Genomic DNA, 144,179 nt, shown 5'->3' with positions numbered 1-144,179 from the left:
TAGGCCTGCCCTCGTCACCTCTTCCGAAGTGCCTAATCCTTGGCCATTAAGTGTGTTTGCTCTAGAAGCACGATGTGGAACCCCGCACACTGAGATATGAAAACAAATGTAAAGTTTGGTCATGTTAGTCCTCCCCCTAATGCTCCAGGAGATGAGTTTATAATTCATGGGAGTCGCCATCTCGTTTGACTACAAACAGTCAGCAACAATCCCCAACTGGGTCCAAGATCCCAATCTATCATATTCATTCCATGTTGAGACATAATCGGAAGTAGTAAGGAGTTGCGACATTCAAAACCCTTCCCAACAATCAAACAACATCAAACTCAAGTACCCCAGGACAAGTACCTCACAGCCACACCACAAACACTCGCTGGTGCACCCACAGGTAGTTCAAGCACAGGGATTGTGGCTATCCAGGAGCACCTCATCCGACTCCTCACCACCCAGCAGCAGGTCAGAAAGAGGCGCTTCAGACCGAGGGGGCCAGAGCAAATTTGCACATGTCCCCCCCAAGCATTCTCAGTGGACCACACAGCAGTCACCAAATTCAGTGCTCCCAGCATAGCATCCGCACTATATGAGTTCATCAGCAGTTCCAGGTGTCACCTTAGGCAGTTCTGTTTCCGAATCCCTGGCATTAATGGATCTGTGGTCAGATCTGAATCTCTGAGGCCAACTACTTCTGCCATGGATGTAGAACTTGCTCCGCTGCCGCTCATTGTTGTTTCCACTTCTGACACTCTCTGCTGCTCCTGCAGGATTTCCTCTCTGGAGGGGGCCATTCTATCATGGTCCTTTGCCCTACGCTTCGGTCTGGTCCTCATAAATTTGCACATTTGGGACCCCTGGCTAGAACAGGGTAGTGGGTGTAGATCCAGCCACTTCCACACCACCACCTATAGAACAACTGCACCCTGTCTAGTGTGGTGACTCATATTTGAGCAGGGAACATAATGGTGTAGGACAGACCCAGTTGTCGAAGGTGGTGTTTCACATACAGAAATGTGGAGCACAACTTTTGTAACTCTCTCGTGAAATTCAGAAATATTGTGACTTTGCTATTGTCCATACTAAGGTCTCTTTTCCTCCTGGCTTCACTCAAGAAGTGGTCCTATAAGGTAATAGTTGGGCCACAACCAGCCGTGGCAGTCTTCCCAGCAGCTGCGGTTTCGCCAGTACTCTGTGTGCTCTCTCTAGGGCATAAAATGGGGAGAGACCCTCTGTTGCCACTTTCTCATGGAGCCAGTGCTTCAGATAGTCGAGCCTGCTGTTACCCTCCACTCGTTCTCGCAGCAATATTACTCTGACGATCTGTTCTCAGTGACTCCCACTCTGATGTTCTAGCTTTTGCCTCCACATCAGTAAATTGCTTCTTCACTGTTGCTAAGTCCTAGGGGACATCTGCCAATTCTCTCCACGCCATGAATACGCATTCTTCCAAATGGCGATAGTCGTCCTTCATGATTCCCATGTCCGCCACTACTGTGTTGACCTTCGATTTTAGCACTTCGCTGGGTGCAGTTATTGCCTGAAAGATGTCTTGGAGCGTGGGGCCTCCAGAAGGTCCCAGTCCTATGGTGGGGGACCTATCACCATATGGGGGCTCTGCAGACTCTCCTATAGTCACACCCCGGTGTCTATATTCTTCTTCCTGGTGACTTTCTCCATGGCGGCGGATGAGCAGTGAGGCGCCGAACAGGATAGCTGCACGTCTCTACCTCTATGGCAGAGGGCCGCAAGATTGTCAATCTTATGAGGGGGAGGTGACAGCGCCAACCAGGAGATGGTCCTTGGTCGCCAGGGTGGGAGAATTTAGGATGCTGCATAGGGTGCCACTTTGCGGCGTGCTGAGGGTAACTTTGTCAGAGTGCAATCAGAGCATCGAGCAATTCTGTGATGTATCAAAATGGCTCTTATTGTAAGAGTACAGTCCTGCAACAAGTCAGATAGACTATAGTGAGCCACTAGTGTGCCACAGGCAGAGTTTTCCAGTCCAAGCAGTGCTGAAGGACAACTGAGTGCAGGAGCCAGCACACAACCTGAGCACTGCACCTCAGATAAGGGTCCCAGCCCCATCCAGTTCCTGTGGGAGAATGACAAGGTGAACATCAGCCCGAAGGTTCCTGGCCATGAAAGTGCAGCAATCACAGTATGATGCGCGCTTCAGTACATTAGACTGTATGGCAGCAGAGCAGTATCGCCAATTCCCAGAGGGGCCACAGGGATAGTAGGTGCATCCGTTCACTACACAGTTCTTGCCCACCCCTACCTCCCAAGCTAGATTGTGCCAGCATCCTGAGGATCAGGGGAGGGAGGAATACCACATCCTCAGCAGCGACTAGTGAGAACTGATGGAGCCGAGCACCCCTCAATTGACAATTAGCGCTCCATCCTTCGTAGTTGTTGCTGCAGCAGGCTACCAGTTTAAACATGTGGGACAGGAGAGTACAGGGGTCCCAACTCCTCTCGCCTCATGTCTGACATTTCAAATGGTGTTGGAGTGCCAGTGCCCCGCAGTGCCCAGTCCATGAATCTTGTCACTATAGCCTAGGGAATGAGCCACACTCATGGCAAGCCACGTCTCTCCTCAGGGCCGGACAGCTATGCCGGAGTTCTTCTCCCATCAGCAGTCCTCTAACCTCTCCCCCACCTCTCCAGGAGCAGTCACCGCAGAAGGAGCACTCCCTGTCAGCACTCCACAAAGGTTGTGAGTAGGGCTCCTGAGTCTTCACCTGAGCGTGATCAGGGCGAGCCTGGGCCAAGCTCTGCTACCACCATCCACGTTCTCATATTAGAGGCCTGATCTGCCATTTTGTGAAGCCTCAACTTGCAGCCCCCTCGGGAAGCGGCCAGGACCCTCACTCCACCTCAGGCTCCAGCATCAGCCCAGTCATGTATGTGAGAGGACTGGGGGGGGGGAATAGTCAGGTATGTGAGAGGGCTAGGGAGAACGTCTTGTGTAGTTTGGGTGCCCCAGATCAAAGATGTTCACAGGATCGCCAAGCAGGAGCTCTGATGCAAGCATCCTGCACCTGGCCATACCCCTCCAACTATAAGAACTGATATTAGATTTCCTCCTGCCTAAGACAAACATTGTGTTGCCAACTGCCCAATACCTGTCTATATATTTTGCTTGTTCCAACATGTTTGCTAAAATAAGCATTTGTTGTAGAGATGTCCATCCATATGAGAACATCTTTGCAGTGTCTTAGCTTGGAAGTGTAAAGATGACACTTGCCTGTGATGCTGTGGGATTTGGAGTGTGCCAGAGAGAAGTACGAGGATGCATGGAAGGTTGGTGTGTTTGGGTGAAGACTGGCAGTTACTTACTGTCTGGAGGAGGATGACGCCCTAACAATATATATAACACCAGTGCTGCACCTAAAGTCCTAGCTTGAAATAAGGAACTTGCAGCCTTTTCCTCGAAGACCTGCCCAACATTTTTCGAAACAGGATTTTAGAAGTTCTTGGCAGACAATGCAGGGAACCTTTAGAGGAGCAGTTGTATTGCTTTTACTTAAACCAAGAGGACACAATGACAAAAGAATTCAGCACTCCTAGTCTAAACAATTAATTTATTAAGGCACTTCCCAAATATAAAAAAGTCATACACATATATGAGAATAAGCATATAACTCAAGTGCAGCAGAACATGTGTATATCCAAAGATTAATGCATATATCGGGTTGTCAACACTTAAAATGAAATGTGCAATGCATGTATACATGACCTAAATAATCAAGATTTAAAATACTTCAATAATTGAGTTGAATTCATCATCCTTGCCAACGCAACTGAAGGAGACCTGAGATTAGAAAGGAGTAATCTGGTGTCCTCCTGTTAAGTCTACCACCTGGACATTAGGCTTCAATAGGGAGGGTAGACAAACAGAAGTAGTATTCTGGACATGAACAGGAGCAGAATCTTGGTTTGTTGGACACTACTCATGTTAAGACCTGTATTATCCACATTGCATGGGAGCAGTAGCTTATGGTGAAGACAATACAGCTTGCTAGGGTGAACCTCACTAAATGAACTTTCGGTTAACCCTCTAGTAGCTTGGCACAAAATCAGTAAATCTTAACTGAGAGGCACTATTTTAAGGATTTATGCAGCACACAAACAGCAAAGAAGTGAAAGCATGATACAAGAAAAATCTCACACCAATTTAGAACAATAGAGAAAAAAATAATAAACAATTTGGAGCAAAATGACAACAATTCAATTAGAAGAAATAGAGGTAAGCCATTTTAAAGGTTTGAGTTAAAACAGCCTAAAGAAGAGAAAGTGCTAACTGTGGGTACCTGGTCACGCTACACCGGGACAAAGTCACAAGTTCAGACCAACCACAATGGAATATGGGCCAGATTCCAGATTAGTCCAACTGAAACAGTTACTTTCTCAAAGTCAGACATAGGTGGTCATTACGACCCAGGCGGTCTGAGACCGCCAGGGCTAAAGTGGCATCCGTACCGCCAACAGGCTGGCGGTACGGAGACCCATATTTCGACCACGGCGGTAGCGCTGCAGTCGCACTGCCGGGGCCGGCGGTTTCCCACCGTTTTAGCCCCGGCGGTGATAATCCACCAGGGCAGCGCTGCTTGCAACGCTGCCCTGGGGATTATGACTTCCCTACCGCCAGCCTGTTTCTGGCGGTTTGCACTGCTAGGAAGAGGCTGGCGGTAAGGGGAGTCCTGGGGCCCCTGGGGGCCCCTGCACTGCCCATGCCAGTGTCACTGGCATGGGCAGTGCAGGGGCCCCCTAACAGGGCCCCGTGCAGCTTTTCACTGTCTGCATAGCAGACAGAGAAAAGCGCAACGGGTGCAACTGCACCCGTCGCAGGGCCGCAACACGGCCGGCTCCTATGTTGCGGCCGCATCCCCGCTGGGCCGGCGGGCGTAAACTAGGTTCGCGCCTGCCGGCCCAGCGGGGATATTCTAATGGGCACCGCGGGAGTGCGGCCACATTGGCGGCCGCATGGTGGTTACCGCCACCCGCCAATGTTGTAATGACCCCCATAGTGTCTTCGAAACTTGAGGAGTAACATAAGTAGTTCATCTGATTCCACAGAAGGGTCTAGGACTTCAGGAGTCACCTCCTGGGGATCAGGAACTCACTTCAGCAGAGGCCAGCAGGGATCAGACAGGACCCAGTTGCAGGTCCAGGAAGGTCCGGTTGAAGCTCGACAGCTGAGCAGTTACAGGGAGGCCTCTGAAGCTTGTTATGTTCCTATAGCGCAGAAAAGGAGGTCAGCAAAATGACCACTCTGATAGTCCTGGGTTCAAGGATATGGTCCTGTCTCTTTTAAGCAGAAAGGCAGGGATCAAGCAGCAAGGCAGTCCTCTGAAGAACAAGGCACGTCTCAAGCAGCAGGGCAGTCCTCTGGTTGCAGTCGAGCAGTCCTCTGATAAACAAGGCAGGCCTCAAGCAGCAAGGTAGTCCTCTGAGAAATAAAGCTGGCATCAAGCTGCAAGGAAGTCCTCTGGAGTACATGGCTGTCTCCTAGTAGTCTTCCTCAGGCCTGGAGTGTACTGAAAAGTGGGTCTGAGAGTCCACTATGCATACCTAGTACCAGATTTTAAGTGGAAGGAAGTTCTGGAGTCCTCCCCCTAACAGATGGTTCTGCAATATCGTTCCTCTCTGCCCAGGTCTCAAGTGGTCTGAGTTGACAACAGCCTGCTGTTAAGATCTTTGTGAGTGCACTGGGGCAGCTCCTTTTAAATGCAAGTTGGACAAGGAACCGCTACGCCCCACCTATTCCGGCAGTATGGCCCTCTCCCATCTACACCTAGGTCCTATTGTTTACTGTTTGGGCACAATATACTTTCCTGATGGGGGGACAATTAACATGCCCAGGCAGCTGGAAACTCCTAGCAGGCCTCAAAAAGATTAAGGCAGAAAAATGCCAACTTAGTAAAAGTGGCATTTTCAAAATTGTAATCTAAAATTTGACATTACCATCAAAGATGTTTTTACATTACAATTAATTTATTAATTTGAGTCCTTACATGACATTTCTATCTGCTCCAATCAAAAAATATCACTTTGTTAAATGTAACATGGTAACCCAATTTTATCCTACGGGAGAGGTAGGCCTTGCAGTAGTGAAAAACAAATCTGGAAGTTTTCACAATCAGTACATATCAAATCTTTTTACCAAGTGCTACTTTTAAAACATAATGCATACATCTTTATGGGCTGTTTATGGCCTACTTTAGGGGTGGCGTGTATGTATTAACAAGGAAGATTTTAGACTGGCAAATTATTTATTTGGCAATTTAAAACTGGACAGAGGCTGGAATGGCAGGCCTGAGAGATTTTTAAAGGGCTACTTAAATGGGTGCACAATACCTTGTACAGGCCCACTAGTTGCATTTTTGTGCAGACCCTGGGTACATGTAGTATCAGTGTACTAGGGACTTAATAGTGAATTAAGGCCCTCATTACAACATTGGTGGTAAATGCCGTTTACCGCCGTGCAGAAGACCGCCAACACACCGCTGCGGCGGTGGAATTCCCCCTCAGCTATTACAACCGACAGGCCGCAATCCACCAAAATCCAGACACCCACACAAGTCCGCCACACCAAAGGTCAGTGATAAACTGGCGATAACAAAACCAACACCGTCACGCCAACAGGAATACACCCACACTATCACGACCCACAAATCCACGCGGCGGTCTTTCAACCGCGGTATTCAATTGGCGGTACACACCGCCACGCTCACAATACACACACATTTACAAAACACAACCACATTGGACTATTCAAAATACACACACCTGATACACATACACACACCACTCCCACACATCCAATACAATATAAAACACACACCCACATCACCCACAAACCCCTAAGACAAGAATTGAGAAAGAAGCACACAGAGAGACACCACTTTAACCAAAACTAGCATCCACAGGAACACACCATCATCACTCACACAACATCCTCGCACCTCAGACAACACAAACAAACACATCCCCTCACACATCACAACACACACCACCCTACACATCACCCACACCACATCATGGCATGACATCTTCTTACCTGTGTCTCACTGGAAGTATTGCTGGATAACGCTGTTTCTGTTGTCAATATCCTCTTCTTCTGCCTCCTCTTCTTCACTGTCCACAGGCTCCACAGCTGCCACAAGACCTCCTTCTGGACCATCCTCCTGCAGAAAAGGCACCTGTCATCGAAAAGCCAGGTTGTGCAGCATACAGAAGGCCACGATGATCTGGCACACCTTCTTTGGTGAGTAGTAGAGAGAACCACCTGTCATATGGAGGCACTGGAACCTGGCCTTCAGGAGGCCGAAAGTCCTTTCTATCACTCTCCTAGTTCGCCCATGTGCCTCATTGTAGCAGTCCTCTGCCCTTGTCCTGGGATTTCTCACTGGGGTCAGTAGCCATGACAGGTTGGGGTAACCAGAGTCACCTGAAAATATCGAGGGACAACTGTTAGACACACACTAACCCTTAGGGACAACCCCAGACAACTATTCACAGGGTATAGGGTCCTTGTCCTCATCTATTAGCCACACATGGTGCCTCTGGAGTTGCCCCATCACATAAGGGATGCTGCTATTCCTCAAAATGTAAGCTTCATGCACTGAGCCTGGAAACTTGGCATTCACATGGGAGATGTACTGGTCGGCCAAACACACCATCTGCACATTCATTGAATGGTAGCTCTTCCGGTTTATGTACACCTGTTCACTCCTGCGGGGGTACCAAGGCCACATGTGTCCCTTCAATGGCACCTATGATGTTGGGGATATGTCCCAGGGCATAGAAGTCACCTTTCACTGTGGGCAAATCCTCCACCTGAGGGAAAACAATGTAGCTGCGCATGTGTTTCAGCAGGGCAGACAATACTCTGGAAAACATGTTTGAGAACATAGGCTGGGCCATCCCTGATGCAATGGCCACTGTAGTTTGAAAATACCCACTTGCCAGGAAATGGAGTACTGACAGGACCTGCACTAGAGGGGGGATTCCTGTTGGATAGCGGATAGCTGACATCAGGTCTGCCTCCAACTGGGCACACAGTTCATGGATTGTTGCATGATCAAGTCTGTAGGTGACTATTACGTGTCTCTCTTCCATTGTTGACAGGTCCACCAGCGGTCTGTACACCGGAGGATGCCGCCATCTCCTCACCTGCCCCAGCGGACGTGCCCTATAGACGAGAACAGCGAGCAGAGAGTCAGCCAACACTGAGGAATTAAAAAAATGTTTATTGCACACATTTGTCAATCTGCAATGTGCGCATCACTGTGTGTATGCAAGGCCTAGATAGTTGTGACGCATTTAAAATGAATGCCATGTGGCCCCCTGAAATGGCGGCTGCCTGACCTGTAAGGTGGGTCAAGGGGATATGAGGTAACTGGGCTGGCGTTGTACACTGTCGCGGTAGGTGGTCGTAGTCCGCGGCTCAATCTTGCATTGGTTAACATTGGACCCTATGGGTCCCAGGAGCCATGACGATGTACGCCAGTGGTGACGGTACGCACCGCCGCTGACGTGACCACCATTTTCTGTCTGTTCACTCACTTGATACCTGACCTTCGACAGGAGAGGACCTACACTGCAAGTGCTGCTGTGACCTCAGTCTGGAAGCGACAATGGCTCATGTGTCTGGGGAAAGGGCCCCTGACTTCACTTCGGAGGAGTTGGAGAAGTAAGTGGATGGGGTCCTCCCCAGTACACGCTACTCTACGGTCCTCCAGAAAAACAGGTGAGTACATTGTGAGCATGCTGTATCGGCAATGCCTGTTTGGAGTGGTGTGGATGGAAGATACGGGGGAGACTGAGGCCTGCATGAGCGGACGGTGAGTGTATGTGCATATGAACAGGAGCAGAATCTTGGTTTGTTGGACACTACTAATGTTAAGACCTGTATTATCCACATTGCATAGGAGCAGTAGCTTATGGTGAAGACAATACAGCTTGCTAGGGTGAACCTCACTAAATGAACTTTCGGTTAACCCTCCAGTAGCTTGGCACAAAATCAGTCAATCTTATCTGAGAGCCACTATTTTAAGGATTTATGCAGCACACAAACAGCAAAGAAGTGAAAGCATGACAGAAGAAAAATCTCACACCAATTTAGAACAATAGAGAAAAAAATAATAAACAACTTGGAGCCAAAATGACAACAATTCAATTAGAAGAAATAGAGGTAAGCCATTTTAAAGGTTTGTGTTAAAACAGCCTAAAGAAGAGAAAGTGCTAACTGTGGGTACCTGGTCACGCTACACCGGGAAAAAGTCACAAGTTCAGACCAACCACAATGGAATATGGGCCAGATTCCAGATTAGTCCAACTGAAACAGTTACTTTCTCAAAGTCAGACGTACTGTCTAGGAAACTTGAGTAGTAACAGAAGTAGTTCATCTGATTCCACAGAAGGGTCTAGGACTTCAGGAGTCACCTCCTGGGGATCAGAAACTCACTTCAGCAGAGGCCAGCAGGGCTCAGACAGGGCCCAGTTGCAGGTCCAGGAAGGTCTGGTTGAAGCACGACAGCTGAGCAGTTACAGGGAGGCCTCTGAAGCTTGTTATGTTCCTATAGAGCAGAAAAGGAGGTCAGCAAAATGACCACTCTGAAAGTCCCGGGTTCAAGGATATGGTCCTGTCTCCTTTAAGCAGAAAGGCAGGGATCAAGCAGCAAGGCAGTCTTCTGAAGAACAAGGCAAGTCTCAAGCAGCTGGGCAGTCCTCTGGTAGCAGTAGAGCAGTCCGCTGATAAACAAGGCAGGCCTCAAGCAGCAAGGTAGTCCTCTGAGAAATAAAGCTGGCCTCAAGCTGCAAGAAAGTCCTCTGGAGTACATGGCTGTCTCCTGGTAGTCTTCCTCAGGCCTGGAGTGTACTGAAAAGTGGGTCTGAGAGTCCACTATGTATACCTAGTACCAGGTTTTAAGTGGAAGGAAGTTCTGGAGTCCTCCCCCTAACAGATGGTTCTGCAATATCCTTCCTCTCTGCCCAGGTCTCAAGTGGTCTGAGTTGACAAAAGCCTGCTGTTAAGATCTTTGTGAGTGCACTGGGGCAGCTCCTTTTAAATGTAAGTTGGACAAGGAACAGCTACGCCCCACCCATTTCGGCAGTATGGCCCTCTCCCATCTACACCTAGGTCCTATTGTTTACTGTTTGGGCCCAATATACTTTCCTGATGGGGGGACAATTAACATGCCCAGGCAGCTGGAAACTCCTAGCAGGCCTCACAAAGATTAAGGCAGAAAAATGCCAACTTACTGTAGTAAAAGTGGCATTTTCAAAATTGTAATCTAAAATTTGACATTACCATTAAAGATGTTTTTACATTACAATTAATTTATTAATTTGAGTCCATACATGGCATTTCTATCTGCTCCAATCAAAAAATATCAATTTGTTAAATGTAACATGGTAACCCAATTTTATCCTACGGGAGAGGTAGGCCTTGCAGTAGTGAAAAACAAATCTTGAAGTTTTCACTATCAGTACATATAAAATGTTTTTACCAAGTCCTACTTTTAAAACATAATGCATCCATCCTTATGGGCTGTTTATGGCCTACTTTAGGGGTGGCGTGTATGTATTAACAAGGAAGATTTTAGACTGGCAAATTATTTATTTGGCAATTTAAAACTGGACAGAGGCTGGAATGGCAGGCCTGAGAGATTTTTAAAGGGCTACTTAAATGGGTGCACAATACCTTGTACAGGCCCACTAGTTGCATTTTTGTGCAGACCCTGGGTACATGTAGTATCAGTGTACTAGGGACTTAATAGTGAATTAAGGCCCTCATTACAACATTGGCGGTAAATGCCGCTTACGGCCGTGCAAAAGACCGCCAACACACCGCTGCGGAATTCCGCCTCAGGTATTACAACCGTCAGGCCGCAATCCACCAAAATCCAGACACCCACACAAGTCCGCCACAACAAAGGTCAGTGATAAACTGGCGATAACAAAACCAACACCGTCACGCCAACAGGAATACACCCACACTATCACGACCCACGAATCCACGCGGCGGTCTTTCAACCGCGGTATTCCATTGGCGGTACACACCGCCACGCTCAAAATACACACACATTTACAAAACACAACCACATTGGACTATTCAAAATACACACACCTGATACACGTACACACACCACTCCCACACATCCAATACAATATAAAACACACACCCACATCAACCACAAACCCCTAAGACAAAAATTGAGAAAGAAGCACACAGAGAGACACCACTATCACCTAAACTAGCATCCACAGGCACACACCATCATCACTCACACAACATCCACGCACCTCAGACAACACAAACAAACACATCCCCTCACACATCACAACACACATCACCCTACACATCACCCACACCACATCATGGCACCACAAAGACACCCTAGGTTCGCTGAGGAGGAGCTCAGGGTCATGGTGGAGGAAATCGTCCGGGTAGAGGCACAGCTATTCGGATCACAGGTGCAGCACACCTCCATAGCTAGGAAGATGGAGCTATGACGCAGAATCATAGACAGGGTCAACGCAGTGGGACAGCACCCAAGAATACGGGATGACATCAGGAAGAGGTGGAACGACCTAAGGGGGAAGGTGCGTTCCCTGGTCTCAAGACACCAGATTGCAGTTCAGAGGACTGGCGGCGGACCCCCACCTCCTCCCCAGAACTAACAACATTGGAGGAGCAGGTCTTGGCTATACTGCATCCTGAGGGCCTCGCAGAAGTAGCAGGAGGAATGGACTCCTGTAAGTCAAATCTTAACTATTACATCCGCCACCCTACCTGCATGCTATCACATACCCCACCCTCACCCTCACCCCATCACTCCAACACCTCACATATGCCCCACTATCACAACCCACACATCCCAATACCAAGACCTGCATGCAACAACAAAGCATGGACACCCATCACCAAAGCATGTCCACTACAAATACCCACACAGACCCCAAACCAAGTATTACACAAGGTCCTAGACAAGAATGCAAGCACTGTGGTACAGGTTCACCCACCCATTGCACACAATGGCACACACAGATGCAATAATCATGCCTTTACACCCCTGCAGGACCCCTACCCAATATCACTGGACAGGAGGTTCCAGACATGTTCACTCCCCCCACAGAAGAGGCCCACAGTGATGACAGCAGCTCTGTCCAACTGGATCAAGATGACCAGCCCGGCCCATCTGGGACCTCGGGACAGTCAGTTCCCCTCACACTGGCACATGCCACCACAGAGCTTCCCCCCTCAGGTAACACCAGCACAGCACCCTCCCAGCGGGCCCATCCCTCTGTCCCCAGGACACGTCAAGCAGCAGTGTGTCCACCACTACAGGGAACCCAGGCAAACCCACCAACCCAAGAAAATCACGGACCTGGGGGCAGTGGCAGTGGGCACACGGTTCAGGGGACAGAGGCACAGGATAACAGGGGAACTGGGAGGACAGCTGTGCGACAGGGGGAGGACAGGCCCAGGGAACCCACTCTCCACAAGGCCCTCTCCAACATCATGGGAGCGTACCATAATTCCCAGGAGACGATGGCAACGGTACTGGCCAAGTGTCAGGAGACTCATCGGCTGCAGGAGGAACAGTATCTGGGGATCAGGGAGGAACTTAAGTCCATCAACACCACCCTGGTCACCATTGTAGGGGTGCTGAAGGAGCTTGTGGACACCATGAGGGACACTGTGGCACAACAAGGGGCCCCTGACACTAGTGTGGATGATAAACAGCCCAACACCTCCGCCAGCACTAGTGGACAAGAGGCACCACCACAGGACCACAACACCAGCACCCCACCCCTGCAGATGGAGAACCACCCTGCAAACGGTCCCTGAGATCCAGGACAAAGACAGAGTACAATGCCAAGACCCCCGCCAGGAAATGAGACCACCCTGAATGTCATCCTTCTGTCCCACTTCGTCACCCTGTCCATCCATTAACTGCCCTAGCTCCACTTCCTATGCCACTTTGGACAATGCACCTGTGAAACAAATAGACGGGACTCTGTCATGGACAATCCTCCACCATCACCCCTGCCCATTTTACAACCCCCTCCACTATTTAGCCCTTAAATAAACACCCTTATCACAAAACAATCTGGAGTCAGTCTGTGCTTTCACAAATGTGTATTTGCAATAACGAAGGAAAATAGAAATGTTGATTGTATTGTCAACATACCTATGTCACACAGCTCTAGTGCATGAGGTAATATAGCAGAGGTCACACAGTGGGACCCACATCTGTGAAATGGAAAGGCAAAGTGACAAGTCAGGGTCCATACACTGGGTGAAAGTGACAGACTTATGATAGGTCTAACAACTGTATGAGATGTGTGAGCCAATGACATCTTCTTACCTGTGTCTCACTGGAAGTATTGCTGGATAACATTGTTTGTGTTGTCAATATCCTCTTCTTCTTCCTCCTCTTCTTCACTGTCCACAGGCTCCACAGCTGCCACAAGACCTCCTTCTGGACCATCCTCCTGCCGAAAAGGCACCTGTTGTGCCAGGTTGTGCAGCATGCAGAAGGCCACGATGATCTGGCACACCTTCTTTGGTGAGTAGTAGAGAGAACCACCTGTCATATGGAGGCACCGGAATCTGGCCTTCAGGAGGCCGAAGGTCCTTTCTATCACTCTCCTAGTTCTCCCATGTGCCTCATTGTAGCGGTCCTCTGCCCTTGTCCTGGGATTTCTCACTGGGGTCAGTAGCCATGACAGGTTGGGGTAACCTGAGTCACCTGAAAATATCGAGGGACAACAGTTAGACACACACTAACCCTTAGGGACAACCCCAGACCCAGACAACTATTCACAGGGTATAGGGTCCTTGTCCTCATCTATTAGCCACACACGGTGCCTCTGGAGTTGCCCCTTCACATAAGGGATACTGCTATTCCTCAAAATGTAAGCGTCATGTCCTGAGCCTGGAAATTTGCCATTCACATAGGAGATGTACTGGTCGGCCAAACACACCATCTGTACATTTATTGAATGGTAGCTCTTCCGGTTTCTCTACACCTGTTCACTCCTGCGGGTGGTACCAAGGCCACATGTTTCCCTTCAATGGCACCTATGATGTTGGGGATATGTCCCAGGGCATAGAAGTCACATTTCACTGTGGGCAAATCCTCCACCTGAGGGAAAACAATGTAGCTGCGCATGTGTTTCAGCAGGGCAGACAATACTCTGGAAAACACGTTTGAGAACATAGGCTGGGACATCCCTGATGCAATGGCCACTGTAGTTTGAAAATACCCACTTGCCAGGAAATGGAGTACTGACAGGACCTGCACTAGAGGGGGGATTCCTGTGGGATAGCGGATAGCTGACATCAGGTCTGCCTCCAACTGGGCACACAGTTCATGGATTGTTGCATGATCAAGTCTGTAGGTGACTATTACGTGTCTCTCTTCCATTGTTGACAGGTCCACCAGCGGTCTGTACACTGGAGGATGCCGCCATCTCCTCACCTGCCCCAGCAGACGTGCCCTATAGACGAGAACAGCGAGCAGAGAGTCAGCCAACACTGAGGTATTAAAAAAATAAATTATTGCACACATTTGTCAATCTGCAATGTGCACGTCACTGTGTGTATGCAAGGCCTAGATAGTTGTGATGCATTTAAAATGAATGCCATGTGGCCCCCTGAAATGGCGGCTGCCTGACCTGTAAGGTGGGTCAAGGGGATATGAAGTAACTGGGCTGGCGTTGTACACTGTCGCAGTAGGTGGTCGGAGACCGCGGCGCAATCCTGCATTGGTTAACATTGGACCCTATGGGTCCCACGAGCCATGACGATGTACGCCAGTGGTGACAGTACGCACCGCCGCGGACGTGACCACCATTTTCTGTCTGTTCACTCACTTGATACCTGACCTTCCAAAGGAGAGGACCTACACTGCAAGTGCTGCTGTGACCTCAGTCTGGAAGCGACGATGGCTCATGTGTCTTGGGAAAGGGCCCCTGCCTTCACTTCGGAGGAGTTGGAGAAGTAAGTGGATGGGGTCCTCCCCCAGTACACGCTACTCTACGGTTCTCCAGAAAAACAGGTGAGTACACTGTGAGCATGCTGTATCGGCAATGCATGTTTGGAGTGGTGTGGATGGAAGATACGGGGGAGACTGAGGCCTGCATGAGCGGACGGTGAGTGTATGTGTGTATGAACAGGAGCAGAATCTTGGTTTGTTGGACACTACTAATCTTAAGACCTGTATTATCCACATTGCATAGGAGCAGTAGCTTATGGTGAAGACAATACAGCTTGCTAGGGTGAACCTCACTAAATGAACTTTCGGTTAACCCTCTAGTAGCTTGGCACAAAATCAGTCAATCTTAACTGAGAGGCACTATTTTAAGGATTTATGCAGCACACAAACAGCAAAGAAGTGAAAGCATGACACAAGAAAAATCTCACACCAATTTAGAACAATAGAGAAAAAAATAATAAACAACTTGGAGCCAAAATGACAACAATTCAATTAGAAGCAATAGAGGTTAGCCATTTTAAAGGTTTGAGTTAAAACAGCCTAAAGAAGAGAAAGTGCTAACTGTGGGTACCTGGTCACGCTACTCCGGGACAAAGTCACAAGTTCAGACCAACCACAATGGAATATGGGCCAGATTCCAGATTAGTCCAACTGAAACAGTCACTTTCTCAAAGTCAGACGTACTGTCTAGGAAACTTGAGGAGTAACAGAAGTAGTTCATCTGATTCCACAGGAGGGTCTAGGACTTCAGGAGTCACCTCCTGGGGATCAGGAACTCACTTCAGCAGAGGCCAGCAGGGCTCAGACAGGGCCCAGTTGCAGGTCCAGGAAGGTCTGGTTGAAGCACGACAGCTGAGCAGTTACAGGGAGGCCTCTGAAGCTTGTTATGTTCCTATAGCGCAGAAAAGGAGGTCAGCAAAATGACCACTCTGATAGTCCTGAGCTCAAGGATATGGTCCTGTCTCTTTTAAGGAGAAAGGCAGGGATCAAGCAGCAAGGCAGTCCTCTGAATAACAAGGCAAGTCTCAAGCAGCAGGGCAGTCCTCTGAGAAATAAAGCTGGCCTCAAGCTGCAAGAAAGTCCTCTGGAGTACATGGCTGTCTCCTAGTAGTCTTCCTCAGGCCTGGAGTGTACTGAAAAGTGGGTCTGAGAGTCCACTATGTATACCTAATACCAGATTTAAGGGGAAGGAAGTTCTGGAGTCCTTCCCGTAACAGATGGTTCTGCAATATCCTTCCTCTCTGCCCAGGTCTCAAGTGGTCTGGGTTGGCAAAAGCCTGCTGTTAAGATCTTTGTGAGTGCACTGGGGCAGCTCCTTTTAAATGTAAGTTGGACAAGGAACAGCTACGCCCCACCCATTCTGGCAGTATGGCCCTCTCCCATCTACATTTAGGTCCTATTGTTTACTGTTTGGGCCCAATGTACTTTCCTGATGGGGGGACAACTAACATGCCCATGCAGCTGGAAACTCCTAGCAGGCCTCACAAAGATTAAGGCAGAAAAATGCCAACTTAGTAAAAGTGTCATTTTCAAAATTGTAATCTAAAAATTGACATTAATATTAAAGATGTTTTTACATTACAATTAATTTGAGTCCATACAGGACATTTCTATCTGCTCCAATCAAAAAATGTCACTTTGTTAAATGTAACATGGTAACCCAATTTTATCCTATGGGAGAGGTAGGCCTTGCAGTAGTGAAATACAAATCTTGAAGTTTTCACTATCAGTACATATAAAATGTTTTTACCAAGTCCTACTTTTTAAACATAATGCATCCATCCTTATGGGCTGTTTATAGCCTACTTTAGGGGTGGCTTGTATGTATTAACAAGGAAGATTTTAGACTGGCAAATTATTTATTTGGCAATTTAAAACTGGACAGAGGCTGGAATGGCAGGCCTGAGAGATTTTTAAAGGGCTACTTGAATGGGTGCACAATACCTTGTACAGGCCCACTAGTTGCATTTTTGTGCAGACCCTGGGTACATGTAGTATCAGTGTACTAGGGACTTAATAGTGAATTAAGTCCCTCATTACAACATTGGCGGTAAATGGCACTTACCGTCGTGCAGAAGACCGCCAACACACCGCTGCGGCGGTGAAATTCCGCTACAGCTATTATGACCGACATCCCGGAATCCGCCAAAATCCATACACCCACACAAGTCCGCCACACCAAAGGTCAGTGATAAACTGGGCGATAACAAAACCGACACCGTCACGCCAACAGGAATACGCCCACACTATCACGACCCATGAATCCACGCGGCGGTTCAACCGCGGTATTCCATTGGCAGTACACACCGCTGCGCTCAAAATACACACACATTTACAAAACACAACCACATTGGACTATTCAAAATACACACACCTGATACACATACACACACCACTCCCACACATCCAACACAATATAAAACACACACCCACATTACCCACAAACCCGTACAACAAAAATTGAGAAAGAAGCACAGAGAGAGACACCACTATCAACAATACTAGCATCCACAGGCACACACCATCATCACTCACAGAACATCCACGCACCTCAGACAACACACACAAACACATCCCCTCACACATCACAATACACACCACCCTACACATCACCCACACCACATCATGGCACCGCAAAAACACCCCAGGTTCGCTGAGGAGGAGCTCAGGGTCATGGTAGAGGAAATCGTCCAGGTCGAGCCACAGCTATTCGGATCACAGGTGCAGCACACCTCCATAGCTAGGAAAATGGAGCTATGGTGCAGAATCTTAGACAGGGTCAACGCAGTGGGACAGTACCCAAGAATACGGGATGACATCAGGAAGAGGTGGAACGACCTAAGGGGGAAGGTGCGTTCCGTGGTCTCAAGACACCAGATTGCAGTTCAGAGGACTGGTGGCGGACCCCCACCTCCTCCCCCACAACTACCAGCATGGGAGGAGCAGGTCTTGGCTATACTGCATCCTGAGGGCCTCGCAGGAGTAGCAGGAGGAATGGACTCTGGTAAGTCAAATCTTAACTATCAAATCCCCCACCCTACCTGCATGCTATCACATACCCCACCCTCACCCTCACCCCCATCACTCCAACACCTTACATATGCCCCACTATCACAACCCACACATCCCAATACCAAGCCCTGCATGTAACAACAAAGCATGGACACCCATCACCAAAGCATATCCACTCCAGATACCCACACAGACCCCAAACCAAGTATCACACAAGGTCCTAGACAAGAATGCAAGCACTGGAGTACAGGGTCACCCACCCATTGCACACGATGGCACACACAGATGCAATAATCATGCCTTTACACCCCTGCAGGACCCCTTACCAACATCACTGGACAGGAGGTTCCAGACATGTCCACACCCCCCACAGAAGAGGCCCACAGTGATGACAGCAGCTCTGTCTAACTGGATCAAGATGACCAGTCCGTCCCATCTGGGACCTCGGGACAGTCGGTTCCCCTCACACTGGCACATGCCACCACAGAGCCTCCCCCCTCAGGTAACACCAGCACAGCACCCTCCCAACGGGCCCATCCCTCTGTCCCCAGGACACGTCAAGCAGCAGTGTGTCCATCACTACAGGGAACCCAGGCAAACCCACCAACCCAAGAAAATCAGGGACCTGGGGGCAGTGGCAGTGGGCACACTGTTCAGGGGACAGAGGCACAGGATAACAAGGGAACTGGGAGGACAGCTGTGCGACAGGGGTAGGACAGGCACAGGGAACCCACTCTCCATGAGGCCCTCTCCAACATCATGGGAGCGTACCATCATTCCCAGGAGACGATGGCAACGGTACTGGCCAAGTTTCAAGAGACCCAGCGGCTGCAGGAGGAACAGTATCTGGAGATCAGGGAGGAACTTAAGTCCATTAACACCACCCTGGTCACCATTGTAGTGCTGAAGGACCTTGTGGACACCAGGAGGGACACTGTGGCACAACAAGGGGCCCCTGACACTAGCGTGGATGATGAACAGCCCAACACCTCCGCCGGCACTAGTGGACAGGAGGCACCGCCACAGGACCACGACACCAGCACCCCACCCCCTGCAGATGGAGAACCACCCCGCAAACGGTCCCTGAGATCCAGGACAAAGACAGAGAACAATGCCAAGACCCCTGCCAGGAAAAGAGACCACCCTAAATATCATCCTTCTGTCCCACTTCGTCACCCTGTCCATCCATCAACTGCCCTAGCTCCACTTCCTATGCCACTTTGGACAATGCACCTGTGAAACAAATAGACTGGACTCTGTCATGGACAATCCTCCACCATCACCCCTGCCCATTTTACAACCCCCTCCACTATTTAGCACTTAAATAAACACCATTATCACAAAACAATCTGGAGTCAGTCTGTGCTTTCACAAATGTGTATTTGCAATAACTAAGGAAAATAGCAATGTTGATTGTATTGTCAACATACCTATGTCACACAGCTCTAGTCCATGAGGTAATATAGAAGAGGTCACACAGTGGGACCCACATCTGTAAAATGGAAAGGCAAAGTGACAAGTCAGGGTCCATACACTGGGTGAAAGTGACAGACTTATGATAGGTCTAACAATTGTATGAGATGTGTGAGCCAGTGACATCTTCTTACCTGTGTCTCACTGGAAGTATTGCTGGATAACATTGTTTCTGTTGTCAATATCCTCTTCTTCTGCCTCCTCTTCTTCACTGTCCACAGGCTCCACAGCTGCCACAAGACCTCCTTCGGGGCCATCCTCCTGCAGAAAAGGCACCTGTCGTCGAAAAGCCAGGTTGTGCAGCATACAGCAGGCCACGATGATCTGGCACACCTTCTTTGGTGAGTAGTAGAGAGAACCACCTGTCATATGGAGGCACCGGAATCTGGCCTTCAGGAGGCCAAAGGTCCCTTCTATCACTCTCCTAGTTCACCCATGTGCCTCATTGTAGCGGTCCTCTGCCCTTGTCCTGGGATTTCTCACTGGGGTCAGTAGCCATGACAGGTTGGGGTAACCAGAGTCACCTGAAAAGATCGAGGGACAACTGTTAGACACACATTAACTCTTAGGGACAACCCCAGACAACTATTCACAGGGTATAGGGTCCTTGTCCTCATCTATTAGCCACACGCGGTGCCTCTGGAGTTGCCCCTTCACATAAGGGATACTGCTATTCCTCAAAATGTAAGCGTCATGCCCTGAGCCTGGAAACTTGGCATTCACATAGGAGATGTACTGGTCGGCCAAACACACCATCTGCACATTCATTGAATGGTAGCTCTTCTGGTTTCTGTACAACTGTTCACTCCTGTGGGGGGTACCAAGGCCACATGTGTCCCATCAATGGCACCTATGATGTTGGGGATATGTCCCAGGGCACTGTGGGCAAATCCTCCACCTGAGGGAAAACAATGTAGCTGCGTATGTGTTTCAGCAGGGCAGACAATACTCTGGAAAACACGTTTGAGAACATAGGGTGGGACATCCCTGATGCAATGGCCACTGTAGTTTGAAAAGATTCACTTGCCAGGAAATGGAGTACTGACAGGACCTGCACTAGAGCAGGGATTCCTGTGGGATAGCGGATAGCTGACATCAGGTCTGCCTCCAATTGGGCACACAGTTCATGGATTGTTGCACGATCAAGTCTGTTGGTGACCATTGCGTGTCTCTCTTCCATTGTTGACAGGTCCACCAGCTGTCTGTACACCGGAGGATGCCGCCATCTCCTCACCTGCCCCAGCGGACGTGCCCTATAGACGAGAACAGCGAGCAGAGAGTCAGCCAACACTGAGGTATTAAAAAAATGTTTATTGCACACATTTGTCAGTCCGCAATGTGCGCGTCACTGTGTGTATGCAAGGCCTAGATAGTTGTGACGCATTTAAAATGAATGCTATGTGGCCCCCTGAAATTGTGGCTGCCTGACCTGTAAGGTGGGTCAAGGGGATATGAGGTAACTGGGCTGGCATTGTACACCGTCACGGTAGGCGGTCAAAGACCGCGGCGCAATCCTGTATTGGTTAACATTGGACTCTATGGGTCCCAGGAGCCAATGACGATGTACGCCAGCGGTGACGGTATGCACCGCCGAGGACGTGACCGCCATTTTCTATCTGTTCACTCACTTGATACCTGACCTTCGACAGGAGAGGACCTACACTGCAAGTGCTGCTGTGACCTCAGTCTGGAAGCGACGATGGCTCATGTGTCTGGGGAAAGGGCCCCTGCCTTCACTTCGGAGGAGTTGGAGAAGTTAGTGGATGGGGTCCTCCCCAGTACACGCTACTCTACAGTCCTCCAGAAAAACAGGTGAGTACATTGTGAGCATGCTGTATCGGCAATGCCTGATTGGAGTGGTGTGGATGGAAGATACGTGGGAGACTGAGGCCTGCATGAGCGGACGGTGAGTGTATGTGCGTATGAACAGGAGAAGAATCTTGGTTTGTTGGACACTACTAATCTTAAGACCTGTATTATTCACATTGTATAGGAGCAGTAGCTTATGGTGAAGACAATACAGCTTGCTAGGGTGAACCTCACTAAATAAACTTTCGGTTAACCCTCTAGTAGCTTGGCACAAAATCAGTCAATCTTAACTGAGAGGCAATATTTTAAGGATTTATGCAGCACACAAACAGCAAAGAAGTGAAAGCATGACACAAGAAAAATCTCACACCAATTTAGAATCGGCAATGCCTGTTTGGAGTGGTGTGGATGGAAGATACGGGGGAGGCTGAGGCCTGCATGAGCGGACGGTGAGTGTATGTGCGTCAGGGAAAGGGTGGGAACGTGGGTCAATGACTGTGACGGTCTGGACGGTTAAAGTTTTACATTTTCCCCTGTACTATTTTTCTAGGTCAGCGCCCACCAGAAGAAGAATATTTGGCATGCCATCGCCAAGGACGTCCGGACCCTGGGGGTCCACCACGGACAGAGCACCCATTGCGGTAACAGATGGGAGGACATTCGCCGCTGGAGCAAGAAGACAGCGGAGGCCCAGCTGGGGATGGCCTCCCAATGTGGGAGGGGTGCCCATCGCACCATGACCCCCCTGATGTACCGGATCCTTGCGGTGGCCTATCTGGAGTTGGATGGGCACTTGAGGGCATCACAGAAGCCACAAGAGGGTGAGTACAGTCACATCCATCTGACTCTGCGCGCTTTAAAAGGTGTCTGGGTGGGGGAGGTGGGCTGTGGGTTCCCCTAGGCCAGGGCGAGTTTTGTAGGCAAGGTCCCTTCATGAGGCAGGCTATGTGGCACCCAAACCCCACCAGTGGTAAGAGCCAACTACACCTAGTCAGGCTCCTGTGACTTCCATGTGTGCAGCAATCGGGCATAGGCCTTGTACCCCATGTCCCTGTGTTCAATTAGGGAACTCTAAGTGCATGGCATAGTGCAGAGGGCTGCTGTGTCTGTAGTGTCCGCCAACGGTAGTGGCATTGCATGCACTGAACATGTCTTTCTTCTGTCTTTCCCCCACCCTTTTTGTGGTCTCCCTGTTCTTGTGCGCATTAGCACCATCAGGAGGAGGAGCAGTGGCACCGGAGCAGGAGGGAGCTGCATCCCACATGGCCCTGGAGGGGGAGACAACAGAGTCTGAATCCACCAGTGGGACGGAGGGCAAGGGGCGCTCCATGGCGGGGACCAGAGGTGACATCAGCGACAGCGACAGCGACTCTTCCTCTGATGGGAGCTCCCTTGCGGTGGCGGGCCCCTCTGTGCCCCCCGCATCAACAGGTACAGCCACCACCACCCCTACCAGCACCGCCCTCCCAGCAGCCCCTCAGCGTGTGTCCCGTGGCCGCTCACCCAGGAGGGTGGGCATCTCCTTCGCCCCAGGCACCTCAGGCTCTGCCCCAGTCAGCCCTGCTGCCCTCAGTGAGGAGGCTATTGACCTCCTGAGATCCCTCACTGTTGGGCAGTCTACCATTCTGAATGCCATCCAGGGTGTACAGAGGCATTTGCAACACAAAATGCATACCTGGAGGGCATTCATTCTGGCCAGGCAGCCCAACAGAGAGCATTTCAGGCTCTGGCCTCAGCACTGATGGCAGCCATTGTGCCTGTGTCCAGTCTCCCCCCTCCAACCTCCTCCACCCAGACCCAATCCCCTGTACCTCAGCCTATCCCAAGCACACCATCAGACCAGCATGCACACACCTCAAAACACAAGAGTGGCTCAGGCAAACATAAGCACCACACATCCCACAGGCACTCACACAAGCATCATACCCATGCACACATACCAACATCCACTGCCTCCACTGTGTCCCCCTCCTCCACATCTCCCTCCTCCCTCCCTGTCTCATCTCCACTCACACCTGCATGCACTACATCTTCAGCCACTACCTCCATCACCAGCACGCCCATCACCGCACACCACTCACGTGCACTCACCACCCCCACTACCATTCACACATCCCCTGTGTCCTCTCCCAGTGTGTCTGTGAGCCCTCCTCCCAAAGTACACAAATGCAGCCACACACCCACCCAACAGCCATCCACCTCACAACAGCCTCCAGCCCATGCACCTTCACCCAAAGTCAGCAAATGTACACCTCCTACAACCACTACCTCTTCCTCCACTCCCAAACCCACTCCATCTACCCATCCCAGTGTGTCTACAAAGCTTTTCTTGTCTACTAGTGACCGCTTCCCTACACCTCCCCCCGTCCGTACCCTAGGGCCCACCTTTCCAGGTCCCAACCCAGCACCTCAGCCAACACATCACCGGACACAGTGGTGGCAGCAACTGTGGGCTTTTGGAGTCCGCCAAGCATCAGGGCTGCCAGTGTTCCACGGAGCGAGGGCAAGGACATTCCGCCACCTCCAAAATTCAAAAGGTTGCCCACATCCAGGAGGGAGAAGGCAAAAACACCTGCCACCAAGGGCTCAGGCAAAACAAAAGTGGATAGTGGAAACACAGCTGCGCCACCATCCAAGGTGGGAAAGGGCCAGAAAAGCAAGGGCAGGTCCATGTCGACGCCAACCTGCACGGCGGACAAGACCGCCACCAGCACTGCAACCTGCACCGCCACCTGCACCGCCACCAGCACCGCAGTCACTGAGCCCGGCACCAGCACCGCAGTCACTGAGCCCGCCACCAGCACCGCCGCCACAAAGACCGCCGCCAGCACTGATGCCACAGAGCCGGCTGCCAGCACCAATGCCACAGAGCCTGCCGCCAGCACCGATGCCACTGACACCGCCGCCAGCACCGATGCCACTGACACCGCCGCCAGCACCGCCAGTGGGCCCTGCGACATCCTGAGCCAGTGGCACCAACGCAGACATGGCTGCCATCCCCAGTGGTCAGTCGTACGAGGCTGGTGGTCAGTTCCAGGAGTCTGGGCAGCTTGCATGTTGCACCACCGTCAGTGGAGTATCACATCCACTACCTCAGTCCTTGGCAGGATGAAGCACTCTGGGCACAAAGCCCCCTCCAGAACCAGTGTAGAGATATATCCACTACCTCAGTCCTTGGCAGGATGAAGCACTCTGGGCACAAAGCCCCCTCCAGAACCAGTGGAGTATCACATCCACTACCTCAGTCCTTGGCAGGATGAAGCACTGTGGGCACAAAGCCCCCTCTGGAACCAGTGGAGAAAGGCATCCACTACCTCTGTCCTTGGCAGGATGAAGCGCTCTGGGCACAAAACCCCCTCCAGAACCAGTGGAGTATCACATCCACTACCTCAGTCCTTGGCAGGATGAAGCACTCTGGGCACAAAGCCCCCTCCAGAACCAGTGGAGTATCACATCCACTACCTCAGTCCTTGGCAGGATGAAGCACTCTGGGCACAAAGCCCCCTCCAGAACCAGTGGAGAAAGGCATCCACTACCTCAGTCCTTGGCAGGATGAAGCACTCTGGGCACAAAGCCCCCTCCAGAACCAGTGGAGAAAGGCATCCACTTGAGAGACTGTGGCTTGGCACTCCCCAGGATAAAGCAGTGGGCAAACCACACACTGTAAAGACTTGTGAGACTGTGGCTTTGCACTCCCCAGGATAAAGGAGTGGGCAAACCACCCACTGTAAAGAATTGTGAGACTGTGGCTTTGCTCTCCCCAGGATACAGCAGTGGGCATGGAGCCCCCTCGTGGAGCTGTCATCGTGCACTCATCCGGCTGAGGTGCCCCCCCTTCCCTTCTTCCTGAGGTGCCTGTTTCATTTCGATCTGATGCCCCTGCAGTGTTCTCTCCGTTTGAAGTCTGGTATCGAGTGTGGGCCTCCCACATGCTTTTTAGGCGCAGTGGTCCACGGACTATGAATGGTGCACTATTTGGACTTGTGTAGTTGGTGTACATAATTGTATATACTGTATTTAAAGTTTTGACTAATGGTTTTTTATTAGTTACACTTGTTCAAGTAATTTCCTTTTGTCCTTGCGTTCCTCCAGAGGGGGTGTGGGGGTGTAAATGTAATGTTGCAGCATGTATTTGTGTGTATGTTGTTGTGGGTGGGGGTGGGGTTTTTGCGTGTTGCGTGTGTGTCACTCTCTTTTCCCTCCCCCCTCCCCTGTGTTGTAGGTGCAGTACTCACCGTGGTCGTCGCCGACGTCTTTCGTGCTCCTGGTAGAGGAGCAGCAATACCATTGCAGAGAGTATTTGGAGTTCTGGCTCCATGGCGTCCTGATTCCTCTAGGGGTATGGAGAGGTGAGTGTTTTCCCTTCCAAGTCCTGTTTCCGCCGTGTTTTTGATCGCATTGGTTCCGCCCCGGAAAAGGTGGCAGATTGGCCTCTCGTAATAGTGTGGGTGGTACATTGTCTTCCACCTGTCTGTTGGCGGTGACCGCCGCAGTGTTTGTTTCTACCGCCGTAGCGGTCGGAGTGTTAAAGTGGCTGTCTATGTTGGAGGGTTCCGCCATGGTCGTGATTCCTATTTTTGACCGCCAGGGTTGTAATAAGGGCCTAAATGTGCTAATTGGCAGTAAGCCAATCTTATCATGTTTTAAGGAGGGAGCACACACACCTTGGCACTGGTTAGCAGGGGTAAAGTGCAGAGTCTTAAAAGCCAACAAAAACGGGGGGCGGGGTGATGGCAACAAGTTTGGGGTGACCCTGCAGAGAGGGCCAAGTTCAACAAGTTAAGCATTCAATTTGGTGCTGCATACTTTTTTTTAAAGCGAAATGGTAATATGAGGATCGTCGTTCAAGACTAATTGGATAACAACTATTGACACTTGGATTACATTTTACTAAAACCTGTGTCCGATTTAATCCATTTAAGAGTAATTATACATTGAATGGGACATGCAGTAGCCCAAGGCCCCAGGTGTGTAGGCAGTGCATGACCTGTTACTATAGATCTGTGTAAACCTATCAGTGAAACAGTCTCTTTAGGATATGTCATTCTTTACTACACTGCCAGGCCACACCTGTGCACAATTCATGCACGCACCTTCAAGTCCCAACAGAGAATACAAGTGCTCTTTGTGGGTGTGAAAGAGTCTTGCATTACACGTGCCTATCTGTATTTGCAAAGCTACTGATTGCCAAACTCGTGAGCGTGGGCCTTTTCCTAAACAACATACGCTGTACTCTGACGCTGAAACCTGCAGCTCCCGGCATGCCAATTTGTCTGCTTCTGTTTCTCTCTTCCTTATATTTCTTTATTTTTCCTTACCGGAGGGGATCTTTTTCCTCAACAGTGCTTTTGTGTGTGAGTGCGTGTTTACACAGCTGAGGGCACCAGCCTAGAAGGAGACCTCTCCACTCCTTGAGGCAGCTGCCTGGCTGCCTGCTCCCTGTCACGCCATGGCATGAAGCACACGTCTCCAGCAGTCCGATTTGGAGCCACAACTTTGCCGCTGCACCTGTTTTCAAGTTTACTTAAGGTGTTGCCTCCAACCCAAAGGTCCCTTGTGCTGTATTTTCTATCACTAATCGCACGGATTGAAGACATTTTGCTTATCCCGCCAAACTAGAGCGTTTGATTACTGCTCCCTCTGAACTCCGCCCCGCCCTAGTGAAATTGTGTATTTTGCATGACTCAGTAAGGCTGAAAGGGCATTTTCGACACAGAATGTGTTTCTCAAAACGTACTGTATTTGTAATAAAAAATTGGAAACTTTAAACAGCTGGATGTAGCGGGCACCACCAGGTTTATAGAATGTGGGAGCTGGTTCGACAGGTACCAAAATACAATTACCGCCTATATTTTTAGAGCAAGCCTGCTTCCACCTCCCTTTCGCACCTCTTTCGCGAGACAGCGGTTTTATTGGCGCCGATCAAACAGGTGCTTAAGTGAAATCTAATTTCATTAACAGTCCTTCGGAGATCTAAATTTCAATGGAGCACATGGGAAGTGTTTCGCATGCATATAACGATGACCATATGGGCTCTGATGGGCACAATAAATAACACAGATCATTCACGAACGTTCTGTTCTTCGTTTATAGAATTTCCAATTGAAAAATGAAACAATTGTAAATATTACCAAATAAAGGAGAAAAAAGATGTAAAATCACATTTTACAGAAATTCAATCTGTTGAAGTCACGGTAGGAATAATTTAGTGGCTAAATTGCAGCTGTTGTTCCTTTTTCATTTCCGTAGTTGGACACAGGTTTCTGACCTGCGGGCACGAAATTTGCTGAAGCCCTTTTGCCAAAACGTTAGTCAAGACCACAAGCAGACAAGGAAAAGTAAAATGAATAAATCTCAGAGAGCAATAGGTTAGTTATAGGTATTGACCACATTACCACTGAAAAAAATAGTCAGAAGACCATGAACTAGAACTTGCCCTTCTATGGCCTGCTTTCTTTGACCAATTAAAGACAGCCTTTGCAACACTATAAGTCCTAAGAGAAGCACCCCCAAAATAACTACGCTGAAGTTTAGAAGTTGAGTGAAGAAGAAAGATGCCTCTAAATTAGTTTTTATCTTGTGACATTTACTGTCCATTCAGATACAGAGGTCACATTTCATACTGTCTTCTGTCAAACTGCCCCTTATTTTAAGGAGATTGGTGTTTAGTTTTCTTTCTTTGACTGCAAAGATAGAGGATTTTGGAAAGTGAAATATCTGATAATCTTGCTGGAGTATAGAGCAAAGGAAGGCTTTATGATGTCAGTTTTTTCTAACACAACAACATTTAAATCCCTGGAAAATAATTGTACAGATATTTCGAAATGTATCAGCAGTTAGGTAAGGCCAAATGAAGCACATTATTCTGTAATTCTTAAGTGTAATGGAAACAAAGGTTTGCATGCTAGCTTTATAAGTAAAACTGCATGTCGTGGATTTTATGGCTATTTCAATGCAAAATGGTGTTAACGCGGATTTTACTAATGAATATTCATGTATTTTGAGTGTCGAGTTTGCGTAGAAATTGTAATAACGTGGAGAAAAATAATGCACACATTCGAAAGTGAGCTCACGTGAGTGGCCGTCAATGTGCACGAAGTATACTCATTAATGGCTTATTAATATGAAATGTTGAGCTTATGTTTGATTAATGTAGGGATATGTCATATTAAGGGTTATGAATTGTGTATTAGCTTTATTAATTTTAGGCCTTAACTTAGCGAGGTCTTGGCCTAGTTGCAAGGCCTCATGTCAAGCTGCATTTCTTAGGTTTAATACAATGTCTGCTTAGATAACTAAATTGTGATTTTCCACTGTACTGCCATGTGCTCCTAGCTGAACCTTTCTCATGAGAACTGCTTGCCAGAAGATGATATATTTGCTTAAGCAACCTTGTTAATGTAATGTGTGTAAGACCGACTTCCCCAGGACAGAACAATGACCATACCTACTGGAGTGTAAGCTGCAACATTATTGATACCTGACAAACCAAATGAAGAGAGCGGGACAAGAGCAGACAATCATCGACATGTGAACCATGTACTAGTAGAATTTTAGATTTGAAGTTTTAGTTTTTATTGAACAAAGTATGAACATGCGATCCCTTGACCAATAGGGACATGGGAAGCAGTTATAGGAAATCTAACTTAGCCAGACTGCACTAAGAAGAAGACAGCATTTCACCATTTGCCACCGCATTTGCCCACTTTCTATCTTGCCGTAAGGCCATTATTTTCTTGATCGTCTTGAGAAGAGACATTCTTAAATTTACTGCTTAAAGACTTTGCCTTATCTGAACTTTGATGCTGAATCCTTATGCTTTGCTGACCCAACTGACGTCCTGAGGACGAAGACTGTCACTGCTTGCTGATCCAAACTGAGGATAGGTATATTGACTATGATGTTGTTTGCCATGTCTATTTGCTTTTGTTTCTAGGTACCAACCGTGCTATTTTGATAGAGCCACAGATAGATGTTTTTCCAAATTTCTGTAACTAAATTGTTTTGCATGAAGCCCAAACATGCTATTCTGATCTGATGTAATTAGGGTTCTCACTGATGAAATTCGCTACATGAAATAACAGCTGATGTCTTTTCTTTGTTGAATCTAAATGTATGTATTATCATTAGGACAGTTATTCTTGTTATTAATGTGTACTGTAACTTTGGAATGTGTAGTAGCTCAAGCTTTGATTAGATTGCGATTCTTTTGCCGCTTTGGACAGCCAGTATTGTTTGTGTATGTTTATCAATTGATTTTGAGGATGAGTTACGTGAATTTAGCATTGTTAATATAGGGAAATAAATATTCTAACTTTTATATAAAGGTGTGGTTATTCATGACTCCAAGGTCCTGGTGTGTGACAATTACTGACTCTTACTGATTACTAATGTTATTGATTGTTATTGATTATTGATCTGCATGTACGGGATACATGGTGGGAAAACCTTGAAGCGAGTCAAAAGGTCCATCGACCTATTCGTGTCTCCCTTGTAAGTTTACTTATTAAGGTCTGATGCACTAACAGAGATGGTAGCAGAGACTGATGGTTTGTTTCCATAAGAGCCCATCATAGATGCCTGGTACAGGTTTGTCCCCTTAAGACTCCATCATAGATGCCCGGAACAGAGTTTGTCAGCCCATCATGCAGTCCAGAAAGAGAGGTGGCAGAGTATTTGGTCCCAGAGATTGTAAGTGAGAAATAACAGGTGTCACCATAGATGATAGTAGGGTAAGGATTAATATCCCACAAAGAGCAAAATAATCTGCAAATTTGGTGCAATTGGTGAAGATTTTGAATTATTTTTTCAATGATACAAATTGGAGAGACAATGGTGGTCATTCTGACCCTGGCGGTCTTTGACCGCCAGGGCGGAGGACCGCGGGAGCACCGCCGACTGGCTGGCGGTGCTCCAATGGGGATTCCGACCGCGGCGGTAAAGCCGCGGTCGGACCGGCACCACTGGCGGGGTCCCGCCAGTGTACCGCGGCCCCATTGAATCCTCCGCGGCGGCGCAGCTTGCTGCACCGCCGCGGGGATTCCGACCCCCCCTACCGCCATCCAGATCCCGGCGGTCGGACCGCCGAGATCCGGATGGCGGTAGGGGGGGTCGCGGGGCCCCTGGGGGCCCCTGCAGTGCCCATGCCACTGGCATGGGCATTGCAGGGGCCCCCGTAAGAGGGCCCCTACATGTATTTCACTGTCTGCTGCGCAGACAGTGAAATACGTGACGGGTGCAACTGCACCCGTCGCACAGCTTCCACTCCGCCGGCTCGATTCCGAGCCGGCTTCATCGTGGAAGCCTCTTTCCCGCTGGGCTGGCTGGCGGTCTGAAGGCGACCGCCCGCCAGCCCAGCGGGAAAGTCAGAATTACCGCCGCGGTCTTTCGACCGCGGAACGGTAACCTGACGGCGGCACTTTGGCGGGCGGCCTCCGCCGCCCGCCAAGGTCAGAATGAGGGCCAATGTGTCCCTAAGTACCTCAAATGACTTTCCCAGAATCTTGGAGCTTGCAATGATTGAGGATTTTCTCGGCGTTCTAGTGGCAAATCGCAGGTGAATTGTGATGTTTGTAAGGGTTTAGGGAGTTTGCGTACTCCAAATGAAGTTGTAGAAGGAGTGTGCGTACTCCGCAGTGTGAGAGTAGGGAAGTCGTCGAACTTTACATGTGTGTGGCGCTTTGTGCTAAAAAAAATTGTCCATGTGGTTGTTGGTATACAGACCCTGTGCAGTCTAAGACTCCGGAGTATATTGAAAAGTGTATGAGATACTTGGATTTTTGTTGTAATTTGTCTAGTTTACTAGGTCATCGGGCGCGGTCGACAAGTCAAAGAGTGAGTCAAAGTGAGTGAAAGAATTTTCGACTGAGATCTGGTGAGTCCTATGTGCACCAGAAGAGACCCACTGATCAGCTGAGAGTGCAATTTGCAGGTCAAATTTTGCTTGCGAATCAGGGAAACTGAGAAAGAAGGAGTAGCTGTTAGAGCGAAACTCCGTCAGTGAAACACCCTTGAAGTTTCTGAAGCAATTGTGTTACCTTACCTGTAGTAAACAGATAAATTGGGTTTTGATTTAGTTTAGTGCTTGCAATAATTTTGCATTAATTTCATGTGAATCTGAGTTTAGGAGAACAAGCCGCAAGACTTAGTCAGCTGTAGTACGTGTGACTTCATTGGAGCCACAGTGGGATAGGTTGGTTAGTGACAAGGGTTCAGTACGGATTGGCAGCTGTCGATGAAGTGCAATTGGTTGAGAAGCTGGGTGAAGAGAATACTGGGATTAAAAGTCACTTCCTGATTTGATTTTGAAAAACATAAAGGTCGCAAAGATGACAATTTTCAAAGCTTTAAAGAGTGCTTTAAGGGGAGATACACACATTACAACGAGTATAGGGGATATTGCACCACCAGAAGGTACACCAGCTTACATTGTAATCGAAGAAAAGGGTGTTGCGCTGTGTCTTTGGCTAAAGCAATGATGAAAAGTGACAGAGAAGGATGGGAGTTTAGCATTTCCTGCCAACAGAACCTTTAACTTAAGGAGTTTAGAGAATCTGAGGAGGGTGCTGTATGATCTGGAATTCCGTCCAAGACCAGCACAGTTCGAGGCATTAGCTACCTGGGATTTAATAGCTAGATGGCACCAGAAATGTGAAAAGAGGATGAGAAAGGCGGAAAAGACACTAGCGGAGGCTAGATGGGACCATGCTTAAAGGTTTTGGAGAACCAAGAGTTTACAGGGAATTAAAATGTTCCCAGCAATTACTCAAGACAGCACGGAAGAAGGAAGAAAGCCGCTAGAAAGACGAACCGAAGCCCCTCCGAGAGTAGAGAGCGGAAATCAGGAGAGACTAGGAGATCTTTGACATATGAGGAAGAGTCAGACAGTGATGAGTTTATTTTGCAGTTATTGGGAAACCGTCCACCACCATATGCAGCACAGGAGAACGACCCGAGTACCAGTGTAAATGCTTCAGCTCCGACCCAGGTTAACGCAACAATGAGCCCAGTGCAGGTTAATAAGAGTATGACACAGAGCCCAATACAGAGCAGTCTTAATTAACCTTTACTCCGGTAGCCCAGAATCAGGTGCCACAGCCAAATGTACAGAGAATTTACCCTGATGTACCCATAGTGGAAACAGCAACTAATCTAATAGTGTCAACAGGACAGGTTTTCCCGAAACCGATGTTGGTTCAGACAGAGCCAACTCCACTTTTACTGCTGTAAGGGCAGCCACAAGCAGTGGTGAAATACACTCTGATAAGAGGGACCCAGGCAGATAACTCTGTACTGATAAGCCAGAATATGGGAACTACACAACCACACAACTTAAGTGTCAGACCAAGCCCAGATGCTGTTATTATTGGTACAATCGTGCCTTTGTTCGTACAAGGTTAAAACAGTGTAGATGGACAGGGAGTCCTGAGTCAGAGTTCAATGAGGGAAGGACTTAATGAGAATATCGAGCAGTCTCTCTTGTGGGACAGACATTTGACGGATTGAGATCATTACTAGACCTTGGTCTATTCTGAGTTCCTCCAGATACTGTGATAGGGTTGAACGTTAGTCAGAGCCTGAAATTACTGACACCGCTGTCCCCTAATACCGTGGTGCTACAAGTGCCACAGTTCCAGGCCAATAATATTTAGTTGCAAGGTTTGACTGACCAGCAATTGACTGAATGGTTAGATAAGCTGAATACCCCACAGAGTGCTCCCAGGGGAGAAGAGTACTTGAACTACACAAGACTAGGAATGAAAGCCGCTGAGCTCATTGAAGGAGCTATGGGTGTGAACGGATTAGAGTCCTACACAGAAGCAGAACTGAGATATCTGTGTACGAAAATTACGAGGGAAGTGAGCAACGTGCATCAAAAGCTAGCAGACCTGGCAGAGAAATGTGGCATAGAAACAGAGAAAACAAAACATTTGAAAAGGAGTTGCAGGTTAGATTTCGACGCAATAGACTTTGAAAACATGAGATCTACAGGAATGAAGGCACACCTTAGGGAGTTACTCCAAAGTGACCCGACATTGGGTGCATTTGACAAATGGGAAGACAGATGGTCAAAGAAAAGAGATAAAAGGAAAAGGGATTCTGCGGAGCTGACTGCGAATATGCAGCAGGGCAAGGATCCAGTGAAAATGTTACCAATGAGAGAGATTCCCAGAGGGAATTGTGTTCATGTCCCTTGGAGCAGAAGTGATATTCTGTATTTTACAAATGATTATCCCAGGTTGAGAGAGAAGCCAGTAGAATGGTACCAACAGACAGACAGGTTTGTGAAACTCGCAAACTGCCTTTGGGAAGACTCGAACACTCTGTTGAAGATAGTAGTCCTAGATGATTTGTGGATGGAGTGCAAGAGGAGTATAGATTGGCAGACAAAAGAACCAGAGAGAGATCAGGTCACAGGTGTACCATCTCCTGAGGTAATGAAATATTATTACTAGGAGATTGAATTCCTGAAGATGAGAATTTCACCCAAGAACATCCACTGGCAGAGAATAGACAGGACTGACCATGAAGCCAAAGAGTTGATACATGCATATTATAAGAGATTGTTGCAGGCGTTTAAGCATTACAGTAGCACAGAGACAACTGAGCCAAAAGACATGATTGATTTTGTGTTCAGATTTGTGGAAGGATTGAGACCTGAAATTAGCCATATGATTAAGAGTCACTTGATTTTCTGACAAGCAAAGCCGATTGACGAGGTGTTGCAGTATGCAAAGTACTGCAGTGACGAGATTGAGTCAAGCAGAGAAAGCTGAAAGAGAAGGCGATGGTGATGCAGATTAAAGCGGCACAAACAGGGGTGCAGGGATATTTTCCACATTAACAGCAGCAGCATGGAAAAATGGTATTCCAAAATCAGATGAGAGGTAGACATCAATGAAGTAATGGAAATCGAAGTCCTGATTTGAATACTGTAGTGGTTTAGAATGATGTGCAGGGAATGAAGAGAGTGGTGCCTTGTCTTGCTTGCGGAGTGGTCAGACATTGGAAGCGGGAGTGTCCGATGATGGAGCAGGAAGGTGTCGTTCAGCAAACTAATGACATCAACTTGTTTAAAAACATGAGAGGACCGAGAATAAGAGGTCATAATTGAATTTTCAAAATAAGCTGAATCAAATGCAAAATTTTCAACCCATGCAGCAGGGGCAAATGCCACATGTACAAATGACACAGTTGCAGCTAATGCAGCAGCAGGTTCAAATGGTACCTAGACAGCAAATTCAAATACCTCAAGCCCCAGTGGAACAGTAGCAGGTGATGCTTCTTCAATAGGTCACAGGTCCAACCGAAGTTATAAGACAGTTCACCAATTCCCGTTACACAGTGAGATTGGAATAAACAATGATTGAGTGAGTGAGAGTTCGGATGAGGAGGAATGCGTGTCTACAGCTTCCTTAGAAGTAGATCAGAAAGGTCCCTATGTGAAGGGAAAAGTCATAGGTCACAGAGTTTCTTTCTTGGTTGACACATGAGCTACACGCTCTACAGTGAGAACTGCAGAAGTTCCAAATTTGCCCCTTTCAGGAAAGACAGTCCAGATTGTCGGAGTAGAGAATCACTATTTGACAATTACAGAACCAGTTCAGGTTAAAATAGGCAACTTTAAATGATTTCACAAATTCGTACTCTGTGATTCAAGTCCGGTATCCCTACTGGGGAGAGACTTGCTGTGTAAAACCAGATGCTCAATTATTTTTTCAAATGACGGGATCGAAATACAGATGAATAGTGATGATGAGGATGACCCAGCTCCAGAGACAATAAATGCGGAGTACCCCCTGATTAATTTCTTTCCAATGTTCACAGTCAAAGAGCTTCCTCCTGATTTACAGGGAACAGTTAAGGAGAAAGTGTGGGATTTGACAGGAAAAGAGATGTGTCTGATAAAAGGAGTTGAGCCAATTAAAGTTCCTGTAAAGCCGAATGCAATTTGTCCATAGATTCCACAGTACCACATGCCACAGGATGTCCTTATAAAGGTTGCCCAAATAATTGCAGAATTTGTGAAACAAGGGGTTTGGAAAGAACTGTTGAGGAGCCCATGTAATTCACAGATAATGGGATTGAAAAAGTCCTGTGGGAAAGTTCGAATTGTCCAGGATATGAGAAAAATAAATGACATTGTGATAAAATGTTGCCCTGTGGTGCCGAATCCAGCTGGATAATGTTTCAGATTCCATGTGATGATGAGTGGTTCACTATCATAGACTTGTCACAAGCCTTCTTTTCTGTGCCTCTTCACGAGGACAGTCATTTTCTCTTTTCTTTCACATGTTTAGATCAAGTTTACTGTTGGTGTCAAATTCCTCAAGGGTTTTCAGAGTCTCCTTCCATATTCAATCAGATCTTGAAAAATAATTTGCAGTCGTTGGGAGAGACGAGCGCAAGTATGACACGATTGCCTTGCTGAACCATTTGGGAAAGAATGGTCATAAAGTGTCTCCACTGAAATTGCAGTACTGTCGAAAGAAGTGAAATATTTAGGTCACCAGATTGAGAACGGTTCAAGGAAAATATCCAGAGAAAGGATATATTGCCATACTGCAGATGAATTCCCCCACCACAAAGAGAGATGTCAGGATGTTCTTAGGGATGGTAGGCTACTGTCACCAATGGATTCTCAATTTGTCAGTCATTCCCAAGTCCTTGCAAAAGCTGACCCATAAAGAGGTCACCGATCCCCTAGTGTTAGACCAGGTTTGCATGAAAGCGTTTTCTGCGTTGTGAGAGAGTTTGTACAAAGCTTCGGATTTGGGTATGCTTGATTACACAAAATCTTTTACATTGTTTTGTCATGAGCGTGCTCCGTGTTCCTTGCCTGTCTTGACGCAGGTCCATGGAGCTGTAAACCGCCCAGTAGCATATTTTTCAGCTACTTTGGACCCAGTTGTAGCAGCTTTACCAGGCTGGTTGCGTGCAGTTACAGCGGTTGGACAGAGCCTCACACAGTGTGAAGGCATTGTGATGGGACACCCCCTAACTCACTCAGTCGAAGTTTTACTTACCCGCACCAAGACCCAATACCTGACAGGTGCAAGATTGACCAGATATGAGACGAGTATTCTAGGGTCACCAAATGTGTCATTGAAAAGATGTATAGTGCTGAACCCGGCAACCTTGCTTCCAAATGAAAATGTTGAAATTGAAAAGTTGGAAGACATTGAGCATGATTGTCTTGAAGTAACTGATTTATGCACGAAACCAAGACCCGATATTAGAGATACCCGACTGGAACAGAATGACCAAATCATCTTTGTTGTTGGTTCTTGTCTAAGAGACAATATAGGAGCACTGAGAGCAGGATATGCAGTGTGCACAATTTCTGGTATACTAGAAGCGTTTTTGGCTTCAAGGAGTATATTCTGCACAAGAAGCAGAATTGGAAGCTCTTACTAGAGCATGCCATTTTTCTGCCCAGCTAAAAGTTACCATTTATATGGATAGCCTGTATGGATTTTGAATAGTCCATGATTTTGGCCAATTGTGGTCACAGATAGGTTTAATGACCTCTTCTGGTTCACGTGTGAGAAATGGTGAGAGAATTACATAACTGTTGCAAGCTATCCAAATGCCTGAAAAGATTTCCGTGTTGAAATGCAGTGCACATCTGAAATCGCAAGATTTTATGTCAATGGGAAATTAATATGTGGATCAAGTCGCAAGGTTTTGCGCATTGAATTGTATATCTTTCAAAGATAAGTGGGAATTGCTACCTGAAGAAGATGAAACATGTCCAAGTTTTGCATTGCATGTAATAGATACAGCGGAAGAATTCAAAACATTGCAGTATAATGTTGACAGAGAGGAAAAATGCTCATGGAGCAAAATAAAATGTGTACAGCAAAAGGATGAATTGCGGGTTTCAGAAGATGGAAAATTGTTTTTGCCAAATAGTCTGTTGTCACAAATGGCTAGGTATTATCATGGTCAAGCACATGTTAGGAAGGATACCATGATTCATCAGCTTAAGCATGATTGGTTCAATCCTATTTCTGAAGCCGTTTACCATTGTTTGCTCATTTTTCAGCAAATGAACACAGGAAAAGGGACAGTGGTTAATTTGAGCCACATTGGAAGAGCATGAGGTCTATTCAGCACAATGCAAATGGAGTTTATTGAAATGCCTGTATGTGGAGGTTTGAGATATGTGTTGGTGATTGTCTGCATCTTCAGTCACTGGATTGAAGCGTACCCTACACGAAGAAATGACAGCCTCACAGTAGCGAAACTACTGCTTTGGGAACTGATACCACTTTTCGGGTTTCCGATCTCTTTAGAATCAGATAGGGGAAGTCACTTCAACAATGAAGTAATCAAATGACTGTGTGCAGCATTGAACATTGAGCAGAAGTTGCATTGTAGTTACCGCCCTGAAGCGTCAGGACTAGTGAAACAGATCAATGGTACTTTAAAATCAAGAGTGGCGAAGATGTGTGCATCCATGAATCTTAAATGGCTTGACGCACTGCAGTTAGTACTGATGACAATTAGAAACACACCCGACAGGAAGACAAGATTGTCACTGCACGAAATCCTCATTGGCCGAGCAATGAGGTTGCCAGCGGTGCCTGCAAATGGCTTGTGAATATTACAGATAATATGGTGTTGTACTACTGAAAAGGTCTGGCTGATGTGGTTTGCTCTTCCTCTCAGCAGGTGGAAGTCACCACACTGCCACCAATCAATGACCCAGGACACAACCGGAGAGCCGGTGACTGGGTTGTGGTCTGGAAACACGTGAAGAGGACGTGTTTGGAGCTTCGCTGGAAAGGCCCGTTCCAGGTAGTTCTGACCACTACCACAGCTGTGAAGTGCGCTAGAGTTCCGAACTGGATCCACGCCAGCCACACGCAGAAAGTGGCATGTCCTTTGGACAATGAAGAAGAGTTGTTGAGAGTGCCAACAATACCAAACAAGCCTCAGAGCTTGAAAGAGAAGAAAGAGGAACTAAAACCCATTGAGGACGGTTCAGTCACTCCTGTGAGAGACAAAGGAGAAGACCTCCAGGCGGGTGACAGTGAGCCAATCTCAATTAAGGAAGCAGGAGAGCCTAGTCAGAGGAGGGCTTTCCCAGAAGTAGATGCTTTTGAGAGACAACAGAGCAAACACCAGACCCTGAGGGGGAAGGAGTTGAGGCAGATCAAAGCCAATGTAATCTGACTCCTCCTGAACCAGTTGCAGGTCCATCGAGAAAATCCTGCAGAGTAAGAAGAAGTTTGTAGTTCAACACTGCAAAGAGCATTGACCAAGGGTCCACTGAAAGGAGATAAGTCACAAGCTAAGAGAAAAGAAGCAGTTGTTGAGACACCAATCGAGGAAGAAGTAGATACAACAAGGAGAGAAGATCTAAGTGAAGGAGAATCGAATGGAGATCAAAAGTTGAAAAGAAAGAGAATAGTAAGTCAAAGGTATGCAGGTCCTGAATGGGCGACTGCAACTACAAGTGAGTGGCAGAGAAAGCATTTGTCTTTTTGTTGTGATCGAGACATTCCAGCTCTATATGTTGGCGCTTGAAGGACTGTTGAAATAAAATTGAGAAAGGTACAAAGAGAAAGTGACTGTTGAAAGTACTTTTGCTAACCTGATTTGACAAGCTGCTAAACTGATCTTTGACAAGCATACCGATTTTTGAGAAAAGGATCATGAACGTGAGACTAAAAGCTGTACATAACTGCTGAAAGAAGTTTGTTTTTTTGATTTTTGCTGAATAGTTTCTAAATTTTTCTCTTCTACTTTTTGATCACGAGTGACATTAGCCAGCAGGGTAGGAAGAACAGGTGCTGTAAATACATGAGTATTGGTTTTCCAATTGTGTGTGATATTGATTGTAGGTATGACTGTTCTTAACAAGAGTAGAACTAACCATCCTTCAGCTTTAGAGACAACTACTGCATTAACAGCGATAGAGAAGTTTAGGTTAGATGAGAAGAATCTGCACAAAGATAACACCTAAGGGGAACTTAATGTTTTCTATCGCTTGTTGAGTGAGTATGTTGAGACGATGGATGCGCAGAATTGGTATGTGTGTACACAGATTCCTTCATCAGTCGAAGAAGGAGTTACCTATCATAGTTTGCCTGTTACTTATGGGATAGGTTGTAGCCTGTTACTAACAAGATTCAATAGCCAGGAGTACATTTAGTACTTTTACTCCAATCATGACGTTGGGGTTTCGTTTGTCCCCATAATTAGGTATCTGAGTAGAGTAGCTAAGGATAATGACATTGTATTAGTGAGAGGTTTATTCAAGCCTACATTAACTTTTGAAAAAGCTTATGCGCACAGAAGCAATCTGACATGCTTGCTTACTCTTTTAGAAAAGAGCTTCTTAGATCACACAGATGACAGGAGAAAGGCATTGAAGGAGAAGTTAGAAAAGGGTTTAGAGAAAAGGACTTTTAGAAATGATTATGCTTATAGTGCAATAAAAACACAAGGGAAATTAGTTTTAGATGAGCAACACACAGGGAAGCTTTGTATACATAGGCCTAAATCTAGTACTGACACTTTGTGGGAACGAGTGAATGTAGACATGTGATTTTGTTTCAGAGTAAATGGACATTTATGTTAAATGGACAGGATCCAGCGATTCCTGGTATATATTACATTTGTGGACTTAATGCTTATTACCGTCTTCCAAGAGGATGGTATGGGACATACTATTTGGGGATAGTTTTCCCAAAGATTTTTCAACTGTATGACTTAAAGGAATTTCTGAAATTGACTGAATTATATCATATTAGACAGAGGAGAGAGTCTCCTTCTGGTATAGTGGGAGAGATATTTGGAGCAATGATACCTTCAGTAGGAGTTGTTCTGAATTCGATAAAGATTCTGAAGTTGTCTACTACTGTGGATAACATGCTGACAAATTTTTCAGGAGCCATGATCCTGATGGATACTGAATTAGCTGCATAAAGAACTATGGGGGTCATTCCAACCCTGGCGGTCGGTGATAAAGCGGCGGCCAACCCGCCAACAGGCAGGCGGTCAAAAAAATGGAATTCTGACCCTGGCGGGAACCGCCAACACAGCCTGCCACTTTAACACTCCGACCGCCACGGCGGGACAGACAAACAGCGCGGCGGTCACCGCCAACAGGCAGGCGGCAGACAATGTACCGTCCACCCTATCACAACTCACCAATCCGCCACCTTTTCCGGGGCGGGAGCCCCGCCGATAAAAACATGGCGGAAACAGACTACGAACGGGAAAACGCTCACCTCTACACACTCCACGAGGAAGGAGGACAGTATGGAACCCGAATTAAACATCCTACCAGCTATTGTCTACCTGCTCATCTACCAGGAGTACGAACGCTGGCGCAGACGACAACAGTGAGTACTGCACCTACGACACAGGGGAGGGGGGAGGAGGAAAGCCTACGGGCACACACATACGCCATACACCCACCCCCCCACCCCAAATACCTACACCCCAATGCAGAGCAACAAGTCAGAGTTTCGCCCCCCAAACCCACCGGAATAATGCAAAGACACAATTAAAATGATCTATAAAATATATGTATAAATAGCTCCATTGAAGTTATGGGAAATATGCAATATGAAAGATACAAAATAAGGAATGAACATAGTTAAAAATATATACATAGGCAATAAGTCCTGCCCATTCTGTCAAAGTTCCATAGTCCGTGGGCCAATGTGCAAAGCCCACACAGGAGACCAGATACCATTGGAGAGAACACTGCTGGGGCATCAGATGATAAAACTACAGGCACCTCAGGGGGAAGCGAAGGGAGGGCACCTCAGCCACATGAGTCCACAACGCCAGATCCACGAGGGGCCTCCATACCCACTGTCCCATCCTGGGGAGTGCAAAGCCACAGTCTCACAAGTCTCCACAGTGGGTGGCTTGCCCACTGTGCCATCCTGGGGAGTGCAAAGCGACAGTCTCTCAAGTCTCTACAGTGTGTGGCTTGCCCACTGTTCCATCCTGGGAAGTGCCAAGCCACAGTTCATCAGATGGATTACCGACTCCACTGTTAATGGAGGAGGCATGGTGCTCAGAGTGCTTCGTGAAGCCCTGCTCGACACAGAACCGGCACTGACAATGGGCCAGCGGTGCTTGAGACGGCGTTGCCCAGCGGAGCGGTGCTTGACAGGAAGGGCCCAGCGGAGCGGTGCTTGAGACGGCGGTGGCCAGCGGAGCGGTGCTTGACAGGAAGGGCCCAGCGGAGCGGTGCTTGAGATGAAGGGCCCAGCGGAGCGGGGCTTGACAGGAAGGGCCCAGCGGAGCGGTGCTTGAGATGAAGGGCCCAGCGGAGCGGGGCTTGACAGGAAGGGCCCAGCGGAGCGGTGCTTGACAGGAAGGGCCCAGCAGAGCGGTGCTTGACAGGAAGGGCCCAGCGGAGCGGTGCTTGAGATGAAGGGCCCAGCGGAGCGGGGCTTGAGATGAAGGGCCCAGCGGAGCGGTGCTTGAGATGAAGGGCCCAGCGGAGCGGGCCTTGACAGGAAGGGCCCAGCGGAGCGGTGCTTGACAGGAAGGGCCCAGCGGAACGGTGCTTGAGATGAAGGGCCCAGCGGAGCGGTGCTTGACAGGAAGGGCCCAGCGGAGCGGTGCTTGAGATGAAGGGCCCAGCGGAGCGGGGCTTGACAGGAAGGGCCCAGTGGAGTGGTGCTTGAGATGAAGGGCCCAGCGGAGCGGGGCTTGAGATGAAGGGCCCAGTGGAGCGGTGCTTGACAGGAAGGGCCCAGCGGGGCTTGACAGGAAGGGCCCAGTGGAGCGGTGCTTGACAGGAAGGGCCCAGCGGAGCGGTGCTTGAGATGAAGGGCTCAGCGGAGCGGTGCTTGACAGGAAGGGCCCAGCTGAGCGGTGCTTGACAGGAAGGGCCCAGCAGAGCGGTGCTTGAGATGAAGGGCCCAGCGGAGCGGTGCTTGACAGGAAGGGCCCAGCGGAGCGGTGCTTGACAGGAAGGGCCCAGCGGAGCGGTGCTTGAGATGAAGGGCCCAGCGGAGCGGGGCTTGAGATGAAGGGCCCAGCGCAGCGGTGCTTGAGATGAAGGGCCCAGCGGAGCGGGGCTTGACAGGAAGGGCCCAGCGGAGCAGTGCTTGACAGGAAGGGCCCAGCGGAGCGGTGCTTGAGATGAAGGGCCCAGCGGAGCGGTGCTTGACAGGAAGGGCCCAGCGGAGCGGTGCTTGAGATGAAGGGCCCAGCGGAGCGGTGCTTGAGATGAAGGGCCCAGCGGAGCGGTGCTTGACAGGAAGGGCCCAGCGGAGCGGTGCTTGACAGGAAGGGCCCAGCGGAGCGGTGCTTGAGATGAAGGGCCCAGCGGAGCGGGGCTTGACAGGAAGGGCCCAGCGGAGCGATGCTTGAGATGAAGGGCCCAGCGGAGCGGGGCTTGACAGGATGGGCCCAGCTGAGCGGTGCTTGACAGGAAGGGCCCAGCGGAGCGGTGCTTGAGATGAAGGGCCCAGCGGAGCAGTGCTTGACAGGAAGGGCCCTGCGGAGCGGTTCTTGTCACGGCGGGCCCCTGTTCAGCGGTGCTTCTCACGGCGGGGCCCTGTTCAGCGGTTCTGTCACGGCGGGGCCCTGTTCAGCGGTGCTTCTCACGGCGGGGCCCTGTTCAGCGGTTCTTGTCACGGTGGGCCCCTGTTCAGCGGTGCTTCTCCCGGCGGGGCCCTGTTCAGCGGTGCTTCTCACGGCGGGGCCCTGTTCAGCGGTTCTTCTCACGGCGGGCCCCTGTTCAGCGGTTCTTGTCACGGCGGGCCCCTGTTCAGCGGTGCTTCTCACGGCGGGGCCCTGTTCAGCGGTTCTTGTCACGGCGGGCCCCTGTTCAGCGGTTCTTGTCACGGCGGGCCCCTGTTCAGCGGTGCTTCTCACGGCGGGGCCCTGTTCAGCGGTTCTTGTCACGGCGGGCCCCTGTTCAGCTGTGCTTCTCACGGCGGGGCCCTGTTCAGCAGTGCTTGTCCTGTGTTTCTAGGGAGCCAGACCTGGCCAAGACTTCCCGCTCAGTCGCCATCCGACCTTGCGGTCGCGGGGCCCTCCTGTGATGGAGTCCTGGGCCCTTGGGTGTCGTCCGTCACAACCGGAATGGGGCTGGTGGGGCCCTCCTGGGCAGCTCGCCTGCTGCCTGACTTCTCCGCCCTGCTGCCCTTGCCCTCCTTCGCTGAAGCTCTGTGGCCCTTGCCTCCCTTTGATGATGTGGCAGGTGACGGGGCAAGGCTACTGTCCTTGGTGGCAGCCGTCTCAGGCTTGTCGCGCCAGCCCTTAGTTTTTTTTGTCCTCTTCCCAGGGGGTGGGCTGGCTGTCCCCTTGCTGCTGGCCGATGTTCCTGCCCTAGGAGCTGGTGGACTCCAATAGCCCTGCACTATGGTCATAGTAGATGCAGGGCTGGTGGTGGCTGAGGTTCTTTTTTGACTCTTACCAGATGGAGGGGGTGGGTCAGTGATTGGAACGAGCTCAAGGTTGGAAAGGAAAAGCACTTTGGAAGAACAGGGACGGCTAGGTGTAGTGGGTATGGGAGTGGAGGAAGAGGATGTGGTTGTAGGAGAGTCAAGTGTGCTGTCTTTGGGTGCAGGTGCTTGTGACGGAGGCTGTCGTGAGGTGGATGGCTGTTGGGTGGGTGGCTGCCTGCGTTTGTGTGGTTTGGAAGAGGGGGTGACAGACACACTGGGAGAGGACACAGGGGACGTGTAAATGGCAGTGGGGGTGGTGACTGCACGTGTGCGGACTGTAATGGAGGGTGTGCTGGTAATGGAAGTACTGGCTGATGGTGGTGTGCATGCAGGTGTGAGTGGAGACGTCACAGGGAGGGAGGAGGGAGATGAGGAGGTGGGGGACACAGAGGTGGTAGTGACTGTTGGAATGTCTGCATCTGGATGTTGCTTGGGTGAATGCTTGGTGGATCTGTGGTGCTTATGTCTGGATGAGTTGCCCTTGGGTGTAGAGGTGTGTGCAGGCTGGTCTGATGGTGTGGATGGGATAGGCAGAGGAACAGGAGACTGGGACTGGGTGGAGGGAGTCAGAAGAGGGAGGCTGGAGACAGGCACAATGGCTGCCGGCAGTGCTGAGGCCAGAGCGTTGAACGATCGCTGATGGGCAGCCTGACCCGAATGAATGCCCTCCAGGTATGCATTGCTCCGATGCACCTCCCTTTCTACACCCTGGATGGCATTCAAAAGGGTAGACTGCCCAACAATGATGGTCCTGAGGAGGTCAATGACCTCCTCACTGAGGGCAGCAGGGGTAACTGGGGCAGGGCCTGAGGTGCCTGGGGCGAAGGAGATGCCCGCCTTCCTGGCCGAGTGGGCACGGGGCGAATGCTGAGGGGCTGCTGGGAGGGCGGGGCTGGTGCGCTGGGGGCGGCTGTACCTGTTGTGGCGGTGGGCACGGATGTTGCCGCCACCGCAAGGGAGCTCCCTTCCAAGGACGTGTCGGTGTCGCTGACGTCTCCACGGGTCCCCGTTGTGGAGCTCCACTCGCCCTCCGTCTCACTGGTGTACTCGGAGTCTGTTGCATGGCCCTCCGGGGCCATGTGAGATGCAGCTCCCTCGTGCGCCGATGCCACTTCTCCTCCACCTGATGATGCTAATGCACACATGAACAGGAAGACAAAGAAAATGGGGGGGGGAGAAATGAAGACAGGTTGAGTGCATGCATTGGCAACACCGTTGTCGGAGAGGACAGACACAGAAGCCCCCTGCACTAGGCCGCGCAATCGGGGTACACTACTCAGTTATTGTGACTAGGCCTACAGGTCTATGGACGACAAATGCACACATGGGTGAGGCCGGACCATGGATAGCTGTACTTGGCACCCTACAGAGGTGGGGGGCGGGGGCACAGGGCCATGCCTAACGGAGGGGCCTAGCCTACAGAATGCGCCCTGGCCTAGAGATAGCCACAGCCCTCCTCCCCCACCCAGACACCTTCACTGCACGCAAAGATAGCAGAATGTGCTGATACTCACCCCCTTGTGTCTGCTGTGATGTCCTCACGCGCCCATCCAAATCGGGGTAGGCCACCTCCAGGATCCGGGACATCAGGGGGGTCAATTGGCAGCTGGCACCCCTCCTACGTTGGGAGGCCATCCCCAGCAGAGACTCGGCGGTCTTTCTGGTCCCGCGGCGGATGTCCTCCCACCTCTTTCGGCAGTGGGTGCCCCGTCTGTTGTGGACCCCCAGGGCCCGGACGTCCTTGGCGATGGCATGCCAAATGTCGATCTTCTGATGGACGCTGACCTATGTGACATGTACAGGGTGGTAAAGACAATCTCATCACTTTTCTGCCTGGTCAATGTGAGTGGCCGCCCCTCCCCAACCTTGCCATGTGGCACATGCTCTCATCTTTTGTGCGTTGCACTCCTCATTCGCTCCCCTCCCCACCATCTTACATACACCCCACTCAACACAGGCATAGCCCATTCAACGTGCACCCTGTGTACTAACCTGTTGGTCTGGAGGACCGTAGAGTAGCGCATACTGGGGGAGGACCCCATCAAAAAGTTTCTCCAATTCTTCAGAAGTGAAGGCAGGGGCCCTTTCCCCAGTCGCAGCAGCCATTGTATCTCCCAGACCGAGGTCACAGCAGCACTTGCAGTATCGGTCCTCTCCTGTGGATGATCAGGTCTCGAGTGATTAATCAGATAGAAAATGGCGGTCACGTACCGCGACCGCAGGTGCCCATCCTCATTGGCTACTGAAACCCATAGGGTGCAATGTTAACCAATGCGGCTTAGCACCGTGGTCTTCGACCGCCTACCGCCACGGTGTGCCACGCCAGCGCATTGACCTCACATCCCACTGTCACACTTCACAGGTCAGGCAGCCGCCATTTCAAGGGCCCACATGGCTGAATTTCTACTGCGTCACACAGGCCTAGGCTTTGCATTGCCACTCATACAAGCCTTTCAATGCATAGCGATTCATGTACTGTGCAAGCTGTGTGAACGAACCTGTGGGTTGCTTGACTCTGTGCTCCATGTTGTCCTTCCTAGGCACCGTCCGCTGGGACATGCGAGGAGAAGGATGAATCCTCCTGTGTACCGACCGCTGGTGGACCTGTCGACAATGGAAGAACGACATATCATACTTACATACAGGCTTGACAGAGCAACTATACATGAACTATGTGCCCAGCTGGAGCCAGACCTGATGTCCCCCATCCGCCAACCCACAGGGATTCCCCCTCTGGTGCAGGTTCTGTCAGTACTCCATTTTTTGGCAAGTGGGTCTTTTCAGACAACAGTGGCCATATCATCTGGGATGTCTCAGCCTGTTTTCTAAGGTTTTGTCCAGAGTGTTGTCTGCCCTGATGAAATACATGCGGAGCTACATTATTTTCCCTGAGGTGGGCGATTTGGCTACAGTGAAGGGTGATTTCTATGCCCTTGGACATATCCCCAACATCATTGGTGCCATTGATGGTACCCATGTGGCTTTGGTTCCCCCCAAAGAAAGTGAGCAGGTGTACAGAAACAGAAAAAGTTATCATTCGATGAATGTCCAGGTGGTCTGTTTGGCTGACCAGTACATCTCCCATGTAAATGCCAAGTTCCCTGGGTCAGTGCATGACGCGTATGTCATGCGAAATAGCAGCATCCCTTATGTGATGGAACAGCTACAGAGACATCGTGTGTGGCTAATTGGTGACTCTGGTTACCCCAACCTGTCGTGGCTACTCACCCCAGTGAGGAATCCCCGGACCAGGGCAGAGGAACGGTACAATGAGGCCCATGGGCGAACTAGGAGGATCATAGAAAGGACCTTCGGGGTCCTGAAGGCCAGGTTTAGGTGCCTGCATATGACAGGGGGATCCCTGATGTACTCACCAAAGAAGGTGTGCCATATCATCGTGGCCTGCTGTATGCATCACAATCTTGCTTTGCGACGCCAGGTGCCTTTTCTGCAGGAGGATGGTCCAGATGGTGATGTTGTAGCAGCTGTGGAGCCTGTGGAGAGTGAAGAGGAGGAAGACGACGGGGACGACACGGACAACAGGGATACAGTCATACAACAATATTTTCAGTAGCACACAGGTAAGAATCACCCACGCCATTTTACATTTACTTAAGGCCTCATGCGTCTCCACTGTCTGTGTTTCCCCCCAGTTCCTGTTAACTGATTTGTGACTTTCCCTTCCCTTTTCAGAGCTGTATGACCCACTGCGTGACTTATGCTTTGTTTGCCCATGGACTAAAGCTTATTGAAATTGGTATGTTGTCATCACAAAGTAACTGGACATTATTGCACCGTTATGTGTAATACATTTGTTAAGAATACAAGCAGACTCCTGTTATTTTAAGTGCAATAAGTGATTTATTTTAAGTGCTACATATAGGTACATGATTGTAAAACGGTGATGGGTGGGGGTGGAGTAATGTCCATGGCAGAGTCCAGTTCTCAGTCGCACAGGTGCATTGTCCATATGCCTGTGGAAGGATGGAGCAGGGGCAGTTAAAGTTTGGACAGGGTGACAATGTGGGACAGTGGGATGACATCAGGGGGTATCTTAGGCTGGCGGGGGTCTTGCAATCCTACTCTGTCTTCTTGTGAGATCTCAGGTTCCGCTTGCGGGGTGGTTCTTCTTCTGCAGGAGGTGGGGTTCTGGTGGCCTGTTGTTGTGTGGGGGCCTCCTGTCCACTAGCGCCGGCGGAGGTGGTAGGCTGTTCCTGGCCTGGGCTAGTGACAGGGGCCCTTTGGAGTGCCACATGGTCCCGCAATGTGGTGACTATCTGGTTAAGGGCCACGACGATGGTCCCCATTGCGGAACCGATGTTCCTCAGTTCCTCTCTGAACCCCATGTACCGTTCCTCCTGCAATGCCTGGATCTCCTGGAACCTGGCCAGTACCGTCGCCATCGTCTCCTGGGAGTGGTGGTAAGCTCCCATGATGGAGGAGAGGGCCTCTTGGAGAGTCGGTTCCCTGGGCCTGTCCCCCCCTGTCGCACAGCAGCCCTCCCAGTTCCCCTGTGTTCCTGGGCCTCTGTCCCCTGGAAGGTGTGCCCACTACCACTGCCCCCAGGTCCCTGTTGTTGTTGGGGTGGTGGGTCAACCTGGGTGCCCTATAGTGGTGGACACACCGCTGATTGACGTGTCCTGGAGACAGAGGCATGGGCCCGCTGGGTGGGAGCTGTGCTGGTGTTCCCAGAGGGGGTTGGGTCTGGTGTAGCCTGTGGCTGTCTGTGGGGAACCGACTGTCCAGAGGTCCCCGATGGGCCGGGCTGGTCATCTGGGTCCAGGGAGACAGAGCTGCTGTCATCGCTGGGGGCCTCTTCTGGGGGTGGGATGGACATCTCTGTACCCTCTGTGGCGGTGTGGTGGCGTTCGGGTCCTGCAGGGGTATAAAGGTATGGTTATTGCTTCTGTGTGTGGCGTTTCGTGTGATGGGTGGGTGTACCCAAGTTCAGGCATTCCCTTGTGGGGGCTTTTGTGAGGGTGGCTTGTGGGGGTGATGTGTGTGTGCAGTGGGCATGCTTTGGTGATGGGTGTCCATGCTTTGTGGTCACATGCAGGGCTTGGTGTTGGGATGGGTGGGTTGTGATGGTGAGCCATTTGCAAGGAGTTGGTGTGATGGGGTGGGGGTGAGGGTGAGGGTATGATTTGGCATGCAGGTGGGGTGGGGGTGGGAAGCAGTAGTGAAGATTTGACTTACCAGAGTCCATTCCTCCGCCTACTCCTGCGAGGCCCTCAGGATGCAGGATGTGCAAGACTTCCTCCTCCCATGCTGTAAATTCTGGGGGAGTAGGAGGGGGTCCGCCGCCAGTCTTCTGCACCGCAATGTTGTGCCTTAATACCATGGAACGCACCTCCCCCCGTAGGTCATTCCAGCGCTTCCTTATGTCATCCCGATTGCGTGGATGCTGTCCCACCGCGTTGACCCTGTCCACTATCCTTTGCCATAGCTCCATCTTCCTGGCAATTGTGGTGTGCTGCACCTGTGCCCCGAAGAGCTGGGGCTCTACACGGACTATTTTCTCCACCATGACCCTGAGTTCTGCATCAGTGAACCTGGGGTGTCTTTGGGGTGCCATGGGGTGGTGTGGATGAGGTGTGGGGTGGCGTTTGTGTTGATGAGTGTGGTGCGTGTGGTGGTGTGTGGTGTTTGGTGCGTGGATTCTGTGTGGGTGATGGTGTTGTGTGCCTCTGTGTTGTGGGATTGTCTATTCTGTGCTCTCCCTCTAGCCTTTGTCAATAATTTCGGGTCGTAGGGGTTTGTGGGTGATGTGGGTGTGTGTTTTATATTGTGTTGGGTGTGTGGGAGTGGTGTTAGTATGTGTATCAGGTGTGTGTGTTTCAAACTGACCAATGTGGCTGAGTTTTCTATGTGTGTGTGTATTTTGACTGCGGCGGTGTGTACCGCCAATGGAATACCGCGTTTGAAAGACCGCCGCGTGGATTTGTGGGTCGGAATGGTATGGGCGTATTTCTGTTGGCGTGACGGTGGAGGTTTGGTCATCGCCATTTTTTCGCTGACCTTTGGTGTGGCGGACTTTTGTGGATGTCGGGTTTTTGGCGGTTTGCAAGTTGCGGGTCAGAATGACCGTGGCGGTTTACCGCGGCCGCGGCGGTGTTATGGCGGTTTTCTGACCGGCGGTAAGCGCCTTTTACCGCCGAGGTCAGAATGACTCTTCAGAACTGCCTTTTTTTAGACATTCTTTTAGCAAAGGATGGCAGAGTTTGTAAAATGCTTAATTTGAAGCATTACTGTTCGTTCATTCCTGATAATAGTAAAGAAATTAGAAGCTTACTTACTAATCTGACTAATGAGAGTGCTGATTTGAAAGAGTTGAAAGAACCAGGTGTTTGGGAGAAAGTTGACAAAAGATTTGTTTCAGTGGGAAATTGGCTTAGCAACATTGGGAAAGGGATCTTATTGAAAATAATACAAGGAATATTGATTATTGTAATTGCTTCATTGGAATATGGGGAATATGCCAATTGTGTAAAAGGATTAAATTGAAGAAATTGAAAAATTATCAGAGGAGGGAAGAAATGAAAAGGGAAAATTTGTTTAGGAGAAACTTGAAAAAGGGGACACGCATTTGAAGGGGTAGAGATGACAGAATTTTAGCTGATGAAAAAATTTGTGAGTGAAGGTTTGGTGTGATGACACATTTAGGCCCTCATTCTGAACGTGGCGGCAATAACCGCCGACCGCCATACTGACGGTGAACAAAAGACCGCCAGTGTCGGTGAACTGCATACCACCGTATAATGATGCCAAAAAGGCAAACCTACACAAATTTGGCAACCTCCACCCACTGCCAGGGCCAATGACGGCAGAAAGGCAATATACCCCACCCTGCCACTACCATGCAGACAAATCCCCCACCCTCCAAATAATGATGCACAAATCATCACGGCGGACAGTGAATGCCGAACGACTACTGGCTGTACGGACCGCCACAGCCAGCAATGGGACCCGCCAACAACAAATGCACACATTGGCAAGTTTGAAAAACACACACCTGACACACATCCACAACACTTTAAAACACACACACACATACACACCCCTCATTCCTTTGCGATGCCAACAGCACGACAGATATTGACAACCCAACTCGCTTACACTGAACTAACCATCATACAAGTCACACACACAAAAACACCACCAAAACACATACATAGCACAACCACCATCACAAGCCACACACCAAACCACACAATAGCACCCTCACCAACACACCTACAACACACACCATGGCACCCCCTAAGCACCCACGCTTCACAGACAGGGAGCTAAGGACCATGGTGGATGAAATATTCAGGGTCGAGCCACACCTATTTGGGGCACAGGTACAGCAGAAACCCGTGGCCAGGAAGACAGAGCTATGGCAGATGATTTTCAACAAAGTCGACGCAGTGGGAAACCATCCACGCAAAAGGGAGGGCACCAGGAAGAGATGGAACGACCTGCGTTGCAAAGGTTCGTTCCATGGCATCCAGGCACAACATCACCGTACAGAAGACTGGTGGTGGCCCTCCACCTCCTCCACCCAAATAAACCGACTGACGCTAGAAGGTCCTAGCTATCCTGCACCCGGAGGGCCTCACTGGACTCACTGGAGGACTGGACTCGGGTAAGTCAACTGCAATGCCTTAACAGTCACCACACCCATAATGCATTTATCACCCGATTCCTCTCACTCCCACCAGGACCCCATCCCCTACCCACTCCACAACACCCACACACTCACATCCAAGTCACCTGCATGCCCACAATCCCCCAAACAAATCACCATCCAGCCCCTTGTGCACGGTCACCAACCCCTGCATGGAATCCCAGTGGCACTACAACACCCACATTGCACAACCACCCCCTCAATAAATGCAACAAAATGTACACGAAGGGACCTTGCATGCCACTACATGGTAATCCAACCATCAATTAGTGCTGACCGGTGCTGCAATTGACAAAAAAGTACAGGACAACCACATCTCTATTCACTCACACACAGGCACCACCACCCATGCCACCTGTAAGGAGACGTCAAGGAGTGCCAGTCCTCCACCTGAAGACGGGGGCCCCACTCAGGAAAGTGTAGAGAGATGTCTGGACACAGAGGAAATCCCTGGCCCATCCCACATCACTTGACAGTCACCCTCCAGAAACCCCACCCAGTACACCACTGACACCCCTACCACTCAGCCACCACCATCAGCCCTTGCCAAACGACCCCACACCAGTGTCACTAGGCCACGGACTGGCTGCCGACATGTACAGAGGCCAGAGTCTCCACCCACCACTGGGCAGAATGATGATGGGCCAATTGCAAGTAGGGCTGCCAGACCTATGCAGGGGACACAGGCACAGGGGACTAGGGCCAGTGGGAGGGCATCAGTGGCCCAGGGTGGTGGCCAGAGGATAGATGCAGCAGCCCAGGAGGGGATTTCTGAGGTCCTGGGAGCAAACCACCATTCCCAGGACAGGATAGGCCAGATCCTGGCTATCTTTGGAGCAGAATCAGAGGCTGCAGGTAGCACACCACCAGGAGGCCATGGAACAATGGAAACAGCTCAACGCCTCCATGGCTGTAGCACCAAACAAACATCCAGCCTGAGTCCTCCACCCACCTGCCGGCCCCTACCACTAGCCAGGACACTGCCTTGCCATCTACATCTGCAGCATCCACTGGACTGATGGCACTGCCAGAGGACTCACTGGACGCCAGCACCCCTACTCATGCATCCCAGCTGCACCTTCGCAAACGTGCACTCAGACCCAGATATCCCACTGAAACACCAGCTAAGACCAAGACCAGTGCCAGACAGTGACTCTGCCCTGAACTTTCTCCCTTGTGAGCCACTGAGCTACCTCGTTGACATGCCGCTACCATCTCACCATCTTCCAATGGCCCCATGGACGATACCCCTGTGCAACCAACAGCTGGGCATATGCACCTGAGTATGTTGTTCACCATGTGCCCACTTCCTTTCACTGTCCCAACACTTATGTATGTTTTGACTTTGAATAAATACACATGTGCACTCACAATATCTGCCCTTAATCAATATGAGAGATCAATTGTGAATGTGAATGCATTAGCCATTTAGCATCATAATGCCATTTTTATTGCAGGAGGGGATCCAACACACTGTAGTGTCTGATGTATGTCACAGTGTACATCCCATTGCGTGCACTGGCATCTGCCACTTCAGTCATGATTTTGCTGGTAAAGGACACCACAGTACTATTACATGAGTCAGACTGAAATAATGCAGTAAAGCCATCAGCATCGTACCTGAGAGTCACTGGAAGTATAGGCGGAATAGCTGGGTCCTGGAGTTGATATCTTCCTCCTCTTCTTCTTCACCATCACTCTCATCCCTCCTCTAAGGTTGCAGGGCTGGTTGGACAGCACCCTCCTCTTGCAGAAGTGGGATAGCTTTTCTCACAGCCAAGTTGTGCAGCATACAGCAGGCCACCACTATTTTATACACCTTGTCAGGGACATAGCACAGGGATCCTCCAGAGAGATGGAGTCAATTAAATCTTGCTTTCAGGAGTCCTATGGTGTGCTCTATCACCCTCCTAGTACGACCATGGGCCTCATTATAATTCCACTCTGCATCTGTCCTGGGATTCCTCACAGGTGTCAGGAGCCATTGCATTTTGGGGTACCCAGAATCCCCTGCAAAAGTGGGTGAAAGAGGGTTGAAACACACATTTTACTTGCAAACAGCCTGGCTGTCAGCTATGTAACTGATCCAGTGTCATACACACTCACCCCTGAGCCAAGCCCAGCCCCCCTGTAGTTGTCCCGTCATGTGTGGCACACTGCTGTTTCTCAGGACAAATTAATCATGGACTGATCCTGGAAACCTTGCATTTACATGTGAAATGTACTGATCAGCAGTACACACCAATTGTATATTAATGGAGTGATAGTTCTTACAATTCCGATACACCTGTTCATTCACTATTGGGGGTATGAGGGCTATGTGGGTTCCATCAATGGCACCTATCACATGGGGGATATTAGCAAAGGCATAGATTCCTGATTTGATGGCAATGAGATCAGCCCTTTGGGGAAACTGCACATAACTTTGCAAATGTTGAACAAATGCATCCAGGAAATTGGACAGTATGAGGCTGAACATTGGCTGAGATACCCCTGCAGCCATGCCCACTGTCACTTGAAATGAGCCTGTGGACAGAAAATTGAGCACAGATAGCACCTTCACAGTTGTAGGTATGGCATGCTGATTCCGATTGCCTGGCTTCAGAACAGGATCTATTACTGTACTGAGGTCAAGGATTATAGCTCGATTAAGTCTGTAAGTTATGATGATGTGACATTCCTCAATGGTGGCCAGATCTACTAGGGGTCTGTAAACAGATGGGGCTCTCCCTCGCCACATGGATCTGTACCAATAGGTGATGAAGGAACACATTTTGAATTTAGGCATACACTTGCAACACAAGGTGTCACAATACATTTCTACAATGCGACACATAGGTAACGCACACATAAACAAAGAACGAGGTAGTCCATCAGGCTAATGTGTGGTGAGGTTTGTCTGTCATAATCGCATCACAGTGTAGACACACATCCAACCATGAGTACATGTGGGGGACCAGTACTCATGTCAGTAATCGACGAAGGGGAGAGAAAATGGGGCCATGGATGAGGCCCCCGGCCAGGCTATGGAGAAGTGGTGGAAGAAAGATGGCGGCCGCATGCCATCCAGGTATTGTAGTGTGGAAGTGACTTAATTCTGCTGGCATTAGTCATCATGGCGGTAGGCAGTATTCACCGCCGTGCACCTGATCATTGGATTATATGGTTTTCAATGGGGAACCTGGGCCAATCATGATCTCCTCTAACAGTGACAGTGCACACTGCCGCAGTATCTACTGCCATTTTGACAGACCCTTGACACCTGAATCCTGCGCTACGGGGAGGGAAGAACTCCTCTGCGTGTGCTGCTGTGTCCTGACTCTGGTCCCTGAGATGGCACATGTGACAGGGGAACGGGCCCCGGCCTTTACCGTGGACGAGCTTGAGAAGCTGGTGGATGGGGTCCTACCCCTGTATGCCAAGTTGTATGGACGACCAGAGGAGCAGGTGAGTTGCTATCTGTCCTCCTTAGATGTGTGTGATTGTCACGGATGCCTGTATGCGTTTTTGTTTGCTGTGTGAATGCTCACCTGTAGTGTATCTGGCAGTTTCTCTTTGTTATTTGTTCATTTGCATGTCTCCGTGGGCCATGTCAGTATGAACGGGCATGGCATTTGTGTATGGGGCACCCACACTGTTTCTTTACTCTGTGTGTCCCATGCAGGTCAGTGCCCATCAGAAGAGGGGACTGTGGCAAGCCGTCGCCAAGGAAATGCAGATGCTGGGGGTCTACAACTGGCGGAGCACCCACTGCAGGAAGCGGTGGGAGGACCTGAGGCGCCTGGCCAGGAAGACCGGAGAGGCCCAGTTAGGGAAGGCCTCCCAACGGGGAAAGGGTGCCCGTCGGACCCTGACCCCACCTAATGGCCCACATTCTGGCAGTGGCCTATCTGGATTTGGATGGGTGCTTGAAGGCAGCACAGCAGCCACAAGGGTGTGACTGCCAACACTGTTGTGATACCACTGTAATGAGTGTAGTTAGATGCTAGGGGTTGCATGCTTAGTAGTGCCTGGCACATAGACAGTTGTGTCCCTGCAGTCCTACCCCCCTATACTTCCGTGGGTTGGTGTCATTGCTAGTTTTGGCAGGGTCTGTAGGCCTTTGAGGGATCCTTTTTTGTAATATTGTAATCAATGTATCCCCAGGAAATTGTAGATGTGTTGGCTTAGCATAGTCTCTCATGGGTTCACTTCACAGAGTATATCAGAGTAGTGATTCAGGATGGGAATGTTGTGTATTCTGGGGTCATGCCTACTAGTCAGGGGCACATTCATGACATGTGTTGTGTCTGCTGAGGGTTTGTGCCTGAGCTGAGTGTATGTGTCCAAACAGGTACATATTTCCTGGAATTGACATACTTCTGTTTTGTTTTGTTTCCCCTCCCCTGTGCTCTTGTGTCCCTGTGTACATTAGCATCATCTGACGAGGGAGCTGAGGCACCGGCCAGTGCGGATGCAGCAGACCACAGTTCCAAGGAGGCAGAGTCCACCAACGCCAAGGGGACCAGTGGGTTGGAGGGTGAGGGGAGTACCACGGGAGAGGCAACTACCACTGGAGGTAGTGACTCTGATACCTCCTCCGATGGCAGCTCCCAGGTGGTGGCAGACCCTACTGGGCCCACCCATTCTTTGTCATCTTCCACCACCCCCCATACCATCAGTGCCCTCTCAGTTGCTCCCCACCGAGTTGCCTGTGCCCGCTCACCCAGGAGCATGGGCGTCTCCTTCGCCCCAGGCACCTCCTCCCCTGCTCCAGTCAGCATTACTGCCCTCTCAGAGGAGGCTATTGATCCCCTGAGAACCATCTCTGTAAGGCAGATAACCATCGTGAATGCCATCCAGGGGCCAGCATCCCAGATGCCGCAATGGAATGCATACCTGGAAGGCATTCACGGTGCCCTGTCTGGCCTACAGAGATCTTTTCAGGCTCTGGCCTCCTCTTTGACAGCAGCCAATATCCTTGATCATTCCGTCCCCGCTCCCACCACCTCTACCCCTTCCAGCGCACCACTCCCTTCACCCATCCCAAGCACACACACAGACAGCCATGCACACAGATCAACACACAAAAAGCACACAGAGAAACACAAGCACCACACTTCCCACCACAGGCAAGCACACACCCAACATACCAAAGCACACACAACAATATCCACCTCCCCCCACTGTATCAGCCTCCCCCTCCTCCCTGTCTGTCAACTCACCATGCACACCCACATGCAGTGCACCCTCAGTCAATGCTGCTGCCCCCATTCTTGCAGTCACCACACAAGCTGACATCCAGTTATGCACCCTAGACACCACACCTGCACTAACCACAACTTCACATACACTTGCAGCACACTCACCAGACCTGCAGACACCCACACTACATCCAACTACACGGGCAGCCTGTCTTCTCCCACTGTGTCCACCCCCCTTCTCCCAAAACACTCAAACATGCACACTCATCCACATATCCACCATACATAAGCATACTAAACAGGCACATGCATCCACGTCCAGCACACCTACACCTCGTACGACCGTTCCCTCAACCTCCGTTCCCAGACCTGGCTCCAAATCCCTTCCAACTGCACCTAAGAAGCTTTTCCTCTCCTGTGTTGATCTGTTTGGACCCACTGGCCCACCCCATCTTGTCCCGAAATGTTCCCAAGTCCTAGCCCAGTCCACTCCTTCCTCGTCTAAGTCCACCCCAGGCCGCCCTTCCATTTCCCGTGCCCCTTTGCCAGGGATGAAGAAGCACCATGTTGCCCCAGGTCCCTCTGCAACCACCCAGTCCAGGGCCACTCCCCCTCCTTCCAAGGGCAAGCTCAAACCCTCTCCACCTCCACCTCCTAAACCTAAACCCAAACCCCCCCCTTGAAGACCTGAGGCCCCACCCCGCCAACCCCTGCCCCCATTCCCTGAGGTGCCTGGCTGCCCCATCGATGCCCCTCCCAGTGGAGTTTCCTTTACCATCGTACAGGTCAAGTGTGGGCTATATGTGCCCTTCCGGGACTTTGCAGTACATTTTCTTTGTTGCAATTAAATGTGACTGCCCAGCAGAACTGTTGGCACAATATAGAGATGTTGTGCAGAGTTTCACTGTCGGGGTGTGGTGTGCACAGGTGTGTGCATTGGTGCAGTTATTTGTTGGCTTGTGACTGGTAAGCACATCTTGTTATGGTATGTATGGCTCAGGATGAATGGAGGGGTTGGGAGTGCGTTGCGGTGTGGGTGGGGCTGTAATTGTGCCCTTTCTTCCCATGTGCACTAGGCTGCAGTACTTACCGTCGTCGTCTTCGTCGTCGTTCACGGTCCTGGAGGAATATGGCAAGGAGAAACACTGGGATTATTTCCAACTCTCGCACCATGTCTGCGTCGGCGTGTTCTGTGTGCCTCCGGTGAGTGTTTCCCTTTATTTGGTCATTTCTGCCACGCTTTGTCTGGCACTGGTTCCCACCCCGGAACTGATGTTTCATTATTTGGTGGGCGGGTGGAGCCTTTCCTCCATCCTGAAGGCGGCCTTCCCTGTCGTCAGCAGGACTACAAAAATGGCGGTGTGTGGATGGCCCCTTACTTGTTTCTCTTTGGCTTTATTATTTGATGGACTAGACCACCAGCCTGTTGGCGATAGTTACTGCCACCGTCGGCGGTGCGGTGTTTCACACCATGTTCATAATGACCACCTTAGTCATCAGAGGAGGGATTGTTGACACTGATTTTACTAATGAACATTCATGTATTTTGAGTGTCGAATTTGTGTAGAAATTGTAATAACTTAGAGAAAAATAATGCACACATTTGAAAGTGTGCCCACGTAATATGAAATGTTAAGCTTATGTTTGATTAATGTAGCAACATGTCATAATAAGGGTTATGTATTGTGTATTAGCTTTGTTAATTTTAGGCCTTAATGTAGCGAGGTCTTGGCCTAGTTGCACGGCCTCATCTCAAGCTGCTTAGGTTTCTTAGGTTTAATAAAATGGCTGCTTGGAGAATTAAGTTGTGATTTTCCACTCTACTGTCCATGTGCTTGTAACTAAAAGTCTTTCTCATGAGAACTACTTGCTAGGAGATGATGTACTTGCTAATGCAACATTGTTAATGTAATGTGTTCAAGATTGACTTTCCCAGGAGAGAACAATGACCATACTGATTAGAGTACAAGCTGCAACAATATTGATACCTGGCGAGCCGAATGACTAGAGCGGGACAAGAGGAGTCAATCATCGACATATGAACCACGTACTAGTAGAATTATAGATCTGAAGTTTTAGTTTTATTGGACAACGTGTGAACATGCGATCCCTTGACCAATAGGGACATGGGAAGTAGTTATAGGAAATTTTACTTAGCCAGACTGCACTTAGAAGAAGACAGCATTTCGCCATTTGACATCGCATTTGCCCACTTTCTATCTTGCTGTAAGGCCATTATTTTCTTGATCATCTTGAGAAGAGACTTGCTTTGATATACTGCTTAAAGACTTTGCCTTTTCTGAACTTTGATGCTGAATCCTTATGCTTTGCTGACTGAACTGATGTCCTGAAGACGAAGACTGTCACCGCTTGCTGATCCAAACTGAGGATAGGTATATTGACTATGATGTTGTTTGCCATGTCTATTTGCTTTTGTTTCTAGGTACCAACCGTGCTATTTTGATAGAGCCACAGATAGATGTTTTTCCAAATTTCTGTAACTAAATTGTTTTGCATGAAGCCCAAACATGCTATTCTGATCTGATGTTAGTTAGGGTTCTCACTGATGAAGTTCACTACATGAAATGACAGCTGATGTCTTTTCTTTGCTGAATCTACATGTAGGTAATATCATTTGCGCAGTTATTCTTGTTATTAATTTTTACTGTAACTTTGATATCTGTAGTAGCTCAAGTTTTGACTAGATTGTGATACTTTTACCACTTAAGACAGCCACTACTGTTTACGTATGTTTAGCAATTGATTTTGAGGATGAGTTATGTGACTTTGGCATTGATAATGTAGGAAAATAAGTATTCTAACTTTTATACAAAGGTGTAGTTATTCATGACTGCAAGGTCATGGTGTGTGACAATTACTGTCTTTTATTGATTACTAATGTCATTGATTGTTATTGATTATTGATCTGCATGTACAGGATATATGGTAGGAAAACGTCAAAGTGAGTCAAAAGGTTCATCGACCTATTTGCAGCTCCCTTGTAAGTTTACTTATTAAGGTCTGACGCGCTAACAATGGCCTATCTGTAAATGATGGTGTGCTATCACACCTTACTTTAGTAATATACATGCAACAATGTGCTCCAAAATACACCATCAGCTACATACGATGCCCTTACCACTGTCCTGCTGTACTTGTTCTTTGGGGGATTCTTGGATTTTTCACAGTCTTCATTTCAGTGATGTACCATTGATGGCAGCACTCTGAAAATTGACCCAGCACCACTGTATCGAATTATAATTACTGCTCAGATCAATATTTGGCCATCATTTTCTTTGCTTTAAATTACTTAGAAAGAAGCATTGGACCAAACATTGCTTTGCAGGAAGAATAGGTTATCATAAAATTGTGTATGGTATCTTGTCAGTAAATTAAGGTTTCCTATGATGTTAGACCAGACAGCCCTAGGGTGGTCTTCCCCCAAACGTTTTGCCTGTTTGCCTTACATTTTTGCTGATTTCTTTTTGTTGGCCTTAGGACTCTGAGCATGTGCTCTCTCTCTAAAACGTAGTTTAATTGGCATATACCTAATTTGCATATTTATCGATAACCCCATAGTAAAGGACACTACATGTGTCCAAGGCCTTACATTAAATGATACTAGTGGACCTGCAGCAGTGCTTGTGTCACCCACTTAAGCAGCCTTTTTAAACATGTTCCAGACCTGCAATTGCAGCCTGAATGCAGTATTACACTGTCATGTTGAGTTGGCATTTAATACTCCATGCAAGCCTTATACTCCCCTTTTATTACACATAGGTCACCCCTAAGGTATGCTCTAGGCACCCCATAAGGTAGAGTGCTCTGTAATTAAAAAGCAGAACATATACTTTTAAGTTTTACATATCCTGGTAGTGAAAAAATCTCAAATCGTTTTTCACTACTGTGAGGCCTTCCCCTCTCATAGGATAGCATTGGGGATTCCTTATTACATTTAATAAGTGATAATTCCTGGATGAGATGGAATAGACCTGTCATGTTTAGTACCAATGCAATTGTAATGACAAACCCTCTTTAATGGTAAGGTCAGATTTATTATTACAATTTTGAAAATGCTACTTTTAGAAAGTTGGCATTTTCCTGTTCTCAGTCCTATGTGCCTGTGGCCTGCCTCCAATACACCTCTGGGGTGGGGTGGCAGCTGGCCTTGTGCATCCTGTTGGGCCATCTTGGGTAGGATGGGCGGGAGTGGCTGACACACCTGAATAGGCAGTATCCTGTCCCCACACATAGGGCCTGATTACAACTTTTGAAGAAGGTGTTAATCCGTCCCAAATGTGACGGAAATACCACCAGACGTATTACGAGTCCATTATATCCTATGGAACTCGTAATACGGCTGGTGGTATATCCGTCACATTTGGGACGGATTAACACCTCCTCCAAAGTTGTAATCAGGCCCAAAGTGTTGCTAGCCCCCTGTAGTGAGTCTGGCGCAGGGCAGGGCAGGAAGGTAGGACCTCTGGGCACTTCAAAGTCCGTCTTTGAAGTCCCTTACCTCAAAGGTGCCACTTGTTATAAGAACTAGACTTCTGACCCTAGCAACTCAGTACACTTCTCAACCTGTGGATACTTTGCTAGGAAGAAGGGCTGATGTAATGCTACAAGGACTGCTTCTTTAGTGCTCTGTAAGAACTACATTTTTGCTATGCTGACCTTCTCCCTGCTGCCCTCTTGCCTGGGGATGGAGAACTGGACCTACAACCTTCCGTCTTGATCCCAGGACCCCAGAGTGACTTCAAGGGATAGTATGCTGGCCTCCCGACCTGAGCTTCAGGAACATAATAGGGTCCACACAGCCCCTGGACCTGTTTTCAACAACCCTCTGACCCCCAAGAGGCACCTCTCAGATCCTGGGCCCTTCGCAACTGTGAATTGGCCAGTTTGCTCCAGAACCGCATCAGTTGCCTGAGGAATCGATGTGAGCAGCCGCAAGTTTGTCTCTTTACACAGCACGCATTGCTGCTCTCAACCGCGAGGCTCCAGCCCACCTGTCCTCGGCGGCAGGCCAACTCTTTTCACCCACGGACCACCACCAGCAATGCTCTCCTTGCTCCTGGGGAACTTCGTCTCCGTGAACAGGACTCTAGGCCTAATTCTTTGGAAAGTGAATCTTCAGCTGGACTTGTCTGGGACTTTATCTCGCCCGCCCATCATCTCAGTTTGCCTGAGCTTTTGGGTGTGCCCTGGTCTAGCTTGACCATATATCCCTGGTTTGCACTTTATGTTTCCAAAGCGGTACAACTACGTTTATTCCTTAAAAGCTCTTATCTTGACTTCTGCTTATTGGATTTTTGTTTCTTTGGTCTTGTAACGTTATTAAATTAAGCCCTATTTTTCTAACCAGGTGTGGTATCTTTTGTGTGGTGTTTCCACTATTTTACTGTTTGAAGTGTTGCAAAACACATTGGCCCTCATTACAACCCTGGCGGTCGGTGTTAAAGCGGTGGTAATACCGTCAACAGGCCGGCGGTAAAAAAAAGGGAATCACGACCATGATGGAAACTGCCAACACAGACAGCCACTTTAACACTCCGAACGCCATGGCGGTAAAAACAAACACCGCGGCGGTAACCGCCAATAGACAGGCGGAAGACAATGTACCACCCACTGTATTACAATGCACCAATCTGCCACCTTTTCCGGGGCGGTACCAACGCCATCAAAAGCACGGCAGAAACAGCATTTGGAACGGAAACCACTCATCTCTCGACATCCAACGAGGAACCAGGACGCCATGGAGCCCGAGTTACAGGTGCTACCAATGTTGGTTTACCTCCTCTTCTTCCAGGAGCAGCAAAGACGGCGGTGACGACCACAGTGAGTACTGCACCTAGTACACAAGGGAGGGGGGGAGGCAAAAGAGAGTGACACAAACACGCAACACGCAACACCCCCAGCCCCACCCTCACCCACAACACCATACACACAAATACATGCCGCAATATTACATATACACCCTGTAACCCTCTGGAAGAATGCAAGGACAAAAGATGTAATCATCTAAAATTCATATATGGAAACAGGTCTGTAACAGATCAGTATATACAAATATGTACAGCAACTGCACAAGTCCAGATAGTGTTCCATTCATGGTCCAAAAATGCATGGGCGAAGCCCACACATGATACCTGCCTCTATATGGAGAGAACACTGCTGGGGCATCAGGTAAAAAAAAAAAAAACAGGCACCTCAGGAGGAAGGGGAGGGGGGGCACATCAACCGGATGAAGGGACGACGCCACTGCTCCACGAGGGGGTTCCATGCCCACTGATTGGTCCTGGGGAGTGCAAAGCCGCAGTCTCACAAGTCTCTCAAGTGGGTGGTTTGCCCACTGATTGGTCCTGGGGAGTGCAAAGCCACAGTCTCACAAGTCTCTCAAGTGGGTGGTTTGCCCACTGTTTGGTCCTGGGGAGTGCAAAGCCACAGTCTCACAAGTCTCTCAAGTGGGTGGTTTGCCCACTGTTTGGTCCTGGGGAGTGCAAAGCCACAGTCTCTCTAGTGGATCCTTTTCTCCACTGGTTCTGGAGGGGGCTTTGTGCCCAGAGTGCTTCATCCTGCCAAGGACTGGGGTAGTGGATGCTGTTCTCCACTGTTTCTGGAGGGGGCTTTGTGCCCAGAGTGCTTCATCCTGCCAAGGACCTGGGTAGTGGATGTTGTTCTCCACTGGTTCTGGAGGGGGCTTTGTGCCCAGAGTGCTTCACATGGTGTGTGGCAGTTCCCATTCCCGCCCCTGGGTGTCAGAGCCATGAGAATTCCTGGGAACAGGTAGCATGACACTCCATGGAGCAGAGACACACTCCACCTTGCGGCGACTCAGCCTGCCAACTGCTGGTACTGCCAGTGCTGGTTGTGGTGCCTCATGTATGCTGTGCAGGGTCCCAGACGTCTCTTGCAGCCTAAGACGACTGCCCACTGGGGATGATGTCCATGTCCTCTGTGGTGGCACAGTCTGAGTACGTGGCGGCACAGGTGGCGGTGGTTGCAGCGGTGTCAGCGGCGGGCACGCTGGCGGTGGTGCATGTGTCAGCACCTGTGGAGGGAGACACCAGGACATCTCCTGCAGCATCGGATGGCTGCCCACTGGGGATGATGCTGAGGACTGGAGCAGAGGCAGCATACGTGCAGGTGGGCGTGGTGGCGGTGCAGGTGGCAGTGGTTGCGCCGGTGTCCACCGTAGAACAAGTTGCTGTTCTGACCTCAGAAGGGGTGTCACCAGTCCCTCACCCTGAGGCTCCGTGCCCTGAGCTGACTTCCCTTTAGCCTTGTGTCTCTTCACCATTTTGGAAGTCGCTGCTGGGACCTTGGCACTGTCCTCTTTTGTCTTGGAGGAGGCCTTGCTGCTTGGTTGGTGCGGCTTGTCCTTACGGCACGTTGTCCCCTTCTTCAACTTGGCAGGTGCGGAATAGGGTGATCCTTGGCCTCATTAGGTAACGCACTGGCAGCCCAGATGGGTGCGGCCCGCGATGTTACAGGACTTGCAGGGACCACAGTACTGGAGGATTTCGTGGCTTAGGTGCTGGGCTGGGATCTGGACATCCTGGCCCTAGGGGAAGGACGGGGGGAGGTGTAGGGAAGAGGTCAAAGTTGGCGAGGAAATGTTTTTTAGACACACTGGGTGGGAAGATGGAGCAGGTTTGGGAGTGGAGGAAGAGGTAGTGGTGTGGTGTACGTCTGCTGAATTTGGGTGAGGGTGCATGGGCTGGAGGCTGTTGTGAGGTGTCTGGCTGTTGAGTTGGTGTGTGCCAGCGTTTGTGTAGTTTGGGAGGGGGGCTCACAGACACACTGGGAGAGGACACATGGGACGTGTGAATGGTAGTGGGGGTGGTGATTGCACGTGAGCGGTGTGTGGTGATGGGCGTGCTGGTAATGGAGGTAGTGGCTGAGGATGTGGTGCATGCAGGTGTGAGTGGAGATGAGACTGGGAGGGAGGAGGAGGGCGTGGAGGAGGGGGACACAGTGGAGGCAGTGGATGTTGGTGTGTCTGCATGGGTATGGTGCTTGTGTGAGTGCATGTGGGATGTGTGGTGCTTATGTTTGCCATGTCCACTCTTGTGTGTTGATGAGTGTGCATGCTGGTCTGATGGTGTGCTTGGGATAGGCTGAGGTACAGGGGATTGGGTCTGGGTAGTGGATGTTGGAGGGGGAGGATGGACACAGGGTCAATGGCTGCCATCAGTGCTGAGGCCAGAGCCTGAAATGCTCTCTGTTGGGCTGCCACACCAGAATGAATGCCCTCCAGGTATGCATTTGTTTGCTGCAAATGCCTCTCGACACCCTGGATGGCATTCAAAATGGTTGATTGCCCAACAGTGAGGGATCTCAGGAAGTCAATAGCCTCCTCACTGAGGGTAGCAGGGCTGACTGGGGCAGGGCCTGAGATGCCTGCGGCGAAGGAGATGCCCACCCTCCTGGGTGAGCGGGCACGGGAAACTCAATGAGGGGCTCCTGGGAGGGCAGTGTTGGTAGGGGGGGGTGGCTGGGAGGGCAGTGCTGGTAGGGGGGGTGGCGGCTGTACCTGTTGTTGTGGTGGGCACAGAGGTGCCCGCCACCGCAAGTGACCTCCCATCAGAGGAGGAGTCGCTGGTGTCTCCTCCTGTCCCCGTCGTGGAGCTCCCCTCGCCCTCTGTCCCACTGGTGCCTTCAGACTCCGTACATTCACCCTCCAGGGCATTGTGGGTTGCAGCTCCCATCTGCTCCGATGCCACTGCTCCTCCGCCAGATGATGCTAATGCACACAAGGACATGGTGACAAAACAAAAAGGGGGGAAAGACGGAGGAGAGACATGGTCAATGCCTGCAACAACACCACAGTTGGCGGACACAACACACAGGGAGCAGCCCTATGCACTAGGCCATGCACTAACATTTCAGGGGAAAATCACATGCCCATGGTGGACTGTTCCTATACCCATTTGATGCACACATGGAACCCACAGGAGCCTGACTAGGTGTAGAGGGCCACTACCACTTTTGGGGTTGGACTGGCACTGAGCTTGCCTAAAAATTGATCTACCCTGGCACACTTGCCCTGCCCTAGGGGAACCCACAGCCCTCTTCCCACACCCAGAAACCTCATAAAGCACGCAGAGTCAGCTGCATGAGACAGTACTCACCCCCTTGTGGCTGCTGTGATGCCCTCAAGTGCCCATCCAACTCCGGAAATGCCACCGCCAGGATCCGGTACATCAGGGGGGTCATGGTGCGACGGGCACCCCTTCCACGTTGGGAGGCCATCCCCAGCTGGGCCTCCGCCGTCTTCTTGGTCCAGCGGCGCAGGTCCTCCCATCTTTTGTGGCAGTGGGTGCTCCATCTATGGTAGACCCCCAGGGTGCACACTTCCTTGGCGATGGCACGCCAAATACCCTTCTTCTGGTGGGCGCTGACCTAGAGGAAATGTAAAGTAGGAATGGATTTTACTCCCCGTTCGGTTATTCTTACTCATTGGCCACAACCACCCACCCTGGCCCACAAACACATACACTGACCATCCTCACATGCTGCCCTCCACCTGTATCTTCCATCGACGCCACTCCATACATTCAGGTCCCATCCATTATGCTCACAATGTACTCACCTGTTTGTCTGGTGGACCGTAGAGTTGCGTATACTGGGGGAGGACCTCATCCACCAGTTTGTCCAACTCCTCCGCAGTGAAGGTAGGGGCCTTTTCCCCAGACACTGTAGCTATTGTCGCTTCCAGACTCAGGTCACAGCAGCACTTGCAGCGTAGGCCCTCTCCTGTTGAAGGTCAGGTATCAAGTGAGTGAAAAGATAGAAAATGGCGGTCATGTCCGCGGCGGTGCATACCGTCACCGCCAGCGTACATCATCATTGGCTCCTGGAACCCATACGGCCCAATGATAACCAATGCTGAATTGCGCTGCGGTCTTCGTCCGCCTACCGCGACGGTGTACAACACCAGCGCAGTTACCTCATTTCCCCTTGACCCTCCTTACAGGTGAGGCAGCTGCCATTTCGGGTGGCCACATGGCAGGCCAAATAACTGCGTCACAGCAGTTTTGTGCAGGAATACGGACATACAGCGCTAAACACAGATTACATCACATTGTGAAACCTATGTGGTGTATGACCCTCTGCTCACCCTTCTCCTCCAAAGGACACGTCCGCTGGGGCAGATGATGAGATGGCGTCATCATCCGGTATACAGACCCCTGGTGGACCTGTCCACAATGGAAGACAGACACATCATCATCACCTACAGACTTGATCGTGCCACAATCCATGAACTATGTGCCCAGTTGGAGCCAGACCTGATGTCAGCTATCCACCAACCCACAGGAATCCCCCCTCTAGTGCAGGTCCTGTCAGTACTCCATTTCCTGGCCAGTGGGTCCTTTCAAACAACAGTGGCCATGGCATCAGGGATGTCACAGCCAATGTTCTCTAACGTGTTGTCCAGAGTGTTGTCTGCCCTGCTGAAACACATGCGCAGCTACATCGTATTCCCCCAGGTGGAGGATTTGCCCACAGTGAAAGCTGACTTTTATGCCCTGGGACGTATCCCCAACATCATTGGTGCCATTGATGGTACACATGTGGCATTTGTGCCCCCCGCAGAAATGAACAGGTGTACAGAAACCGCAAAAGCTACCATTCTATGAATGTGCAGATGGTGTGTTTGGCAGACCAGTACATCTCCCATGTGAACGCCAAGTATCCTGGCTCAGTGCATGACGCTTACATTTTGAGGAATAGCAGCATCCCTTATGTGATGGGGCAACTCCAGAGGCACAGTGTGTGGCTAATAGGTGAGCCCAAGGTCCCAACACAGATTACATAGGTGTCTGGCTATGGTAGAGTCCCTAATGGTTGGTGTATGTTTCACAGTTGTCCCTCTTTATTTGCAGGTGACTCTGGTTACCCCAACCTGTCATGGCTACTGACCCCAGTGAGGAATCCCAGGACAAGGGCAGAGGAACTTTACAATGAGGCACATGGGTGGACTAGGAGGATCATTGAGCGTACTTTCTGCCTCCTGAAGGCCAGGTTCCGTGCCTCCATCTGACAGGTGGCTCCCTATACAACTCACCGAAGAAGGTGTGCCAAATCATCGTGGCATGCTGTATGTTGCACAACCTGGCTTTGCGATGCCAGGTGCCTTTTCTGCAGGAGGATTGGCCTGATGTTGGTCTTGTGGCAGCTGTGGAGCCTGTGGACAGTGAAGAAGAGGAGGCAGAAGAAGAAGATATCGACAACCGAAACAACATCATCATGCAATACTTCTAGTGAGACACAGGCAAGAGACTGACAATGCTCCTCTCATATCACACTACTGTAGGACATTGCATGATTCTGCCTTTTTGCCTCTGTGTATGGACCCTGACAGTTCACTTTGGCTTTCCAGTTTACAGATCTGTGTACCACTTTCTGCCTTCTGCTATGTTTACTGCTGCCCAACAACTGTCTAACATTGGTATGTGAAAAATGAACATTGACATTGCTATTTTTCTGAAAGTTTTCAATAACACATTTGTGAAAGTACAGACTGACTGCAGACTGATTTGTGATTCAAGGGTGATTATTTCTGTGCTAATAAGTGGAGGGGGCTGTGCAATGGGCTGGGGTGATGGTGAAGGAATGTCCATGGTGGAGTCCAGTCTATTGGCATCACAGGTGCATTGTCCAAGGGGGCATAGGAAGTGGAGTAATGGCAGTTGAAGGTGGACAAGGTAACAGAGTGGGACAGAAGGGTGACTATCAGGAGAGTCCTATTTCCTGGCGGGGGTCTTGGCAATGTTCTCTGTCTTGTGCCTGGATCGCAGGGACCGTGTGCAGGGTGGTTCTCGTTCTGAAGGGGGTGGGGTGCTGGTGGCCTGTTGGTCCTGTGGCGGGACCTCCTGTCCACTAGCGCCGGCTGAGTTGGAGGGCTGTTCATCGTTCAGGCTAGTGTCAGGGGCCCGTTGGTGTGACACTGTGTCCCTCTTGGTGTTGGCCATGTCTGCCAGCACCCCTGCAATGGTGACCAGGGTGTTGTTAATGGACTTCAAGTCCTCCCTGATCCCCAGGTTGTGTTCCTCCTGTAACCGTTGGGTCTCCTGAAACTTGGCCAGTACCATGGCCATGGTCTCCTTGGAATGATGGTATGCTCCCATGATGTTTGAGAGTGCCTCGTGGAGAGTGGATTCACTGGGCCTGTCCTCCCCCTGTCGCACAGCAGTCCTCCCTGCTTCCCTGTTATCCTGTGCCTCTGTCCCCTGAACTGTGTGCCCACTGCCAATGACCCCATGTCCCTGATTGTCTTGGGTTAGTGGGTTTGCATGGGGTCCCTGTAGTGGTGGACACACTGCTGATTGACGTGTCTTGGGGACAGTAGCATGGGCCTGCTGGGTGGGTGCTGTGGGGGTGTTTCCTGAGGGAGGAGGTTCTGTGGTTGTTTGTGACAGTGGCAGGGGAGCCAACAGTCCCGAGGTCTCTAATGGGCCAGGCTGGTCATCTTGATCCAGGCGTGCAGAGCTGCTGCGTCACTGTGGGCCTCTTCTGTCGGGGGACTGGATATGGCTGGCACCTCCTGTCCGGTGACGTCGGGTAGGGGTCCTGTTGGGGGGTAAATGCAAAGTTATTGTATCTGTGTGTGCCCTCTTGTCCACTGTGTGAGTTACCCTCTACTCCTGTGGTTGGCTTATTGTCTTTGGCCTTGTGTGATTGTTAATTGTGGGGCCTGGGTGAGTATCTGTACTGGACATGCTTTGGTGATGTGTGTCCATGCATTGGTTTGACATGCAGGCCTTGGGATTGGGATGTGTGGGTTGTGATAGTGGGGTATCTGTGGGGTGTGGGGGGATGGGTGTGAGGGTAGGGATAAGAGTTTGTGATGGCATGCAGGTAGGGTGGGGGGATGAGGTAGTAAAGATTTGACTTACCAGTGTCCAGTCCTCCTGCTACTCCTGCGAGGCCCTCAGGATGCATGATTGCCAAGACTTGCTCCTCCCATGTTGTTAGTTGTGGGGGAGGAGGTGGGGGTCCACCGCCAGTCCTCTGTACTGCTACCTGGTGTCTGGATACCACTGAACGCACCTTCCCCCGTAGGTCGTTCCACCTCTTCCTGATGTCATCCCGTGTTCTTGGATGCTGTCCCACTGCGTTGACCCTGTCGACAATTCTCCGCCATAGCTCAGTCTTCCTTGCAATGGATGTCTGCTGCACCTGTGATCCAAATAGCTGTGACTCTACCCGGATGATTTCCTCCACCATGACCCTGAGCTCCTCCTCAGAAAACCTGGGGTGTCTTTGAGGTGCCATGATGTGGTGTGGGTGATGTGTGAGGGGATGTGTTGGGGTGTGTTGTTTGAGGTGCGTGAATGTTGTATGAGTGATGGTGTTGTGTGCCTGTGGATGCTGGTGTTGTGTTTGTTAATCTCTCTCTCTGGGCCTCTTCCAAACAGGTAGTTGTAAGGGGTTGTGGGTACTGTGGGTATGTGTTTTATATTGGATTGGGTGTGGTGTGTGTATGTGTGTCAGGTGTGTGTATTTTGAATTGTCCAATGTGGTTGTGTTTTGTAAATGTGTGTGTATTTTGAGCGCAGCAGTGTGTACCGCCAATGGATTACCACGGTTGAATGACCGCCGCGTTGATTTGTGGGTCGTGATAGTGTGGGCGTAGTTCTGTTGGCATGGCGGTGTAGGTTTTGCTATCGCCAGTTTATCACTGACCTTTGGTGTGGCGGACTTGTGTGGGTGTCTGTACTGTGGGGGATGACGAGATGTGGGTCATAATACCTGTAGTGGATTTCAGCTACGGCGACGGTATCTTGACGGCCGTCAGCGCGGCGGTAAGCGGGATTTACCGCCAGGGTAGTAATGAGGGCCATTGTCTCCTAAATTAAGCCTGACTTCTCTGTGCCAAGCTAATAGGGGGTGAGCACAGATTAATTAAGGGTGTATTGGTGACTCACTCTGACTAGGATTGTGGTTCCTGTTTGAACAGCGTGCATACTTCTGCCAACCAGAAACCCAATTTCTAACATATGACTTTCATTTTATTACTGTCAGTAACCTAGCTACCAAGAGGGCAGTCAGAAAATTAAAATACTCTCCCATACTGAGCCATACCTCGAACATCATTTGATGAACCTAGAAGAGGTCCATTCATACCACTTTCTGTCCATCTTTCTCTTTAACCTTTATGTCTTTCATCTATTATTCATTCATCTATCTATCTTTCACACTTTCATGCATCTTCGCCACTACATCCAGGTATCCCCTACCATTCAACTCGTCTACTCTTTCAACATTAGTCTTTCATACATCGACCTTTCTTCCCACACTTCCAACCATTTATCCATCCTTTTACCCATTCATCCATCTTTTTTCACCCATTTATCATTTCCCCTTAGTTTCTCAATTCACACATCCATCCTTTCACCCTTCGACCTAGGTTTCAATCTATCCATCCACCCATTCATCAAGACTTTCATCATTACATTCATTCTTTCTTTCACCAACACATGCAAATGTTGTTTACCTTACATCCAGTGGAAGCTGGTGACATTTGAAAGTGGTGGGCTGTAAACGTTGAGTATGACTAAGCAGTGAGTAAAGTGAGCAATCTTAATGGACAAACATGGTGTACAACGTGGGTCCTGCTTTCGAGAAAAATTGAAAAAAGATTGACAAATGGTGCATTTGATACCAAATGAATTTAGTGAGAAAGCAAGGTTTATAAAGCAGCGGGGACATATAGGGCAAGATTGCGACCTTGGCAGAGAGGATTACTCTGTCCCAAATGGGACGGATATCCCGTCCGCCATGTTACAAGTTCCCATCTGCCAAGGTCGTAATCAGGCCCAATAAACGGCCTTTATATATAAAAATATATATATATATATATATATATATATATATATATATATATATATATATCTTACTGCACTGATATGTTTAAAAGTTACTTTAATGTGCAAATTATACACCGCAACAACGTCAGGACCTTTAAAGTGTATGCTTGCCCAGTGTCTTGCACTGCATGTGGCATCATCTTTGGAAGAAAATGCTCTAACCAGGCTTCAGAAAGCACCCAAAGCTGCTGGCTGCAATCATTCATTTAAAATGTGTGCAAACAGGTCTTTAATTGGTATGAAAAAAGCAGGGGCTCTCTAAAAGGGAACTGTAAAATAAAGAGAAACTGCCCCTTCCAGTGTAAACAAGTAGGGTAGTGGCTCAGTTACCCCTGCGCAGTGCACATTTTAGTGGTACAACCAGTGTGAGGCTTTCCATGACAATATGAGATTAACATTGCGACTGTCCAAACAGATTTGGTTATGCAACACCTCTATGTGCTTTCTATCACAACATGCCTCTCCACAGCGCGCACAGAAAAAGGGATTGCTGGATTCTATTTCCTCTGATCGGTATTAATTATTTTTGAAGCTGGGCTTGTTTTTAGACATACACCTCAAACATGTTCGCACATTCCTCGTTTACAAATCCTATCAAAATAGCAAGTTGTGCACGAAAAATAGGAGGTTTAGCTCAGTGATAGTGCTTGATTCGCTGGCACAAGTTATTCAGCGAAAAACTAGAAATTGTACCTGGGTATTTTGTAACACAAAGAACCTTTTTATATGGAATGCATGGGTGTAGGTGCTGTGGACAAAACAGAAGATTGCGTGCTTAACATAGGCCAAGAAAGTCATGAAGATGTGGGAAACGCGGTGAAGCTGATGAGATCTGCTCTTTAAGTCTAGTTGTCAGCGTCTAGTTGTCAGCCCTGGCACAACTTATTCCTAAATTCATATATTTTGTTGAGCCTTTCACTGACAAGAGTTGCTCGATCACTTTAGGGCCAAAGGGTTTTTTCCTCATTATTGCTCTGATTGTTTAGTATTGGTGCAAGCCGTTTGTCAACAGCTTTTTATTTGCTGATGTATCCATTTTGGGGGGAAATTGTGCAATACTTTATTTGCGTCTCAGGAAGACAAATCTAATTAACAGAACACAAACAAGGAATATGTAATACTTATTACGCTGAGACTGGCAATAGCAAATATCTGTAGGCATTCATGGGGGTTTAGACTAGAGTGATATTGTATTAAATTGTTATTATTAGCTAGGGCGGTTGTGAGACTTCACCAAGTAACAATCTCACTAATCCGTATCAGGGCCAGTTAGGTTTCTTTAAATCAAATGTTGCCTCAGTCCTGGGTAGCTGTGACAGAGCAGTCAGAGTTAACTCAAACAAAAACAAATGTAAATAATTTTTCAGTGCAACAGTCAATAGGTAGGAAACATGACACAATAAGAATTCCACTTCAATTTATAAAAATAACATTTTTTTTTCTTTTAACAAGACATCCAAACTACAAAATTCAGATGAAGGGAGTTATGATTTTGCAAGATTTTCACAAATCACTGCTTTTCACTTTAAAAAGTTTTAAAAGTTGCAAACAGTCTTGTAAATCACAGCTTTTCACTCTTAGAAGTAGTCTATGAGCCTTGAACATCATGGTCTAGGGCAAAGTCAGAGTTTTAGTTTGACCGCGATGACCAGTATCCAGTACAAGATATTTCTCCTTGTTGTGTCTCCCCTGGGAGGCATAAGAATTTGATGCATTCCCAGGTTTATAGATTGTTGTAAAACTGGGGTTGCGTAAAACCCACGAATATTGCGTGGGAAAACCCACTGCAACGCCCAAGGAAAGTCTCCCTGATGCAGAGTAAGGCAACACAGCAACTTGTGCTGCGCTGCCTTACTACATATGTACTAGGCCGTGAAAAGCCACACAAAGTGGCTTTGCATGGCCGTGTAGATATTGGTCTGCACTATTTCCCGCTGGTGCATCAGAAAAAGTGTAAATAAGCCCCCAATTTCAGGAGGAACTAGGAAGCGTGCTGGTTTGGAATTGATGCAGAAGAAACTTTAGCAAGTATACTGATTTGGGGCTCAGCTTGTGACCTGACACTTATTAGCATTGGTGGCTTACAGTTGTCAACATACATTGTAAATGCTACACCTGGCTCATATTTTGATACTGTTTATAGCAACATCCGATTCTGAGATCTAAGAGGTACGGCTAACACCAGAAATTAAAGGCTACTTTCATAGAGCTATGTTAACATTCTGTAGTTGCCACCCACTGTCATTTTCATTACCTTTAGGTAGTAAATAGGATGATGTCGCTGAGATGTGAGTATGACTCCCAGATCCTAAACTATCACTTATTGTCTTCATACTGCCATGTAAACCAGACAAGGCAGAGGAAAGAAAAGCCCAGCCACACAAAGCCTGTTGCTACTATTATTGCTGGTCCACGTAGTGTGCAGAGAATACTTGCCCACCACTCCTTTCTTGTTATGATGTAACCATATCAGGGAGAGAAAAAGTCTTATATGGAGGGCTTTTCTCCACTGGAGGCATCATATGTTTTACAGACTCTCTCAAGTGGCACAGGTGCAGATCTCTTTGAAGTCTAAAGTGTAATTCCTATTTAAAAAATGATGCCTTAAGATTAGATCTTAATATAATGTTTTTATTTTTCAAAATGTCCTCCTGAGAGGTAATGGGCACAAGCATAGTGTCATCAGCTATTCATCATTGTAAACTCACTGAAGATGCCTTCTGCTAGCCAATGTTTTTGAATGACAGCCATGTATGTTCTGGTTGATCAGGAGTACCATCAGCCGCTACCTGAGAATGACTTTGATGTGGAATTGTTTGAGTGCTTGGTATCTCCAGAGGCTCAGGTGTAGGAGCGCCTGTGTTTTCAGAAAGGTACTAGGCTGATGTTAGTGAGGTGCACTGACACATCCTGATATCAGGAAGGAAGTTTAACTGTTTTACTTAGTGTTAAGCTGCAGTATTGAGCAGTATATAAAAAAGTTATTTGCAAAGCGTTCTGTTTTGCAAGGTGTGCTCACATGTGTTTCCAGTCTCTGTAAAGAAATTCAAGTTTTCCTATGTTGAAGGAGTTGGGTAGGTCATCACACAGTTCTTCAATCAATCAATCAATGTATTTATAGAGCGCGCTTCTCACCCGTGAGGGTCTCGAGGTGGTTTTAGGGGGGGGGGGGGGGAGGAGCTGCTACTGCTCGAACAGCCAGGTCTTGAGGAGTCTCCTGAAGTTCAGTAGGTCCTTGGTCTGCCATAGGTGGATGGGGAGGGTGTTTCAAGTCTTGGCCGCTAGGTAGGAGAAGGATATGCCGCTGGTTGTTGTTTTGCAGATGTGTGGGGCGAGGGCGAGGTTGGTGGAGCGGAGCTGACGATTTGGGGTGTAGAAAGTGAGACGATCGTTGAGGTATGCTGGTCCGGTGTTGTGGAGTGCTTTGTGGGCATGGGTTAGGAGTTTGAAGTGATCCTTTTGTTGACGGGAAGCCAGTGGAGGTTTCTTAGGTGAGCTGTGATGTGGCTGTGGCGGGGTATGTTGTGGATGAGGCGTGCGGAGGTGTTCTGTATCTGTTGCAGTCTTTTCTGGAGAGCTGCTGTGGTTCCCGCGTAGAGAGCATTGCCGTAGTCTAGTCTGCTGCTGACGAGGGCCTGGGTAACCGTCTTTCTGGTTTCAGTGGGAATCTACCTGGAGATTTTGCAGAGCATGCGGAGGGTGTTGAAGCAGGAGGACGAGACAGCGTTGACTTGTTGGGTCATGGAGAGTGATAAGTCAAGGAGGAAACCCAGGTTGCAGGCGTGGTTAGTGGGCGTTGGTGCGGTTCCCAGCAAGGGCGGCCACCAGGAGGCATCCTAAGCGGAGGGGGTGGGGCTGAGGATGAGCACCTCTGTCTTGTCTGAGTTTAGTTTTAGTTGACTGTTCTTCATCCAGTTGGCGACGGCCTGCATACCCTCATGGAGGTTGGATTTGGCTGTGGCGGGGTCCTGGTGAGGGAGAGGATCACCTGGGTGTCGTCGGCGTAAGAGATGATGTTGAGGTTGTGAGATCGAACAATTTTGGCAAGCGGTGCCATGTAGACATTGAAGAGTGTTGGGCTGAGGGAGAAGCCCTGTGGTACGCCGCAGATGGCCTTGGTGGCTTCAGATAGGAATGGAGGGAGGCGTACTCTCTGTGTTCTGTCTGTGAGGAAGGAGGTGATCCAGTCCAGGGCCTTGTCGCGGATCCCTGCGTCGTGGAGGCGTGTGCGCAGGGTGTGGTGGCAAATGGTGTTGAAGGTGGCCGAGAGGTCCAGGAGGATGAGGGCTGCTGTTTCACCTTTGTCCAGGAGGGTCCGGATGTCGTCGGTTGCCGCGATGAGGGCGGTCTCGGTGCTGTGATTGCTGCGAAAGCCAGATTGGGAAGGGTCCAGAGTGTTGTTTTTCCTCCAGGTGGTGGGATAGTTGCCTGTTGACGATCTTCTCGAGTACTTTTGATGGGAACGGAAGCAGGGAGATGGGCTGGTAGTTTTTGAGGTCCTTAGGCTCCGCCTGGGGTTTCTTGAGTAAGGCATTGATCTCGGCGTGCTTCCAGCTTTCCGGGAAGGTGGCAGTCTTGAAGGAGCTATTGATGATCATACGGAGTTGGGGGGCGATGATGGAGCTCGCTCTGTTGTAGATGTAGTGTGGGCAGGGGTCGGATGGAGAGCCACAATGAATGGTGTTCATTACTTTGATGGTGTCGGCGTCGTTGACGTGTGTCCAGGAGAGCAGGAGGTTGGTGTGGTTGGGGGATGAGGAGTCGGAGGTGTTGGTTGCTGCTGGTGGGGTCTTATTGTTGAAGCTGTCGTGGATGTCTGTGATCTTGCGGTGAAAGAAGGTGGCGAGGGAGTCGCTGAGTTCTTGTGGAGGTGGGATGTCATTAGTGCTGGAGCTGGGGGTTGAGAGTTCCTTTACGATGTTGAAGAGCTCTTTGCTGTTGTGCACGTAGTTGTTGATGCGTTCCTTGAAGGAGGATCCATTGGTAGCCTGGATGAGCTGGTGGTGCTTGCGGATGGCGTTCTTGAGGGCTGTGTGGGTGGGTGGTGTCTGTTCCTGGCGCCACTTCCTCTCGAGTTTGCGGCACGCTTGTTTGGATGTCGTGAGGTCGGTGGTAAACAAGGTGGCCTTTCTTATGGCACAGTTGTGGGAGGGTTTTTTGATCGGGCGAAAGTGTTGGCACAGTTGTCAATCCATTGCCTGAGGTTGTGGGTGGCTGAGTCGGTGTCGGTGGAGTCATCTGGTGGGGCTCGGGAGAGGGCGGAGATCAGCTGGTCATTGGTGATCTTGTTCCAGCTGTGGCAGGGGATCGGTTGTGGTTGGTAGTGGGTGGTGGGTTTATTGAATGTGAAGTGGACGCAGCGGTGGTTGGTCCAGTGGAGCTCGGCGGTGTGGCTGAAGGTGATGTGTCTGCTGGCCGAGAAGATGAGGTCGAGCAAGTGTTCGGCGGAATGGGTGGGAGATGTGACGAGTTGATTGAGTCTGAGGTTGTCGAGCAGGGCGATCGAGTTGCTGTCATTGGTGTTTTTGAGGTGGAAGTTCAGGTCCCCAAGGAGGATGTAATCAGTAGAAGCAAGGGCTTGAGATGGGGTGATACTGTTGATGGAAGCCATGGTGTAGTAAAATCCTTGATGATCAAAAATATTTATTTGCTGTTGTTGGAGCTTTCTTCAATGCATTTAGTTAGTGTTTTTTTCTTAGTGTCTCCTAATTGCCGGCGGTACTGTCTGAGGGCTATTTTGAAGGTGGTCCTGTAGGTAGCTTTGTAGCTGGCTCTCCACTTTCTCTTTAGTTGTTTGCAGTGTCTCTTGGTGTCACAAGGGTCATCTGTGCACCACCTGGATTGTTACTTGGGGATTCTCTGTTTGCTGAGTTTGATGGTTGCCAGGGAGTCTGCGCAGTTCTTAATCCAGTTGTTGAAGTTGTCAATGCCCTCAATTTTGTTTTTAGGGTTGGGTTGGCCCATGCAGAGGGCATTGAACCACTCTGATTCTGAGATTTTGCTTCAGCTGTGGCGCATAGGCTGACATTGGTGGGTGCACCCACTTTCCGTGTGCTGATTTGGAAGTGGACTATGGAGTGGTTTGTCAAAAAGAGGGATGAACTTGAGTTGAACTCAAAGGTATTGAACATGCTGTTGACCGTGAGCCCGGTGGCATGCTTGGATTCTGTGAGGACTTGGGTTAGTCCAACGTTGTCTAGGTGTTCTAGAAGTGCTACAGAGTGTGTTAGGTTCAGTCTTCCAGGAGGTGGAAGTTGAGGCTTTGGAATCAATGGCGAGTGAGGAGATGAAGTACGTGATGAGGTTGATTAAGCTGGCTTGTAGTCCCTGTGAACGACAGACAAGGACTCCTCTTAGGGAGAAATTGCTGGAGAGTTGCTGTTTGAAGTGTAGATGCTCCATGAAAGGAGTTGCAATGTCTCTGGTCGTGGGACATTTGATGGAGTATCTGTAGATGATTGCAAGTCCCCATCCTTGCTTCTGAAGGCGGTCCTGTTGTGTTATTGTGTATCCTGCTGGGGTCACTGAGGCGATGTTAGGTGCCAATGTTGGGTTTAGACAGGTTTCCATGATGAAGAGGAGGTACAGTGAGTCACTCTTCAGCAGGCCATAGATTTCGGCTGCATGTTTGCTGAGTGAGCATGTGTTGAGTAGCATGCATGTTAGTGAACCTTGGACTGTTAGTTTGTTTTGGGGTGTCATGCTGCCTGTCTGCTTGTTGGCATGGGTGGTGCTTGTGTGGGGGTGAGTGCTGCATGTGAAGCCGCAGTAGGTCCATGTGAAGGTTACTGTGTTGTGTGGCAAGGTGATAGAGAGTGGAGATGATGAGCGAACAAAGGAGTCTCATGGGGTATCACAGGGGGGCGGTTGGACCAGGGATTGTGTGCTGGGTGGAATCCATACACAGATGGGCACAGGCATGCTTGCCTTTTGCGTGCCTTCGGTACACCAGTGGCTTACCCGCTGCAGGCAGACATACAGGGGCGACCATTAAGTATGGCCTGGGAGGGGGCAAGGAGCCTAGGGAAGGTGGGTGGAGCTGAGTGAAAGAGCTGGAAGAAGAGATGACGATGCAGAAGAAGAAAAAGCAGATGAGGGTGTGAGAAAAAGGCACAGGAGGGTGTGGGGGAGCAAGGACAATGAAGAGCACACAAGGAAAAGCATCTGATAAAGCACAAGAGCTAAAGCAAAAAGGGCTAAAACGGGCTTAAAAAACAAAAAAGAGTTTAAAAGGTCTGGAGAGGCAAAGAGGGCTTTAAGGGCTGAAAAGAGCAAAAAGAGGAAGAAGGCTAATGAAGAAAATGAGAGGAAGTTAAGAGGAAAGAAAATGAGTGAAGTAACAAAAGCAGCAAGACTGCACAACAGAGCGCTATGGCAGAGGAAGCAGAAAGTGGGGCCAGAGGAGACTTAGAGAGTGTGAGGTACAGGCAAAAATTGTGAGCAGAGGACACAGGAGATCCAAAAGAAAAACGGAGCAGAAGGGACAAAGGAGGTGTGTCAGAGAAAGAGAGAGAGCAAAAGGTGTGAAAGCGCCAGAGAGAGTCGACGTATAGAGGCTGATGTCTTCAGGCAACAAGCCAGGTGTGAAAGGGCCTTCCTGGGAGGGGGAAGGAGCATGGAGGGAGGTGAGAGTGGCTGAGCGGAAGAGAGGGAAGAAGCAAAGAGCAGGCAAGAGAAGAAGAACCAAGTGAGGAGAGGGGGGTGGGAAACAGATGTAGGGACCATGGGCAGCAAAGAGAGCACGAGGAACAGTGGCTTGAAAAACAAAAAGGGCCAAAACGGGTAGAGAACAAAAGAAAATAGTTTTAATGGGCTGAACAGCCAAACAGAGCTTAAAGAACTGAAAACAGTCAAAGAGAAAACTAGAGGAAAATGGCTAATCAAGGAAATGAGAGGAAGGAAAAGAGTTGAAGAAGCAAAAGCAGTGAGCCTGCACAGCAGAGGGAGCTGCGGCAGAGGGAGCAATAAGTGGTTCCAGAGAAGCCCAAGTTTGAGAGAGTACAAGGTGCACACAAAAAGCGTGAGCAGAGGCTACAGGAGATGCATACAAAAAAGTGAGCAGAAGGTACAAAGAAAGTGTGACAGAGAGAGAACAGAAGGCACAAAGAAGGTGTGACAGAGAGAGACAAAGATATGAAAGAGTGACAGAGCCAAAGGGCAGAGGATGGTTCCTCCAGGCAGGGAGCCGGTTCAAAGGAGCCATGGACTGATTGGAAGACAGGTCACAGGTATGTCTGGGGACTGGGCCTAGGCATCTCTTCCAGTGGAGAATTCACTAGCGGTATCATCACTACAATCGACATGGCAAGGCTGTGGTAATTCTGTAAGCAGACTATAGCATGGAAGAGAATCCACCAATAGCAGACATGCTACCTCTAAATTAGCCTCTAAGTTCTGAGATGCCTAACATGTTAAAGTTAGCTCAAAACAGGCACAGGAAGGATGAGAGACTGAAATATAAATCAAAAAATGCATCCGTAAAATGGTGATCTTTGAGTTTACTAGACATGGCAGTGTTCGTGGTTTATAAAAAATGTTTGTTTACACTGCAGAGCCATGTCAAAGTGTGCTTCTCTCACTCTTATCATTTGCCCAGAGCTGCAACGTTAAAGTGCTGTGCACAGGACATTTTATTGAGAACATTTGACAAAGTGAGATAATGTCATTTACAACCATGTTTTATTTACTGTAATATTCCCATAGAAATAATCTCAGATATGAATAGGCTACTACGATATCAGGTTAAAGCAATATTACAGTAGCAGTTTCTATTTTCAGGAGCACGTGTGCTTATCTGATACATAAACTTTGCCTCAAGCATAGAGTTCAGGTATGAGCAACCATGAGTAAGCATATTTGCTCTCTGATAGATTTAGGTGTCAGGCTGAAAAAATGGCAAAAGTATGTATATCAATCAATGCTATGAAAATGAAGAGCGTAGGGCATAAAGGAATATGCCATTCAAGGGCGTATTCCTTTATGCCCACAATACAAAATATAAGTTTCTCACTTAAAGTATAACCATATCTACATTAGCATTAGCTCACTCAATAACACTATGCTTTATAGGTCCTCTGGTACACTTCCCAAAGTTTTTAGGGCCACCGCCCACTTTTCAGAACAACAGACAGTTGTGACCTACCCAGCTTTAATGGATATGAGATGCATGTTATCATGTTATGTTATCATTACTTATATAGCGCTTAAAAACTGCCCGGAGGCCTCGTAGCGCTTTCGCTGCAAAACGGTCAGTGTCACCATCTAAAATCATATAGAGATTAAGCTTTAAATAGCCAGGTTTTCAAGGCCTTTCTAAACAGAATCTCTTGTGATGTCGATCTGATATTAAAAGGAAGGCCATTCCATAGAATGGCCCCTTGATAGGATAGGGATCTTCCTCCACATCTCGCTTTTTTCACTGTCGGAACTGTGGCCAGCATAGCTGAGGAGGATCTCAGTGATCTGGCCGGGCTGTAGGCAGATGCCAGGGTTTTGAGCATTTCAGGGCCCTGATTAAATATGGCTCTATGAAAGTGACATAAAGCCTTAAACTGGATTCTTTTATCTACTGGAAGCCAGTGTAGGGATGATATTGCGGCCCTTATGGAGTGATGTTTAGGGGTATATAAAAGTAGACGTGCTGCCACATTTTGCACCCTCTGCAGCCTCTGGATCACATATCTTGGTGCTCCCACAAACAATGTGTTGCCATAATCAAGACGAGAACCTATCAGTGCCTGGATAACCAGTCTTCTGGCAAGTGGCGGAAGTATTATTAGAACCTTCCTCAAAGTTCTAAGCAGAGCGAAGGAGGTTCCAGCTATTCTGTTGGCATGTTGTGACATTGAAAGTTGAGGATCTAACCACATTCCAAGGCTTTTAATGAGACCTTTAGGGGGCGGAAGAGTGAAGAGAGCTCCACTTGATGTACTTGGATTGGTGGTGGAAGCTTTTGGTAGCCCAAATAACATGACTTCTGTCTTATCATCATTAAGTTTCAGTTTACTTCCTGACATCCAGGTCGCAACTGCATTCAGACAGGGACCCAATGCTGTCCCCATGTCTGGGTGAGCATTAGAAAAAGAGACAATCAGTTGAGTGTCATCTGCGTAGGACACCAACTTTAGTCCAAATGATTCAATGATTTCTGCTAGGGGTCGCATATAGACATTGAAAAGTAGTGGACTCAAGGTAGAACCCTGTGGAACTCCACAGTTGCTTAGGATACGTCTGGAAGTACATGATCTATCTAAGACCTGGAAGGATCTTCCATGAATAAATGATCGAATCCACTCCAGTGCGAGTCCCGAGATGCCACATTCTTGTAGTCTATTTTTGAGAATAACCAGATCAACAGTGTCGAATGCCGCACTCAGGTCTAATAAAATGATGTCGGTTTCCATACCTTTGTCCATCCTCTTTGTTGCTTCTTCTGTGATTGCAACCAGGGCAGTTTCCGTCCCATGCCGTGGTCTAAAACCCATCTGGGTGGGATGTAGAAGCTTATTTCCTTCCAGAAAAGTGGATAGTTGGGTGTGTATGTGCTTTTCTGTTATTTTGGCCATTATAGGTAACAGGGAGATTGGTCTGTAGTTGGACAGAGTTTTAGAATTCAAATTAGTTTTTTTCAGGAGAGGCTTGACAATAGCCAATTTCCAAGAGTCGGGTACAATGCCAGAGGCTAACGAGGTATTAATAAGATTTGTGATTACCGGACTTAACACTGGGGTTCACAAACAGAGAATCTGTGGGGGGGCAGGATCAAGTGGGGAGCCAGATTTAGTTCGGCCCAGTAATCTAGTCACTATATCTTGGCCAATCGGGATGAAACTTGTTAACGCAATTTCCTTCCTGACCTCCAGGTTGGCCAACACCTGATCTCCACTCTGGGTGTCAGGAAAAGAAACATATATGTCCTGAATTTTATTTAGAAAAAAGCTTGCGAGATCCTCCACATGTTGTTGCGGGGATTCTATAATTTCTGGCTCCTCCTTGGGATGAATAAGGTCTTTTAAGGCATTAAAAATTTCCTTGGGAGAGTTAGCTGCAGCTTCAATTTTACTAGAGTAGTAGGTTGCCTGAACATTTTTAATTTCTAGATGATATGCTCTAATCATATTCTTATATTCTTTTTTTTTAGAGTCATCTAGAGTATGCCTCCATTTTCTTTCTTGCTTCCTACATTCTCTTTTCATCTCAAGTAAGCTTGTGTTAAACCAGGGAGCTGATTTCTTTTGATGCAATTTTTTCATGGTAGAAAGAGGTATAATTTCCTCCATATTTAAAGAGTGAGTGAGAGCCGTTATATTCTTTGAGTCTAAATTCCTTGGTCTCTTCTTCTCTAATGAGTTAATGAATTCTGTGGCCTTCAGTTATGCCATTTCCTCCTATACGGAGGGTGATTGATAGTCAAGGATTTGTGTCGAGAGATGGTTAATTCTAATTCTACCAGAAAATGATCAGTCCATGCTAGCGGACGTGATGATATGGATTCTAGATCTAGCATATTAGAAAATACCAGATCAAGTGTGTGGCCTCTGTTATGCGTAGGACCCTGTACTAATTGCACCAGATCACAGGCCTTCATGTCTGCTATTATCATCTTGGTTGAGGCTTTATCTTCCATTTCCGCATGTAAATTAAAATCTCCCAACAATAAAAAGTTAGATTTAGTGCAAAACAGTTGCGAGATGATCTCTGCCAGTGAGGTCATAAAATCTCCAATAGGTCCCGGTGGTCGGTAGACCAAGACACCAGCGATTGTATAATGAGGATTGACACTAATAGAAAAGGACATGCTCTCCCCTCCTCTAATTAGTGTGGGGGTTGTTGTCATCCTACATGTATCTCTATATACAACTGCAATGCCACCGCCTCGATTCGGTCTATCAATTCTGCTAAGTTTGTATCCAGTAGGAAGAGTCATAGCAATATCTGGGCCAGAACTTTCATCTAACCAGGTTTTGGTAAGAAACAGAGCCAGGGGTTTTATTTGTTCCACTAAAAGGTGGATGTCCATTCTATGGGCTGCTAGCGAACGACAATTAACTAACAAAATCGAAGATTTATCAAATTCCGAATCTTTTTGGAGATCCGATCCTGATTGAGGGGACCAGGCACACACGGGGCATCTGTAGCTTTTAGTGCAAGGATCTAACTTTTGCGAGCAGCTGTTATAAGATTTATTATTCAAAGAAAGAAGTGTGTCCTTAGCGTAAGTAATCATTACCTTCTCAGTAGAATTTGATTCATAATCTCTTGGCTCTTGGCACGGTCTGGCGCAGACGGGCGCAGACGAGCTTGCCTTTGGCGCGCCCGCTGCGCGCGTCCGCTGCGTGCGTCCGCTACGCGCCGCGGTCATGTGGACTAAAAATAGCTCACCAGCAGTCAAACGCTAGAGCGCTCACTCTCAAAATGGTGCTCACCGAGGGGAACCGAATAGCGGCGGTGATTCTGTAATTCTACGTCTATATAGATTCAGGGATTGACAGATTCTGAAAAGGGACCTTGCTAATCAGTGCTAAAGTGCATATGCTCTCTCCCTAAAACATGGTGAAATTAGCTCATATCCAATTGGCATATTTAATTTACTTGTAAGTCCCTAGCAAAGTGCACTACATGTGCCCAGGGCCTGTAAATTAAATAGTACTAGTGGGCCTGCAGCACTGGTTGTGTGTTATATTCACGCACCCGAATGGAATTGTCATCGCACGCTCTGTGATGACAATTACATTCCGGAGGGGAGAGGGATTCGAGAGGAGGCGGTTGAGAGAGATGGCTGAGGACGGAGACGCTGGTGTAACCTTTGCAGCGTGTTTGTATTGTACTTCTGATCTGGAATAAATCAAGATAAAGACTCTTCATGTTATTGTTCTTCCTATACACTACAACATATTTATGGCGACGAGTGACAAACACCAGCGATCTGGAAAAGAACTTTAAACAAACACGGGTGAGAGGTGATTACCGGATCCACGGCATACAACTTACTGATTAGGTGTTGGAAGCATACTCGAAGGTACTGTTCAGCAATTATTTTGTAATCCTTGGCGTTGTGAATTAGTTGTGGCACGAGCACCTCACCCTGCGCTAACAACACCGGCACCAGGCTTAACGTGCACGCGCACGTTCATTGAGGCATTGATTGCTGGGATACGACGCAACGCTAATCAACGCTAGAACCGCGCTTCTTGCACGGGAAACCGTTGCTAGGAGACGAAGCGCTATGCTAAGCAACACTAGAGACGCGCTTCCTGCATGGGGAACTGTTGCTAGGAAACAAGACGCCTAGCAAACAACGAGGAAGCTTTCAGCACGCGTGTGCCGCATGACGAATATATTACGGGGGAACGCTTCTCCATTGATCATTTGAATAAAATAAATTGGTAGAGAATTACTCCACTTCTCTCATAATGGCCAATAAATAGCCAAGGCATAATACCGCCACCACAATTTTTATCACAACCAGGATCTCCATGCATCCCATGCAATTTCCCAAGAGGAATGGTGTAAGTGTATGGAGAGTGACATCGTCATGAAGGGGGTGGTTAAGTTGATCAAAGAGGGTGGTAGGAGAGAAAGTGCTCTTAATGTTCGTATTCGCCCCTTCGTGAAGGTGTTGGAAGAATTATCATTGACTAAGGATGGGTTTGTTTTGAGAGGGGACAAGTTTGTGCCTCCTGAAGATTTAAGGGTTAAACTGTTTAGGTTAGCCCACGAAGGCCATTTGGGTCAGACATTAACTAAGAAAAGGTTGAGGGAGCAATTCTGGTGGCCTGGGCTAGATGCTGATGTAGACATATGGGTTGAGAACTGTAGTGATTGCAAAGAGGGTGAAAAGAGACTGAAAGTAGGGAAACAAAGTGTGGCTGGGTCGATACCTGACCCTGGGAAAGGGTGGCACACAGTGTGCATGGATTTCATTGGCCCACTTGGGGGAGTCAGTCAGGATGTTAGGTGTGCCTTTGTCATGGTAGATGTACATTCACGTTGGTTGGTTGTGAAGTTTTTAAGGGATATTACCACCACAAACACAATTAAGGCAATGAAAGAAGTGTTTTTGAAGAGGGGTGTCCTGCAAAAGTCATCACTGACAACGGTACGCAATTGACGTCGTTTGAAATGGAACATTTCTTAAGGTCATGTGGTATTGACCATTCTTGCACCTCCTTGTACAACCCCCAAGCAAATGGAATGGTGGAAAGGTGTAACCGTATGGTGAAAGGCATTATTCAGATGGCATTGAATAGCAGGAAAGATGTACAAGAAATGGTCAATGATCTAGTTTGGGCCTATAGAACAACTGTGAATGGGTGAATGGGAAAAACACCTTTTCTGGTAATGAGAGGCAGAGAAGCTGGGACAAAATTGAACCCTGTATGGATGAATAAATTACTTAGGAAAGGTGAAACACGTGGACGTTTCACTTCCTGTACCAAAAAATGGGAAGGTGATTGAAGTTGGGGATTTGGTGAAAATACGATCAGGACGCGTGTGTGGTGGTCTTACGAAATTTCGAGGACCTTGGAAGGTGATGGAAGTTCATGATTTCCATGTAGTATTGGAGAATGGTCAACGTTGGAACAAAACGAGAATAGCTTTATATTGCAAGACTGGTGGAAGCCATGGTCCTGAATGTGGAAATGAAAATGTGGGTGGCTGTAATAGTTTCTTGTTTATGTCAGATGAGGAATTGACGAGGAGTGATTGTATACATGATGAGGAACAAATATCGAATGGTTTGCATAGGCCCACTACTGTTGATTTGCATAGGCCCACTTCTGCCATTAACACTGCCATTAGTGATGGCTCCCACACACGGGGGCTGGGTCCCAGATGCCGGAGGATTCCGGCTTATTTAAATGAATATGTCATGTATTGTGATGATATCTAGTGTGGAATCAAATGCAATATAATAGGGCGTGTCATTTTTATTCGTTTTCATTTTTATTGTTGTTTGCTTTAACATTTTTACTGTAGTTGTATTGTGTTTTCTCTTATGTTTTGTGTAAAGGGAGTGGATATGTTATATTCACGCACGCGAATGGAATTGTCATCGCACACTCTGTGATGACAATTACATTCCGGAGGGGAGAGGGATTCGAGAGGAGGCGGTTGAGAGAGATGGCTGAGGACGGAGACGCTGGTGTAAACTTCGCAGCGTGTTTGTATGGTACTTCTGATCTGGAATAAATCAAGATAAAGACTCTTCATGTTATCGTTCTTCCTATACACTACAACATTGTGCCACCCAAATAAGCAGCCCTTAACCATGTCTCAGGCCTGCCACTGCAAGGCCTGTGTGTGCAGTTTCACTGTCACTTCGACTTGGCATTTAAAAGTACTTGCCAAGCCTTAAACTCCCATTTTTCTACATATAAGTCACCCTCTAAGGTAGGCCCTAGGTAACCCATAGGGCAGGGTGCTATGTAGGTAAAAGGCAGGACATGTACCTGTGTAGTTTATATGTCCTCCTAAAATGGTTTTCCACTAGTGCAAGGACTGCTCCTTTCATAGGATAGCATTAGGGCTACCCTCATATACTGTTTGAGTGGTAGATTCAGATCTGAAAGGAGTAACAAGGTCATATTTAGTATGGCCTGAATGGTAATACAAAATCCTGCTGACTGATGAAGTTGGATTTAATATTACTATTTGAGAAATGCCACTTTTAGAAAGTGAGCATTTCTCTCCACTTAAATCCTTCTGTGCCCTACAATCCACGTCTAGCTGGGTTAGTTGACAGCTCCCTTGTGCATTTCACTCAGACAACCCCAAACACAGAATGCTCAGTCACACCTGCACACATCTGCATACTGAATGGGTTTTCCTGGGCTGGGAGGGTGGAGGGCCTGACACACACATGTCAAAGGACAGTGTCCTTCCCTTACACAAAGGACCGCCAAACCCCCTACTGGGACCCTGGCAGACAGGATGGAACTGAAAAGGGACCTTGTGCATTTCTAGACCACTCTTTGAAGTCTCCCCCACTTCAAAGGTACATTTGAGTATATAAACTGGGTCCCTGACCCTACCAAATCAGACACTTCTTGACAAAATACCTCCTGGGAAAGAAACTCTGAACCAGAACCTGCAACCTGCCAGGAGAAGCTACCTGGCTGCCCAAAGGACTCACCTGGACTGCTTTGCTGTAAAGGACTGCTGCCTTGCTGTTGCCCTGCTTCCTTGCTGGTTCCTGGCTCTGCTGAGAAGTGCTCTCCAAGGGCTTGGATAGAGCTTGCCTCCTGTTGCTGAAATCTCAGGGCCAAAAAGACTTCACTTTCTGCAAAGAAATCCTTGTGTGCTGAAAATTCGCTGCACAGCCTGCTGGAAATGACGCACAGCCTGCACCGCGATGAGAAAATTGCCACACAGGCGAACCGGAAAAACGCGGCCTGACTTCCCAAGTGAAGATCGACGCAGTACCTGCGTTGTGACCAGAAATTCACCGCACAGTCTATTGGATCGACACACAGCTGAGCCAGAACAACGTAGCACGACTTCTCAGACGGAGAATCGATGCAGCGCCTACCATGCGACATAGAATCCGCTGCATCGCGCTACTGGAATGATGCAAGCCTATGACTTCGTCTCGCATGCCCAGGATTTCCACGCATCGTCCTAGGGTGCAAGGTAGATCCCCCCTCCACAGTGAGGAGCCCGGACCACACGCCAAAGAAACTACGCAAGTCCCGTGTTGCAGGGAAAGATACAACGCATCGTCTGTGGGTGCCTGAAAATCCGACGCACACCCTCTCTTTTTCCATGCAACCTCCTCCTCTGAGATCTCCATGATTGTAAATTTTGACGTACACCAGGTACTTTGACAAACCAAGCAGTAATCATGTATTTCTTATCTAAAGACTATTTTACAACTTCTGAAATTCACATTTCAGCTTGTACTTATTGCATCTTGATCGTTTTGACCTTATTTTAATCAGATAAATATTCTATATTTTTCTAAACCTGTGTGTTGTATTTTTGTGGTGTTTATACTTTGTTATTGCATGATTATTAAACAAAATCTTTATACATTGCCTTCTAAGTTAAGCCTGACTGCTCAGTGCCAATCTACCAGAGGGTGGGCACAGGATAATTTCGATTGTGTGTGACTTACCCTGACTAGAGTGAGGTTCCTTGCTTGGACGGGGGTAACCTGACTGCCAACCAAAGACTCCATTTCTAACAGGGACTGATTCTCAAAAGCATGTACAGGAAGTAGTTCTACAAGAGTACTCTTTATGTCTTTGTGAATTGGCCTGAAACATTAAACTCCATATTTATATAAGTCCAAGAACAACACAGCCCTTTCTGTTGCGCCGCGAGCACAGGCCGATGCGGCGCAATATGAGGAGACCGCAGCGGCCCACGAGCGGGGCGCAGGAGACGCCGCGGCTCGGGTCAAGGGTCGCGGCACTCGCCGCGGCCCTTTTCTCCGGCCACGAGCTGCCTTTCAAGCGCGGCAGGGCCGGAGACCCAGAATCGGGTCACGGTCCTCGCCGCGCTCAGCGCACAGACTAATTGACACGCTAGGATGCCCGGGACCTCCCTCCATAAACCCACTTACCTGTCACACGCACAAAATCTGTCTGCCTACACATGACTAGCTTATAAAGCATGCCTTTCTCCTTCCCAGCATGCTGTTCACTTCCTCTCTTCCCTGCATGCATTGTTTCTCTTTTCTCAAGAGCATGTTTTCTATTTTTAGTTATGACCTTTTCCCAATCCAAGATGGTGGTATTACTACTTCCTGTTTCTTACTTCCTGTCTAGGGATATATAAGGGGAATCTATCTTTCTTCTCATTGCGTTGCAACACTCCTACGGTGGTAGTCACGTTCCGGCTGGTTTCCTCTTGTGGCTCCAGTTGTTCTTGATCTGTCTTCAGTCTCCAGAATTCCAGGATCTTCAGTTCTAATTCCTTGTGTCCTCCATCTGTTTCAGGGAGTTCCTGTTGGAGGTTTTTTACCCTTTTGGGGTTTTTCCTCTGGGACTCCTTCTGGAGGGCACGGACTGTAGTGGCTTACTATTGTCAAACAGCACCGTGGCTACCGGAAGGGGTCGCCCCTACCTCGGCCAGAGCAGGACTTGCAGGAACCGGGGCCGCTCACCACCTCTCTCCAACAACGACGGTAAGCTCAGGGTGAACCGTGACAGATTGCAGTGCCAAAAACTCCAGTCGCCATCCGGAACCATGGAGAATCCCGTGATGAGTACAGAACCAACAAGCCAAACCCTGCTCCTGACTATACAACAACAGGCCCAAGAACTCCAACAGCTACGTACCGAAAACACAGTCTTCCGACAAGCCTTCGCAGTAGAACCACCGATGTTCCTACGGTCTCCGCAACTACACCTCGCTTCTCCGGGGATCCTAACAAATTCCGAGAGTTCCTGGATGCCTTGACGGTCTATTTTGCATTCCGTCCTTCACAGTTCATGCAAGATAAGACCAAGGTTGAGTATTTGATCAGCGCCCTATCTGGACCAGCCTTGGCATGGGCAACCCTTTTGGTGACAAGCAACGACCCTAGCCTGTCTAATTATTCCAGCTTTGTCACTGCCTTTAAGCAGATGTTTGAGCGTCCTGGACTGGAGTCTTCAGCAGAGGAAGCTCTCTGCAATATTCAACAAGGAAATCAGGACGTCTTACAATACATCACTCGTTTCAGACAGTTGGCAGCTGAGACTTCCTGGGTGGAGCGTACTTTGGTGACCCTGTTTCGCAGGGGTCTCAGAGAGGACATTAAGGACGAACTAGTGCACTCTGCCAGAGTAGAGAATCTTAAGGGTTTAATGGATCAGACCCTGACAATAGAATATCGGTTAAATGAGAGAAGGATGGAGAAAAAGAAGAGTCGTCTACCATCACACTCAGTGACGTCCCGCACCCTTCCTCATCGTTCGGAGGAGACTCGTTCTGAAACGAAGGGTGCTACCGATGAAGAGCCTATGCAAATCGACATGGCACGAGGGCCATCATCATCTAGTGAGCGGGAAAACAGACGAAGGAAAGGACTTTGCCTGTATTGTGATGCTGCTGGTCATCTAATTCGCACATGTCCCATCCGTCCAGCCAAGCCTTTGGGAAACGCCAATTCCCATCCTCAGTGAGAAGGGTGAGGACGGGATATTTCGAAATACTTTCCATTTGTTCCTCAAGGTAGGAAGGAACTGCTCTTTTCCTCTTACCTGTTATCCTCCACTTAACAGATGGCCGTGAAGAAAGGGCACTGGCCTTGCTGGACTGTGGAGCCAGTGGTATCTACCTGGACGAAACCTGGGCCAGGGAAAGACAGATTTTGCAAATACCTAAGGAAGTACCAGAACAAGTCCACACGGTGGATGGGTCACTCTTGGCCTCTGGACCTGTACAGTATACCATTCCTACCCTATGTCTACAATTCGGGAAACATCAAGAAAACATTTCTTTTCATTTGATTTCCTCTCCACATCACGTTATGACCCTGGGAATTCCATGGCTAACTCGGCATAACCCCTACATTAACTGGGAAACAAGAACCATTTCTTTATCCTCTCACTTCTGCCAACACCACTGTTACTTAGCAGGAGACTATTGGTCCCCAAAGAGTCTCTTACTGGCACCCCCTAAGGTGGGATGTTCTATTAACGTTCTACAAGGAGTACCCAGACATTATCTAGAATATGCCGATGTATTCCAGAAACCAGAAAGACCTGAACTGCCACTCCATAGAGAATACGATTGCACCATTCCTCTGGAACCAGATGCCGTGGTTCCTTTTGGGCGAATGTACTCTCTAACAGAACCTGAGAAGGAGATCCTCATGGAATACCTAGAGGAGAACATACAGAGTGGTTTGATTGCCCCTTCCTCCTCACCTGCAGGGGCTCCTCTCTTCTTTGTACCCAAGAAGACGAAAGACTTGCGTCACTGTATAGACTTTAGAGGATTGAATAAGATTACTACTAAGGATCGATACCTGCTACCTCTTATTAAGGACACCTTAGAAGCTGTCAGAGGGGCAAAGAGATTCACCAAGTTGGATCTTAGAGGAGCATACCATATCTTAAGGATAAAGGAAGGTGATGAATGGAAGACCGCCTTCAGAACACCTTTCGGTCATTATGAATACCGAGTAATGCCTTTTGGACTAACCAATGCCCCCTCCATCTTTCAAAGATTCATGGACGCTATTTTTTCTGATCTTCTATATCAAACGGTGGTTGTTTATCTGGACGACATTTTAATATTCTCTGTCCACCCAGAACAACACACTAAACATGTACTCCAAGTCTTAGATAGACTCAGACAACATCATCTATTCTGCAAGCCAGAAAAATGTGAATTTGACCGAACAGAGGTAAAATACCTGGGATATTGCATTAACCAAGTAGGTGTTGCCATGGATTCTGATAAGATTCAAGCTATTCTGGATTGGCCGTCCCCCTCTTCCATCAAAGAAACTCAGTGTTTTTTAGGATTGGCCAATTTCTATTGACAATTTATAGCGGACTTTGCCCACAGAACCAGTTCTATTACACAAACCCTTAAGAAAGACAATCTAAGGAAAGGTTTTTGTTGGACACAAGACGCTGAGTTGGCTTTTCAAGAATTAAAGAAGGCCTTCATTCAAGCTCCCATTCTACGGCACCCAGACACCACCAAACAGTTCATCGTTGTCGCAGACGCCTCAGAAAGAGCCATAGGGGCTGCTTTACTACAGAAACAAGATGATGATGGGTTAGAGCATCCTGTATTCTACCTTTCACACATATTATCTGATTAAGAACGGAACTGTTCGGTGTTAGAGCGAGAATTACTCGCCTTGAAGACAGCGTGCACGGAATGGAGACACTTCCTGATGGGCTCGAAAGAACCCTTTGAGGCACGGACAGATCACCGAAACTTACAATGCTTGAGAAACTTTCAGTGTCAAAATAGCCGGCAGGCTCGATGGGCTTTCTTTTTTAGTCAATATGATTTTTACATCACATACATCCCTGGTTCTCAGAATATCTTGGCCGATGCCTTGTCCCGGCGTTACCCTGAGTGTAGCGATTCTCCTGTACAGAACCTATTTGAAAGCAATAAGATCATTGGTTTAGTACAGACATTCCTAGACCAGGTCAAATCCGAATATTCCCACCTGGAAACTACAGAGATGAACAATTTACGCCTGCAGCTTCATATAGATCAAGGATACTATTACCACAACAAAGCCCTGTTCTTACCTACTAAAATAGTCCAGACAGAAGCCCTACGTATGTGTCACGACTCCCCCATCGCAGGTCATCGCGGAATGAAAGCTACCCAAGAGCTCCTGCTTCGCTCTTTCTGGTGGCCCACTATCAAGGCTGATACAGAGGACTATGTGTCGTCCTGTCCCATATGTGCACAAGCCAAAACACCCGTACTAAACCAGTAGGATTACTTCGCCCATTATCTGTTCCCCCAGGTCCATGGCACACTATCTCCACTGATTTTATGTGCTCTTTGCCCTCTTCAGTTGGAAATCGAGTGATAATGGTAACCATTGATTCCTTCACAAAGATGGCACATTTCACGGCATTAAGAAAACTACCTACGGCTAAGGAACTAAGCCAAATCTTTACTCAGGAGATCTTTCGGCTTCATGGACTTCCACAGGTCATTATCTCAGATCGGGGTCCTCAATATATTTCCCGATTTTGGAAACAATTCTGTAAGACCCTAGGAATAGAGGTGGCCTTATCATCAGGGTTCCATCCTCAAACTAATGGACAGACAGAACGGCTGAATCAAGGCCTCGAACAATATTTACGCAGCTTCTGGAATGCTACGCAGAGTAATTGGTCTACATATTTACCACTTGCAGAATTCTCCTACAACAACTCAGTACACAGTGCCTCGAAAGTCTCCCCTTTCTATGTTTCTTATGGTTTCCATCCAAGGGCCTTTCCTACTCCTCTGAAAGATACTTCCAATCTTCCTGCCATTTCCTCATAAGTCCGGCAACTAAGGGGTATCCAACGTGTCATCCATTCAAATCTTGTAGCCACAAAGACACGCATGAAAAGGATGGCTGATAAGAAGCTTTGTGAGGCCCCGCGTTATCAGGTCCACGATAAGGTCTGGTTTTCCTCTCAATTCCTGCCTCTCCGACTTACCCGGAATAAATTTAAACCTCGTTATTATGGTCTATTCCTGATTCTCCAGAAGATCAACCCTGTGTCTGTGCGCCTTCGTCTGCCCCAGACTTGGAAAATACATCCTTTGTTCCATGTCTCACAACTCAAACCTTACATTCCTGACCCTTTTCACAGACAATTCACCTGTCCTCCTCCACTGTTGATTGATAATGTGCCCGAATACGAGGTCCAGGAGATCTGTGACTCTCGGGTTTTCCATGGTCGCCTCCAATATCTTATTCATTGGAAAGGCTACCCTATGAGTGAGTGTTCCTGGGAAGATGCACTTTCGGTTCATGCCCCTCTTTTGGTCCGTCGTTTCTTCCGTCTTTTTCCTCACAAGCCTGGGGCCTCGGGGGTGCCTACTGTTGCGCCGCGGCCGCGAGCACGGGACGCTGTGGCGCAATCTGAGGAGACCGCAGCAGCCCACGAGCGGGCCGCAGGAGACACCGCGGCTCGGGTCAAGGGTCGCGGCACTCGCCGCAGCCCCAGAATCGGGTCATGGTCCTCGCCGCGCTCAGCACACAGACTAATTGACATGCTAGGATGCCCGGAACCTCCCTCCATAAACCCACTTACCTGTCACACGCACAAAATCTGTCTGTCTACACATGACTAGCTTATAAAGCATGCCTTTCTCCTTCCCAGCATGCTGTTCACTTCCTCTCTTCCCTGCATGCATTGTTTCTCTTTTCTCAGGAGCATGTTTTCTATTTTTAGTTGTGACCTTTTCCCAAACCAAGATGGTGGTATTACCACTTCCTGTCTAGGGGTATATAAGGGGAATCTATCTTTCTTCTCATTGCGTTGCAACACTCCTACGGTGGGAGTCAGGCTCCGGCTGGTTTCCTCTTGTGGCGCCAGTTGTTCTTGATCTGTCTTCAATCTCCAGAATTCCAGGATCTTCAGTTCTAATTCCTTGTGTCCTCCATCTGTTTCAGGGAGTTCCTGTTGGAGGTTTTTTACCCTTTTGGGGTTTTTCCTCTGGGACTCCTTCTGGAGGGCACGGACTGTAGTGGCTTACTATTGTCAAACAGCACCATGGCTACCGGAAGGGGTCACCCCTACCTCGGCCAGAGCAGGACTTGCAGGAACCGGGGCCGCTCACCACCTCTCTCCAACATCGACAGTAAGCTCAGGGTGAATCGTGACTTTTCCAGGTTTATTAATTGTGTCTTAATATTAACTTAATCTTTCCATCTTTTTCCCAAATTTTGATATTTGGTACCAAGTCACAAAGGCATGTAAGGGTATGTTAAAGAAAACTACAACAGCTCTACTTTATGAACTCCAAAATGCCTTTGCGACTAAACCCCTAAGTGGAGATCTATTCAAGATCTCTTAGATCAAAATGTATGCAAATGTTGCAGGACATGCATGAGAAATCTTATTTATGTATGGGAAATGTTGTGGGCAATACTTTAAAACTATACTGCATCAAATAGTGTATGCTCAAAGTTTTTGACAACTGTTTTTATTTCTTTATCCCTAGGAGAAAAATAAATAGAGATTATCATTATATATAAAATACAGTCATGGTTTTGCATGAGTTGTGTACAGTATGTTTTTAAATCAAACCACAAACTTGATTATGCAGCAATATGCTACACATTCAACCCAAACAAACACCAGACTAAGGGCCTGATTTAGATAGTGGCTGACGACTTACTCCATCACTAATATCTAAATCCCATTATATCCTATGGGATTTAGATACTGGCGGACAGTATACCCATCACCGTTGTGATGGAGTAACTCGTCTGCAAGTATCTAGATCAGGCCCTTAATGTCCCCAATGCAATATGCCATTAATCTATTAACTAACATCCTTGGTACAGAAAACATCTATCCCAGAAAAGCCCAGAAAATATAAAAGCATAGCTAACAGAGCACATAGAATTTTCCAGACGTGGGTCATGTTGTTACCTAGCCACCTAGCATCTGTGAAAGATGTCAGACTAAAGGGGTAATAGGCAGCTAGGGCCACAGTCTGCCCTTTGTACATCACTTGAGTTTTTTACTTACACGCTCCACTACTCAGAAAAGGTTGGCACACTTCATGAAATGCAGCTTGCACCATAATCAAGTCTCAAAGAACAAAAGACAGTCCAGGCATCTCTATGAAGCTCTGGAAACATGAAATGTCCTTATAGAAACCACGGTTTATTCCACGTCCTCGAACATCACTTGTATAATCATCCTATGGACCACCATTGTAGTGCAAAACCTATTTCTCTTAGACTAATCTTAAGGTAGAAGGTCACATCATGTAAGGATACTAATCTGTTACTTGTGTTTTGAAGGGCAGCCCATTGTCAACCATAGGACAAGCAAATTTAACTCTACAAAAATGGAAGTGAAAATCGAAAATGTACACTACATTTGTTTGGCACCTACAAATATGCTCTAATAAAATGCTAAAAAACAAACCAGTTCTCAAAAATAAATCTATTAGTTTAATTGTGTCTTAAAGGGAATTACACATTGTTTAAATTTAAAATGCTGGAAATAAGAATCAAATTACTAAAAAAATTAACTAGTTATTAAAAACTTTAAATCAGGGAGAAAATATCGCTACTGCGAGCACATTTTTTGACTTTTAACTTGATTTACAATTTGCTGTTTGCATGTAAAAATAAAATATTTGCCCAACAGTACAGTCAATATAGAAATTTATTGATTTTAATCCGTTACGATATGGCCCACATTGCTCACTGTAATATGTTATGAAATAAATGTATTTTTCACGTTACAAATGCCTGCATCAGGTTCTAGAATTGGTACAAGTGCAAGTGCTAAGGACATTATCCAACTAGAACAGTCTGCGTGAGCTATTAGACAGAAATGCAACTCATTGTCCCATTATTAGATTTAAACAGCGGGAACTTGTTAAGAAAAGCATATACTGGATAACGTTTTTCTCTTTTTCTCTCATTCCCTCAATGATCTAATGCTCATGAGTTACATTTGGATCTTATAAGAAGCGTAAGGACAGACATAAAAAAGGGTTCAAGAGCATCTGGCCAAATCAAGTTTGGCTGGTCTAGTCAATCTTTAACTGCTGTCTCTCACTATCTGCCTGCATCCTATAGAGAAGCCGGCCATACACGGTGTTTACACTCTATCCAGTCACTGTAACAGGAGGCACAGTGAGTTACTGGAGAGAGTCTTCGATGGTTTTACACTTGACCTCTGTTTGGCAACAGGAAACTTTAGTCACACTAGGAGAATCTGAATTCTGTAGCAGACCCCTGTAAAACACACATTAAAACATTACAAGATAATCATAGTATCCAAGAGAGAACCACATAAAACAACATAACTTTTACAATACTATGCAGATGTCCTATGAGGAATAAGCATTATAGGCATACTCTGCAGTACAATATCATGCACCATTTCAGAAAACGCACTCACTAAAAACATTATGGGCCAGACGTACTAATGAGAGGGCTTATAACAGCTAAAAAGTTAGGCACTAGTTACGTTGCACTTGCACCACGCAATGTGGTGCATGTGAGATGCAAAACTTAAAGCAGATTTATGAAGCCATGCTAGGCCACCTTAAGGTGCCCTTGCGTGGCTTCATGAATCTTGACTAACGGAGCGCAGCGCAAATCACTGCGTTGCATTACTCTGTCCTGGGAAAGCGTTCCATGGGCGTTAAATGGGTGTTCCCACGCAACTCACATGGATTTTGACGCATTCCCAGACTTACCAAAACTGATAAATCTGTGAATGCACCAAAATACTGCACCTTCCCAGGGGAAGCGTAACGAGGAGAAATATTTTTATTTCTCCTCGTTACTTCATCTTTCTATGTGTGCTGCATTTTGCAACACACATAGAAAGTGGAATATGCCTCAGAAGATTCTTTTTGTGCATGAAGGTGCCCCTTTCTGCATAAAATCAATCCTCCTTACAACAGAGCCACTCTTGCACCATGTTGCAAGGGTGCCTCCGTTGGCATTAGGCTGCCAAAATGGCACCAGCACAGGGAGAAAGACAGGAATGCATTGTATTCTTTTAAATACAGTGTATTGCTGCCCTTTCTCTGTACTCACCCAAGCACAGCAAGGTGACTTGCTGCACTGCACTGCGTGACTTGGCCATAAATATGGCCCTTATTTTCTATGAACTAAACCCAGCTGAGGATTTGTGAACTTTTACCAGCTCCTAGAACAGGTTTAAGAATGGTGTCCAAATCGCAATGTGGAAGTGGATTTTTTTTGGCGCCCTTTCAAATTGGTATTCAGTTTCGTAATTCTTGTGGCAAGCCATTGATAAGTTACAGACTCCCAATTTTGGGGTGAACATTGAGTTTCAAAGGAGAAGTGTCGGCCCTGGACCCTCCCACCTTTGGGACTCAGGGAGGTAGCATCAAGGAGAGGCTGAGAACTATTAGTAAATGGCATATTTTAAGGCAACTGTAGAAGTGAAATCTGCTCTGTACAGCTACTAATATGATCGGATATTGTGTTGTCACAAATAATTTTTTGTATTTAAAATCTACAAATAAGTCTCTCACATAAAGTCACAATGCAGCTCTGTAAGGCTGCATAACTTTTCTCCCATATGCCAAATGCTGAATTAATTTCTAAGCACATAGGCCCTCATTACGACTCTGGCGATTGGCGGTAATTTGGGGGAAAGGTACTGGCAACAGGCTGGCGGTACCTTTTCCCAAATTATGACACTGGTGGTTTGGCTCAAGCCAAACCGCCAATGTACCATGCCGTCTGCTAGGGTGGTAACGGCCGCTCGGCTGGAGACTTCGGTCTCCAGCCAGGCGGCCATCACAATCCCCCCTCGGGATTATGACCCTGCCTATCGCCATGGTTTTTGTGACAAGCGTACCGCCACGAAAACCATGACGGTAGGCACTATCAGTGCCAGGGAATTCCGCGCACACATACACACTCATACACACAAGCATACCCACATCCACCCACGCATGCACACATACATGCCCACATACTGCAACGCACACCAACATACATTGTGGCACACACTCATTCACAACACACATCATACAGGTACACTCACATTCAGTCATCCAGGCACTCATTCAATGCGACTCACACCCACATGCATGCATACAAAAACAGACACCCTCCCCACACATACACACAGCACCCACTCACACGCACACACCACCCCCCACTCCCCTCTCCTGTCGGAGAACCCGACTTACCTGCTTGCAGGGGGTCCTCCAGCAGGAGACGGGACGCGGCGCTGCCAGCAAAGCACCGCCAGGCCGTATCTTTGCTCATGATACGGTCAGCTGTGTTTTGCTGACAGCAGCACCACCTTACCGTCGTCCGCCGCCATGACCATCAACGGTATTCCACCAGCCTTCTGGTGGAATTCCATCTATGGTCATAGTGCGGGTGGGTGGCTGGTAGCCATGGCGATGGTATGTTGGCTGCTGTCGCCGTGGCGGTAGGCGGTCAATTCCGCCAATGTTGTAATGAGGGCCGTAGTATTTGAAAGATGTCAGAAATGTATGTGTTTTTTTCAGCACCTATGCAGCAGGCCTAACTCCACAAATCAGAAGAACCGTTTCAAATACTTGTTGTATTTTTACAAATATGGCCATTTGAACATTCTGGGATCACATCACAAATATACTTTGAATACATGAAATAGTAGTACATGAGTGCAACTTCACATACTCATAAATGCCTTTGTCAATTGACCCTGAAATGCCTATCTTCTTTTAAGAATAGGTGCAAAGAGGGCATAATTTTTTCTAAATGGTCTAAAAGTATATAAATATATATATATAGGTCAGCCCATTTCATTTCAAGATGAAGAGCAGAGACAATTGCATCTCTTGGAGGAAGCGGAGGGGGAACTGTGAGGATAGACTTCTCATACCACTATTCCAGGTGGGGGCCCCATGCTGGGACATAAATTTCAGCCCTATGCACCTTGAGTCAACAGTATGTTACACACCAATTTCCTGATACCAAATTGGGCAGGCCTAGTCCAGCACACTAGCTTTTCTACTAACAGTGGCACTAGTGGAAATTTTCCAACAGCAATGTATTGGGTGTCCTATGTCACATCACAAGCACAAACCTTAATGATGGCCTTACATAGCTGGTGACTTAGGGCCTCATTTACAAGCCCCTTGCACCATCACTGCATCACTTTTTTTTTACGCAGCAACGGCACTAGCAGTGTACTACACTGCTCCATATTTACAAACTGTGCCAAGTATAATGTTTGCAGGGTAGAAGTTCCCACAGAAAAGGCACATAGAAATGACACAGTGAAATTTACAACTTTTCACTGTGTCACTCTACGGCTGCTCAGATCAGGCATAAAATTGATGCGTGGCTTTTTCCAATGTGACTCTCCTCGCATTGCTGGAGTTGCATTAATTTAATGAAGCAGCTCCAGCAATGCGTCACTTTAATGCCAACAAATGCCAACAAATGCATTAATTTATGATACATCTGTGAAAATGTCTGCCATCGAGCTCTGTATTGTAAATACAGCACATCCATGGCGTCGTTAGGTGATGTGCGGCAGGAGCAAGAAATCTGATGCATCATGCACACATTACAGTCTGACTTAAAGTGTGTGTTAAACATATCCTATGTATTGCAATTTGTCACTGTGCTGTAACACAAGTGTTCTTACCTCAAATGCAATAAGGTTTGTGTTAAAAAGAGACAATTTCATCTCCTGTCCATAGGAAACTCTACTAAACTTTAACAAATAGCCATGTTGGGAGACCTGCCAGTTCCAGAGTTTACAGACGTAGCTAGACAAATGGAAGAAAGAAGGATGAATTTGTTAAGTGAATACATAATTGCTTCGAAAGATTAAACTTTGAACAGGCCCTTGTTTCATGATTCTTTTCACTGGGAAAGGTTTCCCACTTTAAATATCCACAAGCCTCTGTAGCAGCCTTGCCTCTTGCTGTCACAGGTAGATGAGTAGTACCTATGATATTTCGGTGGTCTGGTTTAGCTTCCCTGTGTAGACTAAATAGAGAGTTCAGGATATGGATAGATCTCTTTTCAAATGAGGAAGATCTCTCTATTTTTTATTTTTCACGAAGACCGTCCTTAAGATTTGCTTGGCCTGAAAGCATTTCACCAGAGTCGGACTGGGATATAAAATAGGACAGGGAACCGAAATAAAAGTGTCCCACTATTGGAAGTGGCCCTTTCTTCAGAGTCATCCTCAAAACCTTTGCCTTTCTCCTCCCCTTTTTCCTGAATTCATTTTTGTTAGCCTTAGGATTCTATTCACTTTACCACTGCTAACCAGTACTAAAGTGCTTGTGCTCTCTGCTCAAAACATGGTAATATTGGCTCATATCAAACTGGGCATTTTATTTACTCATAAGTCCATAGTAAAGTATACTATGTGTGCCCAGGACCTGTAAATTAAAGGCTACTAGTGGGCCTGCAGCACGGATTGTGCCACCCACTTAAGTAGTACTTTAAACATGTATCAGGCCTGCCACTGCCATTTCAACCTACAAAATAAACCTTTTTGACCGGCCCAAACCTTTCCTTTTTATCCATATAGGTTACACTTAGGGTAGGCCCTGAACAGCCCTGAACAGCCCAGTGGGCAGGGTGCAGTGTACTTAAATGTTTGGACATGTACTTTTAAGTTATACATGTCCTGGTAGTGAAAACCTCAGAAATGTGTTTTTCTCTGCTGCAAAGCCTATCTCTACCATAGGTTAACATTGGAGTCACCTTGTAATATTTTATAAGTGTAACTTCCAAATGGAAGAGAGATAACTGGGCCATGTTTGGTGTCTCCAATCCGAATTTAAAATCCTAATTTATTGGGGAGTAGGGTTTTAAATTACAATTCTGAAAATGTCTCTTTGAGAAAGTTGGCATTTTCTTGCCTTATCCATTTGGTTCCTGCAGCCTGTCTCTGGCCACATGACAGGGTGTAACTGACAGTTAGATTTTCTGAATTTCTCACAGACAGTCAGACAATAAAGAGATTAGTGTGTCTGGATGGGCCACTTGCTTGCACTTGCTTGCAAAATGAGCGCAGCCCCACCAGCACCTCCATAGCTTTTGCTATACCTCCACACAGAGGGTCTAATGACCCTGCATTGTCACTTCATCCAGCTTGGAGACAGGGAAGGGGAGGCAGGGAATTCCATGCACTTCAAAGACACTGTCTATAAGCTTCTCCCACCTCCCAGAACCAGGGTGCCATTGTTTACATGAAGGGCCTCAGATACCATCACTTCAGTACACTTCTGGACCTGTGGATACTCTGTCAGGAAGAATGACTGTTGTGATGTTATTGGGACTGCCACTCTGCTGGACTGCTACTCTGAAGGAGCTGCTGCGTAGCTGTGCTGATCTTCTGCCTGCTGCCCTCTTGCCTGGGGAGGGAGGGAGATCTGGACCTGGGACCCATCTTGAACCTATGGCCCCAAAGTGATTAGGAGGGCTAGTCTGTTGGCCTGCTGATTTGAGCCTGAGGAACATAACAGGCTCCCCAACTGCTCCTGTAACCATTTTCAGTGAGTTATTTATCCCGAAGGGGTGCCTCTCAAGTCTTAGACCCTTGGTGTGGCTCTTGAGCTGTGAAAGTCAAACTTTTGGGCCCTTTCGCACAGGAACCCCGTTGCTCGTATCGAAAATAAGACAAAGCCACTGCAAGCCCACCTCTTCACACAGAAGCATCGTCAGCCTGCGGGGGACCACCAACCTAAAGCTCCAGCCTGCCCGTCCGCGACACCCAGCCTGCTCTTCACACCATGCAACCTCAGCCAGCCAACCTCTACTTGCTCCCGGTGACTTTCTCAAATGCGAAAGGAACTATTGGCACAAAACTTGAGCAGGTAAATATTGAGTTGGACTGATCTGAGACTGTATCCGATCGACGCTCCATTGCAGTTGGTGTTAACTTTTGAAATTTACCAGGTTCAGCGCAACCAGATAGCTGCCATTGGCGCTTTATACTTTTAGGTGCTATGTTGCAGTTTGTTCTTTAAATATTCATAACTCTAGTTCTACTGATTGGCTTTTTGTTATTTTGTTCTTGTTTTATTTAATAAATACTGCCCTATTTTTCGAACCTGGTGTGGGATCTTTTTGTGTGGTCTTTTTTACTTTTTGAAATGTTGCACAAATACTTTACACATTGCCTCTAAGTTAAGTCTGAGTGCTCCATGTCAAGCTACCAGGGGTTTGAGCACAGGCTAATTTGGGGTTTGTGCTTCACTCTGACTACAATTGACATTACTGTTTGACGAGGCCTCACAAACACTAACCCAATTTCTAACATTTGTGTTAAGAGTTGGGATAGGACTTGTGTTTATGCAATACCATACAGTGTTTTGATGTACACTACCACCCCATATCTGAGACCATTATGAGTTTTTAAAATTCTCCTTTTTCTCACATCTGGTCATTTTTCCAAATTTGATTCCTGCCTCACCTTCATAGACTTGGGACTCTTTTGTTGTTTACACCTGTTATGCCTTAACAAACTGGAAATGGATTCCAATTCCCTAGCAGACTGCAATGAGATGCACCTGGTCCCCACTGAGGACCTCAGCAAGGCTGAGCTGAGGACGTTCTGCAAGGAGAGAGGGCTGGCTGTGAAAAAGGGGTTCCCTAAGAAGCAGGACCTACGGGACACCTTCTATGCTTCTGAGGAAGCACATTGGGGGAATGTTTTAACAGAGGACAAAGAGGGTGATGTCCTTGAGAAGGAGGATGATGAGGAGGAGAAAATGACTTGGCAAAGGCTACGGAGAAGAAGGGGGGAGCCCACTGAAATGGATATTCACTTGCTGGATCCAATACAGGAAGCAGTGTCTCCTCACAAACCTTGTCTCTTGAGGAGCTGAAGGACAGTCAGGCTGAGAGGGACCTGAGGGAGCAGTTGGCCCAACTGGCTGCAGAGGAGAGAAGAGCTGAGGCTGGCAAAACCCTGGTGCAGGAGAGGAGGGCGAGGCTAAGAAGGCATTAGCCAAGGAAAAACATGCCAGGGAGGCTGCAGAGGGCAGAGCCAGAAGGAACAATGTTTCGGATAGTGGGAGTACCCACGTTCCAGATCTCCTAGGGCCCATAGGGGCTGGAGGAGGATGCAGCGATCAGTCCCTCATGGAAGTCCAACTCTGTTACCTACACCACTACAGGCTAGAGAAGGACAGCAGGCTTCACTCACAGCGGCTATTTCTCTCAGACGCTGCAATGCCTGTGCTGGCTCCAGTTCATCGCAGAGAAGTGCCTCTGATTCAGAATCTGCTGGCAGCTCAGTGCTTTTCCCATCAATTACACCACAGTTGACTCATGATTTGATGTGATGTTTCTGATATAGGGGCCGGAAAATACAATGACTAACTACTACCAGCTGCAGGGCCGCCCTGGCAGAACTGAATAATCCTTGTAACAGACCTGTGGGTATACCCCTGGGGCATATTGACGCCTACCATGGAAGGAACTACTATAGTCTAGTGTTCCTACTAACTGACGAGGGCCCGGGTCCGGTGGATTCCCCATTACTTATCACAAACTGTAGTGATGTATGCATGTTTGCCTTTAACTTACACGCACAGCCACGCACACTCCTAATGCATAGGCACCTGTTCTCAGGTTTTGTACCTGTTGTTATCATTTATACTGTTTGGTCTAGTAGTTCTGCAATACTGGACCTTATATTCAACGTTGGGGATAGGTAGTTGTTCTTTGTCATCTAGCATCACACAATGGGTGATAGAATGGAATCCCTCAAATATGACTGGTGCTCCTGGGAGGAAGGTCATGATTAGCAGTTCCATCACATATATCACATATGTCCACGGCTCCAGGTACATATAACATACTCACCTGCAACATGAGGAACCTGAGCTCCATACATAAAAGGCACAGGGCATTTGCCCAGCTAACAGACGCTGTGCGCAGATAGCATTTCTCCAAGAAACACATCTAACCAGTCACAGGGCCCAGAAGATGCGTAAGAAATGTAGAGGTCAACTCGTCAATACTTCATATTCGCTTTTTGCCAGGGGGATAGCCATATGGATAAGAGCTGAGGTCCCATTCGCGCTCCATAACGCCAGGGTAGACTCACAGGGCTGTTATGTCTTTTTGAAGGGCACACTAGATGGCAATTCAGTGGTTCTGAGGTGCATGTATGCTCCCAACACAGAACAAGATAATTTTTAAACACACATATCAAAGGTATTGGCAGACTAGGCAACACCCTGGATACTGGGTGGGGATTTCAAAGCAGTGCTAGGCACTACACTGGACAGATCACACCCTCCCCTACCTGGCACGATTGCGGTATGCCAATCTGGAGCCCTGAAGCAATGGTTAGAGGGGTAGGCGCTGAAGGTTTTATGACGAGCCACAATGTCGCCTAATAGGAATACACCTTTTAATCATATCCTCATGGGCTGCACACTCGCCTGGATCAGTTCCTCTGCCACGCTACACTAGTCCCAATGGTAACATATGCCACTCCCTTAGGCAAGACGATCTCAGACCATAACCCTGTGGAGATGTCAGTGTCATGGGGCAGGGTTTCAACTAAAATACCTACATAGCGTCTGCAGCCATCTTTGCTAGAAGACACGTGTAAAGGGAGACAATTGCAATGACTATTGACACTTATTTTGCTGAAAACACTGGAAAGTCATCCTCCCCACTGATAGAGTGGGAGATCTTCAATCTGGTGGTGAGAGGGGCCTCAATCGGTATGGCAGAGGAGCCAAAAAAGAGATGGTAAGGAGCATTGTAGTGTTGAAGGACAGACTGGGAGACTTGGAACAGCATGCTCCCAATTAACCTGAAAGTGCTAGAGAATTGCATGAGGCCTGCATTAGTTGTGCTGAACTGCTGGAGCGGCTTCGAGTCTTTGACCATAAAGAGTACACACGGCTGATACAAACAGAGACAGAGAGGTCAGGGGCCTTATTGGCATGCCTGATCCGCACAGATGTCATACTTACACCCGTATTGTCAGTATGTGACCCGACGGATGGGGCGGAATGTACTCAGAGTGCCGTCAATGAGGCATTCCATGATTTCTATGCAGGGGCCTATGTAGCCCCGCCACCCCCTGCACAGACGGCTATAGATACCTTCCTTAGAAAAACCCAGCTGCCTAGTGTGATGCCGACTGAAAAGGAGACCTTGAGAGCTCCTATAACCTCAGGGGAGATACGTGAAGCAATTAAGAGTCCAGCCAGAAATTAAATGCTGGGATTGAATGGGCTACCAGCGGAGTTTTACTCCACATACACTACCAAATTAGTGCAGCATCTGAAATTACTATATAATGCTTTACTGACCGTGGGACAGCTCCCCCCACTACCATGGAAGCAATTGTGACTTCACTGTTAAAACTGAATAAAACACCTATAGAGCTCACCTCCTATAGAGCTCTGTCCCTTTTGAACACTGAATACAACATTTTAAGTAAAATACTGGCTGGTAGGTTGCTATCCCTGCTCCCAAGGCTGATACATGAAGACTAGTGTGGCTTTATGCCCCGACGCAGGACCTTGTTAAATATATTTACAGGTTATTCCATGTGATGGCAGCGCCCCATGGGATCTACCCCTTCACAGGGTGTGTCTCCCTGGACTTCAGTCAAGCCTTTTGACACCTTGAGTAGGGACTATATGCTGTCGACATTGATACACTATGACATACCACAAGCCTTCATTTGGTAGGTGGCCCTCCTATATGCTGCGCCTACGGCAAGGCTAAAGACTGGACCTCATATTTCTGTGGCATACCAGACTGAGCGTGGGACTAGGCAGGGATGTCCATTATCACTGCTCCTGTTCTTTCTACCATTGGAGTCACTGTTACAGCACACCCAAGAGAGGTCAGTAGAATGGGGCATATAAATAGGTGGCAAGATGCACTCCGTCTCCTTGTATGCTGTCAACATGATTCTGTACTTCGGGAACTTATTGCTGGACTGCATGAGGTGCCCGGTCTACTGTCCTCCTTTGGGGCTCTATCAGGGCTCCATATTAATATAGAAAAGTTATGTGCATTCCAGTTTGCGGATGGCTCAATGGGCCCACTCTCAAAGTTTGATCACACAGACTTACCTGTGGCAGCACGCACATTTAGATACCTGGGCAGTAACATTTACTGGGATGGAAAGGACACCCTTGAGGGCAATCTAGTGAGGGCCATAAACTCCCTTAAGTCTCAGAACGCCTTCTGGACCACTCTACCCCTGTCAGTGTCGGGCCGCTTGGCACTGGCTAAGATGATCATGCTGCCATGCCTCTTATATTACTTTGTGAACCTCCCAGTGGTGGTCCTCACCTGGACATTCAGATTAATGAGTGTGCTGCTGGGAGACCTGATCGGGGGACAGGCCAATGTAGGATAGGCCTGGTGAAACTGCAGCTCCCCACAACTAAGGGGGTCTGGGAGCTCCAGCCTTCAAATCATACTGCATAGTGGGGGAGTTACAATGGCTGTCATATTGGTTGGCTGTGCACAATCTGTCAGAATTAGGCTACACGCAGGCGCAGATTGACCGTGGGCAGTTGCACAGAGTGGTCTGTCCTGGTGTCATCCCCCCTACAATGATGTCCATTCCTGCTACAGATAGTGCTTGCAAACTGGAATCTCACAGTGAGGTACACTGCAACAACTGCCCCATAAGCACCTAATGTGCCGCTTTGTGGTCTCCCCACGGCATCTGGCATGCTCACAACATGAATGCTGGCATTGTAGGAGGTGGAGAGGATGTTGACTGTAGGAGCACTGTTCCAGGATGGCAAGATAGTGCCACATGCAGAATTCACACACGTACATGGCCTTCCAGAGACACTATTTCTAGTACACACCATCTTTGTCAGATATGTGCAATGACACTGAGCCCCAACCGGTGCCGAACTTGAGACACATGAGCTTCTCCAGGCTACCCATACAATGGGGGATGGGTGACACGGATGAGCCTGGATGTATTACTAGCTCAGTTAAAACAAAAATGGGAGGCACACCTCCGGAGGGAAATTACAAAGACTGGGTGCATACATTAGAGTATCCAAAAAGAATCTCATGAAATACTAGATTTAAATTCATCCAATACTCTATCTTACACAGGGCATACCTCACACCACACAGACTGGCCAGAATATTCCCTGACACTTCAGCCGACTGTTCCTGCCGTTGAGCTACAGAGGCTGATCTACTGCACATGCTATGGGATTGTGGCTGCCTGTCCGAATACCAGGGCTGGGTGGCGTCAGCAACAAAAGACGCAACGGGACTAGACCAGTGGGATACTCCAGCACAATGCATGCTTGGCCTGCACCTTGGGTCATGGGGTGACAGAGTGAGATGGTGATTTGCAGAGTTGGCATTACTGTTAGCAAAGAAACTTATTACTCGACAATGGCAGGCTCCAAAAGCACCTAAACTCTCTAGGTGGAGGGAGGAGGTGATGTACTGGAGCCTAGCCGAAACTGATGCTATTCGCCGTGAAGAATATTGCCACCTTTGTAAAAAACTCATTGCTTTAGAATGGGATGCCCTGTTGGAAGGGTTCAGGGTCCGAGATCCCACATCATACTAAAAACACTCTTACACACAATAGTCGCAATTTCTAACACCGAGGTAGGAGCATTAATACTGAAATAGTATTAGGCAGGCCTAAGATGTAGACAGGGTGTTCTAAGTACAATCCATCAGTGCCATGTCTACCTCGGACCACTTTTTGGGTACCTGACTACTTAGTTGAAGGGCTGCTCGTAGCAGTCCGCTCCTATGAGTAAACTGGCAAGCAAGAACCCCCAGTACTAGGCTGTAACACACTAGCAATGACAGACTAGATGACATGAACCTTTGGCGGGGAGGCAAGTTGTATTGAAACAAGACATGAAGGGTGGATTGGGTGCATGTTAAGTGCATGTGCTGAATGTCTGTGAGCCTATGAGTGGTACAGTACATGAAGGATACAGTGGTGTGCAGTGTGTGCATGTTAAATGTATGTGTTGGATATATATGTATCTATGGGTGGTAGAGCACATGAAGGATACATTGCTATACAGTTTGTGCAGGTTATATACATGCACTGGGAGTATGTGTGCCTGTGGATGGTACAATACATGGAGGGCCCTGAGTTTTACTTTGGGAGACCCAGACCTGCATGGAGAAACATGGACAAGAGGAAGAGAAATCTCCCAGACAGATTTGTATATTGCTCCATTCCTGTAAACTAGGTGAGACACACACTGGAGAGGGGAGAGCTAGTCTTCCCCCGCACACTTCAAAGGGTGCTCTTTGATTGAGTTCAAGGTCACAATGAAGTGGTTTGGGCACATCTCAGGAAGGAGAAGGCTGATAAGAGAAACATGAACAGTAGGGCTAGGGCCTTCATTTCGATACACATATCATTGTGCTTGACATCCGTATGTGAACTCTACTCACTCCCATGGACTTTGTAGTGGGGCTATCAACTTTGGAGTCACTCCTACAGTGACGGACTTCTTTCAAGAGGAAGAAGAGGGCAGAGAAGCAGGCACTTCAAAAGAAGCAGACTCCCAACATAATCTTCAAAGACACAGACTCTAAATCACATTTGATGTCTGGAAATGGAATATAGGAAGGGAGTTTGAAACCTCTAAAACTGTTGCTTACCAAGCAGCCACAGAGGCTGTGAGAGGGGGGAGCTCTGCAAGACTCCTGCCTGCAACCAGTCTCCCTGCTGGCTGAGGGGGCATCACTGAGAGAATTTAAGACGACCTGGCCTGGAACTTGTAGCACCATCCCCTGCCAGCTTGAGAAGACCATTTTGCTTTGTGATGAAGAGGAGAGTGTAGTAGGGAGTAAAGTCCAATGGGGAATCCTGTCAAGTGGATTCCAGTTGCGAGGTGTGAGGAAACAGCTGCTGCACTGATCATGTTGTTGCCTGATTCCTGGAAAAAGTTGGTTACCTTCGTATGTAAGGAGGGGCATGGCGAACGCTGTGTCGATCAGGCCGAAGCCCATGTACAACTGAGGATCGGCAACCCCTTATGCCAGGAGGGTCTGTCGCATGTGAACCTTTTTGAATGCAGTGCTGATTGGGCTAGAGACTGCCTGCAGCTGAGTATCAGCCACCCCATATGACAGGAAGGGTTGCCATGCAGACACTCTCTGTGCCAAGCATGTCGGTGTCCGTGTGCAGCAGGGACAAAGTGAGTCTGTTCATCAGAGGGCTTCACTGGACCTAGCCAGATGTGTGTACTGTCTCAGAACATTGTCAGAGGAGTGAGGGTGTAGTTGGAACCCTCTACACACCTACATCTAGACGAGGAATCAGCACCTAAAACTTCTTGTTATCTTCCCCCCATTGTGGGAGAGACAAAAAAGGCTTACCTGCCACAAAGAGCCGTGAGGAACAGCAAGGAAACTCTGGTCGCCAGGGGAGCTCGACCTTGTCTAAAGGAACCTGCCTGGGCTGGGTGCAATAAACTCACACAGGACAGATGCTGCTACGCGGACGCCCACAGATGGGGTGTGCTCAGGAACTCTAGACCCTCTGAGTCTTCAGGTGCGGATAAGACAGAATTTGGGCCAGTCAGCCTCAGAGAAACTTTGTGGCTAGAAGAGCAAGTCCATGCTGGAACATTTTGACTTTAGAACAGAGTGACAGTGGACTCTTGAGACTTGGACTACTAGTGGAGCATACCCTGGATGTTGCCAGTAGTAAATGTGGAATAACCACTATTGCTAAAATCAGAAGAAAGTGGGACCGGGAACTGCCAAGGAATCAATAGAGCCCTAACCTCAGGGGGATTGTGTAGTTGTTTGTGAATGTCATATTTTACCTTTGTGTTATTAGTGGTAGAAATAAAATACTTCTCTTTTTTCATAAAAGTGAGTATTTGGCCAGACAATAATTCATTGCTGCTGAAGCACACATTATGAGTTATGAGCCGGTGTTCACTCCTGTGTATCCAAACTGACCCCTCCATGTCGGGGTCTTGGTCTGATCCAATCATGCTATTCCTAAGCATCAACTGCTGAAGGAGTACCTGGGCCAGTTGCTCAGAAATCTAGAGTAGGTCAGTCCCCGAGCCATCAGGAGTAAAAGGCCTCAATTGCCAGTGGTTGAGCTTAGTAACCCTGCTTACCCATGGCCCTCTTAAAGGGCTTCTGACAATCATATTAATATAACATTCCTGACTAATGTCAAGACTATTTGATGGATAAGATGCCTAGGAGTATTAAGTGATACGAAAACAAAATGTATTTCATTATGAAATAATACCTTTTTATGTTGAAATAGTTAGAAATCTCTTAAATAAATGAAGTACTAAGGGCCTGATTAATAGGTGGTAGGTGTATTCGAAACAGAGGATTGCGCACAGGTCAGAATTACGAGTTGGTAGGTATTTAACGCATCCAATAATTATTTAAATACCTCAACTGTCAAATTTAGGCAGAAAATAATCTATTATTTACCATGCCATCTGTATTTTAGTGCATTAAAAAAACAAAACCCGCATGTTTCTCCCCACAAACTTGTAGTAGGTGGTATAGTTATTTATCATGTGCGCTAAATAGCACCTACACTTGTAATCTGGGCCTAAGATTCCAAAATATGTTTTGACATTAATTCTTAAGATCCGCTTTATAAGTAATATTGTACCATGCAGGACTTCTGTGACCGTGCTTCATAACGCTTAGAAGATCAGAGAGAGTGGAAGCCCAGTAATTACATAACACATTTAGGACAAATTTAAAATGTGTATTTACTTATTGCATCAAGCCTCTATACAGTTACCTCGAAATGAGGTTGACTAAGCATTGTAGGTGCAAGAGAGTGAGTCCCTCCTCCGATTGACATCTACTGGGTCATAGTATTTAGTCTTTTCAATGAAAAAGGAAGTGTAACTCATTATCTACATTAGCAGAGGTATCTATTCACTACAAGACTGCCAGATCAGGTTTGAGGTACCCGCATTGATTCAACAACCCAGTTGGCAACACAATAGCTACGCAATGTTTGGCCCACTTCATTTAAATGCTGAATGTATTTTCACCGAGCCAAAAAGCAGCACAACTTCAGTATCCTTGAACCTTTGGTCCAAAGTGCCTATTAATTTGTCTATGTAGTCTGGTGGTCTTGCTTCCCAAAAATTCATTATGGTATTTCAAGGTGAAATGTACATTATTGTTTCCTCCCTCTTGACCAATCTGCACTACTTATGGAAGTATTAGGTTTGAATGTATACCTAATTCAAACATTTGCTGAATGCCCAAAATGTGTGGTGGGTCCATTTGACTTCTTTCCGGTTCTGATTGTTATGAAAAAACGTCAGCTTTATCATGGCTTTTTCCCTCCTGTAAGCTACCTGATATTAAAATCTGCAAATAATAACATAGCATCTGAAAACTGGTACATTTCATCAATTTTAGAAACCCAAAGTTCTTGTCATCTATTCATACAATTACTGGGTACACAGCTCCCTCCAGACGATGATGCCAGTGAGAAATGGTTTCCTTTATGGGCAATAACTTTCTTATAGGTGGTGTTATTCTGTTCTGTAGATGTTAAAGTGCACGAGACTAAGGCCGCTGGATGAAAAGCTTCTGTAGTGCAATCTCTTTGTAATAATTAGGCACCCAAGGCATATAAAGAAGCAACTGTATCGATGATAAATGGGAGGCTATGATCAGCACGTTTAAGAATAGGAGCTATGACGAAAACTATTTTAAGGTGTTCAAATGCTTTCTGTTTTTTGATTCCCAGTTCAATGGTGTATCTTTTTTACACCAATAGTGTATCGTTTTTACACCAATGGGTGCTACTACCATGGACGATGCCTCAATAAAATGTCTGTAGCAATTTGCAAAGCACAAAAACCTATGAATGTCTTTAATGTTGTGCAGATAGGCCATTCTACCACTGCTGAGAACTTTTGAGGATCCACACTAAGAGCTTGATGTGATGATATACAGCTTAAAAATGCCACTGATCATCTTTCGTACATGCACTTATCCAGTTTGGCATACAAAGAATGATCTTGCAAACTTCGTGGCATGATGCCGTCAATCCATGTATATAACACAACAGTTTCCACCATATCCCAAAATACATTGTTGACAAGCTGTTGGGAGGAGCTAGAGTTTGGTGAAATGTCTTGGTGTGCAAAACTGATTTAACAAAGCAGAGACTAAGGGTAATTGATACCTTTTTTTGTTTTTTACAGCAATGGTGTTTAGTTCCGTGCACTCTTCATATGGTCTCAAGTCTCCGTTTGCCTTCTTTCCTGGTTAATGGATAAATCCAACAATGAGGGATTTTAGCAACAGGGTTAGATCTGTGGAACAACATTTTTCCCTATGAGGAAGTAATGGGTTCACTCTCTTCTCAGTGAGCATATCTTAGGAGTCAAAGTAGGCTTCTGGAATCTGTGGATCAATATCTGCAATAAGCGCCAAGAGACACCCCAGCAAAGGGTGACTTGGGGTGCAAATGCCTTAAATAAACAATTATTCTTACAGTAGGTGACCTGCACACTGGAAGATTTCCAATCAACCAAGGAGGTGTTGTGCCTCAATTATGAAGTACTCAATTCGCTATGAAAATTAGGGGTACCAATAAGGTCAAAACAAACATTTTACATTGTATGACGTCTGCAGACGTCATCAAGCCTTTAATTTATTTACAAACATTTCCTGAATTAAAAGACCATGAATACCTTAATAGAATCTTGTTTTTCATTATTTTGTGTTGTAATGTGATGAGCTTCAGCATCATCTATGAACAAAGTCTATTAACAAAGTCCTCACTTAATGGGCCTGACCGAGTCTCTAAGGTGACTGTAAGCAAAAAAATGCTCTACTTGTCTGCAGGTACTTAAATACCATCTTCGACCAATCTTGGATTTTTGCCTCAGACTCGTTTCCGTGCAATTGAGGGCATTTTCTCACAAAGTGTCCTGATTCCCTGCAATACAGATACACACCAGTTTTTGTCACTGTTCACTTTCTTCATTCAAGAGGGGATTGCACACATTCCCTATTTGCTTAGGTTTTATAAAGACTTGCAGGAGGAATTTTCAATGGAGCACTAGGAATTCATTGAACTGCCTTTGCTCTTTTTCTGACATTTCTTTCAGCTGATGACCAATTGGTAGGACTGAATCACATAGTGCATTGGTTGTAGTTGAACAGTTAAGCACAAATGATAAAGGATTTTTTTTAGATTTTCTCAAAGCTCAGGATAAAATGGAGCAGCAGATCCCTCATCCATCCATTCTCTTTCTACTGTTAATTGTTAATTGACTTAATAGGCTAATGTTGGAAATTATATCCTTGGATCCTTGCCAAAAGGATAGGAGCCCTATGTGAGCAGCTTCTGCAGTTTGTCTTTGTCTAAATTCTGCATTAAATTGATCAGTGAATACTGTTGTTGTTGACTCAGCACACAACGCTGGTAACGTGCATAAAACAGAGTTTATCAGCCTAATATGTGTGGTCCATCTTCAGCGACATACATTTTTCCTTAGATACATTGTGACCTGAATTTGATAAGTGATACGAAGTATCCCAAATCATCTATTTTTGATCCCGAATACCCTCTTGGATTATGTCATAAGGTAACAAGACAGTTTGGGGCCACTCCTTTCTCCACATTGTCTCTGGTACAGTAGTACAGAGTGAGCTGGAGCCTACCATTAGTTTCACACTTTTGTCTAAAATTAAAAAAGGCACTTTAGGTCTAACTTTCCCCTCCTTCACAGTCCCAATATGTACCATCAATACTCGATCTTCCTTGTACTCTTCCTCTGCATATCCTTCTGTGACTACAACTCGTGACTTGCCTCCATCTTTGCACATTCTAGCATAATGTCCCTTTCAACTTCACTTTCTGCATTATTTCTTTGCTGCTAAACACCACTTAGCATCACTGGTATTTGCTGAACTTCCACATCTGGAGCATACTTTTGACTTAGTTCCTTTTTGAGACGTGTTGTTTTGCTTTCTGATTGCTCCCACATTTTCATGAGCACCATTTTTTCTACTTACAACAGCTATTTCACCTTCCCCACTCACTTGCATATTTTGTTAATTTCTCTCATACACTGTTCCAACTCTTCTACTATTGTTGCAATAGTTAGTGAATCTTTAGGTGATGGGTTTTTGCTGCCCATAGTCGTTCTTAGTTTTTTGCTTTTGCGCTGCACAAAGAGCTGGTCACAAATCAATTCCTCAGCCATTTGACCAAACTTGCATTTAACTGACAATTTCAGTAAACTTTAAACAAAGGGGGTCATTTTGACCCTGGCAGTACGGGACCACCAGGGCTAAAACGACGGAAGCACCGCCAACAGGCTGGCGGTGCGTCCAGGCATATTACGACCGTGGCGGAAGCCCCGCGATCGCACCGCCGGGGCAGGCAGTATTCCACCACTTTTTCCCCGGCGGTGTTAATCCGCGTGGGCAGCGCTGCTTGCAGCGCTGCCCAGGGGATTACGAGTCTCCGACCGCCAGCCTTTTTTCTGGCGGTCTGCACCGCCAGGAAAAGGTTGGCGGAATGGGGAGTCGTGGGGCTCCTGGGGGCCCATGCACTGCCCATGCCAGTGGCATGGGCAGTGCAGGGGGCCCCTGACAGGGCCCCATGCAGCTTTTCACTGTCTGCTATGCAGACAGTGAAAAGCGCGACGGGTGCAAATGCACCCGTCGCACGGCCGCAACACCGCCAGCTCCATTTGGAGCTGGCTCCTATGTTGCGGCCGTGAACCCCGCTGGGCCGGCGGGCGGAAACCAGGTTTCCGCCCGCCAGCCCAGCAGGGATCTCCAAATGGCTGCGGCGTGGGTGCGGCCGCATTGGCGGCCGCATGGCGGTCAGATCTTGGCGGGCAGCTGATTCGACCCGCCAAGGTCGTAATGACTCCCAAAGTCTTTCAGTGTCTCTCTCACTTTTTGAGGCCTGGTATAGAATTTATAACGCAACATCACAATGTTCTCCTCCTTGTTTTTTTTTTTTTCCAAGCGCAATTTGGCCTCTTTATTCACAGCCTCTATTGGTTGGTTATTATTTCAAGTAAGTATTTATATACATAGTGAGCCTTTTTACCAATGGTGCTTAACAACTGAGCTTTTTTCCTGTGGGAGCCAAATGCTTGACCATCTAACGCTAATAAATAATTCTCAAAAATATCTATCCATTCTTCCCATTGGATAAATGTTTGGCCATGATGTGCCAAAAATGGTGGAGGAACGTTGACTGATAATGCCATAATGATATGTTTAGAAGTAATGGTAAACTGTTGGCAGTATGTGTATAAAGGTCCCCCTTCACTTTTTATTTCCAAGCACATGGATGTGCTGAGGTTGTTTCCTGTACAAGGCAATCGGGGGAAGGAAAGTGAAATCATGAGTCGACTGTGAATCGGACTGTGAATAGCATTGTGAATAGGATGCTGCCATTAGAATGAGATTGTCAGGGAGCCAAGGTAAGACACTAGCACCAACTGGTAAAATTCAACTGTTCATAATATCCATAATCGTTTCACTATAGCTCTTAAGGCATGCGAGTCACAGCCCTCGTATTTTGGAGATAGAAACAGCTGCGCATGTGTCTGCGTTGACTTGAGGTCGAGCCTCCATGTGCGAATGATGCCCAAAACAGTGTTTTTGTGCTATACAAGTACTCAGTGGAACAACATCGATCAGGACAACACGTCGTGGTTACTTATATGTCAAGTGGCTTTTCCTTCCGATCCTTACTCAAGTGGGTAAGACTTGTGTCTCAATAAGGTCTCCGAAGTCAGATCATACCAGGTCCGGTAGCGCAGCGTTTACCTGGCGGCAGGCGCTCATCGCCAAAAAATGTAGTAGTTGACTCGCCACACAACGCTGGTAGCAGGCATAAAATAGAGTTTATTATCAACCGGACGAACGTGATCCTTCCCTTCACCAGCCACAGGATAACTGACTCCGAAGAGAAATGACCATACAGAAGGTTCTAATAGAAAACACTTGAAACATTCTATACGTTAAAGGTATATCAACATGCAGGTACGAAATATAACAACAAAAACCTTTGCACTAGAATATAGTCAATGGCTCTTTTTTCAAAATTAGAGGTGTTGCCAAAACTAAAGTTCATTTTATTAAATATAAAATAATTGATGCATTGTTTGTGGAGGCCATAATACACTGAATAGTAATTGATAAAAAAAAAAGGCTGACCTCATTGTGCTCGTAAAGATTGGCTATATTGTGGATTTCTGCTAAACTTCTTTGGAGGCACCATCCTTGCAGGTGGATTACCATAGATCAGCGTTTGAGAGGACGGCGTAGAATTACGTCCTGGTTCATTATTGGCTCACATAGAGGTGACGTGTCCTCTCTGATGTGTGGGGTATTTGACACAAATTTTGCAGCCGGTAAGGGCGCTCACTACAGGCAGTTTTTAGGTCACCTTTCCTAATTGCCTGTGCCATCCTGCAGTGGACTGGGATCAAAACGCATGTCGTCATGGCAAACTATCAGGGTTTAAAAGTGTCAACAAACAAGTTCTGATGACAATCCTCCCACTCTCCAGGATGTGTTTCTGCCGATACAAGTGATAAAGCAGAACTAAATACTGGAGGGAAAGGAGAATGCAAGTAAGAGAGATACAGAGAAAAAAACCAGCCAAAATGCCATGGTCTTCCTAGGTACCATTCTCTCATGGCTTATATTTTGTACCAAAGCACAGATATGTGCGGATGTTCCCCAATAGGGTAATCATTCACTAAGCATGACTAGAACACAGAGGTGTTCTGCAGTAACAATTTTATTAAATCAGATCTACACAACAGCTTCGTGATTTTGGTCTGTTATGAGGCTGGTAGGGGGCAGCAGACAAACACTATGCCAGAGAACGTATGTAAAACAAAGGGAACAGGGAAAGGGCACAGCAATATTGAAGCGCCAAAACAAGGTCCAGAATGCAAAGTCAGGCAAGCACGTAGAGTTTAGGAAACTAAGTATACCGTAGAGGGAAAAAATAAAAAAGGTGAGGGACGAGAAGCGGTCATGGCATGAAACTGCAAGAGAAACACAAATTCAACAATGAAAGTTGCCAGGCAGCTTCGATTTGCCTTTTGGTGGCATATATAGTGTCACCGCCTATATTGACCCAAAAGTCCCTGCCATGACTGTAATTGTCCGGCTATTCTTAGCTCCCCAGTCTTTAAAGGCCGGTCCATTAGAGACGAATAGGGAATTACTTCAGCTCTTCCCTTCAACCGCTTCTCAAACTCCAAGTCCCCTGCTGATTCTTGACAGCCTCCCTGATCTTCAAAGTGGAACAACATGAAATAATCAGATTGTTCTGCAATAGAAGAGCTGCAGAAAGCATGTTTTACTTCCCTTGGTAGCTTTGACCTGTTTTTATTTTGAATCCCCAAAAGGAAAAAAAATTAAAACAAAAAAATCTTTCAATACACAAAAAACTAGCCAAAACATCATTAGAATCCAACCCTCCATGGGCACTGCAGTGGGTTTAGAGATTAGGGTCTACACTGCTTCCTTTTTGGACATACACCTCCTCATGTGCAGTGTGGGTAGGAGGCAGAGCCTGATACACAGACAGGCCCAGTACCCCACCCTCTATAGGAACTTGACACCCGCTGTGCATGACCTTCAATTGTGCGCAGTGGGGATGGAGTACAGGACCTGGCTTCTGGCCAGACCCTGCACTTTGGGTGTTCAGTACCAGCCACACATGGCCTTCAGCCATGTTCAGCGTGGGTGTGACATAAGTCCTGGCTAACCCACACTCAACCCTTTGTGACTGTCTAACCCCCTTCTGGACACGGCCTGAACAGGGCCTTCAACAATGAAGAGCTACTGTGGGCACAGGGCTTATATGGCTCTGCCTCCCACCATCCACAGGCGAGGGACCCTCACAGCGCACGGTCTTTGTCCATTCACCGTGGTGTAGGGTTGCAGGCCCCCAAGGGTCTGGTCGCTGGACATCTTCATGGACCTCTGCTGGGTATAGGGTTCTGGTTTGGAACCATGGGTCCACCAATAGGCCAATACAGGTCTCCAAGGTCTGCCCTGGTTTTGCTGTACCAGTCTGTGAAGTTTGCTGGAATAATGGGTCCCAGAGTGGTCTGCAGTCCTGGGGGGCATTGCACTGGGAACTGCAGAGGACCTATGGATGGAAAAGAGACAGGTGTCAATTTTTTTGTAATTTAATTGCAAGGGGAGTGCTTATGAGACAGCCCCCTCCCCACCAAGTATGCTTAAGGGTCAGAGTGTGTCTACCCTGCCTCCTTATAGGCCTTTTTTCTTTACTTCCTTGACACAGTAATTGCGCCTCAATTCCTGGAATGGCAGCCACAACATTTTCCACTGGTTTTTTGCTCAGACAGTTGGATCGTTCAGGCACTGCAGATCTGTCTTTGGATTCAATGGGAAAAAGAGCTCCCTTGACCAATAAAATCACAGTATTTTTTAAATTTTGGAGCTGTGGAAGTTAACTGTACCTGAACGTCTGGTCCTCTGCAAATTACTAGCCCACATATCTACCGTGGCAAAAAAGTTGTTGTTAAAATACTTTGTTTAATGGGGTTCAGACCTTGTTTAGGGTCATGAATGTATGGACAAACTTGCCCCAATCCTTAACAAATTTGTCCCTGAAAAGTAGGCCATTGACCAGGGGTCCTGGTGCTTCATTGGCCAGAACTGCTAGCTGAGGGTCAGTGCACAATAAGACTGATAGTCTTCTCTACCTGGAGATTTGGCAATTCGCATTGCCCAAAATGCACAATGCCCGTTGGACCCATCCTGCCAGGGTTTCTGGGTCAATAATGGAGCCAGACACTTTTGCGGCTACTCCCACGTATCAAATCTTGCATAAGGGGCCTGCGAGGTCTAAAACATTGTCCTGGCAGGCTTTCAAGGACCTATCTATTCCCTTCTTAAGGTCTTTGGAAGATCTTTTAATGAAAGTTGCCATGTTAGGGTCTAGCTCTGGTGTGAGGGCTACTTTACCGGGAATGTCAGGAAGGGGGCACTCGGATTGGAGATGGTTCCTAATGTCCTTGCCTAAGGCTTTTCTGAGTCATGCTTGGGTGTATTCTGTGACTGCACGCAAGGGGGTCCAGTCTGAAGACCTGGGGTGGATGATGGCATCTGGATCAAAGGTGAAGGAGGAGGTTGGGTCCAGGGACTCACCTGCTGGGGTGGTCATCTACACTCCCCCAGAAGAATGGCACCTCTGCTTTTGGGGGTGAGAGGTGTCATCTGAGTCAGTTTGGGGTGAGCTTGAATTGTCCGCTGCATCATCTGGGGAGGGGGAGAAAGCCTGAGCGCTGGTGGAGGGCTGCGCGAAGTACTCATGGCCTGTGGCTATATTTTGGGACAGTCGAGCCATGGGAGCTGCGTGGGGCCATTCTGGTAGGGGAGGGGATCAATCGTCCTTCAGGGAAGTAAGAGATATAGGATTGGGCTGTCCATAGAGAGGGACTGTCAGGGCATACCTCTTCAACTTCTTGGCAATTGGCTGGAGTGCTACTGCTAGGGCCCTATTAACAGACTGGGCAACTGAAGCATCTAGGGCGTGCACATGTCCTTGTTCTAATGCGCTCTGTCCCTCAGCCTCCCAGCATCCCCCTGGGTGCAACAATCAATCATGGCCTATCGCATGAGTGAAACACGGTGATAACACAGTGTAATCTGACCGCTCGAGTCACTCTGTGAGGCGTTACTGTCAAAATGGATATTCCGTACGCTGGAGCGGTTGCACACATAGATAATAGTACCATTTACAATCCTAATGGACGTAAATGAAATCGCACTACTGAAAAAGTAATACTGAATAAAGGGAATGGTGTGCGTGATTGGCACTAGTGCTATGGTGTCACATTTGAAAGTTATGGTTATTGTAGTTTATGAAAAAGTTTGTTTTTATTGGCTGCTGTGTTTGAAGATTAATAAACAGCAAAGAAAGAAAAGCATAATCTGAAGTCTCCAGTCCTGACATAGAATCCTGTTGGAAGTACATGTTTTACTGAGAATGTCAGACTTAATTTTCATATGGCTGAGAAAGATATTATGAATTTACAGAATACATGGTTTCATTTTAGCTCCTAAGCACCTTCCATAACCTCTATAGGAAAATCATGAGAATACAGTACTCTCTCAAACATGATTCATGAAATCCCAGCAGGTTAAAATCACCCTGAGAACACACCACAATCCTTAAAATGAGTATGGTACCATCAACAAATGATTTATATTGTAACTAAAATCCATAACACCCTTTACACATTCTCCTTTTTGTAATCCTAAAAATCTGCCATTCACTACAACGCATTTCGATGGGGTGCTATCATGTATATTGGTCCCTAGATGGCTATCGTCACTTTCTGGTTGAAGTGCTGACAGCCAATCAGATCTCACTGTGAGAACTGTGCTTAGGCTCCACCCAGATATAAACATGTTTTTCCCTTTACTATCTCGAAAACTACTGAACAGATTTACACCAAATAACAAAAAGCACAATCTGCAGAACAAAATCTAGCTTTGTGGCAAATTTGGTGGAATTCCGTCCAGCGATGCGGGCTGTAGTTGTGTTCAAATCTCCTTTGGGGATTAGAATGTGAAACACACTTTTTTAGACCCCCATTTTTCTCAGTCGTTGCTCTACAGATCCCTCCAAAGCTTGCCATTCACAACAAGAATCACCGGTACACTTTTGTTTGGAAAATTTAGTGACGTTTCGTCAAACGATGCCAAAGATATGTTTAAGTCAAACATCCTTACCCTATGAAAAAATGGTCTTAACTATAACTTCACATATATATATATATATATTTATATACTGTATATATATATATATATATATATATAAAATTACTCTTTAAACATACAGCAGTCATACAGATTTACAGCAAAACGATTCCTAACTTTGCAGGCAGGTGATTTTTCCTAGTGTATAAAGCTAAAGGTTTGTAGTGAGCCAACCAACAAAAATATCTTCAATATCTTCAAGAAAGTAAATACTTTTGGTCCCTGTTATCATCCTTTCTTACCAAACAGCTTATCAGAAATAACTGTTTATACCATAGTTTATCATTTCCAACACCTGTGTGAAACTGGAGCAGATAAGCATAGCAAATTCAATAGTATCGGAGTCTTTCTATGAGCAAGGTGTGAGCATGTGAACTCGGCGCTATCTAGCACACGTATTTAAGGAAGATAAGGGAATTACAGTAACTACGAAATGAGGTGTGCTTGCCCACGGTCAATATGTAAAATCCCTTCTCAAAAGATAAGTACCTGGAAACTGTAAATTCAGTGCAACAGCAATACTCTGAAGCGTTTAGCAATAGTTTCCTTTATCAGCCTTTGTTGTAAAGGCTGTTTCCCGCCTTGAATGTGTGTGTGAGGAGTTTAAACTGTATCATTTCTGGACTGGGAGCCAGTGCAGCTGCCTGAGGTGGGGGGTGATGTGGGTGCAAGAGGGAGGTCACTGTGGAGTCTGGCAGCAGCGTTCTGATGGTCTGGATTCCTTGGAGAACGTGGGCTTGCATTCCTACACAAAATGTGTTGCGGTAGTCTAGTCTGCTTGTGACGAGGGTCTAAGTGATGGTGAGCTTTGAGTCCTGGGGAAGCTACTTGAAGATCTTGCATGGCATGTGCAGGAGGATATGATGTCATTGATTTGTGAAACCATGGAGCTTTCACTGTCGAGGATGATTCTGAGATTTTTGACACACTCAGTGGGTGTCAGTGTGGAGCCGATCTCTGAGGGCCAGCACGAGGAGTCCCATGGAGAGTTCTTGCTTCTGAGATTCAGCACCTCTCTTCATTCAGTCTGCCAAGGTAGTCATGCAGTTGTGGAAGTTGTTTCTGGTGTTGATGGAATCTTCAGAGAGGGAGAGGATAGGTTGCGTGTTCAGTGTAGGAGAAGATGTTGAGTCTGTGAATCTAACGATGTTGGCTAGTGGAGTGCATGTAAATGTTGAATAGGGTGGGACTGAGAGATGATTCCCCGTGGACTCCGCAGATGATTTCCATGGGTTCAGAGATGAAAATAGGGAGGCATACTCTTCGGATTTTTCCTGTGAGACTGCAGGTGATCCACTTGAGTGCTGTTCTCTGGATTCCAGTGTTGTGGAGTCAAGCGACAAGCGTGTGGTTTAATACGGTGTTCAATGCTGCAGATAGGTCAAGGAGAATGAGTGGAGCTCTCTTGCATTGGTCAAGTATGTCACGATTATTGTCCTTGGCTATGATGAGGGCCGTTTCAGTGCTGTGGTTGCTGAAAAACTAGGTTTGCGAGCTGTCCAGGAGTAGGTGGTGTTCCAGGTGTTTGGCAAATTGCTGGTTGATTGCTTTTGCCATTAAGACATTTGTAGTAGCACACATTTATATCAAAAAGATAATTTCATAACAGTGACACAAGTAAATGTAAAGTCCATAATATAACTGTTCCATATGTTGAAAACAAACTGTTTATTCTGAGTGAAATATTGCGTTCCAAATAAAATTCACATCTCCAATCTTCAAAAATGTTCCCAATTCCAATTGTTCGTCAACACGTGTTTCGTCAGGGGAATACCCCTTGACTTCCTCAGGACCTCCTTCTATTCTTAAGTTTTGTTCCTATCCTTTCTCCAAGTAACAAAGCGTGTATCGATTGACCTGACAATACAATCGTGACTTATCAATAAATTCACAATCGGATGCCTCGTTCAGAAATCATCCGGCGTATCCTGTTTATTTTGTTAGTTTCGACTGATCCCGATCGTGGTATGCCGCGAGTACGTCGGATGCCACTCCAGAAAAGTGTTATGGAATTATCGTTTTGATATAAATGTGTACTACTACAAATGTCTTAGTTTAGATAACATTTTTAGGTTATCGTATGGGGTATATCTGGGGGTGAAGCCCCAGTTAGAGGCACTGTTTGAATCCAAAATAGGTAGGGGATACTCTTGAGAGAGAGCACCAGTTACTCATATAAAATTCACCCCTAATTTGTTTGTTGCTTTTGCCATTACTTTGGCCTGGAAAAGGTAGTATTGAGATGGGTCAGTAGTTTTCGAGGTCGCTGGGGCCAGGTGATGGTTTCTTTAGGAGGGCTTTGACCTCTGAGTGTTTCCAGTTTCCTGGAAAGGTGGTAGTGAAGTCTGAGGCATTGACAGATATTCATGAGTTCAAGGCTGATCTTTGGTCCTCCAAGGTTGAAGATGTGGTAGGGGCAAAGGTCGGTGGGGGGCCCTAAGCAAACTGTCTTCATGATGGCGGATGTGTCCTGGTGGGTGAGTTGGCTCCATTAGGACAGCTGGTGTCTGTCATGCCGGTGGTGGTGGTGGTGGGGAGGTTGATAAAGTCTGGTTGCTTGGTTTAAGGCTTGAAGTTTCAGTAGATCTTGGCTATCTTATTTTAAAAGAAATCGTCAAGGTTGTTGCAGAGTTCTTGCGAAGGACTGGCATTGTTTGCTGAGGCTGGGGAGTTGGAGAATTCCTTAGTGATCGGGAAGATGCAAGGGTTATTTTCCTTGATTCCTGTAGTTGATGGTGGTAGTGGTTGAGTGCTGTTTTGTACGTGGTCCTATCGGTGGTGGCTTTGTTTGTTCTCCATCTCTTCTCTCATTGTTTGCAGTGGCATTTGGAGCTCCTGAGATCTTCAGTAACACCATTGTGCTTGCTTGTTTGTTCTTCTGAGTTTGGTGTGCTTGCCTAGTGCAAGAGTGTTGGTGCAGTCTATGATCCAGGTGTTGCAATTTCTGATGCTGAGGCCCAGTGTGCTGATGGTTTCCGGCTAGTTGGAAGTGAGAATGTGTTGATACAGTAAGACTCTGTTATTTTGCTCCAGTTGCAGCTGGGTTAGATAGGCCTTCTGGTGGGCGGGCAGAAGGGACAGAGGCCTGTTAAATGTTGATGCTGAAATGTACTGCTGAGTGATCCATCCAGATGAGCTGGATGGTGTGACTGCATGTGATTCTGTTGCTGGAGGTGAAGATGAGGTCAAATGTATGTCTAGCGGCATGCGTGGGATGGATGAGTTTGGTGAGTCCAGTGTTTTCTAGGTAGTTGAGGAGGTCTGTGGAGTTGGGGTGTGTGAGGTCATCTAGGTAAATATTGAGGTCACCAAAGCACATGTAATCTTCGGAGTCGATGGCGGGGGCTGATTAAGTCTACGATGAGATTTGTGGAGTTGATCATGGTCCCAGTGGGTGGTACACGAGGATTCCCTTGATGGTTGTTCTTTTGTTGATCTGGAGTTTGAAGTTTATGTGTTGCATGGCTATGGTGATCTTGTACCCTTCCAGTACGGCTGCAGCATTGTCGGTCCTGATGTTGGGTGGAGTCAGGTCACCGTCTGGTGCGAGTGAGTCAATGAGGTCCCAGACGTTGGTAGAGTAATTGACGAGAAAGCACGTCTTGAGGGGTGTGTGAGTGATCTGCTGTTGTGGTGCTGGTGTAGTACATGGAATGGTCAGAGGAGGGCACAGGAGTATGTGTGGTGGGCAGGTCAAGTGGCAGATGCTGCAGGTGAAAGATCCTACCATAGTTAGAGGGGTTGCGTACTAGTAATGATCATCGTGGCATCTGGTGTTGAGGCTTGCGAGGTGGGACGAAGGGGCAGGAAGACCCTCAGGAGAACAGGTAAGGAGCAGGAGGATGTTAATGTGGGGAGCAGGTGAACAAAGGCTGAAGCATCAAAAAAGGGGTGAGGAAAAGCAAAGAGGGAAAAAGGAGTCAAAGGAGTCAAAAAGCTGAGAGAAATGTTTTGAGACCACAACAGTTGTGAATTTGAGGATTTATTCAATAGGATATATTTGAACGGACCCCAGGCAGACCAAGGAACAAACTGTCTTGCTTGGAATTCTCCAACTCCTTGACAACAATAGAATGCCATAAAACAATACTTAGGCTTTGATATTATAGCCACTTTGCATAATACTACATATATTACAACAAAAGGGGCACAAGCAAAAAGGCAAAAGAGAGGCCCAGAACGAAAGGGAGAGGCGAAAGCTGACAAGGATAAGAGTGTGTACAATTGAACACGAGTGAATAGAAGAAATGAGGCATAGAGAGGCAAGTACATATAAAGCTGGAAAGAACAAGAGTGAGAGAAAAGAAAAAGAAAATACCAGTGGAGCGGCAGAAAGGGGCAGAGTTGAAAGAAGAGCAAGAGTGAAAGGGCCAAGGAGAGAAAGTACAGAGAGAGAGTAGAGATCAGCAGTGGGAATGCAGAGAGGGGTCTAAAAGGACCTTGACTGGTTGAAGAACCAGTCCAGATATGTGGGGAGCTGGGCCTGTTCTCCTGCTCAATTGAGTCATGTTGCAGCCGCAATTAAATAGGTTCGGAAGTGTGGGTGGGGGATCACGCGGGAAACAGCACTGGATAACAGAGTGAGGGAGGTGTGAGTGGGGAGTGGGTGAACGGCAGTGGGAACAGTAAAAAGAGGTGGTGAAAAGCAAAAAGCAAAAGAGGTGAAAAGTGGTGAAAGGAGTCAAAAAGCTCAGAGAAAAGGGCACGAGTGAAAAGGCAAAAGAGAGTGGCACAAAGAGGCGAAAAGGTGAGAGAAGAAATGAGGCACAGAGAGACAAAAAGAGGAAAAAACAGGAAAGATCAAGAGTGAGCACAATGAAAACATGAGTGAATGGGAAAAAGGAGGCACAGAGAGACAAAGAGAGGCAACGGCTGGAAAGAGCATGAGTGAGAGCAAAGAAAACACAAGTGTAAACGCAGAATGGGGAACACAGAGACAAAGAGAGACAACACTTAAAGAAGAGCAAGAGTGAAAAGGTGAGCGGGAGAGAGTACGGACAGAGCAAGAGGTCAGTAGCGAGAAAGCCGCGCTGGGTCCCAAAGGGCCTTCACTGGTCGGAGGACCTGTCCAGGTAAATGGGGAACTGGGCTTGAGCACCTGCTGACTATAGCCTAAAATGTTCTGAAGGTCCTAGGATAGGCAAAGACATGCTGCTATTTTTATAAAATGAAAGAATTTTATTGAGGACTCCAAAAAACAGTCCTCAGTTATTGTACGTGGCATCCTGACAGGTCGTCTCTATAAACCAGCTACATCAGGCAGCTGTTGGTTACTGCCATGTCACTCCACTAAACAAACATATTGATTGTACCCTTTTGGTCTCTAAAAACAAGAGAAAATCAAAGGAGAAGTGGTTCCTTTTAGTGCACACACATACTACCCATTTTCCATGAACCTTTATGCATTTCCACAGACTGGTGTGGAGTGGGGGAAAGGCGCGCTACTGCGCCAAGTGTCACCACATTCCTTTGCATGGACTTCACTAGGACTGTAGAGACGAAGCAATAAGCAATAAGTGCTCACCACTTACTTTCAGTATGATAGAACTGCTCCTGGGCATAGTGGATGCTCCTTCTCTCTAAAAAAGTAAGACTCAAGAGTGCTTGAGGATGAAGGGCGGGGAAGCATGAGTGGGCCTCTAAAGGGAGAAGGGAATAGGTGATAGGATGGCAGGTAAATAAACGAGAGATTTTGAAAAAGGATGCGAGCAATAACAAACACCAGTAAAGTGAGTATTTATATCCAGATGCCATAATTACAGTGTCTCCTTTTAGGTCTGACTTGATTGGTGCGTTAGTGACATTCATGACAACTCTTTGAACATACAGCTAGGAAGAAAGAAGTGTTCTGTGAACTGGAGTAATGCATTTTGTGCAGAATTTCACAAATCACTATTGGCATACTGTCTGGCATTTCATCATGTCAGACCGTCTTCTAAGTGGGCATATAATGCACTGAGTACCACTTTCAGCTGTTGGTTAAGCAAAATAATTCACTTTACACATTGCATTACATGTTGACTTGAATGCAAAATGGCACATTTTGAAGAGTTCCTGGGGTTTTAAGTTTTATTTGTTCTGTCCTGATCTCAGCAGCAGTGAGAAAAGGGAAGGTTCCTCTAGAAAATGTAGAACACATTAGTGCCAATCTTCCTAGAGAATATCTTTATTTTTAATTGTGCTTTTCCCTGTCCTGCTGGAGTAAGTGTCTGTAACTTCCTCCTTTGAATGGTGGAAGTGGTAGTTTAGTTGAGTTTAAAAGACTGCAACTAGGAAAGAGTGTAGAGGACATCCATCGCCTTACATGCTGGTTAGGCCCCACTCATCCATTGAGCCATCCATCTATCCATCTGTACCTCTGCAAATATCCATCCATCAACAGTATTCATCTAGCCATTCCTCTGGATAAGCACACCTTTGCATGTGTCAACCGTCATATTGATCCAATTATTCTTATTTGTTATGAGTTTCAGACTGCAACCCCAGTCACTATCCACATCTACAAAGCCCTCCTACATACCATTCCACCCCTACTTTCATGCAAAGGACCCTTCATTTTAAACACATTGCAACTCTGTGCTAAGCCTCAATCTAAAGCACCTATAACCCTGTATGCCACTACCACACATTGTAACGATCCATACTTCCTAAAGTCTCATATACTCTCTAAAGCCCCACACACCCTCTCCCTCTTCTCCCTAAATCCTACTTCCACTCTTTGCAAAGTCTCATTATTGGCAGTGCAAGTCCTCTCAACCCTCTATCATACTATCCCCCTACACAACCCTGCTCTTCTTGGCACCAAAAGCAAATTTTATCATTCTTTCAACACTCCTCTCCACCAATATGCCAACCTCTTCGCCTACTCACTCTACAAGTAACCCTCCTAACAGATGTATAACCCCCTCCAACTTCCCAGAGACCCTCCTTTAACACTCAACCATACTCCCCCTCCTTCAACATCAACACCACCCCATTCCTTCATGTACAAATCCAACATCTCAAAGTAGTACACCACTTTTAGACAATACTACTCTACAAAAGCAAACTCAAACACTCACAATCTTTCTCTGTAAAACATCTCAGACATTTAGAAACACCCTTCACTCCCAGAACACCCATGCATATCCACTATACACTGATTGTCAACATAAACAACAGACATTCTTACCTTTTCTGTCTCACAATTTCCAGGCAACAAGGACACCAACTACTCAATCCACAAATACACAAAATCACTAACTCACCTTTCTATCATCCATTGCAGATTACAGAGCCGGACACGCATGCATTCATCATCCCCCACTTGCAATCTTGCATTCACTCTTCCACCCTCATCCATAAATTAATTAACCCACCCATTTATACCCATTTATCTCACTTAATGGGGGATATGGTGTCCTGTGTGTATAATAATGAGGAACGGGAAGTGAAAATGAGAAAGGAGAGTAGTGACATGAGAGTGAGGAAATAACCCAACTACTTATGTACACACTAACTAATCCATCCATCCACCTATGCACTCATTTAACAATCCATCCAAATCAAAACATTAATCTATCCAGCTTTGCCTTCAAGCTCATGTATCCATCAACCCATCAACCTATCCACCCATTGATCCATCCTTCTATCCACTCATCTACATTCATTCAGCTATCTATGTATGCAAACAAACTAATCCATATAGTTTTTTACATATGTGCCCATATGTGTAATGTGTGTGACTGTAGGCATGCTTGTAAGTGTGCGGTCCGTATGCACATATGAGCCTCCATGTATGCTTGTGTGTCCTTTTACTTCTTAGATCTTCCAAAAAGAATCAACGAGGCAAAATCTCACTTTATTGAAACCGGAGAGTTACTAGATCCATCTCAACCAGGCTTCACATGTTTTGACAATGCAGAGTCAGTGCTTCTTCCTGACTCTAAATCCCTCCATGATTTCCTCGATCAATGTGGCACAGCAGTTCTGATCCTTCTGGATTTCAATGGAGCCTTGACTCAGTGTCTCTTCCACTGTGCTTCACAATCTAAATAAGTTATGGCTCCAAGGCCAAACCCTGGCATAGTTTTCTTACTTTTTTTCTTTTAGGTCTCAGGCTGTTCATCTTCCTCCTTTCACTTTCTCCCCGGTTATTGGAGTGTGGGGTTCCGTGGAAATCTTCATTAACCCAACACTCTACAAACCATTATTTTTCTCCTCTAGCCAACATAATCCAATCATTTAGATTCCAACTAGTTTCTTATGCTGGTGTCACACAGATTATCATCTCCTTCAGGAATTAACTTTTGGCCAATGCCACTCACTTTAGAACCTGTATATAGGAATTGGCCTCCTCAATGGCAGACAGTTCATTGAAGTTGATTGGGGATAAAACAGAGGTCATAATCTTGGAGGACCCCCTTCTATCTGGTCCTGAAATAGGCCACCAGAAGAACTAGGTCAACTTCACACCCCCTCCGATTCAACAAAAGAATCTTGGTTTCATGCTTGATTTCCAACTTCATGTATTTCTCAGATCAATAAACTTACCACATTAAGGGCCTCATTATGACATTGGCGGTAAATGGCGCCTGCTGCCACAACAACGGCCGCCAACATACCGTTGCTGTGGCTACCAGCCGCCAACCTTATTCTGACCGTAGACGGAATACCGCCAGAAGGCTGGCGGTATTCTGTCGATGGTCATGGCGGCGGACGACGGTAAGGTGGCGCTGCTGCCAGCAGCAGTGCCACGCCAGAAAAACACCACCTACTGTATCATGAGCCATGATACGGCCTGGCGGTGTTTTGCTGGCAGACGCTGCTGCTGGCAGAAGCGCCACGTCCCGTCTCCTGCCGGAGGACCCCCTGCAAGCAGGTAAGGAGGGTTCTCCGACAGGTGAGAGGGCTGGGGGGTGTTGTGTGGGGGTGTGTGTCTGTTTTTGTATGCATGCATGCAGGTGTGAGTCGCTTGGAATGCGTGTGTGAATGAATGAATGGGAGTGTACGTGTATGTTGTGTGTTGTGAATGCGTGTGTGCTTCAATGTATGTTAGTGTGTGTTGCGGGGTGTGGGTATGTATGTGTGCGTGCGTGAGTGGATGTGGGTATGTGTGTGTGTATGAGTGTGTATGTGTGCGAGGGCGGGTGTGTGGATGTCGGGGGGGTTGGGAGAGGGAGGGGAGAATTTTGAGGAGGGTGAGGGGAGTGGGGGAGACCCCTATCAGTTCCAGGAAAGGAATTCCCTGGCACTGATAGTGCCTACCACCATGGTTTTCGGGGCGGTAGATTTGCCACGAAAACCATGGCGGTAGGTGGGGTCATAATCCCGAGGGTGGGATTGTGACGGCCGCCTGGCTGGAGACCAAAGTCTCCAGCCCGGAGGCTGCTACCACCCTGGTGGATAGAGTGGTACATTGGCAGTTTGGCTTGAGCCAAACCACCAATGTCATAATTTGGGAAAAGGTACCGCCAGCCTGTTGGCAGTACCTTTCCCCAAATTACCACCGTCCGCCAGGGTTGTAATGACCCCCTAAGCTTTTTTCACCTGCATCTATTGCGAAAAATTCTTCCTTTCCTTTCTGTTGAGCATGTAAAGTTGGTAGGTCAATGACTAATACTCTTTTGCATGGACTACTGCTATTCAGATTATTTAGGCTTTCTTCTGAAGCTTTCAACAAACTTCAGCTTCTGCGAAAGAATACCGCTAACTCTCTTGGAATTCCTCCTAGTCAATCAATCTCTACTTTGGCTGGAAAAGCTCTGGCTATCCAGACATGTGTTTTTCCTTACCAGCCAGACAGAATCCTCTTCGGGTTCTCTTGGTTTCACCCCCAGAGTACATAAGGATCACTTGGGAAGGAGTTTCTTTGCTTTTCTATCATCTAAGCAATGGAATTCGCTTTCTCAATGAATCAGAGCTGAATTCAGCTATCTGGCCTTCAGTAAGAAAATCTTGACATGGTTGTGTGCCTAACTCTTTTGTTGCCAGAACATCCTTGATAGAGCACTGTCAAACCCAATTTGAGTAGGTGTTGCACTTTATACATTTGCATCCTCAGATGAGTCACATCAGACCTTGCTTATTGCAGGAGAGCCAAAGCATATGTCAACCTTTTTGCAAGAGCCGGTAAGATTCAAATGATTAGTTCATGTAAAGTTTAAACCCAAAACCTCAGGTTTAGGTGTCTTTAAAGACTACTTTCCAGTCTTGTGAAAAGTAAAGAGAAATGGAGGAACGTCTAAATTCTCCTCGCCTGTTAAAATGTGCAAAGTAATGGATAATTTGGTTACCTTAGAAAATGGTCAGACATGGAACATGGACATGGTTGTGAGTTGTTAAAATCCTGAATCAACTCATGAACTTGTTAAGGATATGAGAGACAAGGTTTCGAACAAAGATATACCTATGCAGAGATGTAAAGTACCTTTGTAGCATAAAGATTATGTAGAAGGATAGTATTTTACTTATCACTCAATAGAAAGGAAATATTTGATATCTTCACTCTTGTATATTTCTTTCTTTAGTATCACCTTTAATATTATCACCTGGTATCGTCCATGTCCCCATCCTGAGCTCATGTTTTTTACCTTCCCTTCAAAAAGGAGGCCCTACCAACATTGTATATTAACAGATGGGGCAGTTATTCTAGCCTTTTTGTGGGTAATGGTATTAATGTTCTCTGAAATAAAAACCCGTTTCTCCACCTTTTGAGTTCCACTGCCTGCTTTATCTAAGGTCTTTTAATTAAATGCAGTTTCGTAACGCATCATGACAGATGTAATAATGGATATTGTTCCTGCCAACCTTTACACTTTTTATTGTAGTTCTCAGCCCTTTCCTTAATTCCAGTGGTGTATAGAAAGGCTGTTATATAGATTGTGTTTCTCCTGACTTCTGGTGCCAGGGATTTTAGGTTTTCCCTGATGGGCTTCAGTCCAAGTGCCAATAACCTTATTTCACTGTTCTCCAAGGTGTGTGACTTGTGAATAAAAGCTTTGGAGTAGATTTGACTTTAGTACTCACCAAGCTCCAATTCACCTAAGGCCTACATGGTTTCCTTTTGATGGAGTAGACACTTATAAGACAGTTGCTCATCTTAAGTCTGTTTTGTAGACTGGAAATAGATGTTTAGAAATGAGATAGTGTCTTGCGAAGTTTTACATTAAGGTTTTGCATAGGCTCTAGCATAGCGCAAAGCAACTCATAGCACTGTATCAATTTCTTAACCACTATAAGGGCCCATTGTAACAGCACAAAACTGCACAGCATCTCTTAAGTGCCAGTGCAACGCTTAGTAAATCAAGGCCTGGGTTGCTAAAGAATTTCGTTCCGCTATGTTATTACCCAGTTTATTCCAAGCCATCACTTTTTTTTAATTGCGGAGACTAAGACGACATAAATAGGCTTCTTCCTGGGGTAAAAGGCCTCCACAAACTGATCCCCATCTCCGAATATCATCCTTAGTGCTAAGAGGGTAGTGGGCTCACCTCAGTGCAGGAAATGAGTGGTATCCAGTCAGGTCCCGGATCTAACAGCTATTATTCAGGGCATCTGGCCTTGATCCACTGAAATATGCAGAATTTATCCTGCTGTAAATTGCGTACACCTGACACGTTCAGCAGCTCCTCAACATTGTCTGCTTTCTGTTCTAAGCAGCAACGCGCAGGCGATAACAGGCTTGCTGATTTCAGTGCTAGCTGGGCCCAAAACTTAGGCCTAATTTAAATTTAAGAGGCTATGAGCCATCCTTTTGTATGAATATGATCCTGGCTGAGAGGTCTCTAGAGCCTATCACTTACATGCCAATGGAATGGAGGAAAACAGTTTGTTATCACTTCACAAGTACTTAAGAGAAACATTAGAAGCAGGTTTTTGACTTTGTCCAGCACTTGCATATAAGTGATATGGGTGCACTGTAAGCATGTCAGATATATCGGTCTGTCTGAGTAGTTACACAAATAATTGAAATAGCACTTAGGAATGTATTATTCTTTTAAATTCTTTCATTGCACAACTCATCCCAATGTAGAGCGTCAAAGCGTTTTACATCACACTCGCACGTTACACATTGACAGTAAATTAAATAAATGAAACGTGAAAATCAAAGTACAGGATGTCTTACACAATACAGTTAAAGGTTACAAGGTGTATATATTAAAAGCAGGTGTACAGATCCAGCCCTTACTTGTGACCAGTTCTCTGACTGGTCAAGGCCCTTTCGGACCCGACTCCAGCACTTCGAGGCTTCTCTCTCGCTTGCTCTCTCTCGCTCTTTCTCTCCACTGCTTTCTCGTCTGTGCCCTCTGTTTTGCCACTGTTGTTATTCTTTGCCCTCCTTCACCACTGTTTTTCACTGATTGTCTCTTTTTTTCGGCCCTTGCCTTTCACTGCTCTTCCTGTTATTTGGGCCTTCTTTCACCACTGTCTTTTTCACCGTTTTCTCTGTCATTTGTGCCCCTGTTTCACCACAATTCTTCACTATTTTTTCTCTAGTTTGTACTCTTGTTTCAACACAGTTTTTCATTGCTTTATCTCTCTTTTGTGCCCTTCGTTCACCACTGATTTTAACTGTTTTTCTCTTGTCTGTGGCATTGTTTTTCACTGCTTTACTATTGCTTGTGCTCTTGCTTTTCACTGATTTTGTCTTATCTGTGCACCCTGCTTTTAACTACTTTTCTCTTGTTTGTGCCCTTATTTTTCACTGCTTTTCTCATTTGTGCCCTTGTTGCCACCACTGTTATACTCATTGTTTCTGCGATCTCATGCAGCTGTCCACTTTTCTGTCATTTTCTTCTGCTTCCTCTTCTCTCATCCCCACTGGTCTTTGTCACTTGACCTTTCCTGCTCCCACTACCAACTCTTGTGCCACTCTCAATCCTGCTCACCTGCCCCTGCACATCTCCCTCGCTCCAGGACCTACTAAATGGGGGCCACAGTGCTGACAAACAACAGGATGCTCACAGTGGATGCACCACTGGCTCAACAAAGACGCACCAAAGGCAAGTCCATCTGTGCGCATCTGCACCTGTGCCCTAGTCCTCCATGACCCACCGCTACCCTGCAGTCCTCCATGCCCTCAACCTTAGCCTCGGCTCACCACACCAGCAGCCAAAGACAGCAGCATCACCCCATCTCAAGAACTGTGAAACACATTCTCTGACTTTCTCAGCAGCAAAATCAAAGCCACATACAATATAGTGCTTAAAAGCATAAAATGCCAAGCAGGGATATTTAGTCATGATAGACCAGATTCAATCCAAAAATTCAGGCAGACCTCGATGGAGCGCAGGTTGGATATAGTACCAGATAAGTCCCGCTGATGTTTTACCTTCTCAATAATTGGGCCGAGAGTCCTGTTTGAGGGGAAGACGTTTCCGGGGAGCAAGGAGAGCTTTGCTAGCAGTTGTCCGCAGGGACAAAGAGTCAGCTGGGTGTAACAGACGGGCGGTCTGGAACATCACAGTCACAAGCAGTGATACTTGCAAAGAGACAAACTTACAGTGGCTTGCGCTGATTCTTCGGAAGAGCGGTACAGTTCTGGTGCAAGCGGGCCCATTTGCGGTTGCAAAGAGCCCAAAAGCTGGATTTCAAGAGCCAAAAACTACTTCAAAGAGCCCTGGACCTGAGAAGCCTCTTGGGGGTCAGGAGCTTGTTGAAGGCAGGTCCAGGTGCTGTGGGGAGCCTGTTATGTCCCTGAGGTTCAGAACAGTAGGCCAGCAGACTAGCTCTAGGAGTCACTCTGGGGTCCTGGGTTCAAGATGGAGGTTGCAGATTCAGTTGTCCTTTCCCAGGCAAGAGGGCAGCAGGCAGCAGGTCAGCTCAGCAAAGCAGAAGTCCAGCAGAGCTATAGCTCAGCAGAGTGGCAGTCCTTGTAGCAGCACAACAGTCCTTCTTCCTGGCAGAGTATCCACAGGTCCAGAAGTGTCCAGAGTTGGTGGTGTCAGCGGTCCTGTTCTTATACCCAGTTGTGCCTTTGAAGTGGGAAAGACTTCAAAGAAAGGTATTTAAAGTTCACAGAGGTCTTCCATTCATGCCCTGGCTCCAGACTCACTATGCATATCCGGACAAAGGGGTATGCAGCCCTTTGTGTGAGGCAGGACACTACCCATTCAGGTGTGAGTGACAGCCCCTCCCTCCCATCCTGCCTAGGATGGCCAATCAGGTTGGGATGGCCTATCTATTACACCTAAGCTTCTTTTGTGTATGTCTGTCTAGAAGGAATGCACAAGCCCACCTGTCACCCCAGGCATGTATTGGAGACAGGCAGCCGGCACCAGATGGCTAAAATAAGAAAATGCCAAGTTTCTAAAAGTGGCCTTTTCAGAACCGCAATTCAAAATTCAAGTTCATAATAAGTTGCAATTTTGGATTCTGAGTCCAGAGGCACCAAACTTGACAAATGTATCTATTCGATTGTGAATTACACTTTTAAGATATAATAAGGTAATCCCAATGTTATCCTACGGGAAAGACATGCCTTGATGTAGTGAAAAATTACTGAGGGAGGTTTTCATTGCCAGGATATGTAAAACTTAAAAGTACATGTCCTGCCTTTTAAATACTTAGAACCCTGCCCTCTGGGATGTCAAGGTCTTACCTTAGGGGTCACATATGTATAAAAAAGGAAGTTTGGGGCCTGGCAAAAAGGGTTATTTTGCCAGGTTGATATGGCAGTGTAAAACTGCACACGTATGCCCTGCAGTGGCAGGTCCCTGAGACATGATTAGAGGGCTACTTAGATGGGTGGCACAATCGGTGCTGCAGGCCCACAAGCAGCATTTAATTTACATGCCCTGGGCACATGTAGTGCACTTTATTAGGGAATTAAATATTAAATATGACAATTGGGATTAATCCAATGTTACCATGATTTAGGGGAGAGAGCATAATCACTGTAGAACTGGTTAGCAGTGGTAAAGTGCACAGAGTCCTAAATCCAGCAAAAATGAGATCAGAAAAGTGGAGGCTATAGGCACAAATGTGGGTGGAAGACCACCCTACGTTCTAACAAACTGCAAGTAACAAACAGATCTCACTATTAACATCGATAACCCACTTATCTAGCTATATTATGTGAAAATCTGTGATCTGCATTTTACATGTACTTTTCAGGAAACACATTATTCCTCTAAGAGTCAAAACTGTGGATAGACAAAACATTCTTTGGAGACATAAAATATGACATCCCAGACCCGACTGGAAAAAGTATTCCGGGGCTACATTTATCCCGTCTACCACTCTTCGTACATATTTGCAGTTGTTTTATTAGTAGTTTATTTAGTGCAAAATAGAATATAATCTGTTTGCTTAGCCCCCTTATTACACAAGCATCACAGTGGTGCAAGAGAGCAAGTTTGCACCGGTGCAGCGTTCTTGTCATCTTGACCGTGGTGTACTCCATTGTACTGCAGTGCATTAGTATTTATACAGCGCTGGTGTTTAGATGTTTGGCTTATCTTGATCGAATTCATGGCTTAAACCGTGGTCATTGTCAATCAAACAATTACCTTCACCTCGAATGAAAATAAACATTTTTTTGGTGTTTCCTTATTTGACAAAAGTAGAAATTCCTTGGGCGTTCAAATCCTGAAGGCTCTCAACATGCTGCTAGGAAATCAGTGAGAAAATGTGTCTTCGGGTCTGGGTCTGTACATTATGAAAAGGTGGAGGGCTTTTCCTGCTTCTCAGGCTGTCGTCGAGTTTCAATCCAAACAAAGTAAATATGTGATTTTTTTCTTTCTGTTGGAGGGGCCTGGGAGGCTTATTTCAGCTTAGACTGCCCATGTAAATGTGTTTTTTTAAACTACAGTTGCCAATCAAAGGGGCACGCAGGGCGCATTGAGTGAATCTAATCAAAACACACTGACTCTGGTTTCTTGACCTTGCTTTCAGAGGGGAATCCCTTTTAAGAAGGTTAGACCCATTGTACAAGCAGGTAGTAAGTACGTCAGCAGCACAGCAGCATAACTAACTCCCCTCTGATGCGGCCATGCGGAGGTATCACCTTCTCAGGGAACCATCTGCTCGGAATCTCCTCCTGGGGGTCCCAAACAGAGGCTGAAGGCCACAACCCCACAGTCATTTAAAAAAAGGTTACTGTTTTTTTTAGCTAGAAAATGGAGAGGGTTGGTATTATTACAGGGTAATTCAGGCAGAGAGGTCTGTGGATAAACTGCAACTTCCTTAGGGCTGCTAAGTTTTTCACTACACCACATCCGAGTAAAAAATCGTGAATTTTGTAACAACTTATCTTTAGAGTTGGTGCAAAAAATGCAAGTGCAAAACTACTTCACGTAAAGAACACTTATATCAGATGCTTAGTTTTGCGACCAATTTTAAGACAGGAGAAAACATGAGGAAAATACAAATTAACTAGATTTCCACCTGTTTCGTGTGTGTAATTTCAGTACTTTTCTCGTTTCCTGCATACAGCTGCCAACGGCTAAACGGGGGTGAAACTTAACCTTGATGCAAATCACGAGCAAATGCTTAACAGTGTTTAAACAGGAGAATGATATCTGCTCTCAGTTTGGCACAGGCCCTAATTTACCCGTTAAGGTAGACACACAAGCAACGGGTGGTGGAAGTATCACAGGCGCCTGGCCACATTTAGCAAAGAATGGGGAATTTTGCACTGTGCCTCTGAATGGGAAAAAAAAAGATTTGGAAAGCACTTTTAGAACTGTTCACTTTCATTATAACTTGTTTCTGTTTCCAAAGCTCAAATAGATTTGCCACTTGTATCTTGAAAAAACAAATCTCAACTTGCACCGCATCCAGGTTTTCTATCAGGAGTTTAGGGCACGGCATTTGCTCTGTGACTCATTTTAGGTGACTTCTTACAGCCTAGTGTCCAGCAGTACTGTTCAGCAGCCTGGCATGCTGATAGCGTGTGATTAAATGCGGAGTGGGCAAGGATTCAAGAAGCAGTCACAATGTAACAGCAAAGCCGTATTACAAATTATCAGTCACGGGCTGTGAAATGCGCCATTTCACAACCAACTGGCCAAACCCTGCGTTTCACGAGCAATCAGTCGAAATGTCGATTTCACAACGAACTGATTACGGTATGTCCTAAAAGTGAGCAATGAGAATAAATATTGAAGATTAGATATTCATTTATTCTGTGTTCCTAATTTGTGCGAATGACAAGTTTCTAGCGTCAACCAGTATAATTAGCAATATTTGGTTTTTGTGCTTTTTGTTCAACCAAAGTGTAATTGCCCCCCCCCCCCAAGAAATTTGGTGTTTTAGTTCCAAATGGACTGCTGAATAGTTGGTAGTACAGCCATTTCACTGTACTTGTAACATCACAAATAATCCTGGTGAACACTAAACAAGCAAGTTAAATGGGAATCACTATTTGGGCCAGCTTTCTCTTAATGCTGCAGCAAAGGATCATTGGGAAAAGCAAGTTATGAGTTCCATAAATGAGCTGTCTAGCGCTACCAGACAGCTGACATAATTCACACAGGCAAGACAACATGCAGAATGAAATTGTTCCTTTATGGTATATCTTTTTCCAGGACTTACACCATTTTTTTTGTTCCTCTGATGCAAAGGGAACCCCAAAATCTTAAAAAATAAAACAGAGGAGGCCTGATTTCTGATGGAGGAAAACCGAGATATAAAAATAAATTGAGCTTGGGGCAGTGCTTAATTTGTAAAAGAATAAGTGCCATGGTCCAAAGTTTTACTCAGAAGCTCGCTGCCAGCACTATCAAATGTCTGCATGCCAAGTATCATTACGGCATAGTCTTGATTCCACCTCATGCGTCCATTTTCGTACGATAATGGCATTACTCCTAGTCCTACTCCCTCGCCTTCCTTTACATCAATGAGGCTTCCTGCCTCCCACTAGACCCTCCCTTCCCCTTTTAAAACCCCCACCCCTACCCCCTCCTGTACAAAAACCAAGCCCAAGTAACAACTCAGACAGTCCGTACCGGGAGGGCGGGAGGGAACGGAAAGGAAGGCGAGGGAGTAGGACTAGGAGTAATGCCATTATCGTACGAAAATGGACGCATTACCTCCCGTCCCTCCCTCGCCTTCCTTTACACCAATGAGACATAGCAAGAAACACACAGGAGACGGACACTGAGTTGCAAGAAGTTTATTACCCTGCACAAAGGCCACCAAAACCCCACCCCTATTACCTCATGGAGGATAAGACTCGGTGACCCAATACCGACTCCAAACCACCCAAGTCCGACAGTCTATAATGGTCGAAGGAAAGGCCCAAGTGGTGGCCCTGCAAATTTCCACCACTGAAGTCCCCTGAAGCTCCGCCACCGTAGCCGCCATACCCCTGGTAGAACGACCCTGAATCCCTTGTGGAGGAACCACCCCTTTCAAGGAATAAGCTAACAGAATCAATGATCTCACCCATCGACTTAAGGAAGCCGTGGAAGGTTTCTCCCCTTTACGGGCCGGACCGAAATTCACAAAAAGCGAATCCCCCTTACGGAAAGGAGCCACCACACGCAGATACTCCAACAAAGCCCTGTGCACATCCAATGAATGTAAACGAACTTCCTCCACTGAGGAGGGATTCGGACAAAAAGAAGGAAGGAAGACCTCCTGGCGAGCATGGAAAGAAGAATTGACTTTCGGGATAAAAGAAGGTACCGGAACAAGAACCACCCGATCCTGAAAAACTTTACAAAAAGGAAAAGAACAAGCCAAGGCTCCCAATTCCCCTAAACGGCGGGCCGAAGTAATGGCCACCAAAAATAATGTTTTCAATGAAAGATGGCATAAATCACAGTCCCCCAGTGGTTCAAAAGGGGCAGCCGTTAAAACATCCAAAACCAAAGAAAGATCCCATGAAGGAAAATAACGTACAGGGCGAGGATACAAATTAAGAAGCCCCTGAAAAAATCTAGGCATCAAACGACCCTCGTCCAGAAGATTACGCCACGGACCTCTAAACGCCTGAATAGCCGCCCACTGCACCCGCAGAGACGCCACTGACAACCCCAAATGCGCACCATCCTGCAAGAACTGCATGACATCAAAGATAGACGCGCAGGTAGGATCCAACTCATGCCTTAAGCACCAAGAAGAAAAAACCTTCCACTGCCTACTATATGAGAGCAAAGTGGAACGCCTCCTGGAAGCTAGTAAAGTAGAACTCAAAGCCACTGGCACCCCCAGACCCGTCAAACCCCTGCATTCAACTTCCAGGCCGTCAAGTGTAACCTCCTCAATGACTCCATCGAGAGGCAGGGAAACTCCAGGGGCGATGGACAAAGAGGAAGAGGCCACATCCGGCCGGACGCCATAAGCTGCAGCAATGGGAACCAATTCGCCCTCGGCCAATGGGGCGCAGTCAGGATAACCCAGGCCCCCAGAAGCCGCACCCTCAACAGAAAAGACCTGATTAGCTGAAACGGCGGGAAAGCATACAAAAGGCCCCTCGGCCAAGGACACGACATCCCGTCCACCTCCCAAGCCTGAGGACACCGAAACCGGGAGCAGAAGCGACTGAGCTTCGCGGTTTACGCAGACGCAAACACATCCAACACTGGAAGACCCCAGAGACGAACCAGATGAAGAAACAGTGACTTCTGGAGGGAGAAAAGTTGAGATGAAGGAATCAACCTGCTCAGCAGATCCGCCCGAACATTGACCACCCCCCGAATGTACGTAGCCCTGAGAGAAGGAACCCACTCCTGAGCCCACACAAAAATCCTCCTGGCCAGACTGAACAAAGCCCTCGACCTGGTCCCCCCTGTCAGTTGACATAAGCCTTGGCCACTAAGTTGTCCGTCCGAACAAGAACCGCAGCTCCCTTCAGGGACACCTGGAAATGGATCAGAGCCAACAACACCGTTCTCAACTCGCCCAAATTTGATGACCGATTGGCCTCCAGCGGGGACCAGAACCCCTGAATCTGTGCCGACCCCATCCAAGCACCCCATCCGGAGAGGCTGGCATCCGTAGCTACTACCACCGGGCTCAGAGGAGACAAAGACACCCCTACCCGAAGATAATCGGAATCCAACCACCATCGTAACTCCCTGCGAATCAATCCTGACCCCAGAATCCTGGTCATCAGAGAACCGGACCCTGGCGTCCACCTTCTCAGGAACCAAGTCATTAAGCACAGCAGATGGAAACGCGCCCAAGGTACCAGAAATATCACAGACGCCAAATGACCCTGCAGACGCAACCACAGAAGAGCACGGGGGCAGACCGTAACACCACCTCCCTCACCATGGACTGGAGCACACCTAACCTCTTTTCCGACACTGTCACCAAGCCTAGAAGAGTCCGAAACCGAGCCCCTCGAAAAACCAGATCCTGGGATGGGACTAAATCTGATTTTCCCCAGTTGATTAAAAACTCGTGGTTTTGCAGGACCACCAGAACTTGGGCCACCTGCTTCTGCAACAGGGCCCGCGAGGGTGCATGGATCAAGATGTCGTCCAGATATGGATGAATAAATACCCCTTCTGAATGCAGAAAAGCCACCAGTGGGGCCAGCACCCTTGTAAAAATCCGAGGAGAAGACTTGAGGCCGAAAGGCAGTACACAAAACTGATAGTGCTCCTGATCCACAGCAAACCTCAGGAACCTCTGAGAAGTCTTTGCCACAGGCACATGCAGGTAAGCATCCTGCAGATCCAGTGACACCAGAAAGTCCCCTTAACTGACCAACGGAAAGATAGTCTGAATAGACAGCATGCGGAAATGACCGTCCTGATCCAAGCATTCACTTCCTTCAGATTGAGCACAGGCCGAAACCCCCCTGATACTTTCTGAACTAGAAATAAGACAAAATAAGTGCCCTGACACCTTTCTTCCAGCTGAACGCGGGAAATGGCCCCCTTGAACAGTAAGTCCCGGACTCCATCCAACAATGCCTTTCGACGCGCCCCTCCTGTAGGCAGAGGAGTGGGACGTACCCCCGAATCTGGAGGCACCACAACAAAATCGATGACGTAACCATTGGCCACAATGTCCAGCACCCAATGATCGCTGACACTCTCCATCCAAGTTGAAAGAAAGTGTCTCAGCCTTCCCCCAACCGGCCCTATGCCAGGCCCACAATGATTGTCAGGATCCCTTCTTGAACCCACCCCGGTTCGAAGGAGCAGACTTCTTAGGAGAAAAACGAGGCTGAAAACGACGTTTCCTAAATGAAAAAGATTTGGCATCCATTTTGGGAGAAGAACGGGAATGCTTCTTCCACCCTTTTCCTGAAGCAGATCCCCCTTTGTAAGGCAAGGCATGCTTCCTTTCCTTAAACGCCTTGGAAAGCATGGAAGGCAATTGATCCCCAAACAAGCTACGACCCTCAAACGGCAGTCGCTGTAAGGCAGACTTCTCCCCCTGGTCGGCCTTCCAGGATCGCAACCAGAGGGACCTGCGGGCCCCAATCAAAGCACCAGACGCCAGAGCCGAAGTACGGACCACATCTGACGACACATCTGCCAACAACCTGGTCTGCTGTTCCATACCAGCCAGGAGCTCTGAACACTCCGCCCCTTCCTGAACAGCCACCGCCAGCTTATCAAAGTCCTGCACCAACGACTGGGCCGCATAAGCAGAATATATACCCAACTTCAGTGCCAGATTCTCAGCCGCAAAAGCCCTCTTAAGCCCTGAATCCACCTTACGGTCCATGGCATCAGTAGGCACACAATCCTCCAGATTGACTGCCGTTTTGCCAATCAGGGTAGCCAAAATTGAATCCAGGTGGACTGAGGGGGGGTAATACCACCTCACCCTCAAGTAAATAAAGTTTCTGCAGGAATCATGGAGCCTGAGCCTTATCCACATCCTTCCATTCTCTAAACACCATATCCTTCACAGGTCCCTGAAAAGGCATGGCAAACTTAGAAGGCGTCTGATATTGCGGAAATAAGGGAGAGTCCGAGTTTGTAGGCTGAAACACCGGAAACCCCAAATTGTCCCGTACATGTGCCATCACATCCCACATCTCCTCCCTGGAGACATATTTTCCCCCAGAGGATGTAGATGGAGCATCCCCTTCCTCACTCGCTGAGGAGGACTTCCCTGCCGATGCAGGTGTATGGGTAGCCTTAGACCGACTAGGCCTGGCCAACCCTGCTTGAAGAGCTCGGGAAACAGCCACTTCGATCATCTCTTGCACCTCCTCCCTGGACATGAGGGGCACAGCACCACCACCCGGAATCTGGGGGCCCCCAGGGTTTGAAACTCCAGCAGTACCTTCCTCCTCCGAGGAGGAAGAAGAAACAATCCTCCGTCTCTTAGCTGGAGCTTTAGGCATGACAGCATAAAAAAAAACACTGCCACCAACTCTAAAACACCCCCCAATATACAGGGCCCCGGACCTCCCACAAAACCACCGTCAACCAATCCACATAAAGGTCAAAATTAAGAATTGCAGTCAAAATGCGGGCAGAACGCCCGTCCTACCCCTTCAGGAAAGCAAAAAACATTCCTCGGTATCTCTACACGGCTCCGCGGCATAGAAAACCGGAACTTGACGCCCCAGCCACCAAGAGCCGGCTGACCCCGTCAGCCGACTCCCAGGACGCGCCTTACGAGCAGCCCAGCCTGCTCTGCAAAGACGTGCCCGGCCGAAGCACACCTCGCAGAGCTCCGCGTCCCGAGGAGTGCAGACAACGATGTCCCCCAGGCCCCGTCGTGGGAGCAAGAGAAAAGGTAAGTAAGTCTAGCGCGGGCTAGACAAAAAGAACAAGAGGGGGTAGGGGTGGGGGGGGTTTAAAAGGGGAAGGGAGGGTCTAGTGGGAGGCAGGAAGCCTCATTGGTGTAAAGGAAGGCGAGGGAGGGACGGGTGGTAATG

The sequence above is a fragment of the Pleurodeles waltl genome, chromosome 2_1, assembly GCF_031143425.1.
Source record: "Pleurodeles waltl isolate 20211129_DDA chromosome 2_1, aPleWal1.hap1.20221129, whole genome shotgun sequence".
Classification (NCBI taxonomy): Eukaryota; Metazoa; Chordata; class Amphibia; order Caudata; family Salamandridae; genus Pleurodeles; species Pleurodeles waltl.
Note: the sequence above shows the minus strand (reverse complement) of the source record.